Here is a 135034-nt window from a genome sequence, read left to right as displayed (position 1 = left end):
TGGTGTCCAGGACATGCCCCAGTCTGGAGATGCGGTGACAGAATGTGCTCCAGAGCAGAGACTGCAGCAGCATCCCCGAGCTGCTGCTGCTGCAGCACAGGGAGTAGGGAAGGCGGTCAGGGTAGCCCAGGTGACAACTATCACATAGCACTTGAGAAGGAAGGAGTAACTCCTTCCATAGAGTCTCCAGTCTTACTTAACAGATTTAAAGATCAAAACCAGCTCCTAAATTGCTCTTATAAATCAATGAGTCATTAAACTTCAAATATTCACAAGCTATTGCTTAAATTCTTTTATCTATTACTTACTACACTTAAAGGTAAGGGTGAGCCTCCTGCGTTTGCTGGATTCATACTTTCACTGATAATCTGGGGAAGGATCATGCACATTATTAAGCTTAAGGTGCTGCTCAATAAAAATCACAGATCTAAACACATCCTTCGTAAGACCTCCAAACTTTGGAGGCTGAACCAGTTTTATTTGTCATCATAACCAAAATGATGGTTATTTGAGCCTGGTAAATGTTTAACAGGCAGAAAGCCAAACCCATAAAATATATTGTTCTCTCAAAGAAATCAGCATTGTTTGGAAAAAATACTGCGGCTTTCGGTCAGACTTATTCTCAAGAGATGCTGAGCTGTGTTACACAGCAGCTTTAATATTTAGCAGTGTAAATGAGTAACAGCTCATTAATGTTAATGTTCCTCCCTTGCCCACAGGGACGGCTCTCTCCAAAGGCAGCGCTCTGCCGGTGCTCCAGGTTTCAGTAGCCAGGTCAGGCACCGTGTAACCGCGCAGCGCCTCTCCAGGGGAATTAAATGTATCGGAGGAGAACAGATTAAACTCTATACGGGTGAATTCACCCTTCCCGTGACTCACCCAAGCGCTTGAGGGTCACAGGCTCCTGTCAAACAAATGTCCGTAGGTCACAGGAGAAACTAAAGCACAAAAGACAACTGACACACGAGGATTTGCAGAGAGGAGCTTCGCTAGCAAGTAACAGCCAGTTCCCGTGCCCAGAGCGAAGCCCAGCCCAGGTGTCCGGAAACAGGATCGCCGCGAGTCCCCTGTGTCCTGAGCACATATTGCAAACAGTTTCTTAGGTGCTGTCAGCAACGTACCCCTACAGTTTCCCATGGCCAGGCCCCCCCCATCATGGACACTTCCAACCTTGGCTAAACTTCAGTCAAAGAGAGGTGCCACTGCGTTGTGCCACTCTTTCTGCTGGGAAGCATTAAGAATAAAAAGGAGGTAAACATGCTCAGAAAAGAGTTTTTCATGGGCTTAAATATTTAATAATATTATTTGCCGCTATGTATTAAGCAATCTCGAAACTAGGAACCACATCCCTAGTACCTGCAAAATGGTGTTTGCAGCCAGAGCTCAAGCAAAAAGAAAGCACAATTCTGTTAAACCAGTATTTAACCAACAATTCCATTTATATAAGTATGCAAATATCCCACAAATAAATGGTCATTTTAAGATTAATTAAAAGGTCCAGTTTGGGGCTCTCAGACCTGGATTTCATTAGAACATCATAACATCATATCAGATCATCTTTCATAGATTTTTGATGAACAGAGCTGCAAATTACCAACGTTCTGAAGTCAACCACATGGTCACGGCCAACCAGGAGAACCCTGGTCACCTCTGCTCCTTGTAGCTCTACAGCTACGACACGGAGGAGCAGCAGCACCGCGGTGCTGCCCTGCCGGGGACATGGGGACCTGGCAGATCCAGCACTGCCCTCCCAGCCCCAGCTGCCCCACTCCTGGCATCAGCTCTCACGGGTTGTGAAGAGACTTTGGTTACGAATTTATCTTTCTGCCTTCCCAGACAGAAAAATTCCTAAAGCTGCTGACCCCAATGCCGAGAGCAGTTTCCCCCAGCCTCCCCAGGCGCCCGACAGGGGCAGCCCATCTCCACTCGTCGCAGAGGAAACAACGAGGCCAAGAGATTTTGCTCAGTAAAGCAGCACAGTATTAACCAAAACACAGGCCCAAGGCACCATAGATGCACATTTTAAAGTTTTGATAGAAATTATTTCTGCCAGTTAAAAATGTTGTGCTTAAAAGCGTGCAACCCCGCAGGGCCTGTGCTTGGCAGCAGCTCTGCGGTGCGGCCGAGGGAGGCTCAGGCTTCGCTGGCGTCCGCGCACGGGGCCGCGTGGCAGCCAGCGGCTCCCCTGTGGGCTGCCCGCGCCCTGAAGCGCCAGCTCCATTTCAGCGGGGTTCAAAACCTGTCTGGAGACGAGCACACACTGCACAGTAACACGTGCCTGGCAGGCTGGAAGACAGCCCCATTTTCCTGACACAGCGAAAAACCAGAGGTTGGTTGTGCTGTGCATCACCAGGGAGGGTGGTTTGAGGGGAGGAGGGCAACAGCAGTGAGACCCTTTCACAGAGTCGCTTTCCTCCTAATCTCTGTTAGCATATGCACTTGCAGACCCCAAGACATGAGATTACGTAACCTGCCTTGATCTTTCACCCTCTGTGGGGTAATCCCCCGTGTTTCCATACGTGGTGGCAGGCAGCTCCACACGCTATCAATGCCTGGCAGCCTCTGTGGGGAGGACACAGGCCCTGCTGCTCTGAAACCACCACAGGAAAAACACTTCACCCAGTGATGACATCTTAAAATCAAGGCATCGTGGTTATACTGAAGGGTAGCACTAATGCCCCTGCTCCAAATAACCTTCTCTTGCCTGTTGCTGGCTCCACAGTTTTGGATGAAGACTTTTTTAGTCACTTTTATGGTTAAGATATATAAACAAGCAAACAAAAACACCTCTACTTTGGGATGGGAAGGAGGGAGGATGAGTTATAGTCTGTCAGCGGCAGAACCAGATGTGTCCCTGGCTTAGCAGATTTACAGATTTATTCCATAAAAATCCTGAGTATCTACTTCTGTTGGGGATATTTTCCTCTATTTTTAGAGCATGCCTGAATAGCTTCCGCTACCTTTCTTGCTTTTCTGGCGCGTTACTAAACAACCACATACATTACGCATTTGGGAAAAAGAGAAAAGGGGGGAATGTTTCTTTTTACCCAATAAGTCAAGTCCTGCCACGGAGGGCACATCTCACCGGCACATTCCAGAATTAACACCAGGGAAGGTGCATAAAGCTGCCCTTACAGCTTCTTGCAACCAGGCACATGGCAAAGGCAGAGTGAAAAGGTGCTGCGGGAGCCAGGCGGATGCGGCCGCCACAGGAAGGCGCCTCGGAAGGCGGCATCTTGTCCTGCTTTCCATGGGCCTCCAAGGAGACAGGGGGCCATGAGCGCTGCCCCTTTCAGCTACCACAAGGCTCTACATGCAGATCATTCCAGAGCCACAAGGTTAGAAAACACACAAGGGCTCAGATTCAAGGAAGGAGACAAGGAAGGTATCAGACAGACACGTGAAATTGCACCCTTTGGAAAGGAAATCTGGACCCTAAACTGGAGGCTGCGAGGTGCAGTGAGAATTGCCCCATCGGGCCCCCAAGGTCGACTCGGTATTGCTGTTCTGGTGCCAGAGATGCCCGTGCTTGGCGCGAGCCGAGGGCACGCGATTCCAGCGGGAGCCGCTCCTGTGAGAGCACCAGACCCGTTCACCAGGCCGAGGAAGGTGGCGGCCGCAGCTGCAGGACGTCCCCTCCGCAGGGACAGCAGCGCCCTGCACGCGCAGGCCTCGCACCTAACCCCGCCAGCAGCACCGAGAGAGGCTCTGCAGGGCCCGGGCTGCTCCTGGTGCACGGGCCTGAAATACTACACACAATTAAAGCTTCATACACCACTTATCAAAGAACTCTAAATACAAAAATCTTTTAACTAATTTTAATAAATTTACACACCCAGTACAGGAGGACAGGCTATATCCAAAAGCATCAGAATCTCTCTGCAATTCATGAAGAAATGCTGTCAAAATGTTTGGCATGAATATTCCTTAAAATATTACTGCTTTTGATCTTTTTTTAAATTATGTAACAGAAACACTGGGTAAATCTAGACAAAACACTGAACTAAACACCTTCTGAAAAATTAAATATCTATGAAATTGATTCACATGTGCTGCCAATGCATATAATTGGCTTTAAATAAGCACTATCTAGACTTAATGAAATCTTATTCTTAATTCAAATTTTATTTAGAATGAAAATTTATAGTTTAAAAAGGACGTGCACTCTGTAGGTATAAAAGTTTAAAAAAATACATTGATTTACTGATAAATGCTTCAGGCTAAATTTACATTTTCATACATCATCTTTATATTGCAATAATTGCTTTGCATCTTTTAACACTTATAAAAAATAAATTAGTGAACTTGAATAAGCCATTTGAAACCATGCTAAAACAATTCCTTTAAAGAGAGTGATGACATTTGTCATAACAATTCTTAATCCCTTGCTACTGTAATAAATAACACTACAATTAGGTAATATATGGAAGTATGGTGTTAGCAAAAAAGCACTTACCCACACGGTGAACGGAAAGCCACGGCGGTGCGTCAACATTGTACCAAAAAGATGGAGGAAAGTGAATTCTATCCTGCGACTGACAAAGACTTGGTGTTTGAAGTCTCAAAACAAAATAACCATCTAGCCCTGACCCTCCCAAATCCCTGCTCCTCACTGAGGGTGACCTGCAAAGGAAAGCAGGGAGTTGGTTTCCTTTTTTTTTCCTTAGAGCAACTATTAAAAATCTATAAGCAATTTGGTTAAACATCAAATGAGTTTTGTTAATGTGAATTGCTTCATTATTCACCATAAATGAACTAAAGATAAAAGATGACCTGGAGAGTATGGTGACAACTGAATCTAACCAAGCCACAGCAGGTTGTAATCCCACCCACATGTCCCCAGCTGCATGAAAACTCAGTTTTCCAAAAAAATAATTGCTTTTGGGTAGGATCTGAGACCTGCATCTCCTCCAGATAGAGCTTATGCACTTCTAAGAACCAACAGCCAAAGGCACCACAGCAAAAGTACTTGAAAATGGAGGAAAAAAATGAGTACCAAAATGCGAGGAATAAGATAAGAGTTTACAAGGACAAAGATAAAATCTCTAAACACATTCCAGGCCTTCTTTAAGCATAAAAAAAAATAGGGAAAAAAATTAGAAAATGAACAGCCTTCATCTCCTTACTGTGCACATTTGTTACCACCATAAAGACAGCAGAACCATTAGTAATCCTGGAAAATCCTTAAAAAATAATTATTATTATTATTATTTAAAGCAAGGTTAATAGTCAACACCTGTGAACTGATGCTCCAACAACACACAAGGTCACTTACATTAATCATTCACCCTGCCTTCCCTCTGGACATGTTTCTGTGCATAAACCCAACGCTACGTTACTGAAGGAGTAACTTAACCTCAGCATCATTAAACATGTTTTCTTAGAAATAGTACCCTTAGGTAATTTTTATTATTTTCCTTTCCAAAGGTGGCTACAGACACATGCACATTTATACATAAATATATACAAACAAGGTTAGAAAAATATTTAATTCTTGCTTGTTTAAATAATTACTGAAAAGTGTTAATACATGAATACATTAATATTTGTACAATTAAAACTTTATATATAAATATTATATATATATAAAGCATTTATCATAGCAGCCATTGCATATATATAGTAAAATGAGTCTGTCTAAAGTTCATGCTGCAAATATCAGGCCAAGCAGCGTTAATCCTCTTCTCAGAGGAGCATCTGTACCAGAATTAAAGTCTCAGGAACGCGGAGTTTGACTGTTGTTACAAATAGCAGAGATGTTCTTTATCTTCTGTCAAATATTGCCCAAACTGTCTAAGTGCATAGTATTTTTAGGGAGAATATGCCACCACTTTGTAAAATCACTTCATGTTCTCTATGTTTCTCCCTCAAACACCAAAGGATCAGGCCAACACATTCTTCTAATAAATGGAATGTCTTAAAATGGGTTAGTTAGTTCCAGGCAGGCCACGGCCTCTGGAGGAGCAGAGAAGCACTGGGAAGAGGCATCGTGCAGGATCAGAATTAATAACTCATATTCAGTTTGTTTTTGTTGAGTTCCCTTTCCAGGTTTCCTATGAGAATATCAATACTTTCCTGCAGGTCTTTGAGGTTGGCCCTGTGGTCCACTGCTGAATCAATGGCTTGCATCGTCAGATAGCTCCGAAACGCGCGTTCCTTGGGAACGGTCTGCGGGTGCTTCGTGAGGCCATCTAACCCATCAACTCTGCTGCTATCATCCCCGCTTTCTGTGTCTTCCGAAGGCACGTCATCGTAATCTGCTTCATCTGGGCTCTCTTTTGGGTTTAAGAAATAGTTTTCCCCACAACTACTCCAGTCCCCTGCATAGCGGTTACTCGAGGGGCTGTCCAGACCTGCTGGCCTTGGCCTAAGCACCCCGGATATTTCAGTACCACTCAAATTCAACATCTGAGGTCTTTGCTTCTTGGGTCTCAGGTAATGCAGGGATGACGGGTGCTCTGAAAATGCATTCAGATGCGTTGGGTCTTTGGCAGTTGATTGATGTACTAGAACAAAGAAGAAGTTAAACCCAAGTCAGCTGAATTCCCACTGCATCAGGAAGCAAACCATGAAAGAACACTTGTTTTCTTCCCTCTACGTGACACCCTAGGAACATGCATGAAGACATGCAAAATTACAGCCACCACATTCCGCTATGATGTTTTCTGCTATTATTTGACATATTTAATTAGAAACATTACTGTAAAAGCTCAGTTTTGAAGATTCATGCCAGATTCAAACTGCAACTGAGAAAAATCTATCTAAAGTAGAAGCTTCCAGAGCACTGATTAAACTCACTGCATGAGTTAATCACCATCCAGCTCTGGTTCAGAGAGAAGCACACAGCTCAGCTCACACACCTCTTCCAGGCTAAAAGGGACAACAGAAAGCAGGCACAGCACAAAGTGGTTAAGAACACAACAAAATTTCCACTGCTGAGAAACACCTAGAGGAGCTGAGGACACCCCAGAGCTGAACTCTTGTGTTTCTCTTTGGTTCCAGGGTTCTGCACTATTAATAGCAGCTCATTTGCATTAATTTTTCTAAGCAGCCACAACCCGTGTCAGATGTACACTCAAACAGGCCCAACCGTGGCGTTACCTGAGCTCATGATTACACAGCACAAGCTACTAACAGTGTCCTCCATTCTTACCGGCTACCTACGGTAAACAGTACAAATATTTTTACTGGCCTGTGCCTGTTAGATGCCCAAACTGCAAAACTTTTGGCTTTGAGGAGACTGTAACCTCCTGTAATTAGATACAGAGACTTTCTATTCCCATTCACTGCTAAAACATAGTGCACATAAACACTTACAGAGCAGAATGTCACTTTTTTGTGGTTACTATTCCTGGCATTTAAGCATAAAGTTTAATCCTGAGATATGCCACATGTTTCTCTTTCTGGGTCCACATTACAAGGTCTCTCCAGAGAATTTCAGTCTTACTTTCTATTTTGCATGACACCATGCAATAACTATCACTGGTTTTTTTCTTCCTTTTACAATAACAAAGTCTTTCTGTTTGGACTATGTTCCATTAAGACGAAGGTCCATGGGTTAACAATAACTTGCCAGTATACATGTTCTAACTGAACAAGGACTATTTGTTTTCAGCTGGAAAAATAAGGAAATTGAAGTATTGCAAAACATGTTTATTATCAAGTTGTCCATAAATCTACAGACAGATTAAATTTAAGAGACTACTCTGTGATCTTTTCAGGTCCAACTGTTCTGTTTACATTATACAAGTGCTCGCTTGTTTACTTTTCTACATTCACATTTTACTTCAATTTTAGCACAATCCATCTGGCACAGTTCTTGCAAGCCAAGGGATCCCATTCAGCATTTATTGCAAGGTGAATGAGAACTCTATCAGTTACCGTTTGCATCACTGATAATAAATGCAAATTCTTATGTCTAGAGCTACGCCTAGCTGTCTGTTTCTCACAGCAGTCACGCTGGAAACCAACCCCATGGTTTTGTGATTAGCTCTGTGTCATAGCTGCAGCCACGCAGCTCCTGATCTCCCTCCTCACAGTCACGTTTCCCCTGTGCCTGTCCTGTCTCAGCCTGCCCAGTGGGCCCTAGCCAGTGCTGTCAGCTCATGCACCTCACCGTGAACAGCTTCGTTTCTGGCAGTTGGCAGCTTTGGGGCTGCAGCAGCTCGAGAACTGGTGCAGGAAACACCCCAGCTTGTCTCCAGGGAGCCATGAAGCTGCATCGCAAGTCAAACCAACTTTCCTCTAGCTCTTATTCATGCAGTTTTGCCTGTTGGGGTCACAACCCAAGGAACTCCCAGTCAGGGCGGCAGGAGGCCCGTCAGGACACGGTCCCAGCACACCAGGACCAGAACCTGCTGTTGACTGTCCACGAGCAGCTCTACATCACGCAGAGCCCTCAGATGGTGATGTCCTCCCAGGACCTGCGGCTGAACTTACAAGACCGGAGGAAAGTAACCCACTCTGCCGGGATTAACAGCGGAGCAATGAGCAATAACTATTTGAAAGCAAACTATCAAACTATCATAACTATCATAACTCTGTCCTTTTTCTTTTTCTTTTTTTTTCTTTCTCCCTAGGCTACATTAATTATCTATATGAATTTTCCTGCCAAACTCATCTTTCCAGGGTGGACTGCTCATGTTGGGAATGATGCCGCAACCCGTGACAGCTGAGATCATCAGCATTCCCCCTGCATGGAGGGACTGCAGTGACTCCAAGACACTACTCATAAACTTGTCAATTTTGTTCTGCTGTTCCAACAAGATGCAAGTGAACTATGTTTTCTTCTGTATTTTCTTCACCTGTCTTGATACTTTGATACATTTCTACCCATTCCAACAATTATTTTATCTTAAAAATATATATAAATATATTTTGTTTAAAACCTTGAGAGATTTAAAGTCTATAGATACAGATACTTAACCAGAATTAACCAGGGACTATTTAAGGTGATCTGGTATAAAGAGTGAGCAGAAAGACCAAAAAAAAAAAAACAATCCTAATTCTATGTAATCATAACAACCTCTTAAATAGTAATATTTGTCATGAATCTTTCATGATTTGATTATAAAATACTATGCTGAAGACGACACGTTTACGTATCTAGCCTGCACATTGTCTGCTATAGCTCACATCTAGGAATTGACAGAGCCACCTTCCGCTACCCCCATTTTGTTGTTGTTGTGTTTAAATACAATTTGCCAGAAATATTTTTTTGCCAGTGTGTGCTTGTCAGCCAGGAGCCCCTTTCTGGCCTTCAGAATGACGTGGTTCATGCACCACTTGGTTAGGAAATGGGAATCTCCATAATGTTTGCAGCAGGAATTCTGCCCCCACCCTGAAAAAGCCCTTCTATAAACTACTATAAAAGTAAGTATGTCCAATATTTGTGTTATCTTTTTTCCCCCCTTTATCTATACCAATGCTATCTACTCTGCATTCACAATATGTTTTTATACTATATGTTTAATAACTACCATATTTTCTTCTATTTTCTAATCTGAAATGCGAATTGCTAAAATCAAAAATCTTTGTTTACAAAGAGGCTCAAACAAATGTTAAGTGTCTTTATCCAAACACTCCTTAAATGAGCTGTGAAATATTTTACGTACTGAGCACAGAGTCCCCCTGGTTGTCTCAAATGGAGTCAACACTGTAAGTAATGCAATATTGCCAAGTCCAGCCCTTCTTTAAAAAAAAATCCAATTGGACATGTCACTCCTTTAGAATTACTGTAATTCTGTTTCATGTTTCAACTGGTGTGGGAATCAGCAGAGATTAATATACTTGAAAAGGGAGTAAGAAGCTGTTTAGATGACAGGAATCTTCTCCATCTCAAAATAAAAGGGTTTACAGTGTTCAGAGTTGAGAAGGAGAAGCTAAATTATTCAGGTTTCAAAACAAACTGGTTCTCCACAGTATCATTAATCAGACGACCGTGAAAAGGAGGCTACGTGGCCAATGGATCCATCTTCTGTATGATTAGGTAGCTTTCAACAACTACTTGGCCAAAGAATATATGAAAACAATAACAACTGTTTTGGGTCTAATATCATTTTACTGTGTTATCCTCAAACTCTCCATGTCACAAGTGAAGAGCAGCAATATTTTTGCTTCTTCTAAGTGGTCATGCAGTTTTTGTGTAAGAAAACACCACAGTTCAATGCCTAATTCCTAAGCAGAAGAAATGCAGAGAAACTCACCCCGGGCTGAAATCCAAGGCTCACTGATGTCATTATGAATATTTCACAGAATCATAGAGTGGTTGAGGTTGTAAGGGACCTCTAGAGATCATCTAGTTCAACCCCATTTCCACTGACTTATGCTTCTCTAACTACCAAGGGAAATATGAACACTAGAGAGTTATTTTCCATTCAAAAAGGACAACTTAGCAAAAATAATTACCTGCACTTCTACTTTGGTTGCTGGAAGGATCAGAATTTCACCTTCCTCTTACAGAAAACTGATCCCAAACTGTGCAAAAGCACATGAACTACTCAGGTTAAGACGTTAAAGTTGCATAAGGATGTCACCAACTCTGCCAAATTACAAATGCAAAAATAAAAACACGCCTTAGGTCTCTGAGAGACCAAACTAATGAATCCCACACAGAGTCCTGGACTGTAAAGCAGGAAAACAACTTTAAAACAAAACAAAAGAAAAATATCCAAACTGTAATTAATATGTGGAAGCATTATTTTCTGGTTTGCTTTACTTACATAAAACATTTTCACAGCTTTTTATATTACAATCAAACACTCTCATTTGGTAAGGAAATAATTAAAAAAGCAAAATTCCCACTAAGCAAAATGGCAGAATATAAAAGTAGATTATATAATTGTCACATTTCCTTTACATTAAGAAGTTAGGGCATATTACTTCATACTTTAAGCATCCTGATACTACTCAGTCAGCCTGTGAATTAGTGTACATTGTCACACATAAAAATCATACTGCAATGATTTGATATCTTGCCTTGATCAGACTCATGAAACATTACCTGGCCATAGCTGGAGTAAGTAGTGCAGAACTTCTATGTGCTTTTTGAAGTCCAGAGCACTAGCAAGTTCTTCCGAGTCTGTGAAGACTCTGTTGTTATGGTTGCTGGTCTCCTGCCTCTGGCTTAGTAACACAGGACCAAAACATACAGCTAAATTCTGGCATGTCATCTTATTTACTTCGTGGTAAGAAGCCACTAACTTCAGGTGGTCTAACAGCATCTTCAGGGTGGCCTACAAAAAAAAAAAAAAATTCAAGCTAGACACTACACTATTGCAGTGTTATCATCCTAACTTTTTTCTCTCTAGAGGGATAAGATTAAGATTGCTAGTATTATAGCTGAGATTTTTCTACTAACAACCATCAATGCAACATCTAAGTCCTGAATAAAAATCTGTACTAGACTCCATCACAGTACCAACTAGTTAAGACAGACTGTCTAATAAAACTTAGCTTGTTTCTTACCTGCTCTCAGTTTTATGTGGATGAGTTTTCTTGCAGTTGAGAGGGGACATCAGGGAAGGGAGAGAAGCTGCAGAGGCCGCACAGAAGATCCATTTACATTAAGAAATAAGGAAAGCCTCAATATGACTTCAGCGCTGGAACAAGGCTCCAGAAGTCAGTTTAGCTTTATCGAAAGTGACCTCTGGCTGGCTGCCTGGCTACCAAGTCTGCTTGTACATTTGCCCGAAATGTACAAGCTCTCCCAAATCAGAGGGCACTAAAGAGAAAAGCAGCAGCTCAGACAGCCCAGTTCACTGATCCTGTTCCACCCAGAGCACCACAGTATGAGATGATACAAGAAAGAACTGAGAAACTAAGCAGTGTCTCATGATGTGCTATAAACACAAAAGGCAAGACTTCTTTTCAACACTTTCAGCTTCGTTTAGTGAAAGATAAGCAGTGATGCTTCAGCACACACTATACCACACAGGTATCTTTATTTTATTTTTATTCTTTGCACATCTACGGGGAACTTTGCACACTTTCAAATGCGTAAGTCAAAAGACAATAAATCCCAAACCCGATGTTGTGCATCTGGCAGGCCAGCAGGGACAGCAGTGGCTCTGCATGCAGAACTTGCACAGCACCCATCCCCAGGCACTGCACAATCTGCTGCCTCTCTCCCTCTTTCCTAGTACAATTGGCTAAGGGCTTTTTTTTCCTCTGGAGTTGGATTTCTAACAGTGCACAGCATTAGTGCACTGCAGAATACTGGAAGCTAAGGCTTCACTGCACATATTTAGGAAAAGGAACGCACTCCCTCGTTTAGACATGACATACAGAACAAAGCTCCACAGAAATGCAGCATGATCCTGCATAGGAATAGCCTGTGATAAAGCATTTTTTAAAAGGCATTCACAGTTTTTCATTTGGTGTTACAGAGACAACATAAGACTCAAACTAAAACATCTAGCAATACAGAGCCTTGGTTTATCAAGGGTATGGAAGTATTTTCAGCCAAAGAAACAGAACATCAAGAATCCGGGTAGATCTTTAAGTCAGAAAACATATACATTTTGACACTTTATGTCCAATGTGAAAATGTTTATTTTCTGAAGCTGGTGATTTATCACTTGGATGCACTAATAATCACTCACCTTCTCAACATCTGGCAGGCAATCCAGGAGGGCTGCTGTGTGCTCAGAATCACTTGGGTCATTTTCACAACCACTTGCTGTCATTTTCAAGGGATTTTTCACCATGGCATCCAGCACTGCCTCATACAGCTGTTTGGTTATCAGGGGAGAGGGCAGCTCTCTCAGATAATCCTTTAGGACACCTGCAGAAAAGACACAAGAATAGTTGCCTTTAAACAAGCTGCAGACTCACTTTTCAGAGCTGTTTGGGAGTGACAAGGCACATGAATGATATTCATCTCCTGAGAAAATCACCCAGGTAAGTTGCAAACTTCTAATTTGGTAGTGAGGGATGGGAAGACAACACAGAGGCTATAATAAAGCATTAGTGCTTGAGAAATGGTCATACAGTAACCAGAAGCTGTGAGGTCCCACTGCAATGCCCTTGCAAAGCCAAAAAGCAGCAGCCTCTCTGGCGTCCAGCTGCACCCGGCAGCACTGGAGCCTCAGCGGCTCCTCTGGGATCGCACACGAAGGCTCGTGGTGAGCTAAGGGCTGCAGCCAGGCGAGCGAGGTGCCTTCCAGCCAGGACGGGCACACACAGGAGCTGACCTCCCCGTTCGCTGTTCTCTGAAGGCAGGAGGAGAGCGTTTCTCCAGACCCTCCTCCTGATGCAGGTCGGAGAGGAGGACAAGGCTCTGGGCAGCCCACCTTCTACCCAAGGAGCACCAAAGCCTCAAGCCTGACGACACATTCTGCTTTTGAAATGCCTGGCAATTAACTGCTTTTTGAGTATAAAGCTAGGAGCAAACGTCCCAGTGCTGATGCCACACTCTGCAAACCACACGGGGCTTGCTCATCTAACGAAGTACAAACCAAACACCTGATACTTCAACTCTGAGTGGTGTTCAGTGACTGTAACAATAGCAAAAACAATAAAAAGCCCTACAAGGCCTCTAGGCAAGGGCCCCTTGGAAAGAACACAAACTAAATTCTATCCAAGGGCGAGATGCCCAATAAAACTAACATAAATCTTTGAAGGAAATAAGCTTTACCTCTGCCTCCCAGCAGTTTTTATCTTGCTTTTAAAGAATTAAGAAAATTCCACAAAGAGCTAACCATATTAGCTAGACTACAAATTTAAACACTTTGTCAAGAAGAAACAAGTGTATTTTATAAACTCTTTGAAAGGCCTGTCCTCCGACAGCCGAAATTTGGAAAGGGAGAAGATGGAGATTTTTTGGTCTGTACTCCATACAGCCTTGTAAAACCCCAAACCATGGCAAATACCATCTATTTTGTCCTATATAAGAAAATAACAGCTCTCATAAATCTGGTCTTTATGACCAAGCTGTAAACCAAACTCTATCAGCAGTGGGCTTTGCTATGAGGTCATGTCTAAAAAAATACAGGGAATGGACATGAGCATTTTCCCCTTCATCGCCACGTTCACGTGTGAGTGCTTGTAGAAGCTGGCTCCTCTCTGCACATGCAGACAGGCAGGCAGGCTGGCTGCATCCAGTGCACAGAGTCAAGCAAGAGCCCCAGCTGCGACAGCTGAGGCAGAATCGCCCTCCGGAGCAGCCGGCCAATCTCCCCCCAGCCTATGGAAATGGGGCAGCAGAACAAAAACGGTAACTTTGCAGATCACCACAGAGCGTGTAACAACCCGCACTGTACTTAAAGTGGGAACATTCTGTCAGGAACATGAAAAACATGAATAATAAGAACACCATCTGCATATTCTCCCCAAAACACCTCTTTTCTTTTCGTCTCTCCTCCCAGTGGAGCAGTAACAAATACAGCATATTTCTAAGGGGCTAGTTTGATCACAGCATACCTTGTTAAATCACTTACTCATGTTGGCCTGTCTCCTATTCCGTTTTTTAGAGGCCCATGTGTGGATTGACCAATAAAAATATCTATGACACAAATGTGGCAGAAGTCAGTGCTGCACACCACAGTTTGGGACATTTTCTCTTTATCATTGGGCAAAACTAGGAAAAGAAGCTAACTTTTCTGAGGCTGTGTTTCAGTGGTGCTTTCTTCAAATGCAGAGTCTGAAGCCAGAAGCAGCTTGCAGGAGGAAGCAAGGAGAAGGAACCTCTCAACTGAATCAGTTCATCCTGTTGCAACACTCACAGTCATTTAGAAGGGCTTTCTGTAGTACCATCCACAACCACAGCACTTCTGCCAAAGTACTTTCTCTTCTATAATCCTGCATAACAGAATAGCTTGGGAACCACGGATGCCCTCTGACCTTTCTTAATCCTTTTGCTGTTCACTCTAAATTAGCCCTATGAGAAGCTGCAATTATATATATTTTTAAATGAAAATATGCTTCTCCCTCCCAGCTGCCACCTCACTACCACAGTCTCCTTGGCACAACTGCTCATCACACAGAACAAACTTGGACAGCAAGCAAAAACTGCCATCCACCTCATTAATTCTTCATTTTTCTGACCCACTGAACTGTTAACAGCATTACACGCTTTATTCAGAGATATGAATTCACATGGATGAGAACAGATGTGATGCAACAACATTACTAGTGGTCAGTTCCTAACACTGGCAGCACACGATATTTTGAGCCAGGGGCGCACTTAATTGTGTGTAAGCCTGTGCCAGTCCTGACAGCATTTCTCAGTGAAGATTAAATCATTAAATGTTCATTCTTTAATCTTAAGAGAGCTCTCTATAATCTTTTGAAAAAACAGTGCTACTCAAATTTCAAAAAGGACACAACAAGGCACTTCAAAGCAGTTAAGATTTATGCTGAGGATTCATATTTTATGGAACACATGTTATGGATTATAGAAGTATGAATCATGTGCATCTGCCTTAGCACTGCAAACACAGCAGAAAAACACTAGGGTGAGCATTCTGCATCTACTAAGCTCCCCAAACACATGTGAAATAGGTTTTGTGGGCTCTCTTATTCCTGGTACCAAGCATGGTGGGTACCTCAGGTCTATGGGCAAAACTTGCATGCTTGTCTTTACGTGGAGACCACACTGTTTACAACTACAGAACTGGTTATACTTAGTAAGTGGAAGTCACTGGTGCAAACAGTTTCGTCCCTGCTTCCACTAATACACACAGTATCCCTGCACCAAGTCTTCCAAAATGGTATCAAACTTGGGGACCAGCAGAAGTTACACAGCCCAGCTGCAGTAGCACCAGAGGAAACACAGGCCTTCTGAAATGAGGAAGATGGTACCCAACACTGAAACAAGTAAGCAGACAAGTAAGCCAAGACAAGTAAGATGAACAGGCTAACTGAAAACACTTTACCTAAAGGTTCTTTTATCAAAGTGAATGTCACTGAGTAGTGTTTTCAGATAATACTTCTTGTAATTACAGAATATATTAATATCAGATTTATTCTCAAGGCACTGAACATGAAATAAACCAAACAGGAGAGAACTGTCCAATTCCTCTGAAGGTTATAGAAAGTGCTTTGCAACAGGAAATTTATACCCTGACTACTGTTATGTTTTCCCTGTCTGGATACGTATGAAACTGACTTTCTTACCAGTTTCCTGAAGCAATCAGTTTAATCTATGATCCTTGAAATTATATGAGCCTTGGTTTACATAGCAAACATTATCAATAGCTATAAAATCATTGCCCCTTCAATGAGTTAACCTAGTTGTGGAGTGCAGCTCCTGCCAGAAGCTCGCAGAGCTGGGCCTGCTCGCGGGGCCGCTGGGCACGGCCTAGCGCGTTCCGCAAGGCCTCCAAGGAAACAAACGAGCCAAGGAGGGCACTTCCCCGCGGCCGGAGTGAGGCGATGGGAAATCTACCGACCTTAGGGATAGCAGAATTTGCTGAACGGCCTCAACCATGTGCTCATTTATGTTTTTATACCAAATTCTGAGTGTCATTGAAATTACAGTATGTGGAATCAAGCACAGACATCTTTGTTGGACGGATGCTGGACAGACAGTGCAAAGACAAACCATTTTTCTCTCTACCAGTTTTCTATGTTTTTTTTTTCTCCAAAAATCCTAGTCTTTGACATAAAAAGAGGAGAAAAGGCAGATCTGAGATGGCCTCTTTACCGTGTGCTGTAAAGTAACTGCGCAACATGGTTCCCAAACACAACTGAATTTAAGATCTACTACAATACAAACTGACAACAGAGGTGCAGTCTGCTCCAGGAACCTTTGTTCCTTTCAAACTGTCACTTCTCTCTGTAACTAATAAAGCAGGTATTAAAAGTTCCTCTCTTCCTTTCCTCCCTCTAAATCACATATTTATACATAATTAAGGTTACTGTTACTTTCATTTAACCTTTAGCAATAAAAACATAGTTAATAGCTTGTTAACTGACACCAGAAAGCTTGTTAAAAAGTCATCTTTAAAAAACATATTTTATAAATATGTCACAATTGTACATTAAAAGAAAAGCAAGTAAATTTATTACCTGTTATCACATTAACATCTGGGTACTGGTTTTCACAGAGAGAAACAGCCTTGCTGTCTCTCTCAAATGCCTCGCGAAGCTCCTTCTTGACTGCTGCTGAACCACAGAGTCGATACAGACCCACGACCTAGAAGCAAAGACAGTGGCCACACAGCGATTACTTTCCTGCACAGGGGACATAAATCATGTTGATTTGTCTCTTCTGGCAACCGTGACAAAACATTCAAACAAATGTTAGGAGTAACATTTGTTTTTTGTAACAAACATTACAAAACTCTAAACAGTGGGAAAAAAGAAAAGATCAAATGACATCAAATGACAATGTGCATATTAAACATTACAAAAGACTACAAAAGACTTGCAGTTGGGAGTGATATTAATATTTTCTGTAATATCAAACATCCTGAGCAGTATTTTAATGACAGAAAACCAATTTTCAATCAGAAGTCATCCAGACATATACGAGTGCTTATGCAAAACTCTGGAAACAGAGACAAAACTTCCAGCCTATTTTATCCTACATATTCTGATTCTCCTTATTTTCCTTAGCATAATTGCTTATTTCTACAACAAATAACTAGAATTTAAGCATAAATAAGGAAAATAAATATTTTGAGCTTAAGCATATCAGTCTCTATAATAAGTAGTCTACCAAAATATAGACAAGTCATTTATCATTAGCAGAAAAAAAAGCAGCTACATAATGATCTACTAAGTAATAATACAAAATGCTATAAAAATCAATTTAAAAAACAGAATATGCATAACCAGAGTTTTATAAAAATATACAGCAAACAAATTTAAATCATATTTGTATCACTAACCAGAATTTCAAGAGAATCACAGATATTGCATTATTACATCTGCAAGATATTCTTTTAAAGATCACAAGATGCAGACAAGCATGTTTAATATTATATGAAAAGCTTTATGCAAAGGAGAGGCTATTTAACATGCTCAGGATGACAGGAATGAAACCCACACCACTCTTGGACTGAATTCAACTAATCCAGTCAACTAATCCAGAGTGCTTTCATGCAATCAAATTTGTTACATTTTATCACTATTATAACTTTGATTTGCCTAAACACCATTTACACAGAGCACTCCTTAGATCTTAAGGAATTAGGTACCACTGTATTAATTAGATATTTTTAATGTTTTTTACAGGCAGGTGTACCAAGCAGTAAATAACTAGTCCAAAATTACTGGAAAGTCAAAAAAAGGGCAGAAATGTGAATCTAGGTTTGCAGACAGGAGTATTTGTCCAGCCATATGCTAATGAGCACAGAACAACCTGGATATAATTCCTTTTAAAATAAATGGAAAATTACCTAATGGAATTTGTACTCCCTCTTCCTGAAGGCAACATGATCTTGTATTTCCCTAATGCAATTTCTATGAACCATGAAGTTTTCTAAATCCACATCTGAAATGCAGATGTGGGTGACACCATAACAGAGAGTAACCTGCAGTCTATAAGAAAGCCAAAAGCCTCAATCAAGTTCATAAGCATGTGGTTAAAATGAGAAGTTAACAGTATATTTTGCATTTTTGCCCTCTTTGTGCAAATGCACAAATTTAATTTCATGCTCAAAAGCATGACATACACACAGACAATTCAGCTCCGAATTGCCTAATTACCAGTAATGTCTTGATTACCCAATATCATCTGCATGACTTGGTGCTAATAAGCTCAAAATAAAAATCTGAAGGCATGGGACATACATACTGGAATGAATACTTGTTATAACAAATACTGTTATAACAAATTTTCTATTGATTTGCAAAATGCTAAGAATAGTATGCACACAAATCGACCAGGTATTACTGCTAATGGCTTCTGGCAAAGTAATTGCCTAGAAATACTGTTTCTATCTCTATTTTATGACCAAGGTTATAAGTAGCAATGTTAATCTTGTAACAGTAACGGAGGTAGGTGTGATTACTTCCCTCTTTTACTTGAGCAAGAGCATGTGCCAAAAAAACTAAGAGCTCATGCACGCTACAGAGCAGTATAGGAAAGTCCTCTCACTAACCGCAAAGGAATCGCCATGGGGAAGTGTTTGCCATTAGGACTGTGCATCTTCCTTCCTAACACATTCCTTGTTTCCATGGCTGGGATTGTTTTTCGCATCTTGTTTCACATGCCTGTTTTTATGCATTAGGTTATATCACCAACTAAAGTGTATTGAAATGAAGAGAACACACTGTCTTACAGATTCATCTCCTCCTTAACCTTGAAGGCAACCTGAAGCCAGGCGAGAAGCATCGTCCTAATGCTAATGCTGTGCACAGGAAACACAACGTCAGAGACAAAACTCCGCAACACTGGACTGTCGATGCACGTATGTAGGTAAAGACTGGCAGAAGACCTGATCTTATCGCTTTGTTTTGGATGACTTGATGCCCCAGTTTTGGGGAGGTGGGAATGGCATGAGCCACATTTCAGGAATAAGACATTTCCAAATTCTAATCTCAGCTCCGTGCTATGTTAAGAGTCACTGTAAGCACTAGAGCCTGCAGGTTCACTGATCTACCCCTAGTCCTAATAGGGCCATTTGGAAGTGTGGATCTTCTTAGAGGGGCCACACTGCAAGGATTCATTTCACACAGCCTCATTATTCTCCCTGCACTACAGTGCCCCATGTTCACCAAGCAACAGGAGTAGTAAAGGAAAAAAATTCCACTCTGGAAATATGTTTTTCATTTCCTCTTTTCCACTCACTGCTCATGCTCCCAAAGTAACAGTACAAAGATCTATAACTATAGGCTTCTTGGCACAGAAGCATTAACAAAATAAACTAGAATAAAGTATGTACAGTACCTGACAGCCTCTCTTTTCTATCTCCAGAATACACTTCTGCATCAAAAGCGGTACCATCAAGCCTGCATTTTCCTTCTCAACAACTTTTCGAGCATCTACCCCGAACATCACTGGCTCTCGATCTGCATCTAGACCATCGAGAGAGTTCTCCCACTGTTCCATGAGAGACAGTTTGACATAAATAAGCCCCCTTGGTTCCAGTTTGACAGCCAGTTGATGTGTCTTTGTCACTCGAAAGAGAGTAGGAAGAACCACTGTTCCATGACAGCAAACGCGATTTTTCCGTGGGGTGGGTTCCCAGCTGAACACTACTAGCTTTAAGTGCTGAGCATTTTCAATTTCTATGTTGAATGTGTGGTCCATATCTAAAAACGTTGTCCTACATGTAAGCAGGGCTGTTCTTGCTTTATTTACTGAGTCAACCTGTATTGCACAAAAGACGTCTTTCGAGTCTATTCTTGGTGGTTTCAAATCTTCAGCACCATAGAAATGAATGCTCATGAGTCCAGAGATGTACTGAGAACACTTGGGCTGATCAGAGAAGTTATAGTGTCTAAAAGCATCAATATCTATTTCGGTTTTACTACTGTTGCTTGGAAGGGCCTCCTTTCCTTTCCCAAGCTTTGTTTCATGTCCATGTTTCCCTGATTTGATTATAAGTTCAGGAGAATCACCATCACTGAGGTAACCGCCTTTGCTGGAGGACTTGGACCTCCTCGTGCTTTTCTTTTTGTAGGTGTGCTGTGATGACACACTGCTGTCGAGGTGGTAACGACTTATAACATTCCTGCTGGCAGCTGCTGTGGAGTTTCCAGAAGATGCCAAAGACGTGGTATGGTTTGTATCCCGACAGTTGCCTTTCGGCAGGGAAGAAGGATTATCCGAACTACTATGGCTTGACGTTCCTTTGACGCTCAGCTTTCTGCTGAGTTCTGGCAGCTTTTTCATTTTCATGGAAAGTTTCCTCACAGTTCTGGGAGATTTAATTCTGTCAGGAAAAGGCCAATTGATTGATCCACCTTTTTTCAAAGGACTGGGACTTGGAGGAGAAATTTCTGCTGGTGGTATGTCAGCCTTGGGAGCAAGTAGGATTCCAGATCCTGTAGAAGAACAGAGAAGGAATAAAAACAGTTCAACAATCAAAAAAAAAAAAAAAAAAAAAAAAAGAAAAGAAAAGTAAAGCCTTGAGCTAGGGAAAAACGTTGAATTGTCATAACTTGATATATGTAATCCATTCAGACAACCATCATTCAACAGTCAGATGTTCATGAGCAGACACTAAGGCAGAACAGGAAAAAGGAAGAAAAAGAGAGAGGAAAAAAAAAAAAAGATTTCCTCAACAGTGAAAGACCACCAATTACGATTATGCATATCCCAGCACAGCAAAAATTTCTGCACATAACGCACAGAGTCCGCAGCTGTGGTTCACCCCATGCTGCAATACCCAAGGAAACACAAATCTCAAGGCAGAGCTCAAACCTTCTCACTTTCATCAGCACGAAGCAGGGATCTACAGGAAAGGCAATGAATTTACATGAGTAAATGGAACATGGTGGGGGGGAACTTGCCTCAGGGTGATAGATATGAATAAAATTACACAAGTACTTTCATTTACAGTCACTTTTCTGTTCCTTGAGAAACCGATACAGCTTCTTGGTACAAATAGCTACCACATTAATTCACTGCTTTTGCAAACTTCAGCAGTTCAAGAGGACTTGTGCAGTTTTGGACATACATGCCGAGGTAACGCAGAGCCCCTAAACATCCTGATCCTTGCTTGGTGCAACCAGCCCAAGCAACTCGGAGATCCTCAAACATCTACATGCATCAGTTAGCCCCCCTTGCTAACAAAGCAGACTCTGTTTTCAGCATATAAAGGCAAGAGAGAAGTGTTACTTGGCAAATCATACCTCATACATACAGAACCATAGTTTCCATTAAGGATTTTTCAAGGGCCTTCTTGTTTCACCTCTAAACTTACCACTTTAAATCAAAATCAGCGTACAACTAAAAGGGTATTGAAAATTCTTTTGTTTATACAAATTAATTTTTCACCGTTTAAATATTACTTTACTTTTTATACTTCACTAGTTTAAACCGCAAAATCAGGCAGCCTCATCTTTATTATAACTTTGACAGAAGTGATTTATCTTTTTGTTTCCCCCACCCAAAAAAACATTAAGACTAATTTTATTCCCAGCGTAAGTTTGGCTTTAACAATTTTAGTAGATGATAAAATATTTAGGAAAAAAAGAAAGTTTAGTTGTCAGGAATAACACACAGAATTTGTTTTCCAGAGCAATGGAGGAGAATTCGTGCAGCCCTGCATCTCACGGAGGCCGTTCCCTCGCAGGGAGCGGGCTATTTCGAGCACGCCTGCTGTGTTTTCCTGGCAAGCAGCTGGTAAGAGCCGTGGTGCTTGATAAAGCTGCACAAAGCCCTGCCTTGTACTGCAAATCACAGCACGGTCCCACTGGTGGGCTGCCCCGAAGCACTCTGCAGTAATCGGTGCCATACTTCTGCCCGCTAACATTAATCTTGCTTTTCTGTCAAAAGGCTCTGGCACGGGCTGGGAAAAGCGGGCCAGCATAACCAACTTCCCTCCATCTCATTAGAGCCAAGGAGTCACCCTGGCATTCCGACTTTGTGCCGCTTTCAACTGCAAACGGTTAAAACGAAATATGCGGCTGAAAGAAACTTAACAGTCGAGTATTATGCAGCATGGTATTCCCATCAGTATTGAGCCACATGTTGTTCCACTAAAGCCAGAAATGTGCTGAGGTATGCACACAATTTCCAAGAGTGTACACTAGACAACTGCACAATCTGCAAAAAGGAACCAGAGCAGAGCCTAACAGTATTTCACTTCCAAACCGACCCGTTTTATACTGCTTTCTCGTGATGGTGCTGGAGGATTAAGTTGCTTCTTTTTACTTTTACGTTCTGCCAAGTGCCAAGGCTGTTCTGGAGGCAAAACCCAAATGACCCTGTCCCCTGCTTGCTCTATCACGCACCACGTCTTATCTTAACACTTCAAAACACTTCCACCCAGCGGAAGGATGGTAGGAGGAGAAGAAACATGAGAGGCACCTGCTGCTTAAACAACTACCGAAGCAGCAAGGGGGAGAATCAATTTTAAATGATGCAGCTGACTTTCTGCATTTATATTGCACTTCCTGGAGGCTTTGTCAGGACAAGGAGACAGGAAAACGGCGTTAGAAGGACAACCCAATTCAAAGATGGCCAGTTTCTCACTGGGCAGGTCAGTGCTTACTCTGAAAGAGGAGTGCACTCAATGAAGGGGGACTTGACAGCAAAAGCAGTTGTTCCATAAGTTGTTTTCTCAGTTTTATTAGTAAAGTCAATTTTTACTTTGTTTGGTAGCATGACTAGCTAAAAGATTAAAGCCTTTTTGTCCAAGTAGACACAGCCCATTAGAAATACAGCTTTTCACAAATTCATGCTCCTCCATGATCCCATCCTGGCCTTGGCTACAGAAACATCCATTCAGTCAAGGAAGTCATCTCTGGTGAAACTTATACCCATGTAACCCTGCCCTAAGGGAAGAGAAGGACTTGAAATATCTTAAGCACTTAAAGCACAGTGTCTGCCAGACATAAGCAATGATTTAGCACAGTTTAAAAAAAAAAAAAAAAAAACCCACCCTGTCTGACCCTGCTTAACTGTTTACAAGTACTTGGGCACACAAATCACTGTCACTCTGATTGCCAGCAATGCATGCTATTTCATAGGCTGATTTGAGTGCCTGTTCTGCATCCTCATCACTTTAGCTAGGGTTTCTGAGTTATTTTAATGTTCATCGGAAAACCTGTAATTTATTTTTGGAACCACAAGTAGAGGTGGATGAATAAGGTGACCTCAGTCCCTTACTATAGCAAGCTATTACAATACCAAAAAAGCCACCCTAGTAACTAATGGAAATGCTAAGCTAAGACCAAACTAAAGCCAATATGCAATTCATTTTTTCCTATTATTTTTCAGAAATATTTAATAGGTACACCACACCTAATATTAACAGTTTATCTTGAAGATAACGGCATTATCATGAAGATAATATTAATGAAGCTGAGACAGCCATTTTATTTTAAAAATAAAAGAAATACAATTTGCATCAAGTGGTTTAGTTTTCAAAAACAAAATTTCCCTTATGCCTAAACTTCACATATTTTTCCCTTTTTTAAATTTTTAAATCAAACCAATAACTTAAATGTGAAAAAAAATACTTAAAATACAAAAATTTAATAAATGAAAACAGAATGAAAACATAATGAATGAAAACAGAAGAGCTCAAATACCTCTAAACTGTTCTCATATCTGACTGAAGAATGAGAAAAAAGAGCAACTGCTCTTCTATGCTCAACTGTCCAAACACATTGATGCAGATCCTCATCTGACACAAACTCCACAGATCCGCTGGAGAGCAAAGGCTGCTCATTTAACCAGGCTCAGAATCTGGCCCATTAAACCTTTTTGCCCCTAGGTAGTTCCAGATCTGTTCTGATATAAAGCTCAGCAGAATTATACATAGCATTAAGGGAAGAATTCCTGTTATATCAAATTTGATTGACTTTAACGTACAAGGAAAGTGTTACTTTCATCCACTTATTTCTATCTAACACCATAATGAATTAACTAAATCAATGGAATAATCAGGATAAGTGAAAGAAAAACAGTTTTTTTTTAAAAAAAACCCCTATGAAAACTACTATTTTAACCAATTGAAACTGAGGATTCTATCCCACATAGCATTCACTAAGAACTTTCCTATGGCAACTTGTTTTCTTAAAATACTATACAACTGACATTAATTAAGCTCTGACAAACCTACCCATTCAGCGATCACTTACCTGCTGGCCCAAAGTAGAAAGTAACCTGCTTTAAGCAGTGCATTAACTAAAAGAGGAGCCTCCCCAGTAACCTCCGGAGGCTGCACGTGCAGCGCGGTCGGCCAGCTGCCGGCCCGGCCGCCGCCGCAGTGACGTCCTCAGCAGGCTACGAAGTGCTTCCCATGGGCAAGAGGAATCAACACGCTTAACAAATCTATAACTAGACCCCTGACCAGACTCACTAGCTCACTACCTACTATAAGAATGCATTTGCTGCAAACATTTTAGGCATTCGTGCTTGCCTGGCTCCGTAGAGCAGGCGTCACTCGGTCGCTGGCCCGGTACCAGCGCACGAGCAGTAGCGCTGCATGCTCTGCCACTGAGCACTGCTCACGCGGGCCAGCCTCAGGAAATCGCCCTTCCCTTCTGCTTCTTTTGCAGCATTTGGAAAAAAAAAAAAAAAAAAAAAAAAAAAGTAGCTTTGCCTCCAATTCTGAAGTACGATGATAAAAGCTGTTGCTCAGCACAAATACAAAACTGAAGATGGTGGTAACTATTTTAAACTAACTGCTCCAACTGCTCCGGGCTGCATCCTTTTGCCTCTTTCATCAGGAAGTCTTTAAGGGATTGCCACTTGATGGATCAAAGGCAGGGGCATGAATAGGCCCTGGCCCTTCACACACAGAGCCTTGGGAAAAGCCCCGAGAGGCCGGTCTCAGCTCCCCAGTGATGAGGAAGCCCGGCAGACTCGGGAAGGAGCAAGGCCTTCCCCAGCTGCCCTCCCTAACATGCGGCCCTGCGCCACCAACACCAGCCCCACGTTGCTCCATCCCCTTTCCATCCCATGCCAAATCATCTTGGTAGCTCAGCCATTATACAAAAATTTCACATAAATGTTTTCCTCTCCCTTCCCCCGATGAAACCAAAACTCCTTGTACAGCTAAATCACAAAGCATCTTCCATCTGAAAAGAATCAAGCAAAAAAGTATTTGCAACATATGTGCAGGGAAGCGGAGAGGTAGGATGTGCTGCTCAGCACGCCTTAGCATCAGACGCTCATTCGCAAAATCTAAGCAAGCAAAATATTTGCCTGCAAGGGCACAAGATCCATCTATACCAGGGCAGTCACCATGCCATAAAGGAAGAAAAAGCAATTTGCTTCTACTTTGATTTTTGTCTAGCTCCCCTTAGCAGGTACATGTGTACAGGGGTGAGTGGGAACATAACCTTCACCCAACCTTAACTCACTGCAATGCTGAAAAGAAACAATTTCCTGTGCTTCTGTGTCCAGACAGCTAACACATGCACATATTTAGTGCAAAAGCACAGTTAAGATCCTTACCAGATATCACTCAGACGTCCTACTGGATATCTTTGAGACAGATGTGTGTGTACTGATTACACTGATTAGCTGGACACTTAATCCCAATAGTAATCTCTCCCCAAAAGGTAAAATATTACAGATTCTTCACAAGGAACTATTCAGTATTATAAAGAGATGACATTCCTCAACCATTTTGCAGGCGACATGCATCAATAAAAAATGCACAATTATAATTAGTCTTAGGGAGTTGTATTGCAAATTTTCTTTAGCATTTTATATACGCAAAGAACTAAGAATATCATATGAAAAACTCTATATAAAAAATGCCAGTTTTACAGTTGTAACCATTTTGCCTTGAATACATATAAAAACTAAAAACATCTGTCCCTGTCTCTTCCAGTTTAACTTTTTTTCCAATGGATCTAAAAGCATGAGCTGATGCTCTATGGTTCTGCATTGTTAATTCAGAAGCAAATGATTTTCTGTTCATTTGTTTATTTCTCACAGACAAAATACATGAATTACTTTTTCAAGATCTGATATAGTAGCATTTTATTTTTAAACAGTTTCTAGAATGATTTACTGAGGAATTACCTGACAAATGATATTAATACAAATGGAAATTACTGGGGAAAGCAACCTGATTAACAGCAAGAACTACTAGGGGGTAAAATTACAGGAAATACATATTTGCTGTTTTGCTTGGGAAAATTCCCAATAACTGAATCCCACCATTTATCATTTGTATTTCTTTTATGTAATAATAATAATTCTTTCAATAAATTAATGGCTAGAAGACAAATGAAAAATCCAAGAATATTTTCTCTCTACAAAGTGTGAAATCCAAACGAGGCAGGACTGCTTGAAGTTTAAAGCATTAAACTAGCTGCATTTTCCAAAGAAAGCAGTAGAAAACAAAATAAACAAAATACATACTTTGTTGACTTTAAAGCACCCCATATTTCCTTTGAGTTTGCTTCCTAAAATCTCTCTACTACTTTCAACTCCTGTACTCACTAGTATTGACATACACAAGCCTACATCACTATGATAAGCAGATTTTTCTCCACGCAACTATTAGGTATGTCAGGTGTTACTGCTCAATGTATGCAACTCTCCAGGAATACAGACACCTATTTCATAGCAACTGCATGTGGAATTCAAACTCTGTCCTAATGCAAATAAAGTTAAATTGGCCATGTTGCCCTTCACACAGTAATTTTCAATGGATGAGCTGTCATTTTAAATTTAACTGAAAATAACTGTAGACACCTTAAAGGGATTAAAATGGACTAAACTACTTCTCCATAATAAAGCCAATTACCAAACAGCAGGGACCAACTTCATCATCAATCAATCTATTCAATGTGATCACTATTCAATGCACACAAAAGCAGAACTACATTTAAATAGCTTAATTAACTCAATACATAGTAAACAAACCAGGAGAAATTCATATTTTTTTTTCCTGACTTCATGAAAGATGCGTTCAATGGCAGTGCTGCTTTCAGAAATAAATGCTTCTGCAGTGTAGAGGGAAAAAAAAAAAAACACAGAAAAATCTTTCTTTACACATAAAGACACACAGTCATCGCAAAGAAGTGGAGTCACCTACATATCAAGAAATTCAACTCCTAAATGAGGGCCAAAGAGTGAGCAGGACAAGCACATGGCTTTCCTAAACAATCACACTTAGCGATATTTCTCAAGCACTTAAAGAGATCTATGGATGAAGAAGTCTCCTAAGACCATGGTATTCATCTATCTTGCAATGCAAATATAATCAGTCTAGGTAATTAATGTAAACTTTCCAACAGGGTATTAGACTTCAGGTTAAGATAATACAAGCCATGTCTCTGTACATGGGAGATGAACAAACTGACTGAGAAATCATTGTGCAGGTCTGCATTTAATAGATATTCATGTCTGCTAGAGTAATTTTTAAGAAATCATCAACTATTTCCACTGGAAATTTACTTCAGAAGGGCAAAAAGAGGGAAAAAAGGAGAGGTATTTCAAAGACTTACTATTTCTTAAAAAAAAGAATAAGAAGAATAATAATAAGAAGAAGTAGAGGACATAACATTTTAATGCTCCAGACCCCTCTTACCTGGCGCGGGGTATTTGGGCGCAGAACAGTCCTCCAGGGCCGCCCCGCTCTGCGCCTTTCCCCCCAGCCTGTGCCGGGGCGGCTGCACGAGCTCCGGGGCACGCGCGGCTTCGGCCGGGCCCGGCTCGGGGCGCTGAGCGGTCCCGCTGCTCCCCGCGCGCTCCGAGGGCTGCGCGGGGCCTTCGAGGGCGCCCCCGGCTGGAGCCGAGCGGCTCCCAGGTGAGGTTCCGTACCGGGCGGCCTGGGAGCGTGTCGCACCGGAGTCACTCGCACCGGAGCCGCGGACCCCGGGGAAGTCCGGCTCGTCATCCTCGGGGATGGGATTGTACCAGATTTCTCCTTCATCGTCCGCATCGTTATCCTCGCTGAAGTCCAGAGCACAGTTTCTTGCGACGAAGGAGCTCGTGGTGCTCGGAACGGCATTGGCAGCACTGTAGGTCCTTGTGGGACACTCCGGTCCCACAGGCGACCTGGAAGGAACCATCTGTATTTTGGGTTCTGGTAACAGGCTGGGAGATGTAGGCACCTGGGTAACAGCTCCTTGCATTTTCTTACATGTGTTTTCTTCTTCCGTAGGAGGAGCTCTGTGAGTGCTCTGGTGCAGCCAGTTGCGCTTCTTCTGAACCGTAATGCTGTTCATCTGTGGCCTGTGCTCAGGGACTTCATTTGCCTTCGGCGTTTTAGGTTCTCTCCTGCTTCTCGAAGCTACGTAAACATTTTCAATTAAATCTGTTGCCAGGAAGAAAGGCATAAAAAGAAGGAAAAACAGATGCTTAGAATATCATTCTGCTTCTAATAATACAGAGAAAAACAAATGCCATCAAATTACGTTCACGTTAGACCTCATTCAACAGGACAAAAGACAAGTTGATGCTATCATAAAATTACATTTCAGCCTGTCAAAGCAGAATGTGCACATAATTAAGAAAAAGTCAGACTTGTTTGGCTGTATTTTTAACACCATGTAATTTAGATAAATGCCAGTAAAATAGCTTTGCTGAAAGGTCATACATACTTGGATGGAAATAACTACTTTCTGTTTTGATAAGTACACATACAATTGGCTTGAAAAGTTGCTAGGTAGTATTTCTACAGTTTACTTTTGCCAGAAAAGAAACAGGCTCTAGCTTGGATATAATATGTCACTTACATGACTTTAAAATAAGCATGTAGATTCACTTCCTCATTTAGTTACAAAATAAAGGCAAGTGCATCTTTTGGATAGAAACCTCCCAGAAAGGATGGCTTTATTCTACCATCAAGACAGGAGCATCCCCTTTAAACTTAAAAATAGCAACATTTCATCCATTAACATATCGATTTCCTAGGAATAAAACCAAATGCATGCTCGTAAGGAGGGAAGGAAGAACAAGCATGGCCAAGTTTTAAATACCTCATTTTGCAACAAAACTTCTGCGTTGCAACGATCAAATTCCTTTGCTACTTTTAAAACTGCACGGAGAATTCCACTAAAGCAACGGGTAAGCATCTCACAACACGCTGAAATGGTCGCTTGGTTTTGGTCATTTTGGCAGACTTTTGGTCATTTCGTCAGAGTTCCCCATTTCGACGTAGGCTGCCAGAGGTGGCCCTGGAGCCACCTGCAGCAGTGCCTCGTCCTGGGAGGTGGGACAGCAGACACTTGCTTTAACACTAAATCCTGGGATCATATTGATCCTGTTTCATATTGCTTGAACTTTCAATTTTTAAATGAAAGGTACTTAATCAACAACAATATGTGAAAACATGGTCAGTCATTTGAATGACTTAGGGAGCAGCTCTGCAAATTAAGCTAAGTTATTTTAGACAAGGAGATGGGAAAAAGGCTCCCTCCTGGACACCTTCCCTTTCAGCATCTTTTTGTGCATGCACATCACGGGCAGAGGAGTCGACACCCCTGTGTGAGACAGAGTCCTGAAGACCTGATTCAGCATCTGATGATTGTAGACCAAATGTTTGCTTGCTTAGCTGAGCTGCCATATGTGCAGTGTTGTGGATTCGGAGAATACTGCACTCATTTTGAAGTCTGTGAATAGCTCTGTTGAAGGGCTTTGCTGGGGCCCGAGCAGTCAATTAAAAGAATCTTAGAAAAACATAAAAGCAGAGCTGCAAAGACTTAGCTCTGTGGAAAACTTGCAGTGATCTGGCAGCACCTGTATTCTTTCCCCCATCCATAGCCTGGAAAAAATGTGCTGTGGTAAAGAGTCTGTACAAAACTTCTTCACCATTTCAGGAAAAAAAAAAAAAAAAGGAAGGAAGAAAAAAAGATGGGGCGCAATCTGCAGTAGGCAAAGGCTATGCTCATATTTTTGAGAAGTCAATTTGGGTGGGTTCTACACCTGAAGCTGAAATGAAGAGGCCTTTGACGTTGTCCTGGAAGTGGTATTAGAAGCATCTTTGCACTTGTGGAGCCTTCCAGGAATATGGACAGCACAAAATACAACTGTCGCTCCACTTCCGAGCGAGCTGATACTTCTATTGTTAATGCCCACCTCAGGACTCCGCAGTTTGCCTCAAATATCTTACTCCTTTTACTGCATCTGCAACTACAGTCCAGGTTAAGTGTCTTTCAAGAGGTGATAAATGCTTATAGTATCTAAAAATCACCACAGGACAGTATTAAAACCTCTTTAAAGTGAAATTACAGGGTGCTAGAAGCTATTAACAAAACAATTCATTAAAGGCACTTGGGAAAACAATGCTCTCTTCCCAATGTGAATGTTGATATTGAACAGGCCCCGGAAAAGGGCCAGTGCAAACCCTATTTTCAGTTATCACTGATGTCCTCTTTAACATCCCAACACCAGCAGCAGTGATGTTGTCAGCTCTGAAACCCTAAAAGGGTTGAACTTAAATAGAAGCAAACTAACGGAAATAATTCGTAAATTAACTTTTTTGGGGGAGTACCAGGTCAATATGCAAAGAAATACTAAGTATATGTTATTAAAATAGATGAACAGAGGTTGGAGTTCTTCCAGGTGGTATCAGCCATGTTAATTTTATGGTATGGCATTTGTTTCACTCTTTATTGCACTCATTTTTCATCCAGAGTCAACATTTATCTTTAATCTGAAATTCATACTCAATCTAAAATTTGAACTTGGCACTTCTGTATATGAATGTGAAGTATGCTTTATCTAACACTCAAAGGAACAAACATATTTGAAAAAGAAAGATCATTCTTATTGCAACTTGCACTGCCTGTACAGTACAATTTAACAAATTCTTTCAGCCATTCTAATGTCCTTTAAATACAAATACAGGAATAAATACAAAGAACAAAATGTTACATGCACATCTTATTTTTAGAATATTTTTACTAACTAATTCTGTCTTAAAAAAAAAAGAAAAAAAATAGTTTGCAGGGAATCTGGAGATTTACAACCATTAAATATTTTTTTGGGCATATTCCTAGACAAAACTTCACAAACTGCAAAACTGAACATTTTTTACCATACTCTTGTTCAACCTGTATCACAAGTGACCAACGTGTGTGATACTGTCAGCGCATAAAGTACATAGAGATAAAGAAAACAGATGTCACCTTACCTAGAGGTCAAGCTAGTTGCTCTATTTTTATAGAGTATGAACTATAAGCACCATTAACTGAAATATAAACAGGATGAGGATGACTGCCCTTCTTGTCAGATCTGTCTGAATTAGATGGGTTTTGATCACTACTAACTTGCAGCTGTGCTGCTCCTGTTTCCATCTGTACTCCCACACTGCGGTAAGATAAACTCACCTGAGAGAGAGCCTTTTACTTTTACTTTTTTATTAGTGAGTTCTTAATAAGGTTTTGTTGTAAATTTCTGTATTTCTTTATATAGTCTGAAAAGATAATTTTAGCAATCTTTCACACATTTTTGCTCTAAAGAAATACACCCACCATTTTTAACTTTTATGTTTAGTATTACATGACCTTTGTTAGCTAGGTATTGCCCAAAAACAGAAATTGTGAAATAATATGTGACTATAATACAGACTTGGAAGGCTTCTCCCTGCCTTGATAACTACCTTAGAGCTCTTAGCTTTTCCAAAGACAGCCTAAGGAATGGTTCCTATTCTGATAATATAAATAGATGGAACATACCAGAGTCATATTTCCACAAACAAAAATATCTGTTACTTCCTGCTTTACCATAGAAATGCAGGCCCTTGAGCATTGGTTAAGAAAGCTCACAATTCTCAGAAATTGCAGAAGTACAAACATGCCTAAATATATAAGCCAATGACACATCTGGAATCTCAGCCTTAGGCTGCCCTTTGGTCCTAAAAGCTGCTCACGCACCGAGCAGGCTGGACAGCATGTTCTGCAGCCACTCCACTTCAGCGTGCATCTGGCTCACCAAGGAAATGCTAATAATTAATTAACTTTGAATAACGTTAGCGTCTGCATAAATATGCTGTGGATCACGCCCTCTCACACAACGCTGCCCATTCGAGATCCCTGAGCAGTGAATTAGCCAATGCGCTGCCAAAAGTCACCGACTGTAAATGTTCAGTGAATCTCATCTAAACGATACACTTATTTTTAAGTCTTTCAATTGCAGCTTTTGCAATTGATAGCTATATTTCCAAGGGCTGTTTCCCCTTTATTCAAACTTGGCCCCGATCCTGGAAGCCCTCACGCCTGTGTTTATTTTAGCGACAGTTTCACAAGGGAGTATCTGCACAAGCAGCGTTTCAGCTCAAGAGCTGCTTTGCGCTTTATTTGGCCTTCCCAAACGCATCATGAGAGGGGCCAGGAGCAGAGGGATCCAAGGCAAGAGGGCATCCAAGCACCCGGCCTCGCTCATGCGGGCTCGCCACCTGCCTCAGACCATACAGAAAAGAGCAGCGTTGGACACCACTTAGTGCTAATTAGTAAGTCCCCAGCTGGTGGACGTGGCTCAAAACCCGCTAGTCTGCAGGCAGCAACGCGCTCCCCGTCTGCCCATTGCACTGATGCTGCCAGGGACAACACGGTGGGCCCAGCACAGCCCAGACACTTCCCGGGCTGCCGATGATGCTAAGGAGACAAACCTAAATAAACACGAAGCTTTCAGGTACACAGGCACACGCTTCTGGAGCTGAAGCGCTTTTGGTCCTACGGGGAAGAGCGCTGCCCGCACTACCCCAGCGTCCGCACTCCAGCCTATTCGGGAATTCCCCAAAATAGACCAGCTGCAGCATAAACAGAGCAGGCAGCGGGTCCTTCCCAAAAAAGGCTTCGATATGGTGTTGGGAAAAGGAAAAAAAAAAAAAAAAGAGCGCCAGGTGTTCAATTCACCTTCCACCCTATCTACAAAAGATTAAATAAATTACCATTTAGGTTAAAATCTCATGGTTAGAAGAACACATGTTCTTCAGAATCAGAGCCTCTGTGTTTTGACTTTACCAAGTTCATGATTAACATCTGGCCTCCTAGGTATGTGCACAGGACACCTCGGTGGCGCACGGACCTCTGCCTTGCACTCTGCAATGAGCAGGGGAAAGGGAACAGACTTTTCCAGGCTCTGCACAGAAGGATTTGATCACGCTGTGAAAAAGCTCTTCTGGTTGGTATTTAAACAGGGTTTCAGTAAGTTTCCTAATAAAACCAGAAAATACAGTAAGCATTTAAATTATCTTGATAGCTTAAATGAAACAACAGCAAGACTAAAACTTTTGTAAGCTTCCAAATGCATCCTTTAAAAAAACGAGCAGAAGACAAATAAAAGCCAAAGAATGATGGGCAGCTGCATGCTAGGAAAAGGTGCAGGGGTGCACACAGAAGAGCCACCCAAATCTGACGACTTCATATTTCCTGAGGAAATTTTACTCCTGAGGGGAAGTTACTGATGTGAAGATGCTGCGGAGGCAAGACCTAAACTTAGCATGTCTTCACTCACAACAAACTCACGAGTTACACAAAAAGTGCAACTCGTTTATGAGGAGAGGGGGAAGGAAATCATTAAAACTTGAATAAAACTACATTATTTTGTCTGACAAAGATAAAAACAACAAAAAAAGTAAACACCAAAGTTTGTTTAAAATCCTACCAGCGTTATGGCTCTCCTTTTGTCGCTGCCGACTAGCACAACTAGCATAAGTAAATATAAGAAAATAAGGAAATCCAAGTAAATACGTAAAACCGCGGCGCGGGAGCTGCCCCGGCGGACACGAGCCGGGCTCCGCTCCAGCGCCCCGCAGCAGCCCATACGCGACGTTCCTTTCTCAGGACCGCGCACCGCGGGCGGCAGCAGCCCGCGGGGCAGACCCGGGACGCTGGGAAGCGACATTTCCTTCACGAGGCACCGCACGCGGGGCAGCCCCGCTCCGCTCCGCGCCTCGCGGCCCCGGCGCCCCGCGCAGGTGCCAGCGGCGCCGCCGCACGCGCGCGGGGGGCCCCGCGCTCGGCCCGAGCCGTCCCTGCCGCGCTTACCGTGCGGCGCGCAGCCCCCGCCGTGGCGCTGCGCGGCTGCCCCCGCCGCGCCGCGCTGCGAGCGCCGCCCGCGGAGCTTGGAGAGGGTCCTGCGCAGCGGCTCGGCCATGCCTGGCGCCACCTCAGCGGGCGCTGCCCCGCGCGCCCGCAGCGCCCCGGCCCCGCGGCGGCGGCAGCGACGGGCCGCGCTGCGCCATGGCCCGCCCGGCTCGGCGCGCGCCCCGGCCCGCGCCCGCGCGCGCCCGCCGCGCGCATACTTGGCATAGCTGCGCGGGGTGAGAGGGCGCCGCAGTGCGCATGCCCCGCGCGCGCCCCCGCCCGCCCGCCCGCCGCGCCGCGCGCGCCCCCGGGGCAGCCCCCAGCGCGCGCGGGGGCAGCGGGGCCGCGCGGGGCGCTGCGGGGGCCGCGGCCCGTGGGGCGCTCGGAGACCTGCGGGGCAGCGCGTTTGCTGAGCGGGTCTGCCCGCGCGCGCGGTGCCTGCGCCTCGTCCCCTTGTGAGCGGCGCCAGGGCCGCGCGGCGCAGCCTCCCCTGCGCGGTGTCTCCCGGTCGCCCCAGCGCAGCTCCGCGGAGCTCGGCGGCCCGCAGCGGCTCCGCTCGGGCAGGCCGGGTGGCGGGAGCACCCCGGGAAGGGCCGCGACACATTCCTGGCATTCCCGGCCCTGCTCCCGGCTCCCCCTCGGGGCAAAACAAAATCCCAGTGCTGGAGATGGGGAGGGGGGGAAACTCTGAGAGATGGGGGCGACACTCTGAAACAGGGGGAAACAGCTGGAGCTGGTGAGCACTCCGCACCATTGCAGATCTCCTCTCCCAGCCTCTTTCTGGAATTTAATGATTGGATCATTTGAAAGTAAGTTCAGGGAACAAAATGAGAGTAAAGTTTGGAATCTTTTCTGTGTGACACATCTGCAGCAGTAATAAGCACTAACGCCTATACATACGCAATGTAAAAAGTTATTACAGAGCATTTGGTGTGTTTTCCTCTCCATCTACATTACAGCACACAAAAGTTAACAGGTCTCACTGGTGCAACATGATTTGGCATTTTGCCATGCCGTCTTTTAAAAATATTTGCATTCCTTTAAGGATACATATTGGGAAATTGTCTGTGCACAAGCTTTGGAGGAGGATACAAACCCATTCCCAACTGCATTCGGTCAGGGAAGCGGGAGAGGAGCGCCCTGCGGCTGAGGAGCCACCGGGCTCCTGAGCGGGAGGTGCTGGGGGCCACCCCGGCCCAGCGGCTGCGGCCACGGCCTGTTGGCCCCAGCATGTTTCTGCTCCAAAGCAGCGCAGGAGAAAGGCATGAAGCCCAAACTGTGGGTACCTTGGTGGGGGTGCACTTACTGGGTATGACCTATGCCTCTATCCCAACTATGGTGACTCAAAATTGTACTTTCGCATTCTTGCAGGCACTCGGGGCCTTCACTCCCTGCTCTGACTTGGAGGTTGGGAACAGTATATAAAGGTAGGTTTGTAACTCCATGTTTGGTAACTGTGATCCTAATCTGCAAGTTCATAGTCAAAGAAAAATATTGTATTAGAGTGATATATATTTTTGTCTCACGGTCAGATGGGCTGCCCAGAGGGGCTGTGGATCTCCTTTGGGGACATTTGGAAATTAGCTGAGCACCCTGCACTGCCCCCCCTTGAGTCAGGTGACAGATGATGACCTCCAGCGTCCAGCCTGAGCTGCTCTTTAAACCTTTCCTCACTCCGGAGCTCCTGTCCCCGCTGGGACACAGATATAAGGAATGAACTCCAATTTAATGCACAATGGCAGTGATTTCTGTGGTAAAATCCTGCGGAGACACCCCAGCCCAACTGCACCGACCTTGCTGAGATGCTATCAGGTGGTCGGCTGCACCACCAGCAAATGTGTGTCCAAAGGAAAGGCGAACAGGTGAAATCCCAAGAAGAATCTGCCCTGTTAAAAAGCACTGGAAAGATGCAAAATAACTATTGGTGAGTTCTGTAATTTCAAAAGAAAAAAAAAAAACACTAACACAACCATTTAAAACTGAGCAAACAGAACAACTCTAAACCTACCTTGACTGTGATGTTCACATGTGCAGAATTCCAGCATATTGTTATGGTAAATCAGATTCCTTTTTGCCTACCTGTGCATTGGATTATCTTAACTATTTTTCTAAAAACCTTTTTTTTATTATTGTATTTAAAGAGACTCTTTTTAGCTTTCAGTCAATTTCTCTTTTTTTTTTCTCTTGTTATTTTTTTAGCAATTAAAACAATATTATTAGGAAATACTAGCCAAAGTAAGGACTATTTATCTTCAGTCTGCAGTGCTGTATCCTCACTATTCTCCCATGAAAATTATCTATGGACCTGACAGAAAATTCAAAATCATTTTCGTTTCCATGCTGCTTCACACAGTATTTTATTCATTCATTTATTCATGTTCAGTAGGTTTTTAAATGTTAGTTTAAGCATTTAGATTACTCCTCTATGCAATAGGCACACAGGAAATAGCTCAGTGAAAAGCTGCCAATATTTGAGTCTATAAACACAGTTTGATCTGTATCTTAAAAAATTGTTTCCATTCCAAACTGTGGTTACAAAGCACTTTTTCTTGTTGGAAGCTAGATTTTTTTTTTTTTCATCCCTATGCATCCTGTATTTGTCCAACAGAATTGGCACTGATCGTGTGCATATAAAACAACCTAGCATATAAAATAACACTAAGGATCTGGCTGGAACTAACCTGAGCCAGTGGAGTAAGAGTCAAACCTGCACTTTGGTTTTCCACTCGCTCCATGTTGTTCAGGTGTCACGAACGACCCAGTACAGGACGTGATGCATTTTACTGGGCCTGCTACAAAAAGCAAAAGCTACTGCACTAGAGTGGGAACAGAGCTTTGCATCAGCCTGAAGAGACTTAGTAGGAGACTGAAAATATTTAGGACAGGTCAAGCACAGTATGACTTTAAACCAATAAAGCAGTAGTTTTTCTGCAGGTACAGAAAGGAATGTTTTAATCTGTCTTTTCATTAAAAAGGTAAAGAGTGAGATTTTGCTAACTTCTTACTCAACCTTTTCTTAGCTGATGAATTCTCCAAATACAATATGAGAATTGTAAATGCTGCCACAAGCAAGAAAAGTCAAATCTAAGTTAAAAAAGAAAAAAAGAAAAAAAAAAAACGTAAAAAAAAGCCTTGGTGAGGGTATTTCTGGCAAAGAACCTGTTACATGGGTAGCAATGTTTTGGCAATGATACACCTGAACAATGAAGTTACCCTTATAAAAGCCTGACAAATTACCTTTTACAACCTTGCTGACAGTTCCAGAGATGAGGTCTGCCCCAGCAAATACGTTCAAGATGGACTTTCTTAAAGTGCAGGCATTCATTCCTGTTCATATTCACTGTTTTTGAAGTGCTCTCTTATCCTTATAGTATATAAAGCCTTATAATACACATCTGAAATTAAAAGTAAGGATCAAATTAGGACATAAATATGCAAACATATAATTACTTCAATGAGATTTGTTCATGCTAGTAAAACTAAAAGCATCTGGAAATGCCTTCTTTCATCAGGGCCTAACAAATTGTTATCTTTATTCTCTCAAGTTTTGTCACAGGCAGAAGGCTAAAGTGGGAACTATGTGATTAAAGTGGAGCTGATGACAGCTGGGAGCTGGAAGCATTCAAATGACCCAATAAAATTCATGAGCACATTTTCTTTTGAAAGTATCTGCCTTCCTGTCATCAAAACACACAGAAATTAGAGCCCATGAAATTCTACCAGACATCGCAGAGCTAAGAGCCTTCAGCTTTATCTCCAGCCTGCCAAAAACTGGTCGTGTTCAGAGGCAGACCTCCCTGCACTCATCCACAGCCTTGTTACCTGACCCTTACTTTCAGTTGACCAGGAGGGGCACCCAAGAGGCTCAGACAGTCCAAAATACAGCTATTTTCTTCTGGTATTTCTGGCTAGGGTGATGAGGAGGAAGTATAATTCTGTTTGCTGCCTGTTGTCCTGCCTGTTGCAGCCATTACTCAGTTTCTGCTGATATACAGCTATTAATCCACATTAGATTAAATGTCACATTTGCGAATCTCACCCCTCTTAAAGAGTTGGATGGGTGAAGTTTGAGCTGGGCCCTGTAGCACTGTGTCTGCAGTTAATTTTGTACAGGATCGCAGTGCCCATGTGCACTCAGACTCGTGTGCTGCCTCTTTGCATGTGTGCGTATGGCTGTTTCAGGACCGTGATCGTGCACATTGCAAAGCCAAAAAGGAAAACAAAACACCAGAGAAACCCAGCATACTACCTCAGGCTGCCGAGATACCTACGAAACGTGAATGTGTTTTTCTATATTTGAAATACTTCTTTCTCCATTGTGTGTTCATCAAAAGGAGCAAGCAGAGATGATATGAAGAAACTATTAAAAATGAAGTCTGTACAAGCATTAGCATGCTCATACTTAGCTTGTTTGCAGGATTTGAACAAGGTTGCTTCAGTACAGTGACTGAGAACTAGAAAAGCATTCTTGTACAGCTGTGTAGGTGAACCTCGCAGACATTTTTTGCACCTCCCGAAGTGCATCTATCATATGGAAAAAGAAAAAAAAATGCATTTTACAAAAAAAAAATCCTGTTTAGACCAGCAACTACAGAGCGCATGTTTTGACCTGATGGGCTTTTTTGCATCGTAAAGTCAGCAACCAGCCAGAGAGAAGTGTAGAGCTTGATCCTACTGACTCAGAAAGGGAAATTCCCTCATGTGCAAACTTGCCAAGGCTGCTGCTTACTCTCTGCTGACAGCTTGCTCCCAGACTCACATTCCTGGATAACAAGGAGTGACAGAAAGTGCTGCAGCTGATGGAAAGGTAGCACAGACAAGCTTCCTTCAACTGAGAACTTCCATTAGAGTGTTCGGTCACCCTGGAAAACACAGCAGCATCTGAAAAATGGAGGTGAAAAACATAGCAACAGGCTCATTTGGGCTTCCTTAACTACATATCTTGTTTGCTCTTACTTAGGCCAAGCTAGTTTTCAATATCTCAAGTTATACTGTCCTGCTATTACTTCAACTGTTTAACCGGTCATACCGTTTGGGAGTATTTCTAAGAGTACAACCTAGTCGGCAGTCCCGTCTCTTCTGTACAGTCATGCCTTGTGAGATGTATTGGGATAAAACCCTCCAAGTGCCCAGTGCCTGCTCAGTCGTCACGCTTGTAAGAACCTCTCCCTCCCTTCTCGGTGCTGGTGCTGGTTACTGTTAGACTCGAGTTCTGCTTCACTTTGAGTGACATTTGCCTGCCCCAAGGTGCACTGCAAGGCCCAGGGCAGGGCATCAGTTCAAGGTCACCCCTTCCCTGAGTCACAAGCTGGAGCCTCCAGCCCCTGCAGACATCAATGCTGAAGTTTGCCCAGTTTCAGCCACGTGCTCGACTTCTTCACTGTCACTGTTAAAAAAGCCCACACGTTCCCAGCATGGAAGTGCTGACAGCTGCCCAAATCCCCCTGCTCTCAAGGGGCAGGAATCCGGCAGCTCTACACATATCTTAAATACCACCACATCTTTGTTGACATGAAGTATGTGTTACTGCATAAAACCTACATCAAGCTCAGATAGGTTGAAGAGCAGGACTGAAAAAGAACACAACTTTTTTTTGCTCAATAACAACAACAAAGGAAAAAACTTGATGCCAATGGAGTTTGCTCTTAATATTGAGGAGACGACAGTATGCAGTAATTGTATTGAGTAATGTAACCAACAGAGTATACCTTATACACTAAGGATTAACAATGAGCAAGTCAGCCATGAAGTCCGGGCTAACTCACAAATCCAGGTCACGCGTCTGCAGGCGCTGCCCAGGCGCAGTCAAAAAGCAGCGGCCGCTGGCAGGGCTGGGGGGACATCTGGGAGCCAGCGGCAGCGGTGGGAGCCCCGGCTATGGGACAAGCGCAGAGCCAGACGCACATCTTCTGCAATTCACTGAAGTCACAAATACTGTGGTAGTTTTAAAGACAAAACTGCACACACTGTGTAGTCCTGTATAGTTTGTATCGTACAGTGTAGCTATAAAACCTGCTGTGTAGGTTTCAGTGCTGCTGCTGAGGCAAGAGCGCGGCCCGACGTGTCCCAAGCCCCACGCGCAGCCGCAGGGAAGGTGACAGGAGACGCTGGCTCAGTCACCGACTGTCCTGCACGGCTTCCTCTGGGGGTCTAGCAGTATTACACGGGTGATAAAACGGATATTTAAACAAGTATTAGTTAATCTTTCAGATAATTAAAAGCAGTTTTCTTTCCACTTCCAAATAATTTCAGGGGTGGAGGGGAAAGTCCACGTATCTCAGCGAAATGCAAGTTCTGAGCTAAGGCTGCTAGGCCTTCTGTGCTTTCTCGAGTGGCTCCTCACAGTAAGGGTACTCTTCAGACGAGATCCTACTGAGATGTGTGAGCTATTGAAAATATTCAAAATATTTACATTCTTTAGGGGATGCAAGCACTACTTTATCCTAATCTCTTCCCTAATTACTTGAGTTTCCAGCCATGCCACAGCATAAACTGTGAAACACCCGTAACAAAGACTCCCAGCTCTTTAAAACAGCCCATTTCAGAGGGATATCTCAGTGGTTGGCACTCTGAAGCACCACGAGTATTTACCAGATTATATCCATATTTCAAATTAGATTATTCCTTGTTTAATTTCCCCTCCCCGCAAAAACTCCTTATTGATAAAATATGTTTCCTAAATGCCATATTCTTCTCCATAATGAAAAAGAATGAGTGGTATGTAAAAAAAAATCCAAGTATTTTAAATTAAACGTTTTTTTCTTTTTACAATTATCACCAAGATGTAAAATAATGTATTTTTGGATCTATTTTTGAATGCGTTTAACTTTATGCATTTCCAAATATAGGTTTCATGCTCTGAAACACCATGTGCAAGGTCATTTTCAGTGTTCTCCCAGTTTTCTCTGGCAGTTTCTCCTGTTGTTTATATAGACGTGAAACATAGCTAAACAGGATATACTAAGTGTAAAAACAGAACTGGCATGGAATAAACAAGGGCAGAGAAAAGGATGAAGCTAAAATTACTCTCAGTTGCTTTTGGAAACTGTGTTTCCAAGATGACAGAAAACCTGTTATTGTAAGGCTTCTCCTTCATCCTGAGCAGTTTTCAGGATTTTGATCTTTTAGTTCTGAAGAACTAAAATTACCTTCTCCTTCTCAAAATAAAAATCAGCCAACCAAATGCTTCTAGCTTTCTGAACAACAATAAAGAAAAATATCAATTCTGATAAAACTGCCAATTTTAGCATCCCTTTGGAGCAGACATCTCCAAATAGCCCATTCCAGTTAATGCATAATTATTTTTTTGGGTGTCATGGGCTGAATTATGTGACAAGACCCCATTACAACTTCCTAAAGCACTTGTTGTGCACTTATGTGACAGCGAGCACCCTGTCTGGACAACTGTTAGCAAGTCAAAGCGTGCAGGCTCCTGGAAAGGAAGTCTTGGACAGACGCACGGACACTCACACACAGACCCAGGCAGCAGGAACCCACTCGACCCGCTCTGCAGTTTGCATTCCGACTACCTAAGACAGGTAATTAAAAAGGGCCCTTAGTGGAGACTCTGCTCACCTATCATCAGTAAAAGGTTTAAAATGATGCAAATCACTAAAATATCAAAATAGCTTACCTGATCTTGAAGCACATGGAGTATTTTGTTCTGTGCATCAAACCAGCAGTCTGCAAGAAAGCACCTGAGTGTTGCATGAGTTAGTGTGCAGATGCCGAGGGGAAGAGGAGAGCTGTTTCCTTTCTTTTTCAATTACTAATATTTAAAAACACAAGTCTCGCTTAATGCATGTATTTCTTCAGATTTTTATAAGTGTTCCCTGTTTAGAATTTAGGGGGAAAATATTAAGTAAATACCAAAGAATCCCTCTTAGATTGCTCTATAAAACAATCCATAAAAATTGTTAATTCACTTAAGTAATGTTATCAATGTGATAAAGCTGTTTTATAAACTACATTATCAAGTCTGAGAACTTTAACATCCAGAGATCATTAGCACCTCAAGATTCAAAGTCCTGTTCTACACTGCACCTTTTTGTTCTTTAGTCACCCAAACTGTAACATTTTTCCTTTCCCAGTCCTGCCTTTCCTCCTACCACCCTCCTGTCCTCATAGAAAACACTCAAAATCTAACTCAGAATCATCTCCTCCCACTGCCTTCTTCTGAACACCCTAACAAATGAGTTGAGGCTCTAAAACAACATCCTCTCCTCTCTAACCAGCTAACAAGCTTAACGAAGACCCTTGGGTATCTGCCTGCTTTACCTAAACAACAGCAGAATTTCCCCTTTACCCTTAGTTTTATCTCTTTTCTCCCTCTCTACTTCGTTATCCACAAACATCTATTTTTCAGGCCTCAGACAGGTTTCTTCAGGTGCCTGGAGTTTTGCTACTGTGCTGTAGCAAAACCGTCACTCGCTGTTTGCTGTATTGCAAATACACTGTATTTCTCACTATATTGCTCACTAGGCTGCTTTTAGGCAGTTTTCCCCTAGTGTTGCACATGGTTTGCCAACCTCCACATGAGGGTACTCAGTGCTGCTGTGCAGCACAGCTAAAACACAAGCTTTTAGGGATCTTAGCCCTGAGGGCTTGCACCTGCTGAATTGCTGACATTAAAAATACACGCAAGAGCAGCAGCATGCATTTCAAGAGTCCTTGATGGATGCAAAAGAATCTTTTTTTTTTTCTCCCTCTCACATTAATAAGGCAACAGATGGGTGAACCTGAAAACAGTTTTCAGATAATTCCACTGTTACTTTAACTGCATCTTCCCTCTGGATTAAAGACTTGCCTTTTAGCAGTCTCTGAATGGGGATGAGTTTACAAGAACAGATCGTTATTTCGATCGAAGCCCGTGTCTCCAGAATTCCATCTGCACAAACCCGCAGCGTGTGCAGTTCCACTGACTGCCACCCTCCACACTGCACCCCGAGGAAAACACTGGTCTCTGGCTCGCAAAAGCCCCTGGTCTCCTATTGCTCTGCTGGACCCATTTCAGAAGGACAGCAGCAGTATTAGGGGTGGAACTAAGGCAAGACTGCTTGTGAGGTGACACTTCCTTTCCTGCCAAAGGGCTTAAGCCTCATCACTTCCATCGCTCCAAACCACAACTGCCCTTACCTTAAAGATAAGCACAGATGGAAGAAGAACCCGTTGTTTCCAGACAGGATCCCTCACAGGGCTCACTGACTGCCAGCCTGCACCGTTACGAATCCCTCATGCTGGAGTCATTACAGTACTACAGGCAGGAGAGCCAGTATCAACCTAAACGTCTATTTGATGTGAACCAGCAAAAGGAGCAAGGATCCTGCTTATTTAAACTTTGTGTCCTGCAGGAAAACAGAATGCAGCCCCTGAGGAGCCGGGGGCTGATGCTCAGTCACTCTCTGACCATCTCTGCTCTCAGGCCACGCGCGAGGCAGCGGCTCTCCCTGCTCTGCGCTCCGGGCTGCTCCCTGCCAAACTGCGGATCATTCCCAGTGCCAAGCCCTGCCCGTGGTGAGCGTGCAATATTTAGGAAGCCCGTCAGGAAACGTAAGTATCAAATAAAAGGTGAAGGATGTATTTATATCTGTTCCACCCCACTTCAAAGCAGGCACCACTGAGTCACTTTCCAATTTAAAGCACACTGAACGTGGCTTCCATATTTCTGTTTGAAAAAGACTTCCACCTCCTCTGCTTGGGAATAGGGAACACAAGGAGGGAAGCAGCAAAGCCTCTGAGCTCAGGCAGCCCCATCCTATAAACGCAGCCGTGACACCCAAATCTGCATCGCAGGCAGGACACGGGCACTGGCCACGCTGGCCTGCACTCCCCTGGCAGCTGCACATGCAAAACAGGTATTTTTGAAATACACTCACAAATGTTATCTGAAGAAGAATTTTTCTTTGCCTGTCAGCAAAGAGCAGCTGGCTATGATCAATCTGTCTCTCTCTCTCTCTCCACCATGCCCCAAACAGTGAACAAGCCCTCAGGCAGAAATTCATCTTTTCTGACAAACACATTGCAAGAACAACAGAAAAAAAGAATTGCGAACTTGCTAAAATTAGAAGAAATGCATAAGAAGAAAGCCCAGAGAGACTAAAAGGAGACATTCTCTCTAGAAGTAAAACACAAGCCATTTCCATTATTCCCTTGTTAGATGAACAGAAAAGCTTCAGCCCCATAAGGAATCGGATGCTCAGAGCTATGGCCATGGCACAGTAAAGATGTGAACTTGGCTTCCTACACAATAGACTTTAATGGCCTTAATGGGATTCCTAGAAAGCCAAGATTCAAACATGAGATTCACATATCAATTTTTGCAGGAATGAGAGATGCACCTGTAAAGTGGAAGTGTTACCAGTCTGGGCACAAAGAATAAGCAATGATAAGTGCTCAAAATTAGCCTAGCTCTCATTCTCCACCATCCCCTGTACTTAATATAAGAACCAGTGAATCAATGAATAGGAAAAAAAAACAATCTTCTGCAGTACGGAAGAAGAGCTGCCGTCGGGAGGCAATCCTGCTCCCACGCTCACGCGGCTGCGCTTCCCCAGGGAGGGAAGGTGCATCCCGGAGCCGCTGCTCGCGCGCCGCGTGGCACCACCCGGGAGTTCTGTTTGGAAGAGGAAGGTGCTTTTGAAGAGACTCTCCCAGGCATCCCCATAGACTCTGTTGGTTTTCAGAGTGCTCCCACTGGATTCCTTTGGGACGAAAGTAGAAAGAGAAGATGCACCCCAGGAGGGTGCTCAATGCACTTCAGCTGCTGCTGGGTGTTGAGTGTATGGGATCAAAGAGAAACTCAAATAAAATCCTCCAAACACATCCATTGTGGATGTGGGGTCCACTGCCCTGACTATTTTGCTTTACAGACACCCTCCTATTGCGCCAAGTGACTAATGCAAATGGAGCTGCAGACTATGGAGTGCCTGGCAGCATGATACCAGAGATGGAATTGAAGCAGTTCAGTCACACATAGCTTCTCAACAACCATGTAGTATTGACAAAGAGTCCTTTAACCTGCTTATTCTGCAATAAAAACAGAAGTTACCTATTTAACAAAGCCATTTATAAATACCATATACAGTATAATCCAGGAAATAATAGCTCAGAAAAAAAAACAGTTTTTCAAGATGTAAATGATATTCTAAAATGCATTAGCAAGTACCAGAAGAACCAGTTTCCCAACAACATTTACTTCTAGTTCTTAGAATTCAAATATTTATGCACGCCCTAGGACATAAACACAGCACTGATGGCAAATCCTATAAAATTTCCTGCGAATGGATGTCAACTGCTATAGATTCTCATCTTAAATGTGGTTAGAATTGATAGAACTTCTGCAGAATGAGAAATAAAAGTAGAAAACAAGATCTTCAAAAGATTCTGAAAGCCAAAATGATGTTCCATTTAAGCACTGAGGTTTCAGCATTTCTTGGAAACTGGCAGTCAGGATGGTGCATTGGCACCCTCTGGATGGCCAGTGACCTCTGCAAGGCCCCATTCCAGCCTTATTTTGGTAAGCTTCTGTGAAAGTAAAGAATGGATTTATAAAAATTGACATAAAACTTAAGCCTAAGACTCGCGGTTACAAATACAGCTATTTTTTTCCTTAATAAAGTGATAAGCTCACGATTCTGCAAGAAATTAGATTAACTGAGCTTTTCAAGGCAAATTTCTATGCATTTTCTTATTTTGCAGAAATCAGCTTTTAAAATGTGGTGTTCTTACATTTAATCTAACCATTACTGTTTCAATTATTGGATAATAAAATCCTGCTCCTTGGGCTACTCCTCCAAGTTAGAAACTTTGAAACTCAATAAGTAGTTTTTCCCAAATAAAAGTTTTGTCCAATTTTTAACCCTTTGTTACTCTGATGGTGCTTTTTGCAGACAAAAAATGTGCTTGCCAAAACTTTTTCATTGCGATTCGTCAATGTAAGCATTATTTTTGAAAAAAGAGATTGTGGTAACTCTCAGTAGACATCATAAATTTGAAATGTAAAAAGCAAAAGCATCTTGAGAAGTCTTTGTAGTACGAAGAAAATTTATAGTGGGACATCAGGAAAGGAAGCAAACTAGATGTGTGTTTTCAAGAGACATTTTGGAGAAGTGCCAGCCGGAATGGGAGGAAACGGACCGAGCGGCCGGACGCGGCGCTGCGAGTTGAGCGACGCCAGCCCGGAGCCGGCAGCCGCTACCAGGGGCACCCTCTGCCGGAGGGTCACAGCAGCAACGTTCACAAATGTGGAACTCCAGAGCCGGATTCCGGCAGGAACACTCGCTTCATCTGGCTGGTGTCTGCTGGGGAGAAATTCCCAAGAAATTCCAAAGCCAGGGAAATTTGGGATCCCTGCAGGAGGTGAGGGCGCGCGTGGCTGCTCTCTGCTGCTGCCTCTGGACCATTGAAGAAGCCCTGAATTTAGATATGTACAATCTGTATCAGTTAAGTTTCCCTATTTCATCATCCTCAGAATAATTTAATAACATGAGTTCCACTTTTTTTCATATTATCAACTTGAAGACACACTCTGTGTGTCTCTTACATTATGCTTTTGCAGGAAAATAATTTAATCTATTCATGTTATAATAAATAATTCTACTGCATGTAAGTCTATGTATAAGTCATATAAGTCTATGTGTTGCAAAAAGATACCTTGAAAAACTTAGGTTCGTAAGAGGAAAGCCCTACTTCATTACCATGTGAAAGACCACAGAGATATGACTTACTTGCAGCTGTCACCGAGAAACAGCTTATTTGCAGTTATCCAAGGGAATGCATAAAGTTTCCTGGGAGAATAAGTCACAAGTTGCTAGCAGTAAGCAAAACTTTGCATAAAAATTAGTCTTCCTAATAATCTATTAGAACAGGATGTTTTTAAACAAGCCAACGCCACCACCAAACTTACAAACTACATGCAATATTAAAACTCTTTGGAACATCTCAGAATATATAAAGCTTTTAATCTCACAAATTAAACTTTTGTTAAAACTACAGAAGTGATTTCTATATTTCCCTTAGACTTATTTCACTACGACACAGTGATATTTTTCTAGAATAGAAGCTTAACAGAGAAAAATATTTTTCACGAGAAAACTTTATCTAAGTCTTTATTAAATAGCAGTGCTCCTTCCCACAAAAGGAGTGAAGTTAGTCCTTCACATCATGTAATCTGATTTCACAAGGCATCTCTTGACCAAAATGCATCAAAGAAGCTACTAGTTTAGCAGCACTGGGACATTTTCTGCTTCCCATTGGATTGATTGCTCAGTAACTTTTGCTAGGAGCCTGCTGGTGTGTTTTTTTGGTTGTGTTTTTTGCTCTGTTTTGAGTACGTTGATTTTCTTACGAGAAGTCCTGTGCTGGTTCTGACTCCCCGTTACGCTATCTGGAGCTAGGCCTGTATCACCCTCCACTTGTGCCCACATGAATCCATCTACGATAAGAAGCAGAGAGCTGAAGTTAAGCAAAGGAGGTGGGAAGCTCCAGAGAGCAGGTTCACCCCGGCGGCGGCAGCAGCACGGCGCGGCTGCCCGGCGGCTCCGAGCCGCGGGACACACGGAGCCCGTCTCGGGGCTGCCCACACGAGGGCACGCTGCCGGCGCGGAGCGCCATGACATGACCTGACAAAGTCTAGGAATGCTCATCTCCATTCACCGAGTTCATTGCATTCCTCAGCCAATCCAGCTCCACATGTCCTGGATTGCCCTCCAAATTCCTGTTTTTTTTCAGAAGGAACCTTAAGAAAGTAGTTCAAAGGAACCAGAAGGATAAAACCAGCCAAACCTCTCTGGTGCTGCTCTGCCTTTGAACTCCAATCAGTCTGTCCACATTTCTGTCAATAACAAACTCTGCACACCCCTATGCATACAAGATTACTCCTATTTGTAATAGCTCAGAGCCTCCAAAAGTGAAGGACTGGCTTCCTGGAACTTCTGTTCCTCAGTTATTCCCATTGCCTTTTTGTTCCTAGACATATGACTTCAAAGCTTTTGTAAAGGAGCCTAGTGCTACCAAAAAAAAAGCCTCAGGAACACAGTCATTCACTGAGACTCCTCTGACTCTTCTGTGTCACTCTAAGTCCTCTTTGCAAGGAAGACACAGTACTTCTTTCAGCATTTTTTCTGGATTTTGCCAACCTTGCACTCTGCAGAGGTTTCAGCCTTGAAATTCTGACAAACTGCCAAAACTAGCAGCTAAGCTCTACCTCTTCTTGCATCATCTTTAAACTTTCCCTTAGCCAATGCAGCTAAAAACCTCTGATGACAAAGGACCATCACAATCTTTAATACAGTATCTGCATTTGCTAAGGGGGTTTCCAAGCACGTCTCATTCTCCTCTTGTACCTGCAACTTCCATCCTCTTGCGAGCTATAAAGAGGAGAGACAGACAGCTCTCCCTGACCATGCTTGGACGGGCATTTCCAGCTGCTGCTGGAGCAAGGAGCCTCTCAAGGAGCTCACCCACGTGAGGCATGCGGTATTACCAGCCTTGCATCCAGGCCTGTGTGGCTCTAAGAAACCCTGGTGCTGTTATTTTTCCAGCATTTGGAAAGCTACCCTTCACAACTGTTCAGTCTAGAGAGTTATTGTAGAAATGCTTGTGTATTTGCTCTCAAAATGCAAATGTTGCACATCTTTAGTCACTGCCAAGAATCCCTTTCCAGCAGTACAGTAATTTATCTTTGAAGAACTCATACTTTGCTGCAGTCAGCTAGCACCCTTTTAAGACAGTCCTAAATTGCTCTTGCATCAGACTTACACAGGGATCAAAAGCACAAACAGCTGTGCCCAATATTCAAAGGGTTTTGGAAAAATCAGCAAGCTCAGACAGAAACAGTCACAAGAGCCTTTCAATCATCATCATCAAAAAAAAAAATCCCCAATTGTATCCTGCTGGTGACTGAAAGCATTACCTCTTTCCATCCAAATTCTGACATCATTTTGCAGTGTTAGCAAACTAGCAAATGAGCTTTCTGTCATCAGAGAAAGCGAGGAGTCAGCCAGCTCCCAACAGCTTCTATTTCTCTCTGTCGATAAAAATTCCTCCTCCTCCACTGATTACAGGTTCCGGATAAATTACTCTTTGTGGAACATGTTGCGTTTCCCTGGATTCAGTTTCAGACTGGCAGCCTTAAGCTTATCACAGACCATTTGTAAATGAATCAGTTCTCCAGTGCACGAGGCTACTGCGAGGGAGCAGCGAACCGAGGGCCACGGCGCAACCACCCCTCCGTCTGCATCTCTCACACGAGGCACTGCCGGCCACGAAAGCCACTATCCTGAACAGATGCACTTTTATTCTGATGAGATTTTTCCTCCACACCATCCTGCCTTTATTGGAGATCTCCTTTATGTAGCTGCTATTATATCAGGATCTGGAGGCAGCACAATGTGTTTGCTGCAGCACACTGCCTCCCAGACACTGTTTTCCTACTCTAGACAAATTGTTTCAGACAATTTTCTCAAATCTAACTCGTAGGTCATTTTTCCTGCTGTTTTTCTGTTACACATCATGAACATCATCATGTCTGATTCATCATAAAAACACTGCAATGTTCTTATTTTTAAAAAAAGTCAATTTTTAAAGCAAATTTTCTCCTTCTGTGAATGGGAAACTCTGAGTCACTATTTATAATTTAACCTGTTGCCAACTTATCTTAGAAGCTTTTTGTTATATCTGAATAAGACCTGAGCGATTCCCTTCAGCAGACTTCCCTTCCCAGCAGGCTGCACCAGGACAGTGCAGGGCCAAGACGTGCCAGGACATCTCAGATGAGCAGGCCCAGTGCAATTCTAGCAGCTACGCAGGAAAAGGGCTTAAGAGAGTGTCTCTGCTCCAGCCCCACGGATTTTGCCTCCAAAGGCCTTTCATTCTTGTCTTAGATAATTTCCCTTTGAGACCTTACCACTTACCCACTAGTGGCAGCTGCTTGCAGTAAAAGTCACTGATGGCACAAGCAAAATGTTTTTTTTTCAGCAACCTCATTTACTTACAAGAAAATGCAGGTGCTGCCTGAAACATTTTGCTTTCTCTCAGGGCCACACCACTGGCCTCTCTCTCATCACCATCATCTCCTATCCACTGAAACATCTCTGTCAGACAAAACCATCCAGCAACAAAAAGCATGCATCAAAGTAACTCAGCTTCACACAGGCTTTTACAAAACCTGCACTTGCTTCACATGCCTTTTTTTTTTAAAAAAAAACACAACTGATTTCACCATTTACCCTGAACAAGGGAGCTACCACAGCCACTGCTTACAACGTAGCCTTCCTCAACCTGTAGATAATACAATTAGCCATTCTTCTCTCAGATGAGAGACACTGCTTTTCTCCTTGGAAACTGAGTATCAGCTGGTGTTAACTTCCAGATGACGGGACACCACATGCATCATTTTATGTGACAACAGAGGAGTTGCTAGCACAGGACCTTCAGCTGTGAAGCCCTCCACGCAGCCCTTCTGGAGCTGCAGGCAGGCCCACCGCAGGCTGCACTACCCCCAGCACAGCGCCCAGGGGCAGGAGATATTTGCTCTGGCAACCCAGCCAGACAGAAGCAGGGGCATTTACAGCCTCTCAGGTGAACAAAGGCAGCCCTCCCCAGCTCTGAACCTGCACCCTGGCTTTCCACCTGGGAAAACCTCTGCTTCAGCAGCACAGCAGTATGACCGCTCTGAAGAGCTCCTGATTCCACCTGGCAATGAGCAGGATCATTATTAAGGGAGTGGGGGGTTTCCCCCTGCAACCTAGAGGGCAGCTCATTCTGCTCCTGGCATCACCCTCAAGGAGCATTTCAAGACAGTGAACACGGACCTGGCACCAACCTCATCAGCTTTGCCGAGGACACTTCCCTCCTCTCTCTTGGGGCTTGCTGTGGTAACGCTGTTGGACATTTGGGTTGGTGCTAGAGCACAGACCCCGTGCACGGGGCACCCTCAGCACCCTGTGCACAGCCACCCGTGCCCAGGCGCTTCCCAGACAGGGAGAACAGCAGAGCGGGGATCAGCCCCGGCCGCGGGGTCCCGTCCCATCCGCAGGGACGCAGCCACGCGCGGCTGTCGGGGCCGCGCCAAGGGAACAAGGCGCTACCAGCCGGCCAGGCCCGAGCTGCAGGCTGCCACGCTGCAGGCTTTGCGTGCTCACTGAAAATGAACGTGTCCGTCTATATTGAGGCTTGAAAGAATTTAGCAAAATAATAATGATAAAAAACACCGTAACATTACATGTAATATATATACCTACAGAATGTTAAGCACCGTTCTGCCAACTGAAAGCCACTCCAAGACAGGAAGAGAATTAAAAAACGTGTTGCTAATTGTCACTGTAGATTTCCTCAGGAACAAAAGCTTTCATTTCAAAATACTGTCTCCTCCTCCTCCCTTCCCCTTGCCCACCCTCAGTTTTGCTGATATTTTTTCATATACAGACCCAAAAGCCCAGCATAAATGCTGGGCACGTAAAGCCCATGTCGTAAATGCAACATACACAAGCTATAACACTTCAAGAAAAGACCAAGTATGTAAGCAAATTTTTACTGAAGCTAAAACAATTGAGCAGTAAAAACTGTCACAGCTTTGTTTTATTTTTTTTTAAATAAATATTTTGCTGCTATTTTCAATTTTAGGAAGAATACCACTAGTGCTGCAATTCTTCTTGTATCTTTAGTCTCACGTTTCACTGATGCAGACCGCATAACATCAAAAGTAAATATCAAATATTAAACTCAGTTTATAATTCCTTTGTTTGCAGCTTGTAGTTGTACATTATTACAAACAAAATCCTGAAGAACCTGCTGAGTTTAGAAATGCATCACTGAAATAAAAACGGGAAAGAATTCATCCCTCCTGATCACTAAGCATGCAATGCAACAGTTACACTGAAAATGTTTGCAAATGTAATTTTATTCCAGTGACGTATTTACAGTCTTTACATAAAATCCAAAACAGCATTATTCAAACAGCAATATTCACAATACAATACTTAAAGAATCCTTATAATATGCTCCTTTATAAAAGGTTTGACACAAAAGAAAAGTCAATCAAGGAAAGCTCATACCACAAGTTATCGGGTTTGTTGATAGAGAAAATACCACAAAGCCCTGTAACCTGCATGAGCACCAGAATCCATCACAAGGTTTTGAGAGACCTTTTTTAAACAAATAGGTTTAAGGTTTTTTTCAGTAGACCAATTTCTACCACAGGACTGTCCATTTAATATTGTGCTTTCCAAAAAGCAAGCATACTACAGAAGTAAAATTCTCTACCTGACGGGAGAGATTTGGTAAACATGTATTTGTTTCCCATTCCAGCAGCGGGATCCAGGTTCACTGAAATTCTCTTTGTGGCCAAAGCAGCCTACCCTGCTCAGAGCTTCTTCCTCTTTGTCTTCTCCCCAGGGACTAGTTTACGTTTCTTAGCAGAGACCGGTTCATCATCTTCATCATCATCTTTAAACAAAAAAATAGTGTTAATCAAAGTCAGTATGTTTTCACAGCCACCATCTGATGGATTTAATCTGAATTGACTTAATGCTCAAGGTATTGAGCATCCTGGAAGCAGATGCAATAGCATTAACTGACAACATCCTCATTTTTAGAATGTAGAAAATACAAGAACAGAATAAGAATAACTGGTTATCTGAGGTACCGCAGACCACAGAGAGCAAGTAAGAAAAAGTTGACGTATCTTGTACAGCTGAGGAATGCAGCACCTGCTCCAGGAAAAGAGAACAGTGTTTCCATAGCTAAGATTAAAAACTAGAAAAAATCATTTTAGAAGCAGGAAGTAATGTCATGGTCAATCAACAGCTTATCTCCTTAGTCTTTGTGTGAAGGTTGGCTAAGAAAAAGTACAGAGGAGAAGAGAAAAAAAAAAAAGAAAAAAAGATAAGTGTTTATTTCTGTATGTACTAGGCTATCACTACTGCATGTACCATCGTTAAAAGTGACAGGAATAGCAAACACCTGAACACCTTCTTCGTTAATCTGTCACTCGCACACTTTACTTGACTGCCCCCAGGAGAGTCTGACCTGCTGCTCAAATACTTGGACGTCTCGGGCCAAGAGGAGCCGCTTCAAGGAGCTCTCCTACCACCTCCTCCTTTACCCAAGAGGACGTGTGTCTGAACCTGCTCATCTTTAGCTACTGGAGTTTTACAGACCCTTTAGTCCTGCTGCTGCTGACACCAGTGGAAGCAGAGCACCCGCTCCCCCAAGGACGGCAGGACACACGCGGACACCGGTGCTGCAGCTGGCCCCGCTTCCAGCAGAGCCACTCGAGGAGCGCAGCGGCCGCGGGGACGGAGCCGACAGGAGTGTCGCACGTTACTCGTGCCGAGACATGGCACCTCCGGGGCCCTGCACCCCGAGCCCCTCGGCTGCAGCAGCTTTAACCATCTCCTGGGACGCTCAGGGCTGCACGGAAGGCGGCTGCCCCACGAGGGAGGTTTTGCTGCTGTGCGACCGTGCAGCGAACGCACCGCTCCTCCCGCCAGGAACGAGCACCGGTCCGCGCGCGTTAGGAGAGGCCGGTTACCGCCTGCGGGTGTGCAGGCCTTCCAGCCGCGAAGGGGAGGCACGAGGCACGGAAACGGCAGCGCCGCTGCCCGGGCTCACCTGGCTCCAGGCGGCGCCGCTCCTCCTCGGGCAGGAAGCGGGCGCGGGCGGCGGCGCGCGGGGCGTCCTCGCCGTTGTCCGCGTACACGTCGGACCACTTGATGGCCATGTCGCGGGCGGGCGGCGGCGGCGCGCGGGGCTCGGGCGGGCCGCTCGGCTCGGGCGGCGGCGGCACCGCGCTGCTCCGCCACGCGCGGAACTCCCTGGGCGGCTGCGGGCGGCGCGGCGGCCGTTAGCGCCGGGCCGCGAGCGGGGCCGCGCGGGGCCCGCGGCGGGACTCACCTCCTCGGGCGCGCGCAGCACGCGGCTCTCCCAGTCGATCTGCTTGTTGAGCGGGTTGTAGAGGAAGGCGGGCGGCTGCGACACGCGCCGGAACAGCTCCTCGGGCGGCGGCAGCCGCGCCCGCCCGCCCGGGCTGTCCCCGGCCGCGCCGCCGCCGCCGCCTGCCCCCGCCGGGCGCTCCCCGCCGCCGCGGGGCTCGTCGCCCTCCGAGTCGGAGCTGGAGCTGCAGCTGCCGTAGGCCGCGAAGTAGCCGAGCGGGTCCTGCCCCTCCGCCGCCATGCCGGGCCGCGCCGGGCGGAAACCGCCGCCGCGCGCCGCGTTCCGGCCTGCGCCGCGGCCCCGGGGCCGGCGGGCGAGCCCGCGGCCCACGTGAGCGGGAGGGATGAAGCGCTCGGAGCCTCTCCCTTCCCGCCTTTTCCCACTTTCTCTCAGTCCTGGCCAAAATAATGGAAAGACGCGAAACCGAACCCAGCCGCCTCTCACTTTTTGCCACCTGCAGGCCCAAGTAGCAATAAATGATTTTTCCCCTCTTTAACACTAGAGCAGCGGCCCGCGTGAGGCAGGGAAAGCTCCAAGCGCTGCCCCTGCAGCTCTGGCTGCAGAGGCCGGTCGCTACCCCCATCGTGCCTGCGCCAGGGTAGGTTTTTTTCTTGCACGTTTTCCAAATATGCTTTTACTAGGCCCAAACAGCTGCTTTTGGATCATCTGCAAGTGTTTCCGCAGAGAAAGCTTTAGTTCAAGATGCTCTATTAGATATTTTTTTATGAAGACACTAAGCACTGTCCCTCTCCTCACTTATCAATACTATAAAATAATCATTTATTTTAGAAGAAACACTACCCCTAAAGCACCGTGCAGTCAGCCTCTGCCACGAGCGTCCCTAGTCCTTGCCCTGTGTGAGGATCCTGGATCCTCCTTGGATAAAGGCTGCTCAGCACAGGGAGCCTTTGCTTGGGCCCTGCTGCTCCCAAAGCTCAGGACACCAGGGCCACTGCCATCCATCCCCGAGGGGACAAGAGCCCCCTGGATCCAAGCCCTGGATCCGAGACCCTTCCTTGAGCTGCTCCTGGATCCCCATGCATGACAGTAATGCTCGAAACAGGGCAGAAAATTGGCTATTTTTCAAAAAAAGAGTTTATTTCAAAAGTTGATAAAAATATCTCACAAATTAAAAAAATGCATGTTACAAACATTAGAAAAGGTTATACATTCATTTCAAACCTCAGGGTAAGAGGCTGCCCCACAGGAGCGGTCGCTGCGCGCGGAGGCCGGGGCACCCGTGCAGCAGGGCCAGCCCGGCGACTCGCCCCACGGCTGCCTCCCCGGGGCAGGGCTGGCTCCTTCCCTCTCCCCTCCACTTACAGGATCCAAGAAGCTCCAGCGAACGCAGAGCAGGCTTCCCTGCAAGGCCCCGAATGCCCTTCTAACACACAGTTAAAAACACACTTGAAGGGGATGGGCTGGGAAGGAATCAAGGGCTTACAGCACTGCAGCTTCTAACAAGGTAGTAAAAGAGGATTGGGAATACACGCACAGCGCTTGGAGCTGTCACAGTGATGGAAGGAGCATTTAGTCACACTTTTTTTTTTTTTCCCCCCAAACATCCTGAGTATGTCCAAGTATGGTTCAAGTTTATAGGACAGGTGCATTTACCAAACCTGCACAAGAAAGAGCAAGGTTTCTGCTTGTACTTAGGCACATAACTCGCAGAGCGTCTTCGGAACCAAAGCAGCTTAGAGGTACTTTTGCTATCCTGGTGGTCTGTTACCTTAGATGTACCTTTTTTTTTTTTTTTTTTTTAAATTTAAACAAACACTATACAGAAGCCTCCATCATTATTAAATATAAGCTATTCATATATTGAAGCTGGAATGTAGTTAAACACTGCAGTTTATTTGAATCTACTTCCAAAACCAGAATGAACATGACAAGAACACTGAGACTTGATGGCAGTCTTGCAGGACTCTGCCTCCCCAGGAGGAGGGCCTGGTTTAGAAACTGTCTCACAGATAAGTGGAATGAAATGGCTAGAGTGCTGTGCAAGACAAATTAATTTGCAGCCTTAAATACAAACCTACCTTTTGGAAAGGTAGGTTTTTGAAAACCTACCTACTGAAAATATCACTTTAAAATGTAGTATGCAGAACAGCTACCTAAATATATTTCTGTGTAAGAGTGTGTTTTTGGCTAATTTTGAAGTGATTTAAGGCCAGCATCATAAAAAGTAGATTGTAGCTGAAGAGGAGAGTTGGAAAAGAGTACAGCGTGTTGACCACGTGAGGAAATATGAGAACCTTCCCATGCTGAAATAGTCTCAGATGTGTTTGTCTAAACAATCCAAAACGTAAACGTGTCTATCCACTTTGAAGAGTGCATATCTGAAGTGCAACATTTCCAGGAGTCCTTCAGTTAAGGATACTCTCTTGTTACAGGACTCCTCTGCTTACCCGCTTTGCTCCTTAAAGGCACTATACAGTAAGAGTTTTGTTTTGTTTTTAAACAGTCCACATGATTTGGTTACAGCAGTTTACATTCCCTTCCAGTATTACTGTGAATTTAAAGTGCATCTCAATCAGAAATCTCTAAATAATACAGAAGAGCAACACACTAGAACTTGTGGAAGCACTTACCAACCCAGATCACTGCAATACTGAGTTCCTTTCAACTTACTACTACAACAAAGAACAAGGTTGACAAAATTAGAAAACTTCTTACAAACGTAGCCATGAATTTGGTCAGACTCAGTTTTTGCATAGGGATCGGCACATCTCTACACAGAGGACAGACTTTACCCTACCAAAGAAAAACCAACAACCAACCAATCAAACAAAAAAACCCCAAACCCCGCCCACTTAAATTTTAAACTCATTTGCCAAATTAAGTTCAGAAGGTTATTTTTCAATACTCAAGTTTTTTTTTTTCTAAGCATCTTTCCCACCTACTTGTCACAGAAACTTCAGGAGGGGAAAAAAAAGTTACTGTAGGAAGAAAAACATCTGTCCTATAACTGCAGCTTAAATAACTGCAATTAACATTAAAATATTAAATCCTAAATAAACAAGTTAAAAAGCAAACAAAAACCCCACAAGTCTTTGCCGGTGTACCATCCTACCCAAAGGACATAAAGTCAAGCAGCTACAGTCACCCGATTGATTATACTGCCTTTAAAGGAGTTTTTTTGGGAGGGGTGGGAGTGGGGAAGGTGGTGGAGGGGAGGTAAGAGCATGGGTTACTTCTGATTTTTACAGATTAATAGTTTGAAAACATTTTTTAAATCCTTGTAAGACCTCACAGTTTCCATACCCTTGGGTGAACAAGGTCCCTCAAGTTCACTGTGACTGCAGGGAACGTGACCTTAGAGGTAAGAAGACGACATTGTCGCTTGAGCTGGCACAAGGCTCCTGTTGCTCAGACTGCAGCTCTGGCGGCAGAGGGGGAGCACCCGGATCCCCCGGCCCTGGAAGGGGCCCCGACAAAACCACACTCTCTGTGGTCCCTATCTCTGCAACTGGTAAATTCATTGAGCGGAGAGAGACGGCGGACAGAAAAGCAGCAGTGCTATAATCTTCTTCTGGATGACTTATCTGGGTAGATTCTTTGTCTTTTGTTTTTTCAAAGAAGTTAGACTCATCCGAGTATGATCTGGAAAGATCATTCGTGCCTCCATACAGCGAGGTCATGCAGGTGCTGCAGCTCAGACCTAAGACAGAAACAGAGACCAGATTTAAGGGCAATGTGACGCACTCACAAACCTGCGCTCTCGCCGAGTATCCCTGAGACATTATTAAGGATCGCTCCCAAGATTTTAACAGACTATCCTCTTTTCCTTGCATGTGATATCCCAACGCTTGTGAGGAGTTAGTAAAACACCTTGTCCAGTCGGCTGATGTGAATGAGCTTCTCTGAGCTAGTGAGTATGAATGACTAAATGACACAGATACGCTAGCATTTAATTTTGCTTTAGGAATTTTGATTGCTTTGACTTACCCTTTTTTTTTAAAATCTCCTCTTATTGTATTCTTTAATACATTAAAGTTTAATAAATTAAAGTATTTAGTATAAAGTATACAGTTTAAGTTTAAGTTAAGTTTAAAGTATAAAGTATAAAGTTCAATACATTATTCTTTAAAACATTAAAGTTTTAAGAGCTTCAGCTACATTGTTTTAATACAGAATGGGCTGCATTTGAAGGCGGTTATACCTGAAGCTAGAGAGAATTTCAGCCCACTTCTTCCTTTTTTATTATTCTTTCGATGTATGTGGAAGAGGAAGTATTTATTTTTTTAGGCTTATAATTTTACTATCTGCCTTAAAATAGAAGAACAGACAACTACGTAAGTCTTCTCTATCAACAAAACCGGCCTGTGTGTATGAAGCAACACATGTATATACTCATAAAGTCCAATTTTAAGTGAAGGCATTTATGAGCATTCCTCAGCTTGCACTTGCTGGTTTATCTTCTGTTAACACATACAGTCTAAGAAAGCCAGAGGATCCTGCCCCTGCAATAAATGGCTTCAGAGCAAAGAAAGTTGCAAGAGATCTACCTGTTTTGAGGCTCTGCATTAGAAGAGCCTCATAGAAAGAAAAACCGAAAGGTGGAAACAGGCTTATCCACTGCTCATGGTGTGTGTGTGTCTATACACACACACACTTAATCATTTGTTATTTGTGATGTGTTCAAATGGTAAGATACCAAAGCCATGACACATGCTCTGGTATCTTAAGCCCAAACCAGTGATGTTTGCCTGCCCTACAAAGCAAGTTACCAAGAACACTGTCCCAAAGATGCGGAGAAACAAAAGTATCCCTAAGAGGCAGGCATTAAAGAACTGTGGGAGTTTAATTTTCCAGTCCCTCAAAATAACAGATTCCATTGTAAAGAATACCAGTATAAACTTCTCACCTTTGAGAGCTTCCAGCTTTTCATTTTTAACTTTCAACACTACATCAGTTATCTTTTGTAACAGGAAGTTTTGTGTTCTTTCTCGCCTGATAGACTCAATCAGAGCATCTAGTCCCTTTGGGTTTTCTGCCAAGTAGTCCAATAACTTCCCAGTTTTTTTCCTACTCGAAGATCGAGAAGAAATTTCTTCTGTGTCCTCTCTAGTGAGTATTTTCTTTGAACGTAGGTAATCGAAGTGTCTTTCAGCTATAATTTTGTCACACAAATAAGGACGCATTCTTTCTAAAGCCTAAAAGACAAAACAAAATTGTATTAGTCAACCTTTCCATTTAATTAGAAGTCTATATTGGAAATCTATATGATTTTGCTACAGGCTGATGAATCATTTTTAAAGCTGCTATCATGTTAACTAGGAACACTGAGATAAATTTCTTCTATCTAGAAAACACTACAATTTTTAGACCATTATCTAATTTACTTACCATTTTCTTTGTAGTGAATTCAGATTTACTACATATTTGTAAAAAATAGTAAGGCAAATACTTGCAGAAGAAAAAAGGGTTATGTACATTAAGCCTGTGATTATCATACTTCAGAAGAGACACCAAATAGAGAAATTACACCAATAAAACACAGCCATACCTGCTCACTTTGTCTACATGCACATTCACCCTCACTGTTTGGAGACTACATTTCCATACACTTGTATGCAAGACGCAAACTCCAACATCCTGCAATTAGTGTTGCTTTTTGCACAGTGAGTGAAAGCAATCTCAAAGTAATAGGATTAATACACTCACAAAATGATCCAAACTTTAACTGACAAGTGTAAATTGGATGCTCAAATTCTCTGTATTACCAGAGGAAGGAGAAAGAAAGGGATGGAAGAATTTGTTCATGGAAGGGGACCTAAAGGTCCCACCATGGGCACGCAGACACCAGGCAAGACGAGGCAAAGCAGCACAATTTAGGTAGAATGGTTCATTGTGTTCAAAGCTACTACTAATAAAATTAACTCAATTTCCATTTCAAGACTGCCCCTCGAAGCACACACAGCACATGGATCGCTTTATAGCCATTTACTGGCTCGGCAAACAGAAGTGGAGTTGGCTATGACGCAAAATTAAAAATAAAGGTGCAGGTCCATAGTAGCCAAAACCAGTTTAAGTGCAAAGATGCAGTCCCCTCTGCGCCACAGCTGGGCATTCCCACCCTCTCGTTGCGCTTTGGCAGCGGGGATCCAGGTCAAGACACAACCTACTTGGACTACTTTCCTTCTTTCCTCCAGCCAGATCAGTTACCAGACCCTCTACTCAGCCCTGGTGAGGCCACATCTGGAGTACTGTGTCCAGTTCTGGGCTCCACAGTACAAGAGGGATGTGGAGCTGCTGGAGAGAGTCCAGCGCAGGGCTACAAGGATGATCAGGGGCCTGGAACATCTGCCCTATGAGGAGAGGCTGAGGGAGCTGGGCCTGTTCAGCCTGGAGAAGAGAAGGCTGAGAGGGGATCTAATCAGTGTATATAAATACCTCAAGGGAGGGAGTGCAGAGGACGGGGATGGTCTCTTTTCAGTGGTGGCCACTGATAGGACTAGAGGAAATGGCTGGAAACTGAAACACGAAAAGTTCCACAGGAACTTAAGGAAAAATTTCCTAACAGTGAGGGTGACAGAGCACTGGAACAGGCTGCCCAGAGAGGTTGTGGAGTCTCCTTCTCTGGAGATCTTCAAAACCCACTTGGATGCAGTCCTGTGCCACGTGCTCTAGGTGACCCTGCGAGTGCAGGGGGTTGGACTAGATGATCTCTAGAGGTCCCTTCCAACCCTAAGCATTCTATGATTCTATGATCCAGTGGCTGTGCAGTCACGGGGGCACCTGCGCTGGCATTACGGACATGTAAGAACAGTCAAGGGCAGCAGTACAACTCATACCGATTTAAGGTGCTCTGGAATAATCCCAAGTGTCTAAATGCAAGAAGCCCATGCCTCAAGGCCTAGGAACTTTGCAGCCAATACAAGTTAATTCATTTCTCATGCAAATCCCATCCTACCACCAGGAGGAAGCAGTCAACAAACCCTGAAACTTAAGACTTGAGAAAATTTGCCACATTAGAAGAATACAGTGAGCTGTTATAGAAATACCATGATGTTTTGACTAACATCTTCCTGCAATGAGTCTTACAGTGTACAAAGAGCATTAATTCTGAATTCCCCTCTGTGCTGTCCTTATGGCTTAACATTACATACAGGACTGAATGAGAAAATATATCAGAAGAGAAGCTCTGACAATACTTTTTTTCTATACCTGTGCTTTGTTCCACTCCCTGCCTCCTACCAAGCCCTACCATGTCGTTCGAAAGTCTGTAATTCCTCCCGAGGAGAGCTTTGTACCCAGGGTGGCGCGAGCCCGCCCGGGAGGCGGCGCGGGGCTGTGCGCGCCGCGGCCGCCCGCCCCCGCGGACACTGCTGTGCGCGGCCAGGAACCGCGCGACAAACCGAGGGGACGGTTAAAAGCAGAAGGGACCGACCCAAGGACCGGCCGCGTCACGTGATCGGGGCCCCGGGGCGGCCGCTGCCCGCGGCCGTTGGCCTCTCCGCGCTCTGACGGCGCTTCCGCTCCCGCCCCACCCCCGGCACCGCCGCCACCGCCGCGCCAGGCCCCGCGGCCGCCCCGGCGCCCGGCCCTGCCCACCACTCACTTCCTTCTTCACCTCCGCCATCTCGTCCTCTGTCAGCAGCCGCCCCGCGGCCGCCAGGCCCGGACTCTCCATGGCAAAAACGAGCGCGGCCGCCGCCGCCGCCGGGGAAAACCGGGAGCGACAGCACTTCCGGGCCCCGCCCCCGCGCGCCCCGCCCCGCCCCGCGCGCATGCGCGGCGCGCCCGCTCCCGCGCGCTCCTCCCGGCGCCGGTGGCTGCGGGCGGCCGGCAGCAGCTGCGGTGAAAACCGCGCGTGCGGGTTGCGCGTTTCGTAATCAGCTCGTGCAGTGACCGAGCGCAGCTCAGGGCCGCGCGGCTCCCGGGGTGATGGGCTCCTGCCTTCCTGGACAACCTGCAGGGAACGAGCTCCAGGAATCAGCAGAGGGCACCGGGCAGGGACGGCAGGAATAGATGTAGTGCCAGTAACTCCTGACAGGAATTAGCGGTCTGGGCAGCTGCGAGGAGAGTGCTCACAGTGTGAAATTCATTTCAGGAGGTCAGGGTGAGCTCAGTTTCAAGAGGGGAGTCTTAGCAATGGCTTAGAGAGAATTCCTTTCCAGGGAGCTGGGAAGGTTGTGGACAGTGCCTTGGCTCTGCATTGCCGCCCCGAACCTGCTTCTGAGCCGAGGAGCTTCAGAAGCTGCTCCCGAGCCAGCGCTGCTGGAACCTTCCACGGCACCAAGCGGGGAGAAGGTGGCAGCTGGCACGAAGGGGACTGTGGCCAGTTTCTCCCGCTCAGGACAGCCCTGCTCCCAACGCCCCGTCCCATCCCGCAGGGATAGAGCAGCAGGATGCGCTTGGAGCGGAGCGTGAACACGCGCGCCTGGCACAGGGAGCTCCCACGCGCGCCGGGAGCGTCACACAGCTGAACGTCTCCATGGGCTGGCAGTCTTGGTGCTTTGGCTTCTGGATGTTTCTCTAGGCTAGGAGAGGCAAATTGCAGTTATTTCTGTGGCATCTGCATTATTTTTAATTCCTGTCATTCAGAAACAAATTTAAGCAAGCTGCTATCAACTCTCCCTGGTAGCTGTGGTTATGCAAAGATGCAGATATGTGGTGCAGTCCCATATATGAAGTAATTGTCCCATACTAAATGTACCCACATTTTAGGGGTTGTACTGATTTAATTATGTTAGAATTAAAAAAAAATCATAATTAGTGTTGCTAAATATTACAAAGGCTGTAGTTAGACCACTCCAAACTATCTCCCCTTCTCTCCTCTCCTCTTCCACCAACAAGAGTTGAGTTATGGTCTGTTTAAAGCTCCGCTACTAGCCAAACTGTACAATTCAGATGAGATGTAATTCTTTTGCTACAGGACTGTCAAATATGTGATTTATGTAAATAAAAAGCTGAAGTGGCAATACTGAGGCCTGGACAAGCCTTGATTTAAACCTCGATTGCCACAAGGTGGCACTGAACGCCCAGGAGCGGTCCCGGTTCCCCAGAGGAACCGCGTGTCTGCGGCTATCCCGGATCCTGCAGTCACGGTCTGACGATGCCAGAGCGCAGGGGCACGGGCAGAGACCAGCCACATACACCATTTGTAGCACACAAGGACTGTTTAGGTACAAACCACGCTGCCATCTGCCCTGCTGTCCACCATGTGATGTCAATTGTCTTGACATCTTGGATGAGGTGATGGAGGAGCTACATGCAGAAATGAAGCACAGTGGTCATGCCACTAAACCTTTGCAGTTTCACCTTGTGTACCTTGCAGTAAGTACAGGGGCTACAGAGAAAACACCACACTACAGTAACATGTAGTTAGCTCAGATGGCAACAAAGTGTTACCACAAGCATTATATCTGGAACACTATGGCAATGCCTCTTCTATATACATTATTTTTAAATGTAAGCCTAAAATAATGAGCAGTTTTCAAAGAGCCAAGATTTGTTTTAAAAGGTTTAAAGGTTTTAGCACAAGTGTCTATTATTGCCTTCATTTCTAGGCCCATTATAAGTTTCAAAATAAAAAGACGCCATGAAGCAATACTAACTCAAATGCATGCGCTTTTGATTTCAAAATAAGAGGCAAAACTACACCATGCACAGTACAACCGACACTTTATTCCTTTGTGATGGGGATATATAGTATTGAAACTGCAAGAGTCACAGACAAATCAAAGTGCAATTATCTAATAGAACAGATTATGGAATGTACTGATGTTTTTGGCACAAAAAGTGGGCAACTACATACTATAACAAGATTTTAAGTTTAATGAAATCTAACACTTCTGTTTTCAGTAGTCATATTTGTGCACTGCAGAACAATACAATGTAAAACGGTGACTAACACTATTCACATGCAACTCAATACAAGTTACATCATACGTCCAGTTAAAACTTTTCTGAAAATACAAGTGAGATCCAATGATACTTTGTTCACAATCACTTGATAAATACTACCCTTCTAACAGTCTTATCTTTTTAGCTCCCTTTTTAATGAAAATAAAAATAGAGAATCTTAAATAGCAAATTATTTTTCCCCAAACAGTACCATGTGAATTTGATGTTTTTTATCAAAGTAATTTGGCTCTAACTGCATTGATATAGTGTTTAGGCCGCCGAATAAAATCAACTCCCCTTTTTTTCATATTTCATTCCCAATTTACTGTGAACAAACAAAAAAAGCAGGTTCATTGTTCTACATTTCACTGACTTTTATTTTTAAAACTGGACATAGTGTTGCATATGAGCTCTGTACCTATCTCATGGAAATCACTCAAAAATTCAGAGAATAACTTCATACAGTGGCATATATTTCAGACTGACAAAGGGTACATTTGCAAGAAAAAGACAATAATGTAGAAATGGAAGAAGTCAAGTTTATCTTATAAGGTACAATATGCATTCACATTTCCGTTGCAGAGAGAGACACTGTATTCACCCGCTGCTGAACAGGGAAACCCACACATCACAACCTGTTCTTAGACTCATAGTAATGGACAGCAATATCCACGAGTATCTATCATGAACACAGTAGCCCTTTCCTTTGATCTGAGCTAAACTGATTGCTTAAAAAAAAATGACCAAACAAACCCGTGATGAGTAATTCAAACCTCAGTGCCAAGTTATTCACCACAAGGCCTTCTGCAGTGGCCTGCTGTGTCGTACAGCCTGGCAGTTGTTATCAAATGGTTCATGTGGGCTGCCTGTTAGTGTTCAGTGTCTTCATCTCCTTTTTTGGTTTTAGGATTTTACTATATTAATCAAGGATGATGATTTTCATCAGGCATCTGAAAAATGTTCTAGTGACAAGATGTACAGGATGCCCATTAAATGCATATGTGCTACAGAAGAAATGTTCTCACAACTGAATTCTTCGGCCAGGCAACAGAAAAATAAATGCAAAGAGCAAGAACGACCAGCGTTTGGCATGATTTTGGTTCTTAGTACCATACTGCAAATGCACAAACTGAAGTGCTCTTAGTTTTTTGCTTTATAATGCCATCATAAAGAATAATGTGAAAAGCAGAGAGGAGAGAGCAATTCCACTAATAAGCTTAAATGACTTTTGGCATCCAACTTAAGTGTAATTCAGAACATCTATGTTAGCAGCCTATGACACCTACCGAACCAATGGGGACAAAACAGATGTGATTATGTGCCTCAAGTTAGACACTATTGATATGTCTTGAAATCACCACCTGAGGGAATTCAGGTCCCTCAGCCACTCTGCCAGCTCTTGCTATACATTAAAATGCAGCTCTAAAAACAAGGAAATCTAAATTGCAGTTGATGAAAGATCGACTTATCTGGAAGCAGGATGTTTCACAGCTCTAAGACCCAAGATCCAAAAGGTCTAAGATCCAAGGTCCTTCCTCCTTAGCAAGGGCAACCTCTCACATTGCCCCTCCCAAGAGGGGTCGGGAGGGATCCCTCCATCACCCATTCCGTTTCTTTCAGGGACACAAGATATTGATGGTGCCCACCACAAATGCCTGTTTTTTTCTCTTTTCTGGAGCAAGGATAAAAAGGGAAGAGTCACCTTCTATATACAGTTCCTGATGATAGTCATTCCTTCTGACTCAAAAGAAGTCTCTCAGAGCAAAAACAATCCCCCCTCCTGGCAGTTGCTTAGGACAGCCCACTATGAGCTGGAATACTTTGGAATGAACTGTGAGAAGAGATAGGAGTGCAGGAAAAGAAGATCAAAGGACAGGAGAACTGAGACAACAGTGGGAAAATTCTTACAATTAAATAAGGAAAGTGCTTATCATGCAATAAACTAGAAACCACAGTCTGAGGAAGTGAGAGACAGGTGAATGGTAACTGTGGATGAAAATAAAAACACAACTAAGTTTGATACAAACTGAACAGAAATCCTACAGCCTAACGATGGCTCAGTGCTCCCGTGGGACGCGCTGGCCCCATTGAGACGAGGGAGAAGGACTGGGGCCCGCGAATGGGCGAGGTGCAGCCAGGCCCACAGAGGTACCGACAGGCGACGAGGGAGTCTGCTCCGCTTTACACAGCAGCTCCCACAGCTACACAGGGTTTTAAAGGATATATACTTGCCTCTAGAAGGCCATGGTTAAATACTACAGGTTAATTTTTGGCACAAAGTCTTCTTTGTTTAACATCAAGTGGTTCTAAAATGCAAGAAGCTTGATGAGATATTTAAAAACAGCCAAGGGAAGGAGGGAAAGGAGATTCCCCACTGCAGTGTTTCCAGCCTTTGAGCCTGACTAGGCAGCTCATGCTGAAATGACGGCACGTGGCAAGAGAGGAGCCAAAGGGTGAGGCAAATCCTCAGGAACAGCAGGCTCCGGACCAGCACCCTGCTCTCCGTTTGGCTGGACGCTTCCTGTGGGACACACTCTCTGCTCACCTACGTTTTATTCTCTCATCATCGATACCTCCTGTTCTCACAGGATACAACGCGTCCAGATGGCATTTGGCACATCCTGGTAGCTGCCAGGACGTCCGGAGTTCCTTCGGTCCACGCTGGCCGCTGAGGTGAGAGTTACGCTGGTACCCCGAAGCGCAGAGGAAGTTTGTGAATGCGAGTACTGCAGCTTCCTCGCCGTGACTGTGTAAAAAAGCACGCAGCTTTCCAAAGGATGTCGTAGTGTGCGCTCAGCTAATGCTGTTTCCTCTCGTACAGGCCACATGGACTCAGCTCCTCTGCTCACTTCCTACTGTACCTCAGCAGCCACCACAAGTGGTTCAGGAAAGGTGGGGGAGATGCCTAGGAAGTTGATAAAATGTTCAGACTATTTGTCAGCCTCTGGAGAGTTCCCACTACTGCTTCTGTTTGGGAATTTCTCCATCCTTAGTTTATAATGTTTTAACGCGAATCGTATGACTACAATGAAGTAAACTTCATGTTACTCTGGTGAAAAAATGTATGAGTCAGTGGGTAAGGATGTTGTGGAATTTGCTACAAATATATTTGTTTTAACTGAATACCACAGTAAATATTCATGCAATTAAAAAAATAAGATGGTCATTGTTCCAAGGAAAACTGCCCCAAGGGCAGATAAAACACACATGCCAGTCTCTCAGACAACAATGGCTTCCCTTATTCATGAGCATAATCCAGGAATAACTGTCCTTCAACTGGTTCTATCACCCTTTTCTTTTGAATTTGCTAGCAAGTGGCCTCCAAAAGAGAAGAAAACAACAGCAGAGAGACTGAAAGGAAAGTTCACACAAAGAGACTAAAATAACCTCACATTCTTACAAAACTTTTGTAGTTTAACTTTTCCAAAAGCACCCCGGTCTTTCTTTTTGGTGGTCTAGGTGCTCCCTGGCATCTGGCCTTTTAAAATGCTCCTCTTCTATTCTCTTTCAGTTACAAGGCAGCATCAGCAGCAAATGGAGACCTGAACTTGTAGGATTTATCTAGTGTGGCTGCTCTACTGCTGCTTTTTCTGTCACTCAGCTTTCCCAGGCAATCGTCGTTGCCCTTGAATGCGCCTGAAGGAGGGAGCTTTCTCCTGAGTTGCTACACGGTGTCTGAACCTGATTCTAGCTGAGATTCTGCTCAGCAGCAGCAACCCGATACAGCCAAGATGCTGAGCACAGCCTGCCATGCACTGTCCCAGCCAGTGTAAGGAAAGCTTCCCTACCACACAAGATACCAAGCTCAGGATCTCACTGAATTTTCTTCTGTCTCCACCGATACCTTGCATCACTGAAAGTAGAGAAACAGAGAAGAAAGACTGAAGAACGGAAAAAAAGATGCAGAGAAAGGAGCAAGAGAAAAAAAGAGATAAAGAGAAAAGAACAATGTAAAGAAGTGCTTGAGCTTCTGTGAATTAGTTGGTTTTCACGTAATTTTCACACATTATATGTTAAATCACTAAAGCTAGGCATTAGCCATTGTAATTGTCTTCTGCTAGCCCATGGGACTAGCATAGTTCGGAGTTAATGTGCCCCCAACAAAAGCATACACTCACCTTAAATACCATCTGCAAGGACATAATAAAAATACACAAAGCAAAAAATTTGTAAACAAGGGTTAGTAGCACAGTGGTACAGTAGATTGTCAATAAAAACAATAAAAGTGTGGATACAGATTCGTCTACCTTGTATGTAACATTATTGCCAGTTACAAGGGAGCGAGTCTGTAAACTCATAATTCTGAAGATTTGTTAATAAGAACAGAGCAACAGGTGAGTGCCCCATCTACTTTCTGCAGTTCTGTGTTGGCTATTGGGATCAGCATGTGGTCCTTCAGTTTTTCAAAAACCTGTGTAGGAAATAAATAGCAACAGAAATTATTACATTTATGCCTATTTTTCCCTCTGCTCAAAGTATTCATGGAACAAATGAGCATAGATTTACCTGTGGGTGCTAAGCTGTCTCATTATTTATAATCAACACTAACATTTTCAGCACATGTGGTCTCCTGGCTATGGCTCTCAAAGGATTCACAAACATCACTGCTGCAGTGAGGGGAACTGTTATTACTTCCAGTTATGTAGAAGAAGCACCAGAGGCACAAGAAACTAATTAATTAAATCAGTAACAGAGATGAAAATAGAACGCAGGCCTCCCACTTTTCCAAAGCTAGTGCTTTTGTTGTCTGATGTTTCTATTACAGAAGACAACAGCCCCATTTGGGAGAGCACTGAATTTCAATTCCTGCTGACTTCCAGGAGATGCTGGGGTGCTGAAGGTCTCCCAGCAGGCAGCGTTGCTGAGAAGCTGTCTCCTACCTTCGCACTTTCAGGATACTCCTCGGGCGCTCGGTGCAGCAGGACGTGGCCTTTGCTCGGCACATTTAAATAGATGCAGTTTGCTGCAGCATCGTCAGGCACTGTCAGCTTGTCGTAGCGGTGGTCGCTCATCTGTTGCATGGTCTGTTGAGAAATACAACACACAACCATTTAGAGTAAACGCATTAGCAGTCCCAGACAACTGTGAGAAAAACTGTGGAAAATAACTAATAATGATTTCTGAGTCAGCCAGGAGCCATTTTGCTAAGCAGCAAGCAAGGAGATCTCCTTTCAAACTTGTCCTTCAAGGAAGGGTCTACTAGCGCTAACTGAAATGAGCAGTAGAAAACCTTTGTAAGATGGTTCCTGTAAGCAGCAGGATTAAGCAAGGTCTTTCTACATTTCTGTTCCAAGAAACGCAGTTAGCGGGGGTCTTTCCCTTAAGGAAAATGCATATTGAATATGCAAAACTCCTGCTCACATTGCTGGGAATTAGAGGTGCTCAGCACCTTTGAAAAAAGCAGCCGTCGCTCAGTGTTTATAAAATGAGTGTGAATTAGCATAAACAGGACAGGAACAGTTCCCGGCCTGGATAGCAGCCCATTCTTCCTTCTTTTGAGGGCCCCCTTTCTGCTTCCTGAGCAGTCGCCCTTTCACGGAGCACCTGGGCCGGGCAGGGAGGAGGCAGCTAATCCCCCTTCCAGGGACGGCACAATAACCTTGTCCGAAAGCAGAGCTGGAGGTTTTCTGAAGTTTGGACTCATAAACAGATTCAGATCCTAGCTAGAATTTCCAAGACAGTCCCAGCATACAAGAGGCCTGAGATCTCAACTTTTGGATTAGGCCCAACTTTTTTACTAAGGATGGAAAAAGCCTGGAGACAACAAGCCTGACTCCCCATTGTACCACACAGGCTTTACGTCAGCTTCCCTCTGACAGACTCCTAGAATAATGTAGAAGTGAACAAAGCTCAAAATCCCAAACTTTGGCTTTACCTAAAAACCTAAGCATATTCAAGTGCTTTGTTAGAGGGTCCTAACCCTCTTACATTTTTACACATACTGCAAAGATGCAAATCAAAGGAAAGTTTTATCAGTTAAAATACAGTAATATTTTGTTTAAATATACTATATAAGTGTTTTTTAAACAAAATCTTGGACTATGTTACCTTTGCAGATGAACTGATATAAACCCCAGAGACTTGCATCACATAGCAGACAGCAGAATTTGATCTTAGACCCAGTTAAGTTTACTTTTGAGTTATTTGTAAGGTAATTTTCACTACTACTCACACATGAACGCTACACGGAAATGAATTATTGAGAAGAGCTACAGCACGCTCTGAAGTAATAAAGCTGCTCACCCTTCCACACCCCTGCAATAATTCCTTTATAGGTCTGGATACCTTTTGCACGTTGTAGCCTGAGTCACCCACATCCCGTGAAGAACACGAAACTTGCCATGAAAAATGCCAGGCATTCCTGAGGAAGTGTTATCAGATTGTCATTTCTTGTTTTTTTAATGAGTTGTGGCCTTGAAGATTCAGGAGAGTTTCATATCTACCTCTGTAAAAGGTTAACGGGTATTGCGGGGGAAAATCCCAGCACCTGCACTTTGCCGGATATACTTTTATTACAGCACTCATCGTGTTCAACTTCCCTATTTATAAACTTAGCTTCTTTCTATTGTGTTGCCATGATCTATTTTTTAAATTCTCTCTTCTCTTGCAAACATCTAGCACCACATGCCTGCACTCAGAGGAACCAGTGACAGCAGAGTTGTCCTCACCTCCAGCTTCTCTTTCCTGCCCGAAGTAAACTTTTAAGTCTTTTACTTCTTAGTTAGGGAAATGTCTTTTCTTGAATCTGCACAGAAATGCAGGCATCAGTAGAGCAATACAGTGAGTGTATCTCACTGAGGTCCCAAACAGTTGTGCTTTCTTCAGCCCTTTTTGGTAACAGAATCCTGCTATTGTAGGTTCATTTACCAGCAGTGCACCATGATTCACTAAGAAACATTTCCTCAAGAAATCATAAATGAATTCTTAAACAGAATGTCAAACAATGTCCCTTGTTCCTTCATTCTGCGAAATGCTCCACGTAAGTGTACAACTAGTGAGGAGAGGCGAAGAACGAGTGTCTGTGCCAGCTGGGAACAAACCCGCTCACGAAGGTGGAGAGGGCGCGTTAGAAGGGTGGCTCTCAAGGGCATATTAGAACGACTGTTTTCAAGATTAAAAAGCACAGAAGTGTTGACAGAAATAATCCAAAAGCAAATGAAGAGATTAAAAGAGGAAAACAAGCAAACACGAGAGCTGTAGCACACAGCTGTAATGATGGGAATAGGATTTCAGTGATCTGGAGCAGCACTGCAAGAGACCACTTGTTAGTAACTGGGAATAGGACAAAACAAATTACTCTCCTTACTGCGAAGTAAGAAGCAAATGACATTTGCAGGCTTTGATCTCCGTTATAGCTATGTCTACATGCTGAAGGAGCATTTCCCAAAACACTTTTCTGAGAAAACGCATAGGCAATGACACCCTAAACTTGCTCCATAGGAGACCATGAATGCAGCAGATATACATTGGGACCTGCTAATCAGGTTGCTTTAAAGACTTAGGGTATTTTCCATGTTCCTATTATATAAAGTCACTAAGCATATGTGCACGGTCAGATAAGGGTCTTGAGGGCAGGGAAAGGGGTAAAAGCAAAGTTCTCTGTATTTTCCATGAGATGTGGTCCCTTAAAAAATATATTTTTGGAAGTAACAAATTTACCAAGACGATAGTACTTGCACAATAAGTTTGTGCAGGGTTGGCTTTCTGCCCACAAACATTGTATGACCAGCTATGTTAACAGCCAGGCATTTCCCGCATGCTTAGTTTTTCTGGGAATTTTCTTCAGCCTGAAGAGAGTAATTTTCTGCACATTCTCTCAGCCCTTAGTCATGCTTTCCTTACGTTGAAGTCATTCACATAGCCAGCCTAAAATGCCTTTCTGTAGCTTTTTATAGTGTGTCCTCAGACAACTGAGGTAATGGATAAGCTAAATAATCCTAAATATGAAGCAGCATTATGCATGCAGGAAAAATGTGCATGTGTTTAGGGCCTATTATCATTAACAGAGTTAAGATGACCACATGTACTTTTAAAACAGGCCAAGCTTAGGTAAAGATTTTCCCTGTGCCTGAGGGAGGCCCTAGTGTGAGTCCCGCTGACATCTGGGACCTATTCACATACATTTTAGTACAGCACAGAGCTACCAAAACCACCATACCTACAATGCACCTTACTATATCCAACAGCAAAACCAGATACACAGTGAATGTTCTTCCTCAACACAAAAATGAACACTGCTTGCTTAGTTTGTCCCCTTTAGCAAACTGTTCCAAGTCACTGGTCATATTTAACACCCTTTTCTGAAACTTTCCAGTTCTGCCCTCTCTCTTCTCCTCACCTCAGTGAAAGGATTGGGCATGCAAAGTGCAGGCAACATTCAACATACAGATGCATCACGGCTTTATGCAGGGATATAACAATGATCCACATTTACTTTTCTGACCACTACTGAATCGACAGTTTCAACAAGCCCAGGATCCTATTTCCGTGGCAATAGTCACTCAGAACATGTCATTTCACACGTGAAGCTCACACTGCCATTCTCCCCTGCTCCCTGCGGCACATCACTGTACATTTATTCATGCTGAATTTCCTTCACTGTTTTATTTCGCTGTCTCTGTTTCCTAAGCTGCTGCTTCGCTTCTTCAAATTTGAAGTAACAGTTAACACTGGGGACGAAAAGCAGCAGCCCTAGATCCAGCGCAGCAAAATGCAGGACAGAGAGAGCGGGCTGGAGAGATGACACAGTTATGCACCCGGCCGCAGCAGCAGGCCTGCTACACAAACCATGTTACTCAACAGCATTTCAGAGTTTCCCTGAAGCGCAGTAGTGGGAACAGCGACCAAAAACAAGTGACCAGGCTGCCCAGAAGGGAGAGCAGAGCAGGGCTGGAAACAGCAGCGGTCTCGCCTGAATGCCAGGGTCTATCAGCAGTGACATCGCAGTAACATGCACAGGCAGCAGAGAGGACAGCGGCACCAAATCAATAGGAAGGGGCCAGGTCATAAAATCACAGCAGAAATGATTTACGCTTTCTTACCAGGTGGAGAGCCCTCTCCTAGGGATACGGAATAAAACAGAATCCTATGGATGCAAAGCTAGGTACAGGAGAACTGCTGTATTTTACACCTGCCCGGGCATCTGCTCTAAAGCAGGATGTCCCCAATCTGCCAGGCCCAATATGCCCTGTGTCTTAGGCAGCAGGCAGCAGGAGCGCTGCTTGCCTTCCCTCATCTCGAGTTCTCAACAGCTGCGATCTGGGGTTTATTCTCCCCTACTACACCCTCTCTGTCACGTTTTCCAGAACACAGTTCCTCAGGAAACCTCTGCCCTGCCGACTCCCTTCGCTTCACCTCCCTGGGAGCACCGTTTGCAGCCGCATCCAGGCGCTGCTCGGCCCCTCCGACCCGCCGCGCGTTCCGGCCACGCTGCCCCTGCCCGCCAGCGGCGCCCGCTGCAGCGCGGGGCAGCTCGTGCCCAGGGCTGCTGCCAGCCAGGCGGTCCCGGGCACAAACTACCCGCAGTCAGCCTGTTCTTAGCTCCTGACAGCCTTACCAGTACTTACAGGGACATTCCTTGTCTTTAAAACAACAACAACAAAATCCTAACACAACAGTTTTATTCTATAAATTGCTATCCTTTTTATCTGTATATTCCCCAAAGACTAGATTCTACTCCGTATAGGCAAACTGAACACCACTGATAGTGGCTGTAACAAGTTCAATATATCTAACTCAATTAAAAAACAAACAAACAAAACCAACTACATGCCTTTTTAAAGTACCATGTGATCTGGTATTCAGTGAGGATCTGTGATCTCTGAGATGCTGACATCCCTTATTCATAAAGTAATGGAAAATCAGGGGGAGCTAAAAGTATGCAATATCTCATAGGATCTGAGCCAGCGCAAACAAGTATACGCTAAAGGAAAATGTACAGAATTTTATAAATCAACTAATTTTCCTATCTGTAAGGTGGAGAGCAGCAAATGTCTCATGGAATTTTTAAAAAAATATATTTCAGAGCAAGCGTCAATTATTCTCTGGATCCCACTGACCTCCTCCTCTGTTGCTGCACCACGCAAAAGCCAGTGCTCATCTGCACTTTCTGCTCACTCCCCACCTGAAGTCATCCTCTCTGCTTGTTAATATTAGCAATAATGCCCGTAGCAACCCTTTGTCATACCATAAACAGAGGATTATGACTTCATGCAGGGAATAAGCAGAGGCAACGGAAGGAGAGACAATGTGTTCACGCAAACTTCTGTGTTACTAGAAAAGAATGACTCTTCACAGACAGTGCAAAGAGCCTGTTCATACAGCCCAGGGGGTATGGGCTGCTTTCTAGGAATACAGGATATACCAAGTTTTCACTTAGGTGCCTATTCTGAAGCAGCTTTTGTGGTACTGAGCTAGGAATTCCTTGGCTTTCATGCTGGCGCTCTAACTCTGCTCTAGTGGAGGAAAACAGTATTCTGCTTTTTAAAGCTGGCACACCACAGAGACTTCAGTTGCAAAAGACATAGTAAGAACAAAAGGCATTAAATCACAGGAATGGGGGCAACTCCATCACGGCTGTAACAACTGCTCACTCCTAGGTCTCTGAAAGCAGCCCTCTGACCAGGGCCTTGGACTCAGGCCAAGGGCCTAGTTGCCCGAAACAGACTTCTGTCTATTTTATCCTCAGGATGGGGTTTTGATAAGCCTCCCTGACCTCTGTCAAAACAGCACACTGAGCTGCATTTGTAATAGTGTTCTCCACGGGATAATTTAGGAGCTGAATGAACAGTTCTACTCCCACTATAAGATACTGAATGGGAGGGTCAAGGACTGGGCAAAGCAATGACATCACTGGTACCTTTTACTGAAGAGGGTAAAAAAAGAGAATATTTGCTGAGGTCACACCGTTCCATTACTCAACACATTCCAGTGCTTTCTAGACCATAATGAAATCTCGTGGGCTAGTGAAGTCAGAGTGCTGGATACCTGCAGCGAGCTCCGACACCCGCATGTTGCTTCAGGGCAGGTCTCTGATGAGGAAAGGAACGGTCACAAGCCCAGGGGCAGCGAGTGCTCTGCGGCCACAGCTCTGCAGCGGCGGGCTGCCCGGCTCCCTCCGCACTCATTCCTTGGGATCGACCCAAGCCCATGTGCTGAGGCTGAAAAACGCAGCTAGGAATAAGCTACTTCCAGGTAAAAATCCAGATGTTTCCCTTGAAATGAACACTTACTCACTAATTCTCAGCTCCTGAAGAGTGCGCCCTGGACGCAGTCAGCTGCACAGGCTCAGCTCAGGCCGTACCTGCCATCGGTGCTCTCTGTGTCACAGTCCTCAGCAAGAGGACCACGCCAGGTTTCCCACTGCCAGACCCTTCCTTCACAGCCTCCGCTCTCTGCCAAGATGAGCCGGCAATCTCTGGGCACCGTGCACCCCACATCACTCCAGCGAGCAGTGAGGTCAGCTGGCTCAGCACCTAGGCCTTCATTAACAATCCTACGGGAAAACCCTGGGATTAATGCTCGGGAGAGCATTAACATCAGAGCGTACCTAAAGCACAACTCATTTCCCAGAGGATGAGAGAACAGCTTCATTAGCAAGCATTTGCTACTAATAAAAAATGTACCACTTGCAAGAGAACATCTGAGGTTGCCAAGCAGGGAACAACATGTACAGCTCAAAAGTCCTATGGGAATGCTGCTGAGTTATCCAAAGGATGACATAGAAGGGTTTGAACCTGAACAAGTTTCTTAACTGAGAACTCTGTCATTCACAGCCTCTGCTCAAACCTTCACTCACCAAGGGAAGCAGAGGGTTTTACAGTGAGAGAAGGATATTTCAGGGTATTTGTATTTCACCAATGTTCACAAGTATCCAAAGGACACAAACACAGTCTTTATAAGATTTTAGTGAGAAAGAACTGCCTAACTGATGCTGTATCACTGTTCGCATCATACTCTTCCTTAGCATTTGCCTTTGCTACTGAAACCTCGGCAGGGTTACGTCAGCGGCCAGTTCCCGTGCTGCCATCTCAGGCAGGCCCAAGGCTGCACCCCTCAATGTGGGAAACACAGGATAGTGGGATCTGCTGGACCCTGCACCAGCAGGGCCAGCTGCATGTGCCCTTCATGGTAAAGCCCCTGTCTCCAGTAATACAGGATCAAATCCCAAAGGTGACATGTTTGGAGGAAATCCTGGCCTCACTGAGCGAACAGAAAAAAAATAATCCTAGGCTTTATCCACTCAACAGCCATGGGAAACATTCAATTATGGAATTAGAAATGGGATTAACTGCAAAACAGACATAAATGCATGCTGAAACAGCAGAGGGAAGTTAAAGCTTCAGCTCTGATATCCACTGCAGGAAATGGTAATTTATGTAGTTAATTTGTCTCTCTCTTTTTCACAGAGTTTCATGTTGTGCCACTTTTCAGCTGCAGCTCAAATAGATATTCTGTACTCGCCAGAGCCTGAAGAGGATTTCATGGTCAAAATGTCACTTCTGATTTAACATCAGCTTCTACTATGAGTTCGAAAATCCCAAACTTCCAGCAGTCATTTGATAGTCCACTTGCAGAATTTACATTACCATAGATATCATTAAGCTCACAATCCATTGCGCTCCGTTACACTTGAGCACCAGATAATTATTTTTCTATCCTTTAAGAGCTGTACAATGCATGAGTTGCAATATTAAGAACAATGAAGAAAAACTGCCATATTTCAAACAAGATTGTTAATAGAGAAAAAGGCTATTTCAGATATAAAATATTAGCATAGTATGACACAGTTCACTTATTGCCTAACAAGACATGCTACAAAACTACAAAATGAAAGCAACTGAACTACCATGGGTGCTCAAAGTAGCTTAATCACCTTGCTTGTAGGATGGGATTTCTACAGCAGACATGAAAAATGTCAATAACAAAGAGATTTAAATAACAAAACATCCAAACATCAAACAGATAAGTAGCATTCTGGGCTGTCACAAGCAAATTACTTAGCAGAAGCTCTAGGGAGGGCTTCGCAATACAAACCTGTGATGGAGGAGGTTATGCAGCACTGCTATTGCTCCATCAGACTGGTAGAATCCAGGCAAGCTTGAGAGTGAGTATCACTACCTCAACAAAGATCCTACTGCAACTTTTCTTTTACAAGGTTGTTTATTACTGACCAACATGCTTTTCTCCAGAGGCAAGCAAACAAATATAAAAATCACTCAGGTCAAAAAAGCAAAAATTCGTAAGTTAGACAAATCTAGTGATAAACACTACCAATGCTGTCATTTCTGAGGCAGATGCTCTATTTATTTATCTGTTTTCAAGACACATCTCTGCAAAGATTTAGCATTCCACATCTTGAAAGAACAGCTCCTGGTTAGAATAGCTTTTGATCCAATACACCGAGCAAGGAATATGCTCCTGGAAGCCTTGTATTTTGCTCCCCTTTTTATGTGATACAACCTCCCAGTTTCTGGTGAAAAGTGAGATTGGGCACGTGCCTCAGAACCACAGCTACAAGGCTGAGATGTTTCTAACCTCAACTTGTAGTGTATAAGCAATAAGTGTATGACTGCTACACAAACCTAAGTCCAGCATGCACTGCTAAACCTCTGAGGCAGAGGAATACACTACAATTTACTGAAAACTGATAGCTGTTTTCTTTTTACATACTATTCACTAATAGGCAAAGCTAGATTACCTTGTTAATTGTAATTTCCTGTTCAAAATATATCTGCATCTCACTGTACCTTTATTAATGATGGTATTTACTTGACAGCAAGTTACCAACATCTTTTAATCAGCTTATCCAAAAAATAATTTTGGCTACATTAGCTAAATTGAAGCATTGCAACATGATTAGCTGAGCTGTGCAAAAGGCTTTAATCATGCGGGAGAGTTCTCAGATTAGCACTGGCTCCAGTTCAAATTGCAGCTCTGAGTGAGCAGTATTGTGCTTGAATTTTGCTCGTGTTTATAAACACTGCATACAAGTATTTGTAGGCCTGTCTGGATATCTAGAAATGTTACCAGGCTGCTGCTCACAGTGTGCTTCCAGTTTGAGCCTGAATATTTGGGAGAGAGCATATTTCAGAGGGAAGGACACGTGGTACTTGTCCTCGCAGACTAGATCAGTCTTAGGGCACTGGGAACATCAGATCTTTTCAAACAAAGCCATTTGCAGTGAATTTCCCAGAGATGAACACAGGAGAGCTGCACTTGGGGCTACGCCCAGGGCTTTGTGCAGTGATTTCCAAGACCGCAGTTCCTCCTGCGGCTTGTCCAGCTGAACGGGCTCCTTAAAGCGAGGCCGAGGGCGCAGCGCGTTGCTCCGGCAGCCGCTGCGCAGGCCCCGCACCGCGGCCAGGCTGCGCCTCGCCAGCCGCTGCCCTTCTCTCTCCCACTCAGCTGGTGTCCCGCAGGGGAGATGCTGAGCACAGCTCAGACACTGGTTTTTATCAGCAGGGGACTGACGACATTTTAAATCTGGGTTTGTTACCACATAAGAAAAAAAAAAAAAAAAAAAACCCTCTGCCCAGCTTGCAAACACTTAAGGATGTGTTTAATTAACAAATGCCAGAAGCTTATTGAAGCTAAAGGGGTGTATGAGATATGCAGGATAAGTTTCAAAGCCCTTTGCAGCCATGTAATGCGGATTTCAGAGTTGTATTATTTCTGCTGCAGCAGTTCTGCATGGCCCAATAGCTCCCTGATTCTGATCAGTACCCTTAAGCACGAATAGCAGGGCTCTTCTTTAAAATAAATTATGCTTTACAATCATAGCAAGAGGCGATTTAAGATAGTGGTTTTTTTTTTTTTTTTTTTTTTTAACAGAGCAATTTCTACTCCTTCCCATTCACTGTACAGGACACACAGCTGGATTCCTCCACGCATTAACAACCATGTCCTGTTGGTGGGGGCGGGAGGGGTCCTGTAGTACCAAAGAGCAGAGTCTGCACTTGTTGTTTCATACACTTGTGAAAGAACCAGTATAATCTGAAAATTTGCAGTCCTGGACTCTAGTCCCTGCTGCCAAAGTTATTTCCTGTTTTTATGCCTAAAGTCTATACTGTAAAATCAGATACAGGTCATCTTTGCAGCAGAGATCAGATCTTCAGATCTACCTTCATCTTTATGCTGAACCTTTTATTTTTCCTCCAGCATCTCAAAAGCCATCACATCTCATCTGTTCACTCAAGGCATCATCTGAAGTGAACATCTCCTGCTGCTCTGACCTACTGTCTCCTCCAGGCTCTCCTTTCACCAGATTATCACCTTTTTAGACATTAAAACCTTTAGTAGTAACCTGTATAATCCATTTTATAAATTACTGTAGGTAGCTAAAACCAAATAAGCATCACTGTTCTCTTGACTTGTATTAACAATTTTTATGGTTTTCACATACAAAAATCCCTGAGATGCAATGATTTCCTCATTCATTGATCTATATCTATTTTAAGATTCCAGCATACTTGAGCAGAGGTAAAAAACATTCGTGGTTTAGATTTTCTTATATGCTTATATTTATTCTTATACACTTTACCTTAAGAGCTTTTTGTGCAGCTTCACTTGATCCGATAGCAATCAGGTTTGGTCCAGCCATGCTGCAAAAACTCTTCAGATGCAAAGAATCATGAACGGGGACAGTGGAGACAGCGTAATCCTGCACAGGAACAAAAAATGGATGCTATAAATATTTTTAATTGTCCTAATTCCATAATTATTTTGAGATATTCCGTAATTAGTTTTACTCTCTGCAAATTAACAACAACAACATATCCCAGGGCACAGTGTCAACTGTTTAAGTATGACATACCCCTCTGGACCAGCTTGTCTTGTCTTGTGCACTGGAGTAAAATCCAGAACATGTTTCAAATATTACTATTGTTGCAACTGTAAAGAAATACATTAAAATGTGTAATTAAACACTATGTACATTAAATCTCTCCAGGGACCAGCAATAGGAACACGTTGCTATATATTGTTAAGCTTCTCAGATCTAAAACATGAATGTTGATATGCCCTCAGATGACCAAAGACTCTCACTGTCCAAGCTGCTCTCATGCAACAACCTCACATTTCTGATGCAACTTTAGTCTCTGTCAGTTAAAGGATCTTCAAATAATTTCAGGAAGGTGGGCTATTTTTTTATTAAATAAGTCCTAAATAAATCACTTAAAACTTCAAGTTATTGTTACCAAACATCTCAGCCAGTATAATTCTTAAATTGGTTCAGTAGATCATAGCTTACATTTCCTGTAACATGAACAAATCTACAAACCTTAAATGTGTCAGCCAGAATTTCTGCTCCACGTTGATTCGTCCGCTTGGACAGACCCACAAAAAATTCTCTGCCTGAAATAAAAAAAATGACACTGGAGGACAAAACAATTACCGCATTTTCCCTTCTTTCTTTTTCTTTTCTTTCTTTTTTTTTTTTTTTTTTTTTTAAATCACATCATCAGTGCCTTCACCAGAACATGCAATGCACATTTTAAAAACAGGACAGCTTTAGAGACATTTTTAGAGAGTCATTTATGGATGTAATTTTCTTTCTTTGCTCAAGTTGAGTAATAAGACTGAAAATTCATCTTAAAATTATGCAACTTATAATTGTGAGCTGGTATTTAAACTGATTATCCTTTTCCAGAATCAGCATTTTGTTAGAAACATAAATAGCTTCCCCTTCTAAAGCTCTGCAGTGGTCACTGAGTAAGGGCAGTGAGTAGCTGGGCTAGATTAGTAGGGAACTGACTGACCATTTCCTGCTCCCCGTGGGGCCTCCTCTGCTCTCCAAGGCAGCTGTGCAGATGCAGCATCCTCGAGCTGCAGAGGAAACCAACGCTGGACCTGCAACATGCTAGAAAAGCCGCCTTTTTCTGTTTGCCTCTTTTGAGGGCCTTCTTTCCTCTTTGTGAATTAAGTGTCTACTTTGATGCTGATCAAAATAAACAGACTCATTCAGCACAGGCAGGGAGCAAATGTATATGCAGCCAATGTGAAAAAATGCCAAATGGGTTTAATGACATAAATAACACAGCCAGTATCTTCACTTTTGAAGTCAGCCACGCACATAAGTTGTTTAACACATGACATCTGGCAGGCAACACCACCACTTTTGCCATAAACTAAAAATGCAATTTTTTTGTATGCAATTCATTGAAGCAGTGGCAATTGTCTGGATCAAGCATTCAGAATTCCTGAAAATGAGCCTGTGTGAATGTAGCTGCTGGTAAAAGGAAATATGAAACAACTGCAGCCAGTTGACTACTTATTGGCACTTTACAAGCTAAAATAAAATTTGTATGCACAGCACTGTTCTTTGTACTGTGTTGCTAGTTCATTTACTCAGACATTAGTCAGGATATTGAGTGTTGCGATGAAAATTCATGTCAGCTACCTACCTGATGTTCAGTAAACAATTGATTTAACAGACTACACAAATGACAGTTTATTAAGCAGTCAACAAATAACAGGCAGTTTCTAGGCCACCAGAAAACATAAACAGAAAATTCACTATCCCTGTACCTGTAAATAAGACGTCTCCACCATCCAAGGTTGCATTTTCATCTACCATCTCTACCATATTGAGGTTAAGACTTTCTAGTACTCTCTTCATGGCTTCAACCTGTTTAAAAGAAAGTTGTTGAGACTATTACTTGATCTGTACTTTTGAAAAACTTACCAAAAAGCTTAACTGAAATGAATATCTTCAATAAAAATGTTAGTCAATAGACACATCTTCAGCCAGATGGATGGCAGAGTCCTTTGTGTCCCAGCACTTCGCAGTGCCCAGACCCTCTCCAGAGCCCCATACATGTGGCAGGCAGACAGGGCGTTCCCAAGACCTTTCCCGATAAAAGGTTTAAAGCAGAGTCTATGTATCAGAGCCAGGGAATTCTACTTTGTTATGACCTCCTCTCTCAGTAAGAGGCTGCTAAGGATGTTCAGTGCAGAAGCTGTCTCCACAGAGCATCATGTCATCTGTCACTCTTGCCATCTTGGTGCCTTGTTATCCAAAAGTGGTGTCTGCACGCGACAAATCACTCACAGAAAGCTAATGACTGCAACTCATAGGGTGTCAAAATAAATACGACCTCTTCCACCAGAACACGAGACCTCTGATCACACACAGGAGCAGCTTTGTGCTCACTGGAGCCTCACTGCTGTGTTAAACTAGAGCTACCTAACAAGTATTAATGAACACAGAAGACACACGAGGGCCTGTTAGCTCTAATCTTTGCATACCCCGCAGGCCCTTCATCTATTTCACACAGTCCTTGTAGCATTTCTACAAGAACCCCAGGAAGCTGATTTGGGTGACAGGAGCTTGTCTCCTGGTGCATGACAAGAGCAGTGACTCTACCAGCCCCAGCCTGTGCATAGGAGAGCACAGAAAGGAGATGTGATGGTGGCACAGCCTTCCCAGGGGCTGCAGCAGTCTTGGGGCACTAGCAGCACATGCTTTCACTGGCATGGCCTTTTCAGAACTGGAGTAAGCTGGGGGGCAGACATCATACAACTATGCCCGTGTTTCCTGATCATTTCCACAACGGAGCTTTATGGAACTTGTGTTGTCCTATGCATATCTGGAGCCAAGGTTCTAGAGCTGAAATGAGGCTGCTCCTGTGGATGACAAGGACAGCTGATGGGGAAAGGTAAGAGATACACTAGGCACACCATCATCTAAGATACAGCTTGCTCTCTGGAGGTGCCTCTTTCTCTGTGCCCCCTTCTCACACTCCACTGATGGAAAAGCCTAGACCAACCACATGGCCAACCAGGTGCCTCAGGTCAAAGTTTAATGGGGAGAAGGCAGGTGGCACCCAGACAACGCTGATGGGTTATGCTGCAACAGGGAACTTGACTAACCAGCTATCCAAGACACAGAGACCACATCCTTCCTACAGGAAATCCCCCCTCATCTCCTGGCATTTCCCCCCTGAGGGCTTGGACGCTCAGATCCAAGTGGACCTGCAGCACACTCACTACAATTACTAACATTTCTCTTTGATCCTTTATCTTTCTCTTGATGCTAAAATGATTTCAGGCTGAAACTTTAGTCTCAAGGGTCTCTAGGCTGGGCACTGTTTATGTTTCCATTCAGCTGTGCTTAAGCTTTACTAGTAAGGTTTAATCTTTCTTTCTACTCTTGTTGCTCTATCTCTGGTGATCTTTGAAATTAAGTTTAAAAGAAAAACTGGATCCATGTGGTATTTTAAAATTAAATGGCAAACAGCTGGCCTAATATTTGAAAGCTATCCTGTACAAGCACAGCACCATTCCATAACAGCCATGCACTCTCTGATACAGGAATGGCTTCTTTGGCCTGTGAAGCCCAACAGTCTTTACTCTGCTGGCACCATGTGCCTTAGAGCCATAAGAGCCCAAAGAAGAGAAAAATGCTTTAAATGGATTAATACAGTTGTGGTATTATGCAAGAAGGCTCCCCATCCAAGAGCACATAGACTTGCTGTTTATGCCAGAGTGAAGCAGACCAGCAAACTCCTGACTGGGCATAAGGAGGCCCTGGCACTAGAACACGCATGCTCCAGCCACAGGCATGCGAGTAAATAAATATACTCATCAACTGGGATTATTTAAGGCAGATTGACAAAGCACAGGAAAAAGAATCACCCAGCCTGTTCTGTGCTCACACAACTCTAGTTAATCCACTGTTCCCAATAGCTTCCAATGCAGAATACTAAAGAGAGAAAGCTCTTTCAAAGAGATGCTTTGCTGAAGAGAGCAGGAGCCATTCTGGCTTGCAGGAAAAGCCAAGAGCCCAGGACTTGCGGGCTCCCCTGCAGAGCACCCCCTTCCCAGCGCCCCAGCAGGACCGCCTGCTTCCCTGCTCGCGGCCTCGGTCACTGCCACAAGACGAGAGGTTGTTCTGGGAAAAGGAGACACAGTACTTCACATAGACGGCAAGTTAAGTAGTACCGAAGCTGAAGGCGGATCTGCCTGGGAGAAGTCATGCCTGCGAGCAGAGCGTGCAGGAACAGGTCACCAAGACGCACGCAGGCTCCCTCCAGGCAGTGGGAAACCTCAGGTAAAAAAGTCTGAGCTCTACAATGATGAAAAATCCTCACGCCCCCCTCAGAAGCAAGTCAAGCACAGTCAACATGGCCACAGCAGCAGTGACTAACGTGGACAGGGAGGAGCCTGCACTGACCCAGCACAGACAATAAATTCAGACGTGGCCCCAAGGCAGGGCACTTGGGGCTGGGAGTGAAGACACCACGAAACGTCCCAGAGAGAGGCAGAAGAGCAGTAATACTTCAAATCCCAGGGCCTATTAATGACGTTTGCACTAGAGTAGCAATAAAGTTCCTAGCGAATGAGAATACTAGAAGGTAAAGACTGATTTTGGATTTGCTATTTCAGCTGGATGCACATTTTAATTATCAGATGCTGATTACAATTTAACCATCAGGCTATGTCAGAGATGCTGTGAATTGGTTTCTTTACTTAATTTACAGATGTTGATACAGCCGTAGTGCAAACATTAAGAAAATTTACTCGAACTAAAAGTTGTCCAAAATCACAGAGAACTAGCTTGCTTAATTTGTTTCATGATGGTTCCAAGCTTGGATGACATTTATAAGAGGCTCAAAATGCTTTTCCCCAACAGTTGAGTGCATTTTAACCACGAAACCAAAATGAAACAAGTAAGAACTGCCACAAAAATAGCAAGACCTTTTCTCTCTCAAGGTTGTTGATGGATTCAAGTTTATAGCTCAATATTCTCCAAAATTTTTAAGCAACCAGTAGAAAGTCCCAAAATTTTAATTGGAAAGTGCAGTTCACACCTCTCGTGACATATGCCGGGAATATCTTTCAACATCCATTGCTTGTGCAATATAAAAAAGTAAGAAGACTTTTTCTAACTGTTTTAACTACAGGCAACAGCAGGAAGCTCACTCAGTAAAATAAGAACTGAAGCACAGACTGCAAAAGAGAGGAAATATGTGACATTATTAAAAAGAAGTTTGGGAAAGCAGGATTTGTAAATATAAGAATCTGGAAAAAACAAGCCAAAAATGAACAAACCATCTACTTTTGCATACATCCGAATTCCCTGTACAGTACCTAGACTCCCATTGCCACTGCCACAGCATCTTTAAAGTGACATTAATCACGAGTAGATTCTCCAAAGTAGCATGGGCAAAGTAAGTGCATTGATGCCAGAGGTGCATGACCATCTCGAAAAATGCACTGCACCACTCAAAGACAGGGTTAAGAAATGGCAAATTCTGCTCTGGTTGCCTGAGCCTGTATCTTGTTACTGCAAAAGGGAAGTGGCTCCAACCTCAGGTCTTGAAAGCTTTTCTGCAAGCACTCCCAAATCAGGAAGGATGCGGAGCACCTTCCCAAGACAGAAAGCAAGCAGCAACATCTAACGAGGAACAGGTGATTGTGGTCCTCTATTAAGAAGTGAAAAGCAGGGATGCAATGAATGAACTTAATTTTATAGAGCCCCTCTATCCTCCGTACATTATATTCTTCCAAAACAATTCATATCAGTTTCTCTCGTGTGGTGTCATAGTGGTGCACAGTGCATAATGAACAGTGCACTTTACATCAGTGCATAGTGCTGAGATTTACTAATGAATGAAAGAATAAGATACAGACTTAGCTCTGATTTATGAACAAATCACCACCTGTTTTTGTTTTGTTTTTCTTTTAGGAGATAACTGAAAAAAAAAAAAGCTGGATGGACAAAATGCTGCAGGTAGCAAAGATTACCTAGAAGGCAAATAGTAAAATATACAGAAAAACATATAAAGTATTTGGAGATGAACTGACAAGAAGCATACTCACTACATGACTTACTATTTATTTCTTTTTTATAGCACTTGAGAGAAGTTACATTTCGTTGTTTTTTGTCCTATATTTGAAAACTATATCCCAGGTAGTCAGAATTGTAGCATACAAAGAAAACACTCATCTGTATCACTCAAAATTTCTGTATCATATCACTCAAGGTCAGCTTTCAGTTTGCAACACGATATTGGGTTTTATTGTAAAAGTACCCATTAGTACATCAGTTGAGTGTTAAAGCTTGTGTGCTTTGTGTAGTGATTTTTTTTTCTAATAAGCACATTCCTGGTGTGAGCTGGAATGTATCTAAACCATCGCAAAGCTGATTGAGAGACAATGGACTTCAGCCAGCTCAGTTCTGTTTCAAGGAAAGAGGACAATAACTGGCTTGACATTTATAAGAATCTAATTTCCTTGCGCTTTAAAAATGGAGCTCGTTACCCTCCAGACCAATGCGTTTCATCAGTTACTGTAACTGATGTGCACTGATTTTTCCTTCCCCATATTAGTATTTGATGGACTCAAAACAGAGGCTGCTTCCTTAATTATTTATTGGCATTTTGTGCACTAACCATATCATGAGATTGGATTTTTGTTGAGACAGGAGGAAGAAAATTATCTTTGCAAAAGACAGCAAAAAGAGTGAAATGATTTTGAGTGATGGGCCTGAACCTTGCACTGAAAGCTCTGCTGGTAACTATGGATCCATCCTTAGAAGAGAAGCTTATCCTGGGGGATGCTAATGCCCGGGCCAGTGGCTCTGGGCTAGGGACTCAGCTGGAACTCAGCACCAGTTATGCGTGCTGTCAAACCAGGTGCTCCTTAATGACTGCAATTAGCATCTCAAAGCTCTTAGTGAGAGGGGGCAAACGTCTGCAGACTGCTGTTTCAGATAGACTTGGAGAGCAGCAGATCATCCTATGTGCCAGACATTAAATTAGGTTCCCAAAACATCAGAGTTCAGCTTTAAGTGCTACCAGCTTGGTTCTCTGGAGACCTAACAAAAAGCCCTAACAAAAAGGGCTCTCAGCCTAAGAAACACTATTGCCTTGTCTCCTGAAATTTTACATCCATCACCAATTTCTTCAGTGGGGTAAGTCACAGTTACTGGATTTCAGTCTCCAATCCATTGTAGTTTAAATCATCATTTAGAGCTGTGCAAAGCAAATGTCAGACTTAATAGACACAAAAGTTAGACTATGATATCTCTGAGGTGACTATTTCTGGAGCCATCAGTTCTGAGCTCACCAAGTGTCACTATCGATACCTAATGCATTTTTCAACAAGGCTCTGAGTGAAATCTATAAATAGGGATGGACAAATCCAGGGCCAAGAAGGGCAGACTTCAGTTTTGTACAACTAGATACCAGTGTGGGTCATGATCCAGATTCCAGCTTGTCTGAATCTGCTTGGCTTGGAGATGAGGGAAGTCTGTCTCTCCACAATGATAAACATTTCCACTATGGGCTAGCAGATGCTTCAAAGGAGAGGAAGAAGTACTGTAGTAGTCTGAGTTTTTTTTGAAAAGAAAAACCTACCTGCTGGTTGTTTTCTTGCTTTAAGTAGGTCAGAAACACACCCTACTGTATAATGATTTCAGAAACCAGAGGGATGTGGGTTGTGGCAGCATTTCATACTCCTGCTTCCAGGTCTGGTTCCTCTCTGTTGATACCAGAAAAGGCTCTGGTTCTCAATAGGTCAGTCAGGAAGCAGAGGAAGAACAAGACCCTGAGTTATGTGCTGGAACCACGTTTTTGAGGCAGATCACACTGTAAAATTGTGCGTACATTACGTGCAGAGTCCAGCAAAGTCACCTCCCTCCCAGCAGGCAGCCTCCAGCACAGCCTGGTAAGGACACTCTGTACCTGCCATCACCACCCTGCTCCAGCAGGCCGGAAGGACCAGGGTGGCTTCGGCAGGCAATTCCCCTTTCTGTTCCCTCAGCACCTTAGTGACCAGACCTTGCGCTCTCCCAGGAGGGCTGCAGAAGGCAAAGAGCTGACCCTGGGAACTGCTGGTTGTGTGGCTGCCGAACGATACGGTAGCTACCTTGCTCCCAAGGAGTCTGGTGGAGTGACAAGGGCTGCTCCGTTCTGGGTGATTGGAGCAAGGTTTGATCGAACCGGACAGCTCAGAACGTATTGATATTCTGTAATTCAAACTAGGTTACTCGGGTATCACCACAGACAGAAACACCAATGTCAGAACAACCAAAAGCCCCTTTTCCAGGGGTTTTGGTACCTCCTACCCCTACTGCCCTCTGCCAGTGGGGCGCTCCGGGGCCAGGTCTCACCCACGTGGCTGGGTGTTGCTGTGGCATCAGCAGGTGCCACCGTGTCCTGCCTGGCGTGCTGCAGCACCAAGCACCCGGCGCGCAGCAGCCCAGCACCCGCGGCTGCTGGGGCCAGGCCCAGCAGCAGCCGAGCTCGCGGTTCCCGCCCCACTGGCTCCAGCTGACAGGACAAGGCTCCTGCAGGGCTCAGCCAGGCGCCTGCTCCCAAAGCGAGCAGCGCGGCTCCCCGCAGCTCACCGAGCGGTTCTGGTCATGCAGGCGAGGCGGGGGAGGGACACAAGGGGACACGTCTAGGTACCAGGTAGACCCAAGCTGTGTCCTCAAGCTGACAGGAGAACAGGACCTCAGCAGAAAGTGATGTGTTAGTCGCTCACAAGACACAGCCCACACCAGCACTTCCAGGTTGCTGCTCTGAGATCTGGTCCTTACCCAAAGGCTGCACCAAGCAGGAGCAGCTTTTTGCAGGATTTGTGTAGTTGTGAAACAGAGTTGAGAAAGGACCACTGTGGGGCACACAGGTAACTGCCCTGCTCATTACAGTCCTCAGCCTATGAATTATGGATCCAAATCCACTTGCTGATTATTGCACTATGTAATCATAACTGACATTATATAATTTCAAAATTCAACCAAAACCCTATATTCAGGGCATGATTTTTTCACTCAATCTTTATAAAAATAGATTTATGTATATGTAAAAATAGGTGAAATGACCAGAAATCCTTCAGCAAATCATTCCATTGACAAAACATGAAACATACTCTGTGGGACATCCTTTACCCTCAACTGTTGTTTTTCTGTTAATCTGCAACAATTGTCATGTAGTTACATTTCACACACAATTTAATTTGTAGACACAATTAAAACACACCTAAACTGCATACCCTTAGGAAAATGCTGTGTTTTAAGAACTCGGCAGAACTGAATTGTGTCTCACCAGTTCTCTGGAGCTCCCTGGCAGTGCACTGGGTCTCGACTTCCCTTCTCACTAACAATTTAGAGCCCTTAAAATGAAGGGGCCCGATTTCCCACAAAACAGGAGCCAGCAATCAACTTGTTTGGTATAAAAAGTTAGGCTGAAATTTCAATCCACTACAAATGGAAACAATTTCAAGCAGGTATAAATTATTAGCAGAAAAAAAAAAAAGACAATGCATAAAACATGGAGCTCTACAGTCACTAGAAAAGAGGCTCGCTAAGATCTACTAGCATAATATCAAGTTAGTAAAAGAGCTAAAGTGGCATGAATGGATTGTTACAAAAAAAGACAGCAAAGATTTTTGCTGGATAAAGATGCTGACATGAAATTTAAGTCTCACACAAGCATGCTGAGAAAGTAACTTTCTCAATACTTTCTGCTTACAATTACAAAATGATCAATTGTTAAACGCTGGGTAGGGAAATATATTCCCTGTGCCCGGAGAGGCAGAGCGGGCCAAGAATGCACCTGGATAAGGTCAGCGCTCGTTATCTCCGAGACACCCAATACCCCATAATACCCAGAGCGGCTGCCAGCTCCTTGTCTGCTGTTGACCACAAGCCATGTGCCCCATTTCACAGCTGAAAAGTATTTAAAATTCATGAAGCCCGTTGAAAGCTCGGCTGTCACATTCTGCTCATTCCACAGGGTATGGGAAATACGAACAGAATGGACGTTTCAGCGGGGGCTATTATGGTTCCTGAATAACCAATATTCCATTAAATTGCTAATAAACCCACTTGAAGATAAGTTGATCACAATCAAACCATACAGTAGCATTCCTTTCCTTTAACACCGAGTTGTCAGGTTTCACTCTGTACTGTACTACTGTTTCTGGGCCATTTGTTTGTGACTTGACACGGAGCATTTAAGATACTCACTTTGTCCTAAGTAATCTAAATGCTCTATTCTAAAGAGGCTGAAAGATCCTTGGCAAGGACAATACTTTGCTTATTTTATAGGTAGGGAACTCGTTTAAAGTAAATCTGCACTAAAGAGGTGAAAAATAATTACAGCTCAACAGGGATTTTTGTGTTTTCATACCTTCCTGAAAGGGGTGCTCATAGGTATAGCGCAGTAGTAAATAACCTCAGGGCTTCCTGCCTCTCAGGTTTCCTTGCCCCAACTCAATTTTCATCTGCTCTGAATTTTCATCTGAGCTTGGGGTTCAGCAGCTTGGTTAAAACAAATGCCAAAATTCTTCCCCCCTGCTCCTCAGCGACGTTTATCTTGCATTAAACGGATTTTGCTTATATTCTTTTTAGCTAATTGTCAAACCGCTGGCACGCCTGCTCCTGCTTCTTGGGCCTCCTTTCTGCACATGCCATTTTGCCAGGCGGATTCCAAATCTGGTAATTTCTAACACTGAAAAGCCTGCCAATCTCCCTCTAAGAAGAAGATTTAGTAGCTTTATTTTCATGTTAACCAAAAATGCAGTCCTGAAAAACAGTCCCCAGGCTGACTACCCCCCGGCTGTGACCTGCTGGAGTGCCTCTTGCTCCAGCTCTCCCTTGTACCAGGAGCCTGCAGCTCCAGGAGAATCGCCCTTGGGAAGACTGGCCATACCCGCTGTGTCCAGTGGGGAGGACAGGAGCTGCTGTCCTTACTGCAGCCCCACGGCCACGTGCTGAGAAGGGGCCGCTGCGTGCACAGGTTGCACGAATCCAGGGCTTTTCTCCTATAATAACAGGCTTCATTTGTGCTCCCAGAGAAGTTGACTTGACAACTTACTTTCGCTCCGCTAATGCATCCTGCAAGAGCGCACTGGGGCGTCAGGACAGATATAGCAGCTATAATGGCAGAAAAAGGTAAAGTTGGACCATTTTCTTTCTCCTTAATGTCCCACTGTCTGGCAAGAAAAGTGTCATCCAAAAAGGATTATGGAAATTTGGCAATACACATAAGGGATTAAATGCTTGAAGACATAGCCACAGTTAAGCAGCCAAAATCGCTTTATCACAATGAATAAACTTGCAGTCATCTAGTCAACAAATCGGCCTGCACAGTGCTAGCTATGACACTCCAACCTGAAAATAATCATTACTGGTCTAACACAATACTGACAAGTTTTAATTAATTCTTAGGATCTACAGGAAAACATGCAGTGTGCACAAGCAATTATCCATCTCTGGTTGCTGCTCCCTGATCTCAAAGTGACATGGAAAGAGTCACATTTACCAGTACTGCTTTTACATTGGCTTCCAATTTGAGGCTTACGGTAATAAGGAGGAAAAGAGAATAAAGCAGCAAGGATTAAAATACAGAGCATACAGGAGAAATAGAATAGTTAGTGCATTCTCTCTGCAGTAGTTTCAGTAAAATTACAATACCAAGGAGCTGTGTGACGGGAAGTTTCAAGTGACTAAACCTGAACGACAGTATTCAATGTCTTGGCCTAAGAGAGGGCCGAGGAGCCATCATAAACACAGAACGACATCCTCCGCCCCTAGGAGGAAGCACAAGAGCAAGTATTTCCAAAGTTACAGCAAAACTTTGCCAGTAGAACTTCTGAGAGGCCTATCTTTCTCTGTGATTGAGAGCAAGCTTCAAATATAGGTAATATTTCATTACAGGTCTAGAAAACTTGTGAATTTCTTGTCACCTGAAGCAGATCTTTACGTGCTTGGAAGAAGGAAATAGCTATCTGACTGTCACACAAAGATGTTTCACCCATACAAAGGGCACGCAAGCGCTATGAGCTCTAATCTACAAAGCCCTATGCTGTGCAACAAATATTAGTGAAGTACAAGCCAAAAGAACTCCTTTAAGGCCTCCTTGCATTTCATTATGTTATACGGGTTTCAATGTTTTGCCCTTTACACAGTCCCCCCCAAAATTATGCAATACAGGTGCAAGGATAGAGGAATTATAAGACTTGGTCAAAGATGCAAGCCGCCAACACTTTTCACACTCAGTGACAGATGAGTATTGCTCAAGCTTAAAACCTCCAAATCCGAACTAAAACTCAAGTCCAATCCATTTCAAATCTCAGAGGATACTGTGTTTTTTGACCACTTGCAGGAATCATCCACACGATTCTGCAGGACCTTCTCATGAGAGCACTTAGACTCTCCAAACTCCTTGCCACAGTTAACCCGAACACAGGAGCCACACTCAGTGACAGAAGACGAAAACCTGCCCCTGGCCACGTCAGGGCCACAGCTTCTCCCCACACTACATTTTATGGTGCAAGTATCTAAATGCAAATACGAGTGCTCCTTGAACAAAACAGGTAAAAGTTAAAGCATTAACTTTAAAGCTTTCTCCCTTGTTTTGTTCCGTTCCTGCACAATAAACTTTTACTAATCCCAAGACCATGTTGTTTTAATACAGCTATATGTTGTGTTCAGCTAAAAAGCACAGTGAAATCGAAGTTCTTTCATGTCTCAAAGGAGTACATTTCCCTAAACTGTCTACAACTCATCATTGTATAAACATTTTTGTTTTGTACAAACAAAATAAAAATGGACTGCAAACAAAGGCAAACAACGTAGGGACAGGGAAATGTAGAATAGAATAGCAAGTAAAACAGTAGCTAAATAAAACACAATTCTCTGAAAGATTCTACTTAAGGTTTTTTTCTTAACAAAAGTACTTTATAAGTGAGATTTCTAAACTAATCAGGTTTCTTTAAAGGGAGATCTGCTTTTGCAAAGTTGTCTCCCTCTTTGCTTACTGAACAACTACATTTATTGTGCACTTTATAGGAGATGCAGTTTCTTAGATCTCATTACTTCGTCTTGCAGCTGGTTACTTTGAGAGGGGAAATATATCTCTGCAGGTCACCCTGGAAACAAAGCTTTAAGTTAAAGTATTATTTAATAAAAGCTACTTTGAAAAAGGAGTAGATCCCATAACGACTCTCCTTATCTACATTGCATGGGGCTAATTGAATTCCATGACCTACATACTCCACCGATGCCTGCTGCACCTCAGCGTTTTATCGCACAGCAGCGCAAGCAGCTTGAAGGGCAGTGGTGACCGTGTCGATGCTCACGGGTGGGCGGGTGCGTCCCAGCACTGCCCACTTGCTCGCACGAGCCCTGCGGCCTGAGCAGCAGCTCCCCGCGTCGCTGTGGGGCAGCGTGGAGCCCCAGAGCAAACAGCCCCACTGAAGGACATAGAGCAGGAGCAGCTTCTTCCCAGACTCACAGGGGAATAGTGAGCGTGTCTGCTGGAGCAATATCCAGGAGTCACTGCTGCACTAGGCTCAAGCAGCGCTTTATAGTGGGCCTAATGACTTTTCCTTTCCCCGCATAGTACTACATAACTTCACCACCACGTAGAAGTAAAGGCCAATGCTGAAATTTATGAAATTATAACAAAATGGAAACTATGACCTCATCAAATGCTATCAAAATTGTCTGAGGTGTGGAGCTAACCTGACAGCTTGTAACTGCAGCACTCCCAGACAAAAGCGGACGCCGGAGCCCACCGGTACCTGCAGGACCTGGCTACAAAACAGAAATCGAGCTCTGCTGGAGGAAGTCATTCATGGAAAAGTTAAATGAAAAGCACTGTGTGCAGTCGTGCCGCTGAAGAGCTGCACCGAGCGTTTCCTCCGCAGCTGTTTTTCTGCGCTGGTGCAAAGCCGGGAGGGCAGCGAGGTTGCCAGTGGCCTGGGGCAGGCCTGGACTCTTCTTCAGAGAGCTGGAGCATGCCAGAAAATGTACTGCAGAAAATGGAGATGCCATAGAACATGCTAGCTCTGCACAGCTACCTGTGAACAGCTTCAGACCTCCTCACCGCTCCAGCAATGCTCCTCAGCGCCGCTGGCGCATGTCCAGGAGACCCTCGTGGGTCACGGGCCATGCAGGAAACTCATTTCCTTGAACGCCATCGCCCAGTGCAGGCCCGAATGCGGAATGAAGAGGAAACTCAGGAAAATAGTGATTGCTACCTTCTTTGTAGATGCTAATGTATTTTTTAAAATCTCAGTATATTTATCTACTCCTGAACACTTCCAAGGCCCCATGAGTGGTCAGTTCCCTAGCAGAAAGCTTGGCAAACCTGTTTTCCTGGCCTTTTGGCTAGTTGTAGGGCCGGTTAGCACAACAGCAAGGAAAGAAAGGATGCAGAAACATGCACAGCCTGCGCAGTCAGAGCAGAAGGAACACGCTGTTCTGCTGGGCCTGCTGCACACTCATCTGGCACCCAAACACAGTGACAGACTCACTGTAGCAAACAGGTCTCCAGCAGACTGAAACAGACCAAACCTGTTCGATGCTTAAAGGGAGAAATGCAGCTTCTCCTCTCAAGCCCACCCATTGAAGTGGCCAGAAAAAATGATGCTCCTGAAAATCCTTTAGTGGATATTAACGTAAAGGTACATTCATTTGTTCAGAGTACTGATACATTTCCATGCTCTTTCTATTGAACATAAAGTGGTGAAGCTAAAACTCACTAAAGAGTGAGAATTTCATAGACAAACGGGTCCCTAATGGGCAAAAGCAGTTACCTAATGAACACTCAGAACCAGTAATTTTCAAAACATTATTTTCACAAAGCAGAAGTATCTATGAGTCGAGCTGTAAAGCAGAAAATTCACATCACCAGAGTTCCAGAAAATCCACTCCCACATATGAGGAAAACACTACAGGAGATTAAGAATCTAATATAATGAACACAGTATTTGGTGTAGAGGGGAAATTAAGTCAGATATAAGAGATGAAAAAAATATTATAGTGTAATATATCAAAAATTAAGAGAACTCATAAAAACAAGGACCTAGTGAACTCAGCATAGCAGAACCAAGAATCAGAAGGGCTTCCCTCCTCCACCCCAGCCTTTTCTTCTCCATATGAGAAGCACAATATTGACTCATTAGAATGGGTAATATTTCCAATAGAGACCAAGAAGGTAAAAATACTAAACTTTTGCTCTGCATTCAGGAAAAAAACAGTCAAGTATTCATATTGCATTTTGCAGAGTAATTTTCCTTCCAGCTGTAAGGCAGGAGGATGTTAAACAGCAGTTACTAAAAACATTTTTAAAGCAGCGGGTTAGGATGATTAGCATCTAAAGAGGAGCTCTGGAGAGCATCCATAATCCCTTACAGCCTGATGTGAATGCCAGGAAATTTTGCAAAAATGAGTGATGGGGATTAATATGGACTTGAAGGAAGTTAAAATAATTAATACCAATGAACATGTGTTTATAGAAAATCCATCTTGTCTAGTCTGATAGAGGTTTGGATGAATTGATAACTTCAGTCAAGAGGGGTGATAGTCTTGATGCAACAGGTAATTACAGATATGACTGGGTACTTGCCATTGCAATGCAAATTTGACAAGATGAAATATGTTTTCATATATGACTCAAAATCATTGTTGAATAGGTGTGTTTCAAACAGGAATCCACTGGCATAATGTTATTCAGGTTCCCCACACGTTGCCTAGGAGAGCAAAACCATCATTGGGAAAAGGCAGAAGAAATGTTAAATAGCGAATACGGCAGGTCCCAGGCAGAGAGGCTGCAAATCACAGAACAGGCACAAGGGAACAGGGCACGTTGCAATATGGCAACTTTTGAGAGCGTAGGGCTGGGAGCAAAGATTTCCACATGTATTTAAAGGATGCACCTTGTGTCTGCTTTTGTGAATTTAATGATCAGAAAGTAGATGATGATCACCTGAGCACAACTCCTGGTTGTGACTCTGGACCTAAGGAGAGATCTTTAAACATTCAAGCAAGGGAAACTGCAGAGGAGCTGCCAGGATGTGGCATGGTCACAACATGTCAGAGGAGCCATGAGGAGGAAGGCATAATTTCCAAAACCTCAATCAAAGCAGGATTCACAAAGCACAAGCCAGGTAGCTGATCAAAGAGAAGATTAAAAGACCTTTGATTATACGTACAAAGACTGACATGAGGTTTTAACAAAATGCAGTATCTACAAGCTGCATCTAAACCAATAATATCAAGATGCTGCAGGGATATTGCTTTTATTTTTAAAAAGACAATGACTAGACACTTAGGTAACTTAGCAAGATTGTATTAAGCTCTTTCCTTGGTGTTTTTTCCGCCAAGTCAAGACAGGATGATTTTTCCCCACCCGTAGCATGAAACTGATTTAGCTTCGGGCAGTCCTGCGGCCTGCCCTATACAGGCAGTGACACCAAGTTGCCCCTTCTGCCCCTGGCCAGTGTTGAGCGAACGCCGCCACGCTCCGCATGCCCCATGCGAGGCTGAGGAGGGCAAGGCGCGAGGAAGGCTGCACCCGGGAGCCTGTGGGACTGCCCCATGCAGCACAAAACGAGGCTGCCAAACTGTGACTCAACGAGTTTTCTTCCTTGTTCAGTGAAAGGAAAGAAAGGCACGCTGAGCTGGATGGGAAACTAAGGCACTCTCATTTCAGACAGAGGGTAATGCCAATGCAAACAATATAATTTTAGGGACAAGTTAACCTTAAAATCTTGAATAAAGGAATTTTGTTTTTTTTTTAAATTTCTCCCACACATCCATGCACAGGCAAAAGTACACTCACTGAAACAGATGACATACTAGGTTTACTATTGGCAAATGGACCAGCCGTCTCTGTGGGGAGTAAAAGGTCTCCCTGAAAATGCTTGTAGCTATTTAAGACAGACTCAGTGGCTAAGGATATCTTGCAGCACCGCTTACTCGCCGGAACATTAAAAGGGTATGAAAAGAGTATATGGAATAAAGCCCCACGGCATCTGCTCTGCGTAGTGCAGCGCTCCCGAGTCCAGGAGAGCAGAGGAGGAGGAGGAGGAGAAGGAGGGTGAGCGGCTCGGTTCGCTTGGGAGGGGGCGGGGGGCAAAGCGCCTTGGGAAACACTGACGCATTGTCTTTCCATTACTAAAAATTACACTTTGTGAACTAGCATTAGATCATTTTAAGAGGTTTATATAAGGACACTGAAAAACAAGCCCTTTTGCAAATTCTATTTTTTAATGCCTCCCTCCTCTTTCCATTTCCAGTATGCATCAAGTTGTGAAAATCCAACATGTAATAGGTCTAGAGATCCCAGACGGAGGCAACCAACTTTCACCCACGTTAAATCTTCCAGCTGTTCCTAGCCCCTTCTCTTCCCTTCATCTGACAGACTCGTAGCTGCGCTTTAATTGCTTGTTTAGGAAGGATGTGACATGTTTCAATTTAATACATTTAGCCCTTCTTAGAGCAAATGTAGAATTAAGCCTCAGAATGCACTTGACAGAGCTCTTAGCAACTAGAGGGGAATCAGCCAACAATGGATGATTCACGGTTTGAGCTGGAGTGAGCAGAACTGTCTGCCAAGAGGCTGAATAAACTCACATTGCTAGACACTATGGTAAAATGTACCCTGATCTCTTTTAAACTATTATATCATAGAGGAAAGTTAAACTGCATGCATTCCAACAGCTCACTGGAGTCTGGAAATACAATCGAAATGTAACATCTTGATTTTATGAGAACTGATACTTTTCTGTGGTTATTTTCACTTAATTCGAATAATGGCATCTTTCAAAGAAAACTGCTAAAATTCATTACAGTTTGTGCAAATAAGGGACTTCTTGCTCTGGAGGCTGAAAAGGAAGAGATTTTGGAGGACAGTAATGGCAGGAGCTTATCAGGAGCCGCACTGATTAAGAAACAGACTTAATCTTACACCTACTGCTGTGGGGCCCAGCTTTCACTGTCCGTTTAAATATTTACAGACTCCGTGTAACCCATGAGTCACACTGAAATAACAGGAAGTGACCCAGAATGGTGCAAATGGCCATGCTGGAGCATTTCTGTGCTCTCCTCCTTGCTCCCAAAAGCCCAGCTGGGGACAGGGCCCAGCTCCCGAGCAGAACAGCTGCCACAAGGAGGACAAGGTCCTTGTGTCTGCAGCCACGTTTCTGCCTTCGTTAACCGATTTCACTAGAAGCTTCGGGTTCTGCTTTGGAAGAGTTTCCTGTATGATCTCCATGTCCATCTTAATACACAATAACAGACCTGAATGAATCCTTGATGAAATACCACAGAAAACAAACAAAACAGGAAAAGCACTGTTGAAATTAGTCCCATATTGCGTGAGCACAAAGTGACAGAGGATAAATCACAGAGCCTTCCCTTTCTGCTACAACCATTAATCACAACCGAGGCTTTTTCTGTAGTCCACCAAATGCCAAACACCTAGTCAGTAGGAGGATCTGTTTCCAGGATTTTAAGAGAACTTCCCCACATCCCAGCCCTACTCTAGCATCAGTAGAGCAAAGGGTGCCTTGCAGTCTCCACTGCAATCTTGAGCTGCAAGGGTTTGAAAAGCTTTTCATTCCAAGGATACTTTTCACTGATTTCTCCATCAAATTTGCTCATATCTTACATCCTAGACTTTGCTTTTCATCATCCCTTCCTTGAGACATCAATATTCATAACAGATTGGAGTTCACGCTTTTGCCCTTTTTGTATAAAACACTACTGCAACCTTCTCCAGACACAGCCCACGTTGTGTGCAACTGAAAAAAAAAAAAATCCACTTATGGCTACAGACCCCTCTAAGCCAGCCTTTCGGTAGATCTTGACCCCAACTCGGGCACTCCTTCAAGCAGGTGAAAGGATTTGTGGCCTGCCAGCAACCCAGTGGGACCTGCCCCAAAGCCCCTCTCCCCTGGCACCTTCACCGAGTCCTCCAGCTTCTCCAGCCCACTCATGCAAGTAGGGATAACGGCTCGGAGGGTTATTACACTGAAGACAAAGGTACCGGAACTGTATGAGCCATCAAGGGCCACAACACACATGCAAAAGTCTTTTCTAGGCTGAGTGTCCTCTGCATGTGAACTGCCTTAATCCGTTAGTTTAATCAAGGCATCGCATAATATGCTTTAAGTCCGTATCCCTCCCTGGAATGAGCATAATGGTTATTATGGACCAGGCTGAGGCCCAAGAACTGAGATTATTAAAAACAGGACATAGCGCACTAAATCTGTTTACCATTTCTGCAGTGTCCTAGAAGCCCCATGTTGCTCCAGTCATTACCAATCCTGGGATCACTCGCATTCCACAGGGCAGCTTTACTGAGAAGACCTTAAGCAGCCCTTTTCCAGGTAAAGCAGATATGCTTGGCTAAACAAGTCGCTTTCTTTGGCGCAGAAGAGCCAAGCGCCCTGACTTGGTTGGCAGACTTTGCCTCTAAAAAGAGGTTGTGGTTAGGGAAAGGAATTTGAGCCTACCGAGCTCCACGCTGTCTCTAATGCTGGGATAGTCACCGGTTTCCGCTTGTACGGGCTGAGAACCCTTCAAAGCACAACAGAGGCAGCAGGGGAGCTGCAGCCAGGCTTAGGAAGATACATTAAGTGCAAAAATACTGTAGCGATAAGTCCCTGTAAAGGCACTAAGATGAAAATTAGGTAGATGAAGAGAAGAACAGATACAAAGTAGAAGGTGCTTAGATATTTATTGCTTTTGTAGAGAGAACTTTCCTACTGACACTTTCAGGGAGACAACACTGATTGACTCTTGGTAGACAAATCAGAGCCTAGAGACTTTTCCATCTATTTCCACATACATGAGATGAAAGGGCTGAAAAGCCTCAGCACTGGGACCACAGGAATGCCGGGGCACAGGCACTGCTGAGAAAAAGGGAACTACAGCGCAGGGAGAACCCAGCACTTGATTTAAATTGAGCAGTAACATGCGATCAGTGCCATGTACCGCCAGCATCATCACACACTGAGCTAAAAAAGTGCTAAAATATTTAGAAACAAAATACGCGAGGGTCCGGCTGTGTCTCTCGTGAGCTCGGAACAGGCTCTCCTTTGCTGGAATCGAGGCACGTGGACTGTAATTTTTTCCACGCTCGAGTTGCGCTGCGGCTCTTTGGGGAGCTCTGCTACCACGGCCGCGGCGTAGCTCCGCGGGATGGTCCCGCTTCAGGGAGTTCATCGAGTTTAGCGCGGGTTACTCAATGGCTGACGTGAATCTGTGTTATACGAGGCAGCAAAACAGAATTCACTCACTCCCCGTTTGACCGTATAAGGGCATGCATTGATAGTGCTGGGAACCTGGGCCTTCACACATACTTTTTGCAGCTGCTGCAGTGTGCTAAGCCAAGACCAAGTTTGGATTCCTGCATGTTGTGATAATCAGCTGGGATTCGGAAAATCCTTCGAAAAATCTAGTGTTCTGGCAACTTAACAAGGCTTCTGAAAAAATAACAGTTTAACATCTGGAACAAAAATACTGCGAGGAAATCCAAGACCAACACAGCACAGAACATTTTTCCCCCAGTAACGGTTACTGTACAGCACTTCCTTGTCCCCAACTCAGTGAAGCTGGAACATTTCTATCAAGATGCTGAAACATTTTATTGGAAGCCATACAGGAAAGTGGAAAGATAAAGAGCTATTCATGCTCTTGAAGATTTTTTAATTTTCTGGGTTTTGTTTGTTTTTATTCCTATCCCATGAATTTCCTCAGTCATTTAATGTACCTTAATCTTCATCAATATTTAACTCTGAAGCAGAAAGACTGCATACTTTGTGTTTTCCTATTTAACTTTAGAGTAGAGCAACAGGAGAAAAAAAACTACAGGAAGAAAAACAACCAGTTCTAGAGGAAACAACTTGTCCTTTTTCTCACAAGATGCCTTGGAATAGAGTCAGGGATAAGGATGCAAGAGAAAGGTGGGCAGCAAATACACCATGCTATTTTGGAAAGTTAGTAAGTGTCATAATTTACGGCACTTTTCTTCCTACCTCTGAGTCCCAGGTTTAAAATCTAGCTGGACCATGACTGAAAAATATTTCTCAAGGATGAACTCAACTCTCAGCAGACATTGCCATGCAAGAGCAGTTCCCTGCAGTAATAAATAACAACTGGAGTATCATTCACAATGAAATAATAACCTTTAGAAAATGTATTCACACACATATATATCTCCTCTGCGTATGCACACACACACAACACTTTTCTCGGAGATTGGCATGTTTTGCAAACTTTTATAAGCTAAGGGAGATCCCAACATTTTTAATACTTTATGAAATGGCAATTTTGTATTCAAAGTAACAGACAGGTCTTTAAAAAAATTATCCAAGAACAGATGAAACATTGCACAAGTGAAGATGCTTCACAGGACACTGGATGGCTAATTGTACAAGGCCTGAACAACTACCAGAAAAACAGTATTTTTGTATTTTCTTCTGTCTGTTAATGAAACCTCTAAGTTCACACTGTCCTGAGGTTCAGACACCTGACTTTCCCAAAGCACCAGCACTGTTCCCAGTGAGCCTTTGGAGCCAAGGGTGGCAGTCCTTTCCAGTGTGTGGTCTAAGCAGAGTCACACGAGCGCCTGGAGCAACACTCGGACCACGGGAGCTTTGCTGAGTGCTGGGCCCCTGGAGCGCAGCGCAGCACCCGGGGAAAGCAGGGCATGAGAAGCAGCGTGCCCGCGAGCTCGGACATGCTCCTATGCTCACCTGGGCACAAGGGAAAGACAAAAGTGCTGCTGTCATCTGCAGGGAAAGCAGAACTTCCCCTTGCGTCTGGGGCGGGGAAGTCAGGTACCTGTTGCAAACCCACCTGTACGAGAGGAGTCTGCTTAGCCCCTTACTGACCTGCAGCCTCGGCTGCAAGATCCTACAGCCTGGCCAAACTCAGGCACAAACCCTCAGCTCGGCCAGAGAAACTGCGTGCGAAGGAGCTGCGATAGATCCTGCGCTCTGAGAGACTGCAAAAACCAATTCAGAAATATAATCTATTTCAGTGCATTGCTTGGAGGATTTATATACATAAATTTCAGTGCTTTGATTTCCCCCAGAAAGAGTTGGCCATTTCCACGACACACACACACACACACACACACAAGAAATTGCACTGAGCAGAGCACAGGAACTCACCGTTTGGATCGATGCTCCACACAGTTATTTCTAAGGAATTTTGCTTACATAACAGGACAGCAGGAATGGGCCCTGTAGTATTAAGGTTTGTGAATGTGGTCACATGCAAGTAATCTGGCTCAGCAGAGGGGAATGATGACAGTCAATGGCCAGTTATACAGGAAGTCAGTCAGACTCCAATATCTAATCATCCCTTTTGGATTAAAAGCCGAAAGAGACAAATCAAGCTAATATGAATCCAGTGTGCAGCTACACCCCAAAAATGTGAAAACACCACAAAAATAAAAGAGCAGAGATTTGATAGAACCAGCCACTTGCTTTGAAACCACTCAAATTACAGATCTAAAAGGTTTAATTACATTTCTGTTCTCAATTGCAACCGAAATCTAGAGTCACATCAACAAATACTTGGCACATAAACAGCACCTTTCAAGTGCTCTTATAGAAATTACCGACTCCATCCCGCAGCTCTGCGGCGCAGAGGATTTGTTATCGGCAGCAGATGCACAGAAAACCTCATGCCTCTGCCCAGGCGGAGCGGTAGCAGCAGAGACACAACGGAAGCTCGTGGGGAGCGGAGCCCACCTGGGAAGCCAGAGCTGTTGAGCGCGGGAGCCGCATCGCATGGGATGGAGCTCGTGCCAAGGCTCGGCCCGGGCAGAGCCCTGGAGCAGGGGCGCTGCAGCGGGGCCTGCGCACAGCTCCGTGGCTCCCAACACCTCCAGCATCCAAGGAATGAGATGAACGAGCCACCACGCACCCATTCCAGGGAGGAGCTTCTACTTGCCATTTTATTGCTCCCTGTACAAAAAGCAAAACCTGGCTATATGATTTAGCCAAAAGCCAAACCTAAACAGGCAGGAGCTTTGAGGAAAGGAACTCAGACCAAAAACAACAAATAGCACAGTTTTTAGTAGGCTCCTCACAGAATGGCAGCTCTGACCTGCGATGCTACATTTTCTGATAGTTTCTTCATTCATTTAAGATTTCCTCCCTTGATTGGGCAGAAAAGGTCAACAGGCACTTAAAAAGCATTTTGTATTCTTTCTGAAGTATAGCCTGCAATTTATTTCCAGACTCATGAGATTTGCTGGAATTTTTTATGCCTCAGATTTGTATCAAATGACCCTCTTCATATAAGTTATTGCTGCTTTCAAATACAAATAAAATCCACTAAATCCTTTTCTCATTTCAAGCAAAACCTACACACTGCTCTTCATCTCCATCTGTGCAGATACACCAGGGGCTCTGCGATACCACTTGGGAGAATTGCACGAAGCATTTCCCTCCACAGGCTGTCACCGCCTATTCCAGCAGCTGAGTTTCTCGGGTGGGTGTTTGCAAGTGTTCACCGCCGAGCAGCTGCCGGGCACCTCTCGTCCTGCCGTCCTCTCCTCACACGGTTCACACATCCTGCGGCACATCCTGCCCCGGAGCAGCGCTCCCTGCTCAAACCAGCTGCGCCAGCTCACACAGTTTCAGTATCCATCTCCTGAGGTGCTGGCCCCTCAGTAGTGACACAGACCCCACTGATTCCTAAACACACAGGCTTCGCAGAAGGTAGCAAAAGTCAGCCCTCTTGCTTTCATGCAAGCAATAAGCAAATAAGCAGAGCTAGACAAAGCATGTTGACCCCTGTGGCTGTTTATTTATCATCTTCTCTTTAAAGTTTTCAACTTTTAGTGTTCCAGATGTGTTACAAGCTGATCTCCTTGCTCAGTTCACAAGGATATTTCTTCATGTTTTGCATGAGGTTAAATCATGTCTTTCTGTAGGATGCCACTTTTCCTTTCTCCTATACAGGTAACATTTATCCAAGTACTGACAGTCTTTATTAGGCAGCCCAGGGACAGTCACACAGATGCCATCTTCTCAGCTCCACAACAGAATAAGAGCAAGGAAAGACTTATGACAGCTGCAGAAATCTGAATTCCCAGATTCATAAGCTTTTTATGCCAAAGATGCTGGTCCTCAAAAGCTGCACTGCAGATCTTGCAGAACAGCTTGCTTTATGTCTGTTGGTTTGAAGATATGTCTTGGAGTCACAGGGCAGCAAAGAGCAGCCACAGTCTCTCCTCCTACCCTCCGGATGAGCAGGCCAAGCTCATCCCACAAGAGCATTTCTACCCTGTCCTTACAGACCTCCAGAGCACAAAGACCCCAGACACCTACACAACCTAACCTAATACTTTACTATCCCTTTTATTTTTCTTATCTAACCTGAAACTTAATTGCTGCATCTTAAACCCACAACTTTTTATCCTTGCAATGGCTGAAAAACAGGTTAATTCCTTCCTTTCTGCAGCTGGCTGCCCAAAGGATACTTCTGCATTTCCATTCTTACATTATTTAGAGCACAATGAATCTTTAATTAAAATAGGCTTGATGAGGAAAAGTCATTCAAATTAGACTTCATCAGCAAGACAAAGCCCCAGCTGTCTTTTCTAAAGGATATAATTAAGCTCAGTTTAAAATACCTGGAATGTAATTTTAGCACTGCAGAATAGCAGTTAACAAAAACAGAAGTACATTAGGTAAAGGGAGAAAAGCCCAAAGAAAAATCTTCAAGATCTTAAATAATTGGGTACATTTTAAGCCATGGAAGTTTTACAGAGCTTCCTTCATAACAGAGTAGCTTTTGACGAGTGAAGGCCTAAAACAGCCAGGAGCAAAGTTAAGGTTTGCAACTGGTTTCACAGGGGTTATTTTATGTGTTCAATAAAACAACAGTGCAAGCCTCATGGAAAAGGCATCTCCAGGAAGCTTATTGTAACTTCAATGGAAATGGAGTAAATAAAGCATGTATCATCAGGACAGCCTCAACATGCTTCTCATCTCTTCAGAATGAGCAATCCTAGGAGCTTCTCCTGTTTCATTTGCATGAGAGGATTCATGTGCTCAGGGCTGAATGACTCTTCACATCGACTTCAGTGGGAATAAACTACCCTGGATTTTAGAAGAGGAGAAAAAAAAGGCATTAAGTGAAAGTTAATGAGGTACAAACCAGATTATGAATGGAGCAATGAAGAATTATCCAAAGGCTATTTCCTGCCCTGCTGTGATACAGCACATGCCTTTTAAGGCCTCACCGTACCCCCTCCCTTTCCCTGGGCAAGGCTTTATTGTACCCCAAGACTTTTTCCTTTACTTTTCTAATCAGTTTCCATTATGTCTTTTTCCTTTAAAGTTTCCCACTGTTACAGCTCCACTAGGAGTAATAACACTGAAAACAGCAGACTGGCTACAGCTTTTTAAATAGCCTTGAAATGGAGCCAGCAAGGAATGAGTCTACTGGACAAGGGAGTTAAAACACTGGTCTTTCTTATTGCAGCGCCTCTCACCTGCCAGCGCAGCTTTGCACATGACAACGCAGAAAGTTTAAGGGCTGGCCCAGACTGTGAAAAACTTCCTTAACTACAAGTCCAGAAAAGGACGTTATGAATCATGGGGCTGATTCTGGTCTCCTTCAAACCAAGGAGACACCAAAATCATGATCAAACCAATTTCAGCAAAGGAGCTCCCAATTTGTACTGGAAATTTTATCTGTATTTTCATCACTGGAAGCAGAAGGAAGATGATACAAGATTACTTTTTGTACCTATTTCTTTTGTTTTGAACATAAAAGTCACTTCTGCTCCCTGTCTCTACTACAATTTCTCATTAGCCACATTGCCCATCTCCAAAGATGTCTCTCTTGGTGACATTCCCACCTCATACCAGCTCATATGAATAGCGAGGAACAGGCAGAGCTCAGAGCTGGCTGGCAGTCTCCTGAGACAGGCTCTCACAAGCATTTCCTGCTTCGGGGTCGGCCAGACATACTGCAACAACAGACGCTCTCGCGGCATTTTGGCACTTCCATTCCTCATCCAGGCCAAGAAGCAGGAATGCAAGTGAAAAACCCAGCCTTTTCATTTGTAGAATTTTAAAATAACTCAGCTCTTCCCTATGCTTCCATAGGTGTCTGATTGGCTTCCATGCTAAAAAACAAACAATTTTCACCAAGATTAACTTAATCTGGAATCCACAGCACTGAAGGTATCACTAAAATGTGTTTCCCAGAAAGAAGCTTGCTAAGACAACAGCCCAGTGGGACGTGAAGGCAGCTTACTCCAGAGAAAGAGAGTGCCATGGAAAGAGCAAAACACTGTGGCCCTCCAAGCACACTGATCTAGGTTTCCACAAGCCCTGGAGCACCTCCAGCAAGCATTTCCATCAAGATAACCTAGTTTGGGAAAGCGAGAAGGGAGGCCAACACACTCTATGTAGGGGCCTCAGGCAAGACCCAAAGATCTCATGTTCTGAAAAGTGCAACTCATGACAGAAGAAGCCAAAGTTTCCACTTTCCTGTTGAATTACTGTGTTGGCCTGAGCTATAGTTGGACAAGGCATTTTTTCAGTATAAATGATGTCTCATAGAAAGTACTTAAGACACTTTCAGTCCATTACAGCATCTGCATTTCAGCAAACACCTATCTATGCATTGCTGCTGGATCAATGCAGTTCTCACTGACCAAGGAAAAAGCCTGCCTGGAAATTCAGGTGTCTTCAGACAAGTCCTCTCATCAAGTTAGGTCTCACTTTGTAGATGAGACCAGACACCTGCCTAAATTTGAAGCCTGCACAAAGTGAAGGACAAGGCTGGACATCAGAGATGTTCCTGACTTTTTACCAGTGACCTTCAAGAGCTCTTTCAAACACTCTCCTAAAATTCAGCTTTCTACAGCCTGAGCTGCTACGAGAAGCAGTCATAGCTCGAGATACTCTCAAACATATCATTCCCATCTCCTAAACTTCTCTCTGTTCCATGCTTAACTTAAAGCAGAAAAAAAAAAAAAGAGGAGTGGTGATGGAAACAACTTTTTTAAAAATATGAATATATTGGCAGCTCAAGGTTTAAGGATCATTTTAGAAATACAGGCCAGAATTTCTCAATATAAGGCTGAGTTGAGCTCCTAAATCACACAGACTCAGAAGTAGAGTGGCCTGCCTTTCAGAGACGCTGAGCACTGAATTTGGCTGGGGCTGGATGACACATTCTACAAGATGAGATGTTATTTGAGCACATTAAGCACTAAAAAAGAATTGTGATGCTGGCCTCAGCCACAGTTATCCCCGACTCAACAGCTTCTCCCATCCCTGGTTAGCATGGAGAAGCAGACAGAAAACAAGTGACAAAGGTAAGTTTTCTTTTAAGATACATGTTCCAAATGCATTTAGCTCATTCTTGAAACTTAACTGCAGAATGTTTAATACTACTGCAAATTATATTGCTATATAGGCAAGTTCTTCTGTTGTTAACCACACACACATGCAGAAACCAGACTACACCCTGAACTCTCCTTGTTATTGTTTAGGGCACAAAACTGCTTTAGAGCGAAAACAATATAATCTTGACAACTGCTACATTATGCCAGACTTTCCTATACTGACAAACAGGATTACAGGATCAGCCCGGAGATACAGTAAGCAAGCAGACAATGTAGGAGAGAATGTAAATGTTTTAAGTTAAGGACAGTAATTACAGGTTCTGAATCAAGCACTGGCACCTTAGTGGATTGATTCCTAGCTACCTACAGATTTATATCACAGACAGAAAATGTGTGGGTTAAAGAAAAAAAAACAGGGAAAAAACCCAGACCACAGTCCTTTTCTTGAATCCTAGCACTACATGCAGACAGCCATCATCTGTCTTTATCCTTTCACTACATCCTGATTGAAATTGTCAGATAGATCTATATCCAGTTCCTTAAGCAGCTCACCCATATCCCTCACTGCTCCAGCTTACACCAGCTTCCCAGGACAGCCAGCCAACAGTTACACTTCTTTAATGCATATATGTAGGTTCTTTCCCGTACAGGTTCCCTTCTGTTAGGCCCAAGACTGCATTCCATTCCATGTGTTCAAATACTTAAAGCAATTGTCAATATATATTCTGCAAGGCTAAAGGCAAAAACTGGCTTTCAGTACTGTTCTGCGAAGCTCAGTTTCTTAGCACTTCATGTGAGATGCTCTAGGTATTTAGTGAATCTGCTTCCAGGAATGAAAAACAGGGCAGTAGTTTTAGACATGAACTTAGTATTTGTACACATCTGAACAAGACCTTACACACTGTTTATTAACAGCAGTCCTTTGCTTACATTCCACCCCAGAGTAATACAGACCAAAACTTAAAAAGTTTCAGGAGCGCTGTGGCATGCTTGGGAAGGCTAAGATCCTTCAGGGCTACAGCTGGGCTTCTGCTTGCATGCAGCAATCTCAAAAAGAGCTCAAGGAAACTAAGCAAAGTAGAAACAAGGTTAAAATTTGAGAAACTGCACAGAATTACAAGTAGTGTCTTTAGTCCTTAAAATCAAGTGTGGACAGAGTACATTTCAACCGCACAAAAGCTTTTTGGCAGTTTCTGGTGGCAGCTGACAGCTGTGCCAGAACTCAAGCACCGAGGTCCCGGCTTCCATGCGGGAGGTGCCTGGCACAGGGGCTGCAGGAACATGGCCACGGGAGAGCACCTGTCACCCAGCCCGGGCCAGGCTGCATTCGCCGTCCTTTTGAAGTCCTGCTTCCACAGAGCACTCCACAGCCAACATCTCCAGATCCGGGCAAGGCAGGCTAAGCTTGCATCTTTTCTGGTAGAAAGATATTTCGGACTGTTCCTGGCATTATCTCAGATAACAAGGTGAATGCTATTCCAGGCAGCCTGCCATTTATCAAGCCTACCTAAAAATGGTTCCTGTGTGTCTGCCGTTTACAGACTAACAGACCAGCTGTTGTACTTTGCAACTCCAGTGATCCGATCAGCTGTGGAGCAGCGACATGGTATAGAAGGCACTTTTTCCAAATAGCTATTTGTGCTCTGGAAAGAGCTATTTCCTCCCACCAATACTGATATTTTCAAGCTTGCTTAGTTCATATCAGCCTGTTAAGAAAAAGCCTGCCCTGAACTCAATCTCCACAGCGCAAACTGTCAGGTTATCAATTGCCATCAGTTTCCCTATGGCAATGCAGATCATACTAGCCCCTAGGAAACCTTCCTCCAAGACACCCATTTGTCCAGAGCCTCCTCTAGGACACTGTCTTCCAGAAAGAAAAGCCTGGCTCTCAATATATCAAAACTCTGTGTGCCAAGTATTCATTGCTACGCCTTTCTAAGAATCACTTTGCAAAGCTTGGATGGCAATATGTTTTCACAGCTGATGTGGAAAGGCAGAAACAACATTCCCCAATGAAAAACCTCTGCTTTACAAAGTGTACACTGTTTCTTAGGGTTAATCTGACCAGCTAAGGGGCGGATATCTCAGATGGTCTTAATAGTGCAATTACTACATTTTCTAGTATCTGTGCTAGGATGAATACACTGAAGCAGAGAAGAAAAAAATTAACATCTGACCTCAGAGCATCCATTTCTGATGCTAACAACAGTTCAGCTTATGCCATTTGATTAAACCCAAATGCAGCCTGGTGGGACAGAAACACTGGTGAAATTATTGTGGGACTACAGAGGAGCAGGCCCAGATAAATGCCATCCAAACTGCAGCGCCTGTACTGCTGGCGACCTCCAGGATCGCAGCGAGTGATTCCCAGTGAGTCTGTTAGACAGTTCTAAGTACTACAGCTCATTGAGAGCACACGAACATCCTAACTGGGTCAGAGATCTGTATTTCCACACAGCCTGACTTAGCAGCAGCCAGTACTGGCAGCTTAAGGAAAGAGTAACAGGAGGAGGGCAAGTATAAAAAGATTCTTTCTCTGGTATATTTTCCCTAGCTTAGGGTAAGAGGCAGTATATATACTTACCAAGCCAGATATTGCACCTGGATCAAAATGTTGAACAGCTATTAATGGATCTCTCCTCTGTTAATTTACATCCAGCTGTACTTTTGGCCCCTGACATCCTGGCAATGAATTTGACGGCTCAGTTGTGCATTGCATGACAAAGTACTTCCTTCTGCTTGAATTTGCTGCCTGGGCATTTCTCTGGATGTCATCAAGTTTTTGTACTATCATTCTCCATTTGTTTTCTCCATACCATCCAAGATGCTATAAAGCTTTCTGTGTTTTTTTTTTTCCTCCCCCTATTCCTTCCAGAAATACAGCTTTTTGAGCTGAAGAGATTTAATCTAATTATGCTCACCTCTCACAGCAATTGTGTACTGCAGCAAGGTCTTTTCCTCCACCTTTTCCATTTATGCCTGTGTTTCTAAGATGGGTCACCAGAAATTAACATAACCATAATAAATCAAGTCAAAAAATGGTATTTTAGTCATACTAGAGGCATAGAGTGTTTCAGAAAGTTTGGAAAACACTCATGTAGATGTGAAACAGCCTAACGCAGTGCCCCAGAGTCAAGGAAATTTGTAGGTTTTATTTTATGGCAGTAAGGTCAAACCTCTTACTTTTAAGGTTGCAATAACAGATTGCTGTGTGGCACTAATGAAGCTCCATTTGTACGGACTGGAGTTTCATGGGTGAACTTGCTAGCATTCGTGAAGGTGCAGGACACATTATGATGGCTAAAGTGCTGCTAAAGGCTCTCTTCCCTGCAGACCATCAGATCACACCCCCTCCTTTTCTTTATATAGGACTTGGACACCATCACTCTGGTCTACCCTGACTTCTCTTCCCAGTGAATTGGCAAGGTTTTCTCTTTCAGACTATTTCCTCCATAAGAACAGTTCAGATCAGCCAACAGGATCCAGACTTATTGGACAAAGATCAGTAAGACCAACAGCCAAGTTATATAAAGCCCAATTTATTCTAGAAACTACACTGAAACTACACTCTGCAACATTTGACTAGGATTCCCCAAGTGTTTAACAAACCATTGCAGACAAGGAATACGAGAAGAGGGTCCGAAATAACTCAGAACTTACTTGCCTAATGCGCTCTGTGAGAGTACTGCATTTGAAAGTTTCTGAATGTATACAGCTATGTGAGTCAGCTCATAGCACCTTCCAAAGAAAGGCAAACTCGTAAAATACATCAGTGTCAGCAGAAAACAAAGGTACCTAACTCCCTCCCTCCTCCACCTGTACATTCCATCACTTTATTAGCCTTCCAACAGCACTGCTCTCTTCAGCTCCTTCTACTATGCTCTCCTAGCACAGGCCCCAGCATTCCAGTCTGAAGCTCATGACAGAATGCCCCACAAACTAGTGCACCAAACTTTGGAGAACTGGCTAACTATACCACCACCTCCACCACCAGCAAGTGAGCAGTTCCTAGCACTCTTACACTCAATTAGTGCTGGAAGCGCAAGAGATGCTTGAAATTCACAGCTTGCACTGTTTTAAGGTTTTAAGCACAGGGACTTACAGGCACTCTCAGCCATCCAGCTGGGGCAGGGGGGAACCCTACACAACACACCACAACAACACACACACTTGTTTGCAACACAAACTCTTAAAATAGTAAATAAGAGGCATCTACCAATAAGAAGCATAGTTCAGAATTTTCTGCTAAGCTTTATTTAAATACAGCTTGCTACTTCTGACCAACAAGCAGAAGATTGGCTCTACTCCTAAAACATCCACCTTTCTAGGTAGCCGAAGGCTGTGTTCTCATACAGATGATGTTCTCCCCATTGCAGGTCCAGGACTCAGGAAGGACACCAACCATATGGAAGCAGAGACATACATATATGCAGAGTACTTGTTTGAAAACAGCACCCTTTCAATGGGGTGTAGGGGGAAGCATATGCCATCGTTTCTAGGACAGCTCTTACATGGTGCTTCTCTCCAGGAAAAGAAAAGGGAGAGAGAAAACATCTCCCACTTCCCAAAACACAACAGCGATTACAGTGTCAAACTGGGCAGCTGGTTTTCTTTCAGGTTGCTTCAGTGGCCACTCAGGACTAAACTAAAACTAAATTTAATCTTGCCACAGAACCTAGGCTTAGTGTCGAGACAAGTGGGCTAGCCAGCTCCCTACTTAGCTGTTAATCCACACAACCCTTCCAAAACAGGTCATCGGGATTTTTTCTTAGTACAGTGCCAAATTCTGATTTTCTACTGAAATATAAGAAAAAGAAATTTAAGACTCATCTGTGAGTCAAGTTTGACATACTTGCTTTGGTTTTGCTATTGACTGAGAATAACGGAAAAATAACACATCTCAATGTAATCACCTGCCTTGTGTGCACAGTTGCCTCGGTTGAGTTCAAGACCTACCTTACTGTATATCTCAGCCATAAAAAACTTCATTTAAGTCTTTCTTTAAAGAAAACTCTAACAGTACTACAAAATAAAAGATATTTTCAGTTAATGTGGGAGCATTATTAGATGCTTAGAATCATGACTATCCAATGCTTACTGCTGGCCAAGTCCGATCCGAACAGATTCCTCTACTCCATATCCTCACTTTGAGGAGGGATGTGCTCCTATTTCAAAATGGATTCATTTCTGTCTTGCACTTAATGATCAGTAATTACTCATCACAGTAATTACTTTCTTAGTAGGAACATGTTCTCTGCAGCTATTAATGTCTGCAAGCCTTCTACAATAGCTGACAATTCTAAACAGACATCTACATGAGGCTTGGGTAATGAAGACTCCACTATGTACATGTGACTTATCCTGCAGGTCAGACATTTAATAATCTCATCAGCATTTTTGACTCAACACCATTCACCAGGAGACTTATGACAAAGACAAAAGAAAACTCTAAAAATCTGAGCTTGCGTAGAAGCACACGTACAACTTCCCTGGGCTAATCTGTGCCACAAACTCACAAAATATTCTGAATACAAATAGAGAGTCATGTAAATTAAAGCTCCCTATGTGGTCTTTCCTTGCAGTCTCTTCAGAGGAACTGTGCTGTGTTGATTGTGGAGCCTGAATAGCTGTTCCAAAGCTGTTATTGAGAAACGAACAAGGGAAAAGTAACAGTATTGGTAGAAGTTGATTTTAACTAAGAAAGAAGTCACGTTCATCAAGAATGACTAAAGTGCTGTGTGCCCTGGTTACCTCATGAAAACAGAATACGACTGGACACAGAGCTACTTCTTCCAAAGCTGCCTTTGACTAACAAACCAGAAGTTACTGCCTCTATCACATTTATCCTTTTATGTTAGAAGTAGATCTTAAAATGTGCCAACCTGTCTGCAGACATATCTGAGACTCATTTTCTTAGATGAGCATCAAGAGAATTGCACTAGTCTCATATGAAGCCTTAAGAGTTTTCTGTAAAATTATCAGCATCCTAGAACCAGAGAGAACTTGGCAAGATGCAGCATTGGGACAACAAATGAGCACAAAGAAAGTGACACTAAAATTTTGAAAGTTCTGTGCTTAAAGCCCAGTGTCAAAAGATTCTCGCAGAGGTCACAGAGAAACACAAACATTTAAAAGGTTATGGGAATAAAATATTAAGGAATATCTGCTGACTTGGGTTATGGATGTTGTCAGAGAATTAACATTCTATAAGAGATGTACATTTTCCTGAAAAGTGAAGGACCTTGAAACGAGCATTGCACATCTTTTCGGGACTTTGAAAGCTTGCTCAAGGATTCAGTGGCAAGACAAGTTAACAGCATTGTAAGAACTTAAATGAAGTGACAGGCAGGCATCAGAGCTGCTGGACAGGTATTTGCACAGGTTACTGCCCACAAACGACACGCTTACCCTTGACACACACACACAGGCTCGTACCAGCACAGCCAGGGGTGCGCAGGGTGCTGAGAGGCTGCTCCTGCCTCCCGCGCTTCCTGCTCCTTGGAGCCCAGCAAGTGCAGCAGCCACAGGCTGCATGGGGAGAGGTGGATGGGACAGGGATGGATCCTGGCTCCAGTGGCAGCATCCATGGGGCCAGACAAAGAGGGCTTGAGGGAGGCCGACTTAGAGATGCAGATGGTTAAGACAGTCTTAGAAAAACATGGGACCAGAGCTGGCTTTGAGGGGGAACATGCAAGAGGAAGGGGGGGAAGCGAAGATACACGCTCCTTCCTGTGCATGTGTGTGTCCTGGCACAGGGCTGGGAGCAGCTGCTGCTAGTGCTGCTGGCACCGCGTGAGAAAACTCAGCGAGGGGAACTTTGCAAACCGTATCCAAGCATCCCAGAAAAGCAACAGGCCAAGATGGAGAGAGCGAAAGCTGCTCTGCATCCCGCACCACGCTCTGCCATCTTCAGGTTTAGCAGACCCCAAGATGAGCCAGAACACATTCTGCACACAAACCCTCTTCTGCAGGGTGCATAGGGTGCTGCAGGTTTGAAAGGTGCGTAGGATTAAAATCTATCAACCAACATGGGGAGAACGTTAGAACATCATTTTCAGGCTTTAGAAAAAAACTCCAATAGTGGCAGCTAACAAACTAGATGTTACTGTGCTTTTAAATGAAGCAGTTACCAAATATTTACGTTCAGTCTGAAAATCTATGCAAAAATACACTGGGATAGAGGAAGGGAAAGGTAACTAAGCTCCGTGTATGAGGGAAACAGTAGAGCAGGCTCTTTTCACTGTAAGGAAATACTTAAGATTATTTTGAAGCATTAATCACTGAACTTGCTCAAAATGCAAGCAATAGGATTTATGACAACTACTAAAATAGGGGTAAAGTGCAAAAGATGACACAACTTGCAAAATAATAATCAATTTCCGCTGATGACAAAAAAGCTTTGATTGAGGTTCTATTTTGTTTTTGTTGCTGTTGTGGGGTTTTTTTGTTGTTGTTCATTTTATTTGTTTGTTTTGGTTGGCTGATTTTTTTTTTTTTTTTTTTTTTTTTGGAATTTTCTAGTCTCAAGATATTCCCGAGGAACTTGACAAAGGAATTTAATAACCAGGCCTAAATACTGTCCCTGTTTGGATAAATGAAAACTCAAGCTGCTCCTAGGATTGTCCTTAAAGATTGTGTTTTACAGTTCTATAGATAGAAACCAATTATAATGAATAAAAGCCACCTTCATTGATCTAACTGGAAGCTGTTTCATTATATATTTTTTATTAAATCTGATCACAGCAGCAAAATTGAAGATGAAAGAAAGCACAGTCCTTGGTATAGTCAATTCTCCCAAAACATCACCCCTGTTTAGGCAGTGCCAGTGCCATACAGCACCCAGTAAGGTGTGCCAGCCATTAACTCTGAGATGAACAAGCAAACAAGAACTGCAAGGCAGCAGCTGCTACACAGGTGGACAGGGCAGCACCACTGCACCAAGTCAAACCTGCTTTCACACCAGGCTGCTTAGCAAGAGCCTCGCACTCATGCCCCCTGCTTACAGGGACTATAGTTACATGGGCTCCTGACCTACACGTCCATCCGCATCTATCCCACTGTCGGGGGCAAGACTTTCTGGTTAATTTATATGTTAGTAACAAAACACTGGAAGTTAAATCTAAAAATATATCAAAAATAACACCAATGTAGACTCTGATATTCCCAGTCACTTGTTTGCTTTCCATGCCCTGTGATGCATAGCTCCTGCTTGCTCCTGGAGAGAAGCACGAGCCAATGTACACACCTCCAAACAGCACGCGCTTTGGTGAAGACTGCTACATTTGTTAACTATATAATCTCATTCACCATATGATGCTGCTGCAAGAGAGATAATGAAACCCAGGTGTATATATCTTATCCAATTTTAATCTGAGTCTGATTGTAACTGAAAACAAATTGAGAAGTAAAACTGAAATAATACAATGACAACCCAGGACAGTATCTTTTATGTTTGTGTTCAAAACAGGTTCTTTCACTACCACACACTATAAAACAACCAAAAAAAACTAATTTCAAGGGATAGCAGAGCCATGAATTTGCTTCTCTTGAAGCTAGCTCCTCTACTAGTTTGTAACAGGAATTATTTTGCACCACTGCATCTATAGAGGAAATGGGGGCCAGTCATGTTGCTAGTAGTGGATATTCAACATCTCAGGGTGTTTTTAGAGATGAGTTTGGACAGAAGAGCTTCCCTAAGCTTTGTGCCCCAGCTGGAGGGTTTGCCCCGAGCTGGCTGTGCTGCCTGCTCATGGTGCCCTTGGGAGCCACAGAACAGGCAGTGTCACTGATCACTGTCGCAGGGTGCTGCCATTCCAGAACACTTGCTTATCTAGACTGGCCAACCTAGAGCTTCACCAGGGTTGTGGAGTTGCTCCTACAACACAGGAATCCCTTCTCCTCAGCCACAGGCACACAGGACCCTGTTCAAATGACAAATTCAGTGCCAGCCCCTGTGGCTAATCAAGGACCTGATGCTTCCTCCCATTTCTTGACCTGCTGCAAGAAGGTCTCAGTAACAAAACTCTGCAGCTATTGCCCTTCCCATTTGGAGTTTACCAGCCCCTCCAGCACACACACTAGCCAGCTCTTCAACAAGTACCATATTCACCATGAACATCACCTAAATATGGCTCAACAATACAGATGACCAGACACTGCAACTATATAAACTACTCTGGGTTCTGCTAGCATTGATCCAGGGTGAGATGAGCTAAAAAATAAGTGCAAGGAGTCTTTGGGCACTCTCTTGGCTCTGTATGGCCCCTCTGGGTACAGCTGTTCATGAGGCCGTACAAAACATCAGCTCAAAGAGCCTATTCCACTATCCAAACCACCTCAAAGCAAGAAAAGGAAGAAAGGAGGGGGTCCCTGCTCTGGCCTCCTGTGCAGCTCCACAGAAGTCGTGCTAACAAGCTGGCAAGTAGGCAGCTGTGCAAGCTTAGAATCCAGCCTGATGCTGCCTGGCAGGAATGTGCAGAACTGGAGAGCTGTGCAGAGCCCCACTGCCCAGCAAGAGCACACGCTAAGAAGTACTAGAGCTTGAAAGCAAAACTGAGAGAGTCAATGCTTGTTGAGCAGAAAGGACTATAAAACACACTCCTTGGCTAGTCAGGAAAGCTGTACTTAACCACTGTCATTGCTGCTGGAGGATGCATACCCTCCCTTCTCCTCCACTGCACACATGAAACCCCCAAACTTGCTCGCCTGTAGACTTTGGAGATAGGGCTCCTGGTTGTGCATTTTCTTCTCCTGACAACCAAGGGAAGAACCATGGTGACCTCTTCTGCAGCAGCTCTTGAAACTGTCCTCCAGCTCCCTTCCCTATGCAAGGGCTGAAGGGACCAGGTCACTGAACGTGCATTTAGCTGAACTTTTGGATTTCCATCTGCCTGCACAAGCAAAGAAATGGTGGAAATGCCATTTAGTACTATCCCAAGCATGCCAAGGCAATTTATGCAGTAAGAGCAATGTGCTGATGAAAGCTCTTCTCAGCCACTAATCCTGTTGCGTGCAGAAGGTGACATGAAGAGTTTATACTAGAGGAATAAACATTTGAGAACACATTGTTGGAACAAAAGATTCTGAAATTGGCAATCTGATCAGCGATCACAACATTTCAATTGAAATTACTCAACTTGAACATTGAGCACATTGGTGATTGCACACAGCTGAACAAAACATCAGTTTATCTGCATTAATAATCTACCTCTGGCTTGCTTTAAAGCTTTATCTTTCTGATAAAACCAAAACTCCCTAGGAACTATAAAATTTTAAATAAGTTCAGAACACAGAAACATAATGCCTTGAAATAAATGTCTGACTCTTGCAAACCAACCATTAAATGCATGACTAATTTTTCTACTCTACTAAAAAAATACTGGGTTATTTCCCAGTAAGGACTGAGCATGACCAAATTTAACTCTTTTCCTACAGCAGTGTGGAGAGAAAAAAAAAAAAATGTAACTCCGGATTTTGATTTTGTTACAGACAACCAGTAAAGGATCCAATGGTGTTGAAAGAGTAGCCAATAAAATCTATAAAGCCCGAAAGCTCAATCAGTGCTATTACTAACTATTGTTATCGATTTGTCTGGTACATGCAAAGCTACCGTAATTGATCTCAATCAAATAAAAAGGCGGGGAAGAGGAAGGAAGAGTAGAAAGACTCCAAAACCAGCAGATAGGTGGCTGGCAATCCCTGCTTTGTTCTTTTTACCTTGCTAGCCAATAAAACCTAAGATTCCCTCCCAACCCACAGAAAATGGTGCTCAAAACTCGATAAACACAAGTCTAAGGGCTTGTTTATACAGCCTTCCCTGCACAGAAACATAATGCTTTGAAATAAGTGTCTGATTTTTGCAAACAAGCCATTAAATGCATGACTAATTTTTCATCAGTCATCAGCCAGAGTTAGCATCCCTATGAAGACAACTCTTAAGTGTCTAAAGAATATTAAAAATACTATCCTACATTAGGGATAGGATAATACCTGAAAGTAGAAGTGTTTGTCATTTTTACAAAAGAAAGATCTTCCTGTTTACTAAAGTAGATAAGCTACTCTCAGAGAGAGAAAAAAAAATACATGCAACAGTTAAATATTGCACTATAGTTTTCAGTAACATGAAATGCAGGAGATGGACAGAGTTTCTCAGGTCACACATCAGGCAGACAGACTATTATGCAGCTGGAACAGAGCTGCTCCAGCTGCATGTTCATCTTCAAGATGTACCTGCACAGACCCCATGTCCGTAATCTTTCACTGGTCTGATCAGGCCTCCAAGGTTGTTCTGTCACCAGCCCTCTTAGCAAGTTCCCTGGACACCAGCCCTTCTCTGTTAATTCTTCACAGGAATTTGGTAGAAAAAAAAAAATCCATCCCTATCCTCCTACTCTGCAAATAAGTCAGCTAAATAGTTAATCCACTTGGAAATGACCTAAAGCAAGACAAGATTGGCGAGACAAACCTGGCTATGAGGCCAGCTAAAGAAACATCACTTTGTTACAGAACAGCTTGGGTCAGCGGTGCGTGCTCACAAGTTGGTTTTCTTTACATTAACTGGATTAAGCCAAGCATGTATCAATTGCACTATTAAAATATTCATGGGTTTAAGCTTAGGTTATATAAAAAGAATATGAGAAGTGGTTTTGTACGCAGACTGCCTCCGTTCTCTCCCCTTCTGTCATGCAGCAGATCACGCGAGTGATAACGCACGAAAGCCTCCTTCGTTCATACCCACACCGAGCTGCCTGAACCAGCTGAAGTGGGAGCCAAGACTCTTGGAAACAGCATAAAGAAACACAACGCAATTGCTTTCACAGGGCTTCATCCTTCTAATCTTCCAACAGGGGACCCATCAGCATGAGAGCCCTCCAGATTTAGTGACTGTCCATGAAGGTACAGAGCACACGACAGTCCAACCACCACATGCTGCTGGCTGCCGTTCAGCTTGCTGCTCACCACAGCCCTGCCAGGGTCTTCCTGTAGCACTGTCCCCAGCCTGTCAGGGGATCCTCCTTCCCTTTATCCCTACTGATTTTCATAAGGTTCCCATCAGCTCATTGCTCCAGCCTGGATTCTCTGAATGGCAGCCTGGTCTTCAAGCCCATCACCTGCTTCCACTAAATTTGGGACTACCCCTGGGAGGTCACCAATAAGGATATTAAGCAAGACAAACCCTGTAAGAGGCCTTTCAGCAACTTCTTTTGTCACAAAACTCCAGGAATAATCTTGGTGGGGGATACAAAGATGGGATAGAAATCTCAGAAACAGCAATTTCTCCTGGGTGTTGCAGACTCAGATCCTCAGCAGGTTGCTCAGGAAGGGCCACCCCACACCAAATGTTTGGAGCTGCTGCAGGCTTGGCAGTTGAACTGGCCAAGCCACTGCACCACATACATCCAAGAAGGGTGAAGACTAGACAGGAAGAGAACAGAGGAACCTCCACAGGGTCAGGAAACTGCAAGAAACATCACTGTTTCTTGGGGAAACACAGACATTTGCCACCATCTAAGACAAACACCAGGCCCGCCACCCCAACGAGCTGATGTCCAGGTGAAACGCTCCCATTCAGGTTTGGTCTTTCTAAAACCTCGGCTCTACTTTCTTCTCACTGTTTTTAAACAGCAGCCCGGTCACTGCAACCCCTCCAACCAGGCTGGCTGCACACGACCAGCACACAACGCACTGCAAGCCCAAGCCTGCCCACTCTGCCAGGGAAGAGGGGAAAGGACCCCGGGCTGGTCCCCAGCGGGATGTCTCCAGGGGCAGGAAAGCCAGAGATGCAGCCATGGCAGCTGCAGCGTTCGCAGCGACCAGGAACAGCCCCACAGAAAGTGCCCCACTCTCTGACAATCTCTTCTCCCTTCTCCACAGGGCAGGGCTGTAATGATGTTGCCAGAAGAGTCATTATAAATAATTAAGAGTTACATGATCAGACAAACAATATAATATACTGCAGTGTCATGCATTATTATAATTTTAAGAGGATTTTTCTTTTTTAATTCTTGCCCCGTCATCCAAGAAAACAAATAAGGTTCAAATTACGCTTCAGAACTTTTTCTGTTCTTTTGATTTATAAGTATGTCTGGGTAAGTCACTCAGAAGGAAGTAAATCTGTTCTGCTGCTCCATGCAAGAACATGCCATGTTTGGGCTTTACTTCAAATTGCTTTTGAACTATTTCATTCAAAGCAGGTAACTGATTGATAAGAAATCTGGTCTCAGGCCAAGCATGTATGGGCCAAGCAAGAAAACAGAAAATAAACCTAACAGATTTTTTACTATTCTCAAACTGACAATAAATTCTGTAATTTAAAGAAATTGTTACCATGTGCATCCCCTGCAGCACAATTTTTTAAATCTTTGTGGATGCCAAGGAATAACATCTAATTATGGTAAAAACAATTTAACATATTTGGGATTACAGAAATAAATGTCACATGTTGTGGTTTTTGTTAATGGAAAAATTGTATATTGCCTATTACAAATATCAGGCAGGTAAAACAAAGCAGTTGCTTGGGTGCTTCATTAGCTGCTGTTAATCCTCAAAGAGGATTAATGATATCAGGTACTCACATCCAACACTGTTTCACTCAAGGGTCTGGCAAACCCCATCTCTCTACTCCAGAAATCACCAACCCTTTCTCTTGCAACCTTGGGTTGTACATCTTTTTCCACTACCTTTGCAGCGCCAGAATAATCAATGACACTGAAGGCAGCAGGGAGAAACAACCTGCTTCTTTTTATAAATGACCCCATGTCCTTTGCTTTCTTGTTCCAGGCATGTTCATTTCTTTACTGCCCCTCAAATGGTTTAACCAATAGTTACAGCCAACACTGGTATTCAATTCCACTGCCACACCTTGTCCTTTGGATTTCACTTTGCATTGGCACAATCTGAGACCTCAAAAGGGAAGGAGATACTTCCTCTTTCCTTCTGCTGATGCTTTAGTCAAGTGACTCCCACCTCCTTCAGTGCCATCATCCCCATTAGGGTAAGAGAAGCCACCCCGCGTTCCTGGCTACTTGCTGGGCTCTAAGCACCAAGTTCCCTCCTGCCCAGACATACACTTGTATTTTAACACACACTTCATACATTTACACGAAGGGGCAAATTCTGCACACAAGCAATTGCTCCAAGGGCCAGCTACATCCACAGGGCAACGGGAGTCACACAGCTACATACCAGCAAGTCAGGGTAAAGGAGCAGGGAAAGGACCACTGAAAAATCTGTGCAATGTTTCACGCTTACACGGCTGGACAAAATGCTCAGGCAAGTAAGCTTTATTATTTTAAAATGAATACAGTAAATCAAGAAGACCGAGGCCATGGAGACAGTTACCATTGCACTTTGAGTAAGTTAAGCACTGTTAGGGTTTCACTTCAACTAGCAACCCAGCCCTGCTGCATAGCCACCACAGGCAGTGCCCCTGGGTCACAGGATGGGCTATGGTAGCACAGAGAGGATGGGAACTGGAAGACATGAGAAAAGGGTTACCATGAAACCCGCTTACGGGCAAGCGCGTGGCTGGGGCAGTAGTTTTGCAGATTTGAACAGATTAATTGAGGATTGTTTTATTTGCTGCTCCTATCACTTCTAGGAAGAGAGATAACTGGATGACTGGCACATTCACTCATTGATGTAACGGTTCATGATGAGACCAAGTAGGTTAAGAAAAAAATATATATATACACACATCCATTTTTTAAACCCACAGCAGAAGTGCTCCTGCAGTAGCACATCCCTTACACCTATCCGTTGGGTAGGAACGCTTGCGATGCTGCACCCCCACACTCCCCTAGCTCCTGCCCCTGCAGACATGCAGCGGGTGCACAGGAAGGCAGCATGAGGGGCAAGGGCACCCAGGCCAACGCACCAGACCCAAGAGCACCCGCTCCCACGCGGGCAGCCGCACTGGTACCCGAGCCACCTGCAAGGAACTTCCTGAAGGAGAGCCCACACCACGCCGAACATGATGGAGACGGGATGGGGACCCAGCAGCATTGGAGCACCGGCATCAGCCTGTGCTATGCGCCGGTCACCCGCGGCAAGGGGGCGAGCCCAGCAAATCCCGCGGGCCCCTCGCGCGGGGGGGCACGAGCCACAGCCCGAGCGGCTCCCGCATTGTCACGAGCGGCGCGGGGCGCGCGGGGCGCCGCGGGCCATTGCGGCCGGTCCCGCCCCGCCGCCCACCTGCCTCGGCCATTTCCCCGGCCGCGCCCCACCCCCCGGCCGTTTAACGGTCGCGGCGGTTCAACGGCCGCGGGCCGCGCTCGCGCCGCCAGGGAGGGGCAGGGCAGGGCAGGGGCCGCCGCCGCCCCGGCCCCGCCGCCGGCCGCGCTCCCCCCGCACCTCCTTCCTGCGGCTGGGCGCGCCCGGGCGGGTGAGCAGCGCCGTCTCCTCGCACACCACGGCCGCATCCTCCACGAAGACGCAGTCGGGCAGGCTCTCGTCGGCCGGCAGCTCCAGCACCTGCAGCCCCAGCTTGCTCTTCAGCACGCCCACGTAGAGCTGGTGCTCGCGCTCGGCGCGGGCGAAGTCCACGTCGGGGCCCGGCGCGGTGCGCAGCGCCTGCCGGCACAGCGACTCGGGCAGCGCGCGCACCACGGCGTGCGTGCAGCGCCCGAAGGCAGCGGGGCCGCCGCCGCCGCCCAGCCCGGCCATGCTGCTGCTGCTGCCGCCGCCGCGGGGAGGCCGCGGCCCGCTCCGCTCCGCTGCGCTGCGCTCCGCGCCGCCCGCCCTGGCAGCTGATAAAGCGCCGCGCCGCCCGCCGCCCATTGGCTGCCCACCGGGCACATTTCCATGAGGCCGCGGCCAGGCGCGCTCCCATTGGCTGGCGGCGGCGGGCGCGCCCCGCCATTGGCCGTCCCGGCGGGGCCGCTTACCTGTGCGGAGCGGGGCCCGGCGCGGGGTCCCGGGCCCCGGCTGCCCCGCGCGGCCCCGCGCTCGGGCGAGGCCAGGCCAGGCCAGGCCAGGCCAGGCGAGGCCGCCGCCGGCTCTGCCGCGCTGACCCAGGGCTCGGCGTTGGGCCTTGTGGAGCCGAGCAGGGAGCCCTCCAGCAGGGCAGACGGTGCCAAACACAAATCCAAAGGAAATCACACCCGGGCTTCCGCGTCGCTCTTGCTTGTCACAGACCCGTCCTTCTTGCAAGCTTCCCCATCTTCGTCCACTCCTGTAGGTCGCCCAAGCTCCCACATCCACGGGGTTGTAGGGAGACCAAGGTTTTACCTCAGTGAGGATTATTCATCTTTTCCAGTGACAGAGACTCATCCCTTTCTTCTCCGCATTGGATTTCCCCCAGGTTTTCTCCTGCCGTGGGACGAGCCCCCATTGCTGCTGGCTCATGGAGGGAGGGTGAGGGACACGCTGCCCCAGGCCCACCTTTGTGGGGTCACTGCCCCGGCATGGGCATTGGCAGGAGCAGCCGTACTGCTTTCCTTCCAGCCCTCCCTCCACCACCAGGATTGTCTTTCTGCACCCCTCGGACCGCAAGGGCGAGCTGGGGAGGTCTCTGTACACCCATTGTGGCCATGGGGCTTCAGACAAACCGCAACTGCCTGGGCTTGGTGGTCTTGGAAGTCGTCACACCTTTGGGGTTTTGGGGAAAGACCAGCGAGCACCATGAAGCACATATTGACGTGTGTTGCCAAAGTGGCAGCTGACTGAATCCATGTGCTCTCCTAGTACCGCGTCAAGTACCCAGCACACAGTGTACATAGGTGCTGTGACTTGAGTAACTGTGATTCACTGAATAATGTGCAAATATCATTCTCCTTAAGCAGGCAGGTAATTGTGTTGCTTTCATTAAGGACATACCAAATTCTTGAGAAAACTACTAGAAATGGTATTCCTCCATTTCTGTTACATAGTATTAAAGCTTGCTAGTGTCACCTTTTTGTGTCATCATCCTGTGGTCATTAAAGAATATTTGTATCCTTCGCAGATTTGGGATTTGTCCGGTAGCACACTTTAGTTTTCATGTTTTGTTAGCATGACTTTTAGTGAAATGAAGAGATGTTGCTATCCATATGTGATTAAAAAATTGCCAGGTTTCTGTGTGAAAAAGTCCTGTAAATAGATGTCCCACAGCCACTGAATTGTAAATTTCTAATCAATACAGATTTATCAACATTCATAAATACTTTGTGAAAGCATCAGCCACGACAATGTTTATATCTGACCACGATTACAGCAATATGAGCTCTTAGGTGATGTGCTGCAGTCATTGCGTGCACGCGCTCCCCAGTCAGGCATGGAGATCTGTGCCAGGGGCACCGTCATCGGCGCAGGACGACCTCCGACGCCACGGCTGCGCTCGGCGAGCTGGCTACACTCATCTCCAGCATCTGCTAAGTGCCCTTGTGTGTGAGGGCAGACAAGATACTTCAGAAAGAAGTAAGAAGTAGCTTTTCCTGAACAGTAATAGGCGAATATTTTTTTTTTTTGAAATACAAAGTGCTATCTATTTTACACATAGTTACATAAGTAGCAACTGTACAGTAAAAAAAAAAAGCTATCCTTAGCTTTTCCTTAAATGTGTAAAACCATGCAGTTTATACACCAATGAAGAACTGTTTGCTGATAGTAATTGTTCTATTATTCATGTTCAAAAGAAATGCACCATTAACGATCTATGTACAGATGCAGCTGCAGCAAAATTGTGCATAGTTGTAATAAGCTGAACAAAATATTAGTTTACTCACAAATTAACATTGCATAATTGAGTGTGTTCACACAGTCTTGTGGGAGTGATGTTAAAATTCATCATATGCAGTAATACAAAATGGGTTGGCTACAATCAGCTACATACTATTTCTTGTCTGTCTTGCTGCATACCCAGCATTTTCCTAGTAATTTTGTCGTCGTGGAGTGGCTGGTGAAAAAAAAAGCAAAGATATTACCTGATAGCAAGAAAAAGGCTGTCTCACTATGGAACTCATACAAAATGATGCACAAAAAAATATTGTAATGGCAGATGTGAGCCAGACCCCTTAAGTGGTGTTAGAAAAGATGTATGTAGAAAGCGGGGAACACATTATACAGAAAATATAGAAAAGGAATGCAAATCCTTTTTTTTTTTTTTATGACTGACACTACACAGAGGCATCTGCTGACAGTGACAGTGAAAAGAAAATTGCTTTGCAAAATGTACTTGAGGAAGCATATGTGAACAGCATACTCACTTTCAGCAGAAAGCAATAGATATTGAAAAAGAAGATATGGTTTAAAAGTTCTGGCAGAAAAATCATCAATGATCAGAGTAAAATTTTGTCCATTTGACAGTCACCACCAGCATATTGATAAGACTTTCTGCATAACTTGAAGATGGTTTGAAAAAAAGGTGCTACAAAGATGAAGAGAAAAATTTGTTTTCCATACCCATGAGGTACAGACAGGTAACAGACTTCAACTGCTGTGAGGAAAAGCACAGAAAGCTTTCTACAATAAAGAGCACTGGAAAAGATTGCCTGGGAGGAACACGCAGCCTCTCTATGGATGTTTTTAAGAGGAGGGTAAAGAAATACTTCTTAGGAGCAGATTGCTAGAGCTGAGGAAGAAGGATGGACTGGAAGAGGTCCCAACACATCCACCGGTTTTTGCTCTCGCAGTGAAAATGCTTGGTAATTTTGGTCAAAATGGCTAGATAATAGTTTCTAATGTGTATCACGTGTACAAAATTTGCATAAAACCCTAAGTGAATGAAGGCCACAGTTGGTTACTGCTGTCAAACAGCTTGTGTGGCTGTGACAAACTCGAACACAGTGCTCCAGGCAGCCGCATTGCCCGTCCATGCCACCACAGGATGCTCCGGGTCAGCATCCTTTCCACCACCTACAGATGCTGCAGCAGCATCTTCAGGACTGGGTCTTACACACATACAGGGAAGAGAAAACATTATTTTACTCATGCTTTAGATGAGTGAGAAGAGTGTCTTGAAAGAGTTAATTTGTCCAAGAGGTGCTGTTTCAGCCAGTTAGTCTACATAAGTTTTCAGTTCCTGCTCTACTACAAGAAGACAAAGCACACAGGGATTCAGATAAGCAATATTCTCACTAAATAAGTAGCGGTTGTGAGCTTAACATTTAAAGGAGTTAAGGACTTTGATCTCAAGAAAGCAATCTCCAGCAACAAGTCGCCCCACTTGACTTTGCCCACTGTACTGACACAGTCCCCAGGATTTTTACTTACTCCAAATGCTTAACAAACTCAGCTCTTCACCTGCCCTGTATGGAGCAGCTTGCTCATAGAAGGGGGACCAATCTCTCCTAGATGGCCTAACTCACCCCTGTGTCTGCCAGCGGGTGGAGAAATCCTTGTGGGGAGCAACACCTTCCCTCACCTGAGCTGAACTCCAGCAATCTTACCAGGGCCAGCTTCATTCTATATATAACTGTTTCACAAGAAACACAGTAATTTGTTTTGTCTGCTATGGGATAATGCACTGGGCATTTTCTCAGCTGGAGAAGCAGGAATTTCCATCAGCTGGCAGCTACGCAGTGCTGGGAAGGCTGCTGTCAAAGCACGATTCTCCAGAAGGCAACTGCAGCCGCGCGGCCGCCGTGACACGTGGCCCTGGGGAGCACGGACAAATCTCAGGCACGCAGGAAATTCTTGGCATTTGGGGTCTTCCCACACGTTTTGTTACAGTAGGTTGCACCAGTACAGCCACGATCAACTTTCGGGTTTACTTGGCTGAACAAACACATCAGTTGAGAGGCAGATGCAGAATTTTGATTATTTATATTCGTTGTTTCTCTCTCCTCACCTCCACTGTACCTCACGTGCCCTTCTCTTCTTCCTTCTCTGTAGGGGCTCAGGCTCACATGATGAAGGCCAAAGGATAATAGTGAGAATAGTAGTGCTACTAGTGGAAATTTATACTGAAAAACAACATTTGACATCTTTCTTCTGGAAAGAATGGGAAGACAGCATTTATTTCTCTGATGGATGCATTTCCCAGAAATACGCTGGCAATGCCACACCAGCTGGGAGAGAGGAGACGGAGACAAGGCTAGGATAAGTGCTTTGCAACTTGCTCTTCTGGTGGCTGCCCTGATTGCAAGACTTTTTCCTGCTATCTGACACCATTTTTAATACAGAATGCTATTTTATTTGCTTGGCAAGAAACGATCAGCTCCTGCAGCAGAAACGGGGCAGCTCATGCCAGTCACTCTCACACCATCCCTGGGGCCCACGAGGGCGCACAGGCTGGTGGCACCTGGTGCATAGACACCAGCACACGGAGCCATCGCCAGCTGCACCACGAGCCCAGGGAAAGAGCTGCTGGTAGGAAGGACAGGATACAGCCTTTGGGAAGGCACAGCTCCTGGTAAAGGGCTGCATGACATGACTGGGATCATGCATTTCCTTTGGTTTATCACTGAAACAATACCTTTCTTCTACTCCCTAAAAAAAAAAAAAAAGGATTAAAAATGCTGACTGCTATATGTTAATATTTTCTAAAGGACCCTTTGCAAAGACCTTTGCAAAGCTGTTTATTCTGTCTACATTTCCCTTTTCTGCTGACCTGTTGTCACCTGTGCAGGTGTGGCAGCCCATTGGCGTCATTGCCCGAAGAGCCCTTGCCAGCTCAGGTACAATGCAGTGACATTTGGCTGCAGCAGGTTTTGCTTTTCTTAGTTTGTACTTCCTGTTGCTTCCCAGAGCTGGCTGCCTGGGAAAGAACCCCCCAGCCTTTCCTATCACACATCTTTCCCCTTGGTGTGTAAATGCTTGGTATATTTTTGGTCCTGACTTGGTCAGCAATCTGCACATGTAACGATGGAGCAATATATTTACATGGAAATGGTTTAGTAGAATTAGCATGATATCCTCAGGAAAGAGATTATGGAGGTACATGTATATATACATATATATATATATATATAAACACAACCCCTCAGGTTTGTGATTTGCCTTGTGTGTTTGCAAATGACAAACATTTCTTTTGCCAGCTACCTTGACACTAAGATTAGTGATGAAGACAAACAGGTTAATACATCATAGATTAAATTGAGAAAGTCTAAGATTTCCAGTATCCTTTTTTTTTTTGAATTTATTACTATTCTGTCCTAAATGTCAGAGCAAAGAGGCTGTATAACATGAAAAAATGAACAGATTAGCCTTAGTAGGAATGTGTCGAGGCTCATGGCAATAACTATTGCTGTAATCCATCACAAAACAAATATTAAAAGATCTTTTCTTCTTCAAATGAAGATGTTCAGTAGATCTTCACTCCTCCATATGGAAACAACATGTGCATGCTTCCATAGGAAGCAAGCAGTAGCCAGGGAAGTGTCACCGGCTGGAAGACTTGCAGAGATACCAGGTGATCAGTTTTGTCCTTTCTAGCTTGTGCTGTTCCTTGTCATTTAATTAGAAAGTTTCTGGGTACCTCTAACTCATCGGCTGAAAAAGAACGGAGAAGTGGAGCAGTTAGGGTGAAGATCAGGAAGGGACAGAACTACTGCTGCCACTGTCCCTGACAAGTAAGGAAGCTGCATGGATCACCAGGAGATGAGGCACCCTTGCTCACTTAGCTTTTGGTCTTGAGGGAACGGGGAGCTGAAGAGCTTGTGCAACTTCAAGGTCTGATTCCTGGACCTCAGGAGAGCAGAGCCCATCCCTGTGTATGCGTTATTGGGATCATGTTTCCCTGTGCACGTCCCTTGAGTAAATGTTATCTGTTCTTTTATTGTCCTGCAAGTGGAATTGCACTGAGGATTTGTAATCCCCCGAGTCCTGCTGAGTAACTCAATAGCATCAGCAACTTTCTCATCTGACTTTTCACCTTCTTTCTTCAGATCATTTATGAATGTGCTGAAGAACAAAAAGTCCTACAGAAATCCCCATGAAATCTGCATCTATTGAGATGAATTTGTTTTCACTGTGTATGTCAGTTCCCATCAAGTAGTTGCAGGTTGATATAAGCCTTACTCTTCTCCAGACTACACTCCCCTCATCTCTCCTTGTAGGTCAGGAGTCCCAGACCCCTAAAGACTTTGTTAATCCTCTGCTGGACAACCTCTGGTTTCTTAACATCCCCTTTGACTCAAGAACCCCAAACTAGATACGATATTCCAGATATTGCCTCACCAGTACAAAGTAGAGGGAAATAAAAGCCTCTCTCCGTTGGCTGGCCATGATCCTCCTAATGCATATCCTGCTTGTGTGTTTGCAGAGAGCGAACCTGGTACCCATGGCAAGCTTCAAGTCCCACTGAGCAGGGCTTTTACTCAGCCTCTTGGTTCCTGCCCTGCTTGGGTGTATGGGGCTGCTCCATCCTTGCTGAAGTTCATAAAGTTGCTGTTAACCCTCTTCTTAGACTAAAACAGGTTTTATTTGAATTCTCCCACCAATTGCCACAAAGGCCAACTCAGACTGAATATGCCAAACACAAAGGGCGAAGGCTTGATCAACTGAATTACTGCTGTTAAAAAAAAAAAAAAAAAAGAGAGAGAACTAATACAAATCTCCTATCCTTTCACTTGACTAACAAGAATTATACCAAAAAATCACTTCCTCCTGTTTAGTTCTATGTAATCATCTATTGGGCGGGATTCAACTCCAAGAAACTATGCTAAATTACACTAGTGAAAAATCTTGTCCTTCTTTCCTGGTGGTGTATTGAAGCTGATGATTACAACTCTTTTTTCCTAGATCCTGAAGACTTCTTATGACCTTTAAATTATTGAACATGAGAGTTTGGTAATACAAAAACTTCATTTACATGTCAGTTTAATGGAAAGCGTTCCCATTTTTGAGCTAGACACTGCTAAATTTCAGTACTGGTGCTCACAGTTGTCAGATATGTTGATATTTCAAATATCTACCTTTGTACATTTTATAGTAATTTAATATTTTATGGAAAAACGATGACTTTTATTCTTAAGGTAGACATGTGACATGCAAGCATTGCCAGCCACATTATCTGAAAGGAATGAACGTTGTCTTTCCTGACCTGTTAGCAGAAAGCAGTTCACACACAGAATACACTTGCCAGTAGCTTTGCTGACTGTGTGAGTTCAGCTGTGTTAGAAACATGCTTGGGAGCACAAGGAGAGAGAACCAGCCAAGCCTTTAACAGCATAGCCACAAAGACAAAATCAGCACTGAAAAGATATATTGGCCCTCGTATTGGTTCCTTGAAAAGCAGTAACAAAAATGTATATATAATTAATGCATTTTGCCAGATGCGCCCCTCACTGCATGACACACATAGGCTGGTACCTCCAAGTGCTCATATTCTTAGTTCGCTCAAGATCAGAGAATAAATACCTTATGCTAATGAGCACAGCAAATAGGAATGAAATTTTATTGTGCATCTAAATTAAATACAATTATTTAATGATTATGGTAGCAGTTTTACAAGATATATAAACTCAAAGTATAATTATCTGCTCACTTTAACAATGCATTATTGCAGGAATGGAACATCAGAGTTACTCATTCATTTCAATTAGAAAGTCATTTGAAAACTTTTTTAATATCAGTGGGAAAAATCCTCTTTTATTTATTTATTTTTCACAAAAGAAAGAAAAAAAAGACATAGTTTTAAAGAAGACAACTCATGATTTCAGGCATTTCCAGTTCTGCGTGATTCTCTTTCAACACCTGAAAGCAACCTGAAGGTCAAAGACATGGGGAAGCGCCTTGGAAAAAGCAACATCTGAGATATCATAAGTAGGACACAGTAAAGTATGAGTCACTTTAAACCTCACTAGAAGCAGTGAAGATGACAAGACAGTGTCATGTGGGAAGTGTTTTATTACAAATAGTAGAGCTGCTCTGGGTACAAAATGAGACTATAACCCAACACTGACTAACAAAGGAGATATATCAAGAGATGTTTTATTTTATCAGCTGTCTGAGGTCTCAGATTACTTTTACTGTGTATTTTGTCATCTCCTGATTCTAAAAGGAGATACATATACATGAAAGTAACAGTGACATCATGATTTAAAAATACGTTAATAGAATGAAAGTCAAGCTCTAACCGATCATCAGAAAATGCATCATATTCCCATTTTAAAGTTGGCATGTAGGGATCTAAACCTTACCTTTTCTGTCTTTACTGCCTTGGCCACATATAAGGTTTGTTTTCCACAATCAAATATTTCAATGGGATTAGTTATTAAAGTTATTAGTTGCAAAAGGACCACTTCCCATTTTGTATACAAACACTTTTCACAGAATAGGGTGTATCTAGCAGTTTTTTACTATTGGGACACCAAATGATGCAAGTCCCAGATATTTAGGAGTTGTATCTGCTGAATAGAAAATACATGGAATTTTACTAATTATCCATTCCACAGCAGAAGAGAAATCATTACTCTAACCTTTATTTTTCAAAACCACACACACACCTACCCTGCACAAGCACACTGATCTCCCTGGTGTGTTAGATTAGTTGTCTAGGAACCTGCTTGTGCATAATGATGCTATTTGCCTATTAAATTGTAAATCCCTGCAAGCCCATATTTTTGCTGATTTTGCAATGGCAATGCTATCTTCTCCTTCTTACTCAACCTTTTCCCCAAATGCCTTTTTTTCTTCCAATTAAATTGCTACACTTCGTGTCTGCATGCGAGTTTTCTCATTGTATCTGTTTCAACCAGTTTTGTTCCTCTGCAACCATTACCCTCTCAGCTACTGGCCAGAAACACGTGTGTGCAAGAGACAGCTTTCCTGGCAATTAGCCCATGAAATGTGGAAGCTGACCCCAAAGAGATAATGTCAGCTATGGACACTGTTGTCTAAAAGTGAAATACAAAATCCACCTCTAATGGACCTCTAGTCTCTGCTCAGTAACAGTACATTATAAACCAACACGCGCCATTATAAAATAAACACTGTCTTGCTCCTGTTGACCAAAGAGAGCCAAGGATCTTTCTAGGCCTGTTTTACTTTCGAGGGGCAACCAGGCACTGCAGCAATGAGGTTTGTAAAAGGCTTTTACAGGCGATGCAGCCATGTGGGGACTCTCCGGAAGCGACCGCACACGGAGCCTTGGCACAGGGAAGTGAGGGAGGTTCGGAATGGACTCGTCATTCCAGGCACACTCCGTCGAGCCCCGGCCCACGGCTGGGCTGCAAGCAGCTTCGGCTGGCACAAGGCTAGACCATGCGCTAGGTGCACATGGAGCTGACAAGCGCTCGGAAAGCCCTGAGCCGAGACAGAAATCAATAGCCCTCCTCGCTCCTCGGCAAGGTCTGGAGAGCAATTAAAGTTTAGCCAGTTGCCAAGTGTCCTAATTAGACACACAAGAAGTCCCACGTTTCCCCTTCTACCTGAAGCATCCCTTGGGCCGCATTCATCTAGCTTGTTAGAGTCAGGCCTGATGCTGTTGCTAGTGCTGAAGGGTTTTTTTGTTTGTTCGTTTTTTTTTTTTTTTTTTTAAACCAAAAAGCATAACACTGTTGACTGCTCCTGACAGTCCTTCGACGCTCTGGGACCTGTCTGCTTCTCTTGAAAACAAGGTCCCATCTTTTATGATTTATCTGTTATATTTTTTCATTGCCTTGTTAATACATCTTTATTTTTGAACCAAGGCAAGTTTGGATTCTAAGAAGAAAGAGCAAATTTTCCCTTTTCTTGTAAGGAACAATGTGGCAAAACATTTCTTGCAGATCTTTGTACTCTCTTGGTGCTCCCTTGGTGCTATGTAAGAAACTAAGGGACAGCTGAACAGAGCAGTGCAAGCAGTTTCCAGGAGCACCTCTTAGTTGCCCTTGACCAAAATATGTTTTTTTTTCCATAGGTCTTCAATTACTCAACTCTGCATCTAATGCAATTAGTGCAGATGTGCAGAGCACACTGAAGAAAAAAAAGCCATTAAAAGCTCAGAACTCCTATTTTATCATCATAATTATCACTTTATTATGAATTAAAGTGGGAAAACCCATTAAGTACTCCTAGAGCTGAGAGCCAGGGGTTAGCTCTGAAAAAACGGAGGTAAAATACCATCCTACTTAGGCTGACAGCTCAAGACCACAATGAATGAGACATCTTGCTGTATAAATCGCCTTGCCTTTGCACATCATAGTTAGAATTATTTTAATTAAGCCACAAGCTTAGCTGAACTGGAGTTCAACTACATTCAACAAAGAGCAGATAAGTTACGGGATACATCGGGGAGAAAAGAAAGTGTAAAAGGGAATCAGTCATTCCCTTTGAGCCATTCATAACTTTACAATTTGTGTGTGAACTTCTGAGGAGGAGGCAGGTTATAAAGCACATTAAATAGTGCTAGTTATGTCATGCTTTTTTTGTCCTTTTAGCAGTACTTTGATTCTCTTTTATCCTCAGCTTCTGCTACACCACTTTGGAAGGACAGAGAGGCCTTAAAGGCAGGTATAAATGAATTTACACTGCCAGGAAAGCATAAGGCTGCCTTAGAGCTAATGAAAGTGATACCATTATCAGAAGGAAAAAAAAAAAAAAAAAAAAACAACTATTGAAAAGCTTGTACTGTTTCAGATGCAAATCATTAAAATTTTCACTTCACCTAGCTCATGAACAAAATCATTCACAAAATACTCCTTCTCTTTTGAATACTTCATATGCACATAAACTATTTCAAATAAAGCCCGATCAGCAGTCTCTTTGAAGGAGAAAAAGGCCATCTGTCCTTGCCCAGCTGGGTGCAGAGGAGATGCCTGGCTATTTTGCACAAGCTGCCAGTCGGTTCTAGGTGTGGGACCACCTATCGCAACAGGCAACGTGCCATCTCCCACTGGTGAAGTGCTCTGTAATTTGCAGCACTAGGAACATGGTTTGTAATTATATTTGACAAGGCTATAGGACTATAAATTACAGTTTTTACACTTAGCTGCTACCATGAATTCTTGCCTGGCATTAGGGTCTAAGCATTTTCACTAGGAATAAGGGAAGAAAAGGAGAGAAAGATGTTATGAACTTTTAAAAATACTATTTTAAAATACTATTTTTAAAACAGTGTATTCCTACACTGTCTGTGTGGGAATGTTTTATGAAAAGTTCTTTTGTTGTGGCAGTGGCTATTGTTGTTATCATGAATTTAACTGGACAATACCCCACAGGAAAAAGATGACACTTTTTTTTTTTTTTATCTGTGGTTAGCAGGCTGTCTAGGTGTATCACAGCAAGATTAATTTTCTTCTCCTATTTACGATGATTTGTGAGCCTAGCTAGGTACTATTCTGGTCTGGAAACCAGCTCCATAATAATGGTAGCTTTTAACCCATTAAATACCTGTCGGGTGCACACTCAGTCATCCTTGCTGATGATCATGAAAGAAAAACTGAGGAGGGCTCTCCTGCAGGGAGCTTAGAGAAGGAATTTGAAGGGAAAGAGATCATAAGGATGGTACAAACACCGCAGTTCCCTGGGGTTTGCAGCCACGCAGGAATCGGAGGCCGAGAACACTGCGTGGTGAAGCCAGCCTCAAACGTTGATCCCACCGCACCCGGGCACGATTGAAGATTAGCAACTATTTAATTCATTTTGGCCTGGAAAGAATTTCAGAAGAATGAGAATCTTGAATCACAACTTGAGCAAGCCTGAAGCTACCCTGACAC

General features: G+C 43.9%; 4 protein-coding genes across 5 annotated transcripts; all 4 read right to left on the bottom strand.

Annotated features, from left to right (window-relative positions):
• Positions 1 to 5993: 5993 nt before the first annotated feature.
• Positions 5994 to 34633, bottom strand: SYDE2 (synapse defective Rho GTPase homolog 2). Of its 2 annotated transcripts, XM_088526019.1 has the most exons (9): positions 34525 to 34633; positions 33282 to 33284; positions 28146 to 28847; positions 26430 to 26443; positions 19838 to 20950; positions 17011 to 17137; positions 12603 to 12784; positions 11003 to 11234; positions 5994 to 6506 (listed from the first exon to the last, which is right to left on the bottom strand). In XM_088526019.1, the coding sequence occupies exons 1-9, from the start codon at positions 34631 to 34633 to the stop codon at positions 6004 to 6006; spliced, it is 2985 nt and encodes a 994-aa protein (XP_088382145.1). In that variant the 3' UTR covers positions 5994 to 6003. The 2 variants fall into 2 exon arrangements, with proteins under 2 accessions (XP_088382145.1, XP_088382144.1); XM_088526018.1 differs by lacking the exons at positions 26430 to 26443; positions 33282 to 33284 and having other exon boundaries at positions 19838 to 20937; positions 28119 to 28847.
• A 17741-nt stretch (positions 34634 to 52374) lies between these two features.
• Positions 52375 to 54747, bottom strand: CUNH1orf52 (chromosome unknown C1orf52 homolog). Its single transcript, XM_088526167.1, has 3 exons — positions 54457 to 54747; positions 54168 to 54385; positions 52375 to 53012 (listed from the first exon to the last, which is right to left on the bottom strand). Exons 1-3 carry the CDS (start codon positions 54733 to 54735, stop codon positions 52925 to 52927), a joined length of 585 nt encoding a protein of 194 aa, XP_088382293.1. The 5' UTR covers positions 54736 to 54747; the 3' UTR covers positions 52375 to 52924.
• A 2928-nt stretch (positions 54748 to 57675) lies between these two features.
• Positions 57676 to 62156, bottom strand: BCL10 (BCL10 immune signaling adaptor). Its single transcript, XM_088526166.1, has 3 exons — positions 62060 to 62156; positions 59363 to 59651; positions 57676 to 58156 (listed from the first exon to the last, which is right to left on the bottom strand). The coding sequence occupies exons 1-3, from the start codon at positions 62129 to 62131 to the stop codon at positions 57786 to 57788; spliced, it is 732 nt and encodes a 243-aa protein (XP_088382292.1). The 5' UTR covers positions 62132 to 62156; the 3' UTR covers positions 57676 to 57785.
• A 6202-nt stretch (positions 62157 to 68358) lies between these two features.
• Positions 68359 to 123155, bottom strand: DDAH1 (dimethylarginine dimethylaminohydrolase 1). Its single transcript, XM_088526017.1, has 6 exons — positions 122829 to 123155; positions 81874 to 81973; positions 80627 to 80700; positions 79889 to 80008; positions 69228 to 69371; positions 68359 to 68758 (listed from the first exon to the last, which is right to left on the bottom strand). Exons 1-6 carry the CDS (start codon positions 123138 to 123140, stop codon positions 68642 to 68644), a joined length of 867 nt encoding a protein of 288 aa, XP_088382143.1. The 5' UTR covers positions 123141 to 123155; the 3' UTR covers positions 68359 to 68641.
• Between the last annotated feature and the right edge of the window lie 11879 nt (positions 123156 to 135034).

The sequence above is a fragment of the Tinamus guttatus genome, unplaced genomic scaffold (genome assembly GCF_059628265.1).
Source record: "Tinamus guttatus ecotype Peru unplaced genomic scaffold, ASM5962826v1 Tinamus_guttatus_pri_ptg000242l, whole genome shotgun sequence".
Classification (NCBI taxonomy): Eukaryota; Metazoa; Chordata; class Aves; order Tinamiformes; family Tinamidae; genus Tinamus; species Tinamus guttatus.
The sequence above is the reverse complement of the archived record's forward strand: the minus strand, read 5'-3'. Positions and strand labels throughout refer to the sequence as shown.

Bases quoted from the DNA above. Each gene is read 5' to 3' on its own strand.
- SYDE2 (XM_088526019.1), bottom strand. From the start codon at position 34,633: ATGGCCGAGCCGCTGCGCAGGACCCTCTCCAAGCTCCGCGGGCGGCGC. The intron at 11,235-12,602 runs GTGAGTGATTAT...TTTTTTTTGTAG, and splicing joins GCCTGCCAGATGTTGAGAAG to GCCACCCTGAAGATGCTGTT. The intron at 6,507-11,002 runs GTAATGTTTCAT...TCTTTGTTCTAG, and splicing joins CTTACTCCAGCTATGGCCAG to TACATCAATCAACTGCCAAA.
- CUNH1orf52 (XM_088526167.1), bottom strand. From the start codon at position 54,735: ATGGCGGCGGAGGGGCAGGACCCGCTCGGCTACTTCGCGGCCTACGGC. The intron at 54,386-54,456 runs GTGAGTCCCGCC...CGCCGCCCGCAG, and splicing joins TGCTGCGCGCGCCCGAGGAG to CCGCCCAGGGAGTTCCGCGC. The intron at 53,013-54,167 runs CGGGCAGCGGCG...TATTTTTTTGTT, and splicing joins CGCCTGGAGCCAGGTGAGCC to TAAAGATGATGATGAAGATG.
- BCL10 (XM_088526166.1), bottom strand. From the start codon at position 62,131: ATGGAGAGTCCGGGCCTGGCGGCCGCGGGGCGGCTGCTGACAGAGGAC. The intron at 59,652-62,059 runs GTGAGTGGTGGG...TTTGTCTTTTAG, and splicing joins TGGCGGAGGTGAAGAAGGAA to GCTTTAGAAAGAATGCGTCC. The intron at 58,157-59,362 runs GTGAGAAGTTTA...TTTCTGTCTTAG, and splicing joins AAAGCTGGAAGCTCTCAAAG to GTCTGAGCTGCAGCACCTGC.
- DDAH1 (XM_088526017.1), bottom strand. From the start codon at position 123,140: ATGGCCGGGCTGGGCGGCGGCGGCGGCCCCGCTGCCTTCGGGCGCTGC. The intron at 69,372-79,888 runs GTAAAGTGTATA...ATTTCTCAACAG, and splicing joins CTGCACAAAAAGCTCTTAAG to ACCATGCAACAGATGAGCGA. The intron at 68,759-69,227 runs GTAGGAGACAGC...TTTCCTACACAG, and splicing joins AGTATCCTGAAAGTGCGAAG to GTTTTTGAAAAACTGAAGGA.